Source organism: Ranitomeya variabilis, chromosome 3, assembly GCF_051348905.1.
Source record: "Ranitomeya variabilis isolate aRanVar5 chromosome 3, aRanVar5.hap1, whole genome shotgun sequence".
NCBI classification, from domain to species: domain Eukaryota; kingdom Metazoa; phylum Chordata; class Amphibia; order Anura; family Dendrobatidae; genus Ranitomeya; species Ranitomeya variabilis.
The window spans coordinates 268,988,599-269,106,690 of NC_135234.1; the positions used below are offsets into that span (position 1 = coordinate 268,988,599).

General features: G+C 46.1%; 1 protein-coding gene and 1 long non-coding RNA gene across 2 annotated transcripts; one reads left to right on the forward strand and one right to left on the reverse strand.

The window, feature by feature from the left end:
• The first annotated feature begins 9,620 nt into the window (after window positions 1-9,620).
• Window positions 9,621-113,177, forward strand: NUDT3 (nudix hydrolase 3). Its single transcript, XM_077299167.1, has 5 exons — window positions 9,621-9,779; window positions 13,267-13,377; window positions 20,754-20,798; window positions 66,922-67,006; window positions 113,011-113,177. Exons 1-5 carry the CDS (start codon window positions 9,621-9,623, stop codon window positions 113,175-113,177), a joined length of 567 nt encoding a protein of 188 aa, XP_077155282.1.
• LOC143818161 (uncharacterized) lies at window positions 39,757-43,349 on the reverse strand. The gene is made up of 6 exons (XR_013224349.1): window positions 42,524-43,349; window positions 42,004-42,395; window positions 41,761-41,924; window positions 41,090-41,216; window positions 40,847-40,956; window positions 39,757-40,128 (listed from the first exon to the last, which is right to left on the reverse strand). It is a non-coding gene; the product is annotated as an uncharacterized LOC143818161 (long non-coding RNA).
• Window positions 113,178-118,092: the final 4,915 nt, after the last annotated feature.

Here is a 118,092-nt window from a genome sequence, read left to right on the forward strand (position 1 = left end):
GTGGACGACGGCCGTTTCGCACAAAGTGTGCTTCGACGGGTCCAGGTGATCAATTACTATACGTCATTTCCTTATAAAGGGTTTCGAACGAAAGTGAAAAGACAAATTACAACCCAAACTATATACAAACTATATACTAAATTTTTTTTGAATAAAGTGCTTTTTGTTATAGTGATAACATACAATATAATAGTAATAGATACATTTTTCTCTTATGCAGACTGTTATTCCTATATCTTATTATAATATACTAGATGGCAGCCCGATTCTAAAGAATCGGGAGTCTAGAATTCATATATACTTTATTTATTCAAATGTAAGAATAATACAATTAATAAATAATAGTAAGAAAGAACAAAAAATGGCTGCACTCACCAGCTCTTGACAATTCTTGACAGTACGGCACATTTCTGATTGGTCGCTCGCGGCAGGCGGCAACCAATCAGAAAAGTGCCGCGCACCACGAAGGCATATATCTTTGTCCACCCTGAGCGGGTGTAGGACGCTGGTGACGTCACTTATCTCCGGACATTATCTCCGGACAAAGCCACGGAAGTTGGCACAAATTGCCGGAAGTAGTATTCTAGGCAATTATATATTAGATTTTAATGTTATCAGTGTTTACCTTTGAACGTTTATATTGTATTGTCCTGTCACCAGCCATGTGTACGATTATCGGCCGAAAGCCGAACCAATAATCACCCCATGTAAAGGTATCTTTATAAGTTAAAGATTCAGAATACTATGACTTTTATCATATCCTGAACAGTCAAGTTTTTTATGAACCGTTAAGGTTTTCTGGTTGAAGTAAAAAAAACTCTGAGTGTTTACAGTTTGAAACCATAAAATGTTGAAAAATTATGTCATTCTTGAGTATATCACTCAATGGTGCTCATAAACGTGTCAAATTTGATCTATAATATACTTTAATATACGTTACTTTAATCTTTAATATACTTAAGAACAGGGCCCCAGACATCACACAGGGGGTCTGAAACACCGCACAGTGGTCCAAAATATCGCTGTGCTCTGCCTGGGGCCCCATATGCTGCCTGGGGCCCCTGTGCTCTGCCTGGGGCCCCTGTGCTCTGCCTGGGGCCCCATGTTCTGCCTGGGGCCCCTGTGCTCTGCCTGGGGCCCCATGTTCTGCCTGGGGCCACTGTGCTCTGCCTGGGGCCCCATATGCTGCCTGGGGCCCCTGTGCTCTGCCTGGGGCCCCATATGCTGCCTGGGGCCCCATAGGCTGCCTGGGGCCCCTGTGCTCTGCCTGGGACCACTGTGCTCTGCCTGGGGCCCCATATGCTGCCTGGGGCCCCTGTGCTCTGCCTGGGGCCACTGTGCTCTGCCTGGGGCCCCATATGCTGCCTGGGGCCCCTGTGCTCTGCCTGGGGCCCCATATGCTGCCTGGGGCCCCTGTGCTCTGCCTGGGGCCCCTGTGCTCTGCCTGGGGCCCCATGTTCTGCCTGGGGCCCCTGTGCTCTGCCTGGGGCCACTGTGCTCTGCCTGGGGCCCCATGTTCTGCCTGGGGCCACTGTGCTCTGCCTGGGGCCCCATAAGCTGCCTGGGGCCCCTGTGCTCTGCCTGGGACCACTGTGCGCTGCCTGGGGCCCCTGTGCTCTGCCTGGGGCCACTGTGCTCTGCCTGGGGCCCCATATGCTGCCTGGGGCCACTGTGCTCTGCCTGGGGCCCCATATGCTGCCTGGGGCCCCTGTGCTCTGCCTGGGGCCCCATATGCTGTCTGGGGCCCCATATGCTGCCTGGGGCCCCATGTTCTGCCTGGGGCCCCTGTGCTCTGCCTGGGGCCCCATATGCTGCCTGGGGCCCCTGTGCTCTGCCTGGGGCCCCATATGCTGCCTGGGGCCCCTGTGCTCTGCCTGGGGCCCCATGTTCTGCCTGGGGCCCCTGTGCTCTGCCTGGGGCCCCTGTGCTCTGCCTGGGGCCCCATATGCTGCCTGGGGCCCCATATGCTGCCTGGGGCCCCTGTGCTCTGCCTGGGGCCACTGTGCTCTGCCTGGGGCCACTGTGCTCTGCCTGGGGCCCCATAGGCTGCCTGGGGCCCATGTGCTCTGCCTGGGACCACTGTGCTCTGCCTGGGGCCCCATATGCTGCCTGGGGCCCCTGTGCTCTGCCTGGGGCCACTGCTCTGCCTGGGGCCCCATATGCTGCCTGGGGCCCCTGTGCTCTGCCTGGGTGTAGTACACTGGTGACGTCACTTATCTCCGGACATTAGCTCCGGACATTAGCTCCGGACATTAGCTCCGGACATTAGCTCCGGACATTAGCTCCGGACATTAGCTCCGGACAAAGCCACGGAAGTTGGCACAAATTGCAGGAAGTAGTATTCTAGGCAATTATATATTAGATGGGCATTTCCTGAAGGAAATACATGGTGCTTGAACAGCGCTACCAGCTTTACAGCAGCACTTTTCACACACGGGACTGGGGGGCGCGCTTACTTTTGCACCCGGGGCCGGGGGCGCGCTTACTTTTGCACCCGGGGGCGCACTTACTTTTGCACCCGGGGGCGCACTTACTTTTGCACCCGGGGGCGCACTTACTTTTGCACCCGGGGGCGCACTTACTTTTGCACCCGGGGGCGCACTTACTTTTGCACCCGGGGGCGCACTTACTTTTGCACCCGGGGGCGCACTTTTGCACCCGGGGGCGCACTTACTTTTGCACCCGGGGGCGCACTTACTTTTGCTCCCGGGGGCGCACTTACTTTTGCACCCGGGGGCGCACTTACTTTTGCACCCGGGGGCGCACTTACTTTTGCTCCCGGGGGCGCACTTACTTTTGCACCCGGGGGCGCACTTACTTTTGCACCCGGGGGCGCACTTACTTTTGCACCCGGGGGCGCACTTACTTTTGCACCCGGGGGCGCACTTACTTTTGCACCCGGGGGCGCACTTACTTTTGCACCCGGGGGCGCACTTACTTTTGCACCCGGGGGCGCACTTACTTTTGGGGCCGCACTTACTTTTTGGTGGGGCCCCTCGTCCTCCGATTTGGTGGGTGGGGACCCTCGGCCTCCGATTTGGTGGGCGGGGACCGGCCTCCGCTTTCGTGGGCGGGGCCCCTCGACCTTCGATTTGGTGGGCAGGGCTCCTCGGCCTCCGATTTGATTGGTGGGGCCCCTCGGCCTCCAATTTGGTGGGCGGGGACCCTCGGCCTCCGATTTGGTGGGCGGGGACCCTCGGCCTCCGATTTGGTGGGCGGGGCCCCTCGGCCTCCGATTTGGTGGGCGGGGACCCTCGGCCTCCGATTTGGGCCTCCGATTTGGTGGGCGGGGACCCCCGGCCTCCGATTTGGTGGGCGGGGACCCTCGGCCTCCGATTTGGGCCTCCGATTTGGTGGGCGGGGACCCCCGGCCTCCGATTTGGTGGGCGGGGACCCTCGGCCTCCGATTTGGTGGGCGGGGACCCTCGGCCTCCGATTTGGTGGGCGGGGACCCTCGGCCTCCGATTTGGTGGGCGGGGACCCTCGGCCTCCGATTTGGTGGGCGGGGACCCTCGGCCTCCGATTTGGTGGGCGGGGACCCTCGGCCTCCGCTTTGGTGGGCGGGGCCGGGCCCCTCGGCCTCCGCTTTGGTGGGCGGGGCCGCTCGGCCTTCGATTTGGTGGGCGGGGCCGCTCGGCCTTCGATTTGGTTGGTGCTCTGCCTGGGGCCACTGTGCTCTGCCTGGGGCCCCATGTTCTGCCTGGGGCCCCTGTGCTCTGCCTGGGGCCACTGTGCTCTGCCTGGGTGTAGGACACTGGTGACGTCACTTATCTCCGGACATTAGCTCCGGACATTAGCTCCGGACATTAGCTCCGGACATTAGTCCGGACATTAGCTCCGGACATTATCTCCGGACAATAGCTCCAGACAAAGCCACGGAAGTTGGCACAAATTGCAGGAAGTAGTATTCTAGGCAATTATATATTAGATTTAGTACCAAATAGCTGGACCTTGTTTTCCTTTTTTAACTTTTAAATATTGCATAGAAGCTATAGAGACTATTTATAAATGATGTTTTACAAGAAGACTGACATATCTAGTCTGTCATTCAATCCAATAGGACCCTGTGCGTTGGTGCTTAAGATCAATCTAGCTTCTTTTTGTAAAAGCAGTTTATTCTGGCCCCGCCTTGTGGAGGCATTTTTACAATCTCTAAACCAGCGAATTTTAATAAATTCGGATTTGAATTGTGCATCTCTTTCATGTGATTAATTAACCTTAAGCAGCCTTTCTCAGTTATGACGGAGTTGTAGTGTTCTTTAAATCGTGTTACCATCGGTCTGATTGTTTTTCCTATATAAAAATATAAACATGGACAAAATAAAGCGTAAACTACAAATTTACTTTTACAATAAATAAAATCTCGGACTCTGAGTAACAGGACCAAGTTTGATCGGATTATCTGTAATATGGAGATGACAGAATCTGCAATTACCGCATCGGTAATTTCCCACTGAGGAATTACTTGTTAACCAATTTTTTCTAGATGACAGCATTCTATTATGTACTAACAGATCTGACAAGTTATGCGATCTCCTATAAGCAAATTTGGGCTTATTCTTATGTATATGAGCTAAATCTTTGTCTGATTGTAATATATGCCAGTTTTTACGTATTGCGGCATGCACTATATTGTCCAGATTACTGTGTTTGAAACAGAACGAGAAACTTTCCTCATTCATATTTTCAGATATAGATTTTCTTTTTTTTCTTAGATAGAAAGTCTGCTTGTGAGAGATTACCGATGCGGTTTTCAGCTTCTTTTAGGACTTGCGAGGGATAACCTCTCTGCGTGAAACGCGATTTTAATTCATCAATTTGTTCCTTAAAGATGTGATTATCATTATTAATTTTTCGTAGTCTGGCCATTTGACTAAAGGGGAGTCCTCTCTTTGTGTGCACTGGATGTGCACTATCAAAGTGTAGCAAACTATTAGTTGCTGATAATTTTTTAAAAACTTTCGTTTTTATTTCTCCCTCTATAATGTCTATTTTGACATCTAGGAACTCTAGACTATTGGCTCCGTAACAAGATGTAAATTGCATATTATCTATATTACTAGAATTTAGATATGAGACAAAGTTATTGAATTCCACCTCTCCCCCATCCCAAATTATGAAGATGTCATCCACAAATCTTAAAAATAAGCGGATATGTCTAAGAAATGGGTTATTGGTACTATTAATATATGTGTCTTCAAAGACTGCTAGAAAAAGGTTAGCGTACGTGCATGCGGTGGGCGTACCCATTGCAGTCCCGACTAATTGTTTGTACCATTGGTCCATGAACTTGAATGAATTGTGAGAAAGGATGAATTCTAAACCTTCTAAAATAAATGCACTTATTGATGGATCAATATCCCTGTTTTGAAGATTTTTTTCGATAGCTGAAATGCCTCTATTTTGGGGTATACGAGTGTATAAATTTACAATGTCTATTGATGTCAATGCGAAAGTACATTGCCAATCTATTTCTTTTAATGCGAGGATGAACTCCCCTGAGTCTTTAATATATGAAGGAATTGTTGGTAATAGCGGTTTTAAAACCCAATCTATATAATGGGATAGTGATTCTGTTATTGAATTAATCCCAGATATTATCGGGCGTCCCGGCGGTTCTTTCATGGACTTATGTACTTTCGGTATGCTGTACCAATGGGGATATTGCGGGAATTCAGGCAATAGGCTTTCTGCACGTTTATTAGATAACACCCCTTTTTCTACATGTTTTCTTAGCAAAGATCTTAATTTCATTAGGTATTTCTGAGTTGGATTATTGGGCAATAGACAATAAGTGACAGGATCATTTTATTGTGTCTGGGCTTCTTTAATGTAATAATCCTTATCTAACACAACAATATTGCCTCCTTTGTCTGCCCTTCTAATAACGATGTCTTCCCATTTTTGTAAATCTCTCAAAGCTTGTAATTCTTTTTTAGATAAATTACTTTGTGGTGCGCGATAAATAATGGCTTCTATATCTTTAATCACTAGATCGTGAAATAAATCAATGGCGTTGCCCAGAGAGATAGGTGGCATATATCGTGATGGAGTACCCCCTTTAAATGTTTTTTTCTGAGCGGTTAATGCCCTGCTGTCAGCAGGGGAGGGTTGTGTCTCTGAATCATTAATACTCAATAACAATGCCGCATCCGCAATATCTGAACTATTTTGGGGGGGGTAAGCCATAAAACCCAGTGAACCTATATTATCCTCTATAGAGGAAGAAAAGGCATTATTTACCGTTAGATCTACTGCGTTAAAAGACAAAGCTTTTTTATCTTTATGAAAATATTTCTGTAGATGTAATTTTCTCACACTCTTAAAAAGATCTATTTTAAAGTCCGTAAGGTCGAAAGTTTCTGGAATGCAATAATTCAGTCCTTTTGAGAGGAGTGAAATATGGTCCGCATTTAGGGTTCTTTTAGATAAGTTCAAAATTTGGAGTTCATCCTGATGACATTCTATTTTCTCCACGAGACCTGCTTGCGCTTTCCTCGACCTGTTGCGTTTTCTCCTCCCTCTTCTGATTTTCTTTCTAAAGGGAAGGACGCAGCTGTTTTTTCTCGAGTTTCATGACTGTTATCACTTGTATCCTCTGCAGCGCTAGACTCTGAATCGGTTACCCAACCATCCTGTCTTTTTTTCTTGTAGTTATCTTTATTCCTTTTTTGACTCCGAAATTTGTTAAAGTACAAGGATTGTTTTTTATTTTTGTTCCATGAAAATATTTGACAGTTATCAAAATCATTTTTATCTCTCAGAAATTTTTCTTTCTTTTGTTGTTTAATTTCTATTTGTAGTAGGGCAAGTTTTCTTTCCATTTTATTAATAAAGTTCTTATATTGACTTTCTGTCAATCGAGATGATAATTCTGTTATAGATTTATCCAGGTCTGCAAGTAAGAGAGAATATTCTTTCTCGTTCTGGTTAATTACTAATAATAATAGGCTGCGAGAGCATTGTAGATGTATTTTCTCCCATTCTCTTTGAAACGAAGTGTCATGTTGGAATTGGGAAATTTCTTTGAACACTCGTAAGCCTCTGGGGACTCTGTCGCAGTCTATGTAAGATTTAAGAGACTTGATGGTCCAGAATAGACGCATTTCTTTTTCAGCAATCGTTTGGATTTTCATTTCCAAGGTTTTTGTACTAATTATTTGAAGTTCGTCTTTTAGGTTACAGTCTGCAAAGAACTCCACCGCACCCTCTCGTCCTGCTAATATTCCCATATTATCCACACCTGCATTTTCAGTTGAGTCCATGATATCTTCCATAATTAAATGGTGTCTTTAGATATATATGTCTTTTGCACGATATTTTTCTGTGCTCAGTCTGTTTAAGAATGCAAATTCAATGTAAGAGGCTGGGATCAGACGGCACTAGAAACGAGTAGACTTTCTAAGACTTGAACTGATTAACCACCGATGTGCAGGGAACACGAGCTGACAGGGTATATGGTGCTCGGCATGAATAATGAGCTGAATAATCATACAAAGGAAAAGAAATATGGGGCACTCACCCTTTAGTTGCTGTGCTTGCGTGTTCTTTATTAGGATAAGAATATGATTAGTTACAAACGTCCATTTGGACTACAGATGAACGAGAGGGATTGAATGACAGACTAGATATGTCAGTCTTCTTGTAAAACATCATTTATAAATAGTCTCTATAGCTTCTATGCAATATTTAAAAGTTAAAAAAGGAAAACAAGGTCCAGCTATTTGGTACTAAATATATTATAATAAGATATAGGAATAACAGTCTGCATAAGAGAAAAATGTATCTATTACTATTATATTGTATGTTATCACTATAACAAAAAGCACTTTATTCAAAAATTTTTTAGTATATAGTTTGTATATAGTTTGGGTTGTAATTTGTCTTTTCACTTTCGTTCGAAACCCTTTATAAGGAAATTACGTATAGTAATTGATCACCTGGACCCGTCGAAGCACACTTTGTGCGAAACGGCCGTCGTCCACACTCCCGCACCCTCTCGTTCATCTGTAGTCCAAATGGACGTTTGTAACTAATCATATTCTTATCCTAATAAAGAACACGCAAGCACAGCAACTAAAGGGTGAGTGCCGCATATTTCTTTTCCTTTGTATGATTATTCAGCTCATTATTCATGCCGAGCACCATATACCCTGTCAGCTCGTGTTCCCTGCACATCGGTGGTTAATCAGTTCAAGTCTTAGAAAGTCTACTCGTTTCTAGTGCCGTCTGATCCCAGCCTCTTACATTGAAAATATATATATATATATATATATATATATATATATATATATATATATATATATATTTATTTATTTTTTTGTGCCTTCACTCTGCAGTCCAGCTCACCCCAAACCATCTCGATTGGGTTCGGGTCTGGTGACTGTGGAGGCCAGGTCATCTGGCGTAGCACCCCATCACTCTCCTTCTTGGTCAGATAGCCCTTACACAGCCTGGAGGTGTGTTTGGGGTCATTGTCCTGTTGAAAAATAAATGATGGTCCAACTAAACTCAAACCGGATGCAATAGCATGCCACTGCAAGATGCTGTGCTAGCCATACTGGTTCAGTATTCCTTCAATTTTGAATAAATCCCCAACAGTGTCACCAGCAAAGCACCCCCACACCATCACACCTCCTCCTCCTCCATGCTTCACGGTGGGAACCAGGCATGTAGAGTCCATCCGTTCACCTTTGCTGCGTCTCATAAAGACCCGGTGGTTGGAACCAATGATCTCAGATTTGGACTCATCTGACCAAAGCACAGATTTCCACTGGTCTAATGTCCATTCCTTGTGTTCTTAAGTCCAAACAAGTCTCTTCTGCTTGTTGCCTGTCCTTAGCAGTGGTTTCCTAGCAGCTATTTTACCATGAAGGCCTGCTGCACAAAGCCTCCTCTTAACAGTTGCTGTAGAGATGTGTCTGCTGCTAGAACTCTGTGTGGCATTGACCTGGTCTCTAATCTGAGCTGCTGTTATCCTGCGATTTCTGGGGCTGATGACTCGGATACATTTATCCTCAGAAGCAGAGGTGACTCTTGGTCTTCCTTTCCTGGCAGTCAATTATATAGTATATATATGTATCACTTAGTTTTTCTATGGGTCCTTAAAGTGGTTTTCCTATGAGCAAAAGTCCATTTTAATCAACAGATCTTGGAATAATAATAACTTCATGGTTTGTAAGCTTGCAAGCAGGGCCCTCACTCCTCTTGGTATCTGTTAATTTATGTGATTATTGTTATTCTGTAATGTCTTTTATTGTGTGTACAATTGTAAAGTGCTGCAGAATATGTTGGCGCTATAGAAATAAAAAACATGAATTATATTAATAATTAAGACTGTGTTTTTGTACGGTCAGACACAGCCGTTACACAGGGCACATTTATAAGATTATCTCAGCACAGGAACATTTTATTTAACACATCCAATTGTGGAACTTATTATTCCCAGATCTATTGATTAAAATCACCTTTTGTTCGTGAGACTTCAACTTCTATCACTCTGATCACTGGTATAATGCATTTCAATGCACCACCATTGCGATGCATTATACCTGTCAGTGCTGCACTGACAGAAGCCTCTTAGACAATGCTCTGAGCATGGTATAACAGGCTTGCTGTAGATGGACGACCCGGATGTCGTCATGAGGACCCTGGGTCACCACGAGAATAATCGGGCCCTCGTGGAGGCGCCGATCAGACAGGAGAGGGAGCCCCTTCCATTACCTTCTAAATGCTGTGATATAGATGGCGGCATTCAGGGGATTAAAATGCCTGGGACTGTGTGTGCACCACCCCTGGCAGTGACAGCTGGATCTCGGCTTTCACTTAAGGCAGGGCTCCTGTGCCCCGCAAGGTCACCATGACATAACCATACGTCAAAGGTCAGGACCTCCTTCCCATCTATGATGTGTGGGTGCGACAAAGGCCGTGATGGTGTTTAATCAGGATTTTACATCTGATTTATATACTGCCTGCAATTCATTGTCACAAAATGCTGTAGCTTACCCATTTTAGTTTTTTTGTCTCTTAGGCCACATGCACACATTAAGTATTTGAGTTTTTTAATCTCCATATATGTAGGTCAAAACTCACCCAATGTTCAACGTATGTGCTTGGCTTTATTGTTGTATGTAACATTGTTTTTGTTTTTTAACTATACTTAAACTATACGTAAACTGGTCTTTTTTATATTTGAGTCCTGTACATTTGCTTTATAGGTTTTTGAATGATTGTGCGTGTGGGATATTGTAGTCTGCTGAGGTTTCTATTGTATGATTTGTGTCCCATTATTTATTTTTATGGCTTCTTTGTATGGAATACTGTGCAGTTAGTGAAAGCATTCATACTCTGATGTTCTGAACACACCAATGGCCTAGCAGAGGACAGGCCATTTAATAACGACCACAGTTTATATGTAGTTACATAGAAGAGGCTACCGGTAGGTTACAATCGAAGGGCCTGCCAATGAAAGAACTTTTGATAACATTCTATTGAAAAAAAACACACACACACCCTGTTATGTAGTTTTGCATTATTGTTTATTTGTGTTATATAACCCAACAAAAAAAAAATGTTTAAAAGGTAAAAAGAAGGGCCTGCCATATCTATAGCTGTAGTAGCTAGAATACTGTGCAATGCCGGAGTATAGTAATATTATATTAACCCCCTGAAGAAGTTATCCACTGCTTGGACAACTTTTTCTCATATCCCATTATTGACCCCAATAAAATAATAGCGCCTATACTCCCCTCCCGTGCCTGCGCGGTTCCAGTGTTGGCACTAGTTCTCCCGGGACTCCCGTGCTGCTGTTCTGACACCGGCCCCCAAACAGTTCTGGTGTCACTGCCCCCATCTTGAGACAAATCCAACAGAGAAAGTCCGGGCTGCAATGAAAAACTTCATTTTTTGTGCTTTAGTGTTTTCCTCTCATTCTAATCGGTGTACCTTTTTTTTTTTAATCTTTCTGCCTATATGGCAGTATGAGGACTTGTTTTGTGTGGGAAGTTGTACTTTTGAATGACATCATCCATTTTACCATATGATGTACAGAAAACGGAAACAAAAAATTTAAAGTGCAGTTAAATTGTGAAAAATGCACAATTTCGCAATTGTTTTGTATGATTTGTCTTTATGGTCTTCATCGTGTGTTAAAAATTACCTGCAATCTGACTTTCCAGGTCAGTACAAATACAGCCATATTGTTGCCTTTTTGCTATTTAAGTGATGGAAAAAAAATCAGAAATACACACACACACACACACACACACACACACACACACACACACACACACACACACACACACACACACACACACACACACAGTACAGACCAAAAGTTTGGATACACCTTCTCATATAAAGATTTTTCTGTATTTTCATGACTATGAAAATTGTACATTCACACCGAAGGCATCAAAGCTATGAATTAGCACATGTGGAATTATATACTTAACAAAAAAGTGGGAAACAACTGAAATTATGTCTTATATTTTAGGTTCTTCAAAGTAGCCACCTTTTGCTTTGATGACTGCTTTGCACACTCTTGGCATTCTCTTGATGAGCTACAAGAGGTAGTCACTGGGAATGGTCTTCCAACAATCTTGAAGGATTTCCCAGAGATGCTTGGCACTTGTTGGCCCTTTTGCCTTCACTCTGTGGTCCAGCTCACCCCAAACCATCTCAATTGGGTTCAGGTCTGGTGACTGTGGAGGCCAGGTCATCTGGCGTAGCACCCCATCACTCTCCTTCTTGGTCAAATAGCTCTTACATAAACCTTTGGTCTGTACTGGAGAGAGAGAGAGAGAGAGAGAGATTTTTCTCGGTCTTGAAAAAACTGGATTCCAATGTGTGATGGTCAGCGACGGATCCTGCGTCTATAGGCTCCCATTGTAGCCAACGACGGGTAGCGGAGGATGCGTCGCTGACCGATTTTCCGACGTGCACAAAAAACGTTCCTATGAACGTTTTCTCTCCACGACAGACCGCTATTTTACGACGGATCCAGTGCATGACGGATGAAACGGATGGCCATCTGTCACAATCCGTCGTTAGAATGTAAGTCCGCAAGGACAGGGTCCTCTCCCCTCTGTATCAGTGTGTCACTGTAAACCTGTTTACTGTAAATGATATATATAACTCTGTATGTAACCCCTTTCTCATGTACAGCACCATGGAATTAATGGTGCTATATAAATAAATAATAATCATAATAATACAAGTCTATGGGAAAATGCAGGATGCTGCAAATTTTTAAGCAGGATTCTGCATTCACAAAAAAATGACGGATTGTGACGAATTAAAAAAAACCCAAGTGTGAAAGTAGCCTAAGGGGTTGATAATAAAAATATGTACTGCATATGGGTTTCTTTATATTACCACAAGATTCGTGTTATTCAAATGGAAAGGAGAAATTCTGTGCAGCTAACTGTATCATGACGTTGTACATTGGCTGAAAAACAAACAAACAGACAAACATAATGGTTAAATACACTGCAGTAAATAAATACACAGCATAGTGGATGAAAATAATATATGGTACTTTTAATATGATTTTTGGTGAAGAAAAAAAAGTATTCCCACCACTTCAGTGACCGTAACTGGAACATTTCTAACTAGGGATGATCGAATATCCAAATAGCTATAGCGCTTCCCAAATAGCTGCCTCGGTAACCTGGAGCGCTCCCGATGATCAGCTGTTCTGGTCCTCAGCTGCATGTGTCGCGGATGTGTGACAGTCCCAGCACATGCATGGAGAGCCTGTTTGTTGGTCCTCATGAAGCAATGCTGAATGAAAAATAGTTATGGCTTTCAGAATGTTTTGACACCAAAAATGAATACTTTACAAGTTACAACAAATACGCAATTAAAGCGATAAAAACAAACCGCTCTCTCTCTCAACGTCGTTCTGTACTTTATATTTACAGCAAAAATGCCTGCACTTTTGAGGAGTTAAAAGGGTATAAAAATCGATTGTAAAAAAAAAAAAAAAATCCCAAAGACCTTATTGAGAGCTGTTTTGAGATTATCAGATTGATAAGTCTTGTTTCATCATGTTCTATATTACGTTCTCAAGACACCGAATAGTGAAAAGCTAACCTTGACTTGTGTTCGTCTACTACGCTGGGAAGCAATTTGGCGGAAGAGAGTTTTTATTTTAAAATTTTAGTTTTAAGACTGAATCTTGAAAATTAAGCATAATTCTATATTACAAAGTAATTGAAATATGCCTGAGTGTACATATAGTGATGTAAATTCTGTTAATTTTAGGTGTTGTTAGTAAGCAGCAGCCGATATCCAGATCGTTGGATTGTCCCTGGTGGTGGATTGGAACCTGAGGAAGAGCCCAGTGCAGCTGCTGCTAGAGAAGTTTGCGAAGAGGTATTTGCTGCATTCTGTCTCTAGAAAATCCCAAACTCTTCAGTGCTTCTTGTGGGAATAGTTCTCAGAAAAATTACCGTAACTGGCTGTATACCCCTTAACTTCCAATGACATGCAGAGCCCGTCATTGGACGTCTTCCCCGTTTGGTGCTGGCTCCGGCGATGAGCCCACAGCTTTTCCGGCACATGACGGCTGATATGATCAGCTGATGTGCACTTAAGAGCCGCGGGTGGAATCGCGATTCATCCGCAGCTGTTAACATGTTAAGTGCCACTGTCGAAGTTCAGAATTTACCAGGAAGCACATCATTACTTCCTCCCATCGGCGCCTGTGTGACATGACAGCCAGTTGCCGATGTTTTGGCATGACAACCCAAGGTCATCAGCAGACCCCTGTGGTTGTCATAGCCAGATAGCTATGAGCGCTGCCCAGTAGTCGGCGCTCATAGCAGGTGAGGTATTCTGCTACATACAGGAGATCTGATCTTTGCCTGCATGTAGCAGAGCCGATCGGGTTACAGCAGCTTCTAGTCTCCCATGGAGAATATTGAAGCATGCAAAAAGTAAAAAAAAAAACAAAACAAAACAAAAAAAAAAAATACAAACATATAACACAACATATAACAGTACATACAGCATACAACATATAACAGTACATACAACATACAGTACATTCATACATTACATACAATACATACATATAGACATACAGTACATACAACATAGATTACATACTCACCATCACCTTGATCCCGAAGCCATTGTCACCTGTAAAAAATATTAAAATAAAAAACAAACAATATACTCCCTGATCCGCAGATATCCAATTAAAACAAGTGTCCCACGACGATCTCCTGTGGAGAGCAGCCACATCAGCTGATGCGACCACTCTTCAGGGGCTCCAGGAATACAATGACAGGAGGGAGGTATCCTTCCGCAATGTATTCCTCCGCCACTGTAAAAAATAGTCCCTAGTTTCACTTGTGGCACTGCTGTATCGGAAAATTCCCACGCAGCTTTGAAATAAAGTGAGACCCTGAACTCAGGTAACCTCTTCAGTGATGCATTGCAGGAGCCATTGTCTCCTGTCAGTGTGTCACTGAAGGTCTATAGAGCAGTCACATCACCAGATGTCATTGTTCTATAGGGGTGAACGTTGTGGGACATTTGTTATTAATTGGACTGCGTCGGACAGGGAGTATACGGTTTATTATTTTTAATTTTTTGCAGGCGATCGAGAATGGTAAGTATGGTTAAATTAAGAATATTTAAATACTTTTTTTCTGGCTGTCTTTTTTTTTTTTTTTTTTTTTTACTCTTTCACTACTATAGGATTAATAATAGGTTTCTTATTGACGCCTCTCCATTATTAACCGGGCTTAATGTCACCTTACATTAGCAAGGTGACATTAACCCCTTATTACCCCATATCCCACTGCTACAGGGGAGTGGGAAAAGAGGGGCTAAGTGCCTTAATTGGCGCATCTTACAGATGCGCCATTTCTGGGGCGGCTGCTGGCTGGTATTTGTAGCCGGGAGTGGGGGGGGGGGGTAAATATCTATGGCCCCTCTCTAGGCTATGAATATCAGCCCGCAGCTGTCTGTGTAGCCTTTCTGGCTATAAAATATAGGGAAACCCTACGTCATTTTTTTTTTTTTTTTTGGGTCGCCCTATTTTAATAGGCAGTAAAGGCTACGCAGACAGCTGCGGGCTGATATTCATAGCCTGGGAGGGGGCCATGGGTATTAACCCCTTCCCAGGCTACAAATATAATGCCCCCCAGCCGTCGGCTTTCCCTCTCTGGTGCAGAAAATTGCGTGGGAGCCCACACAATTTTTTTCCGTTTTTTTTTTGTTATTTTTTTTAATTAAACGTTCATTATTTAACATAGGCCTTGCTATTATATATCTATGGATAAATCTATAGATGGATATATCTATGGATATAACTATGGATATATCTATAGATATAACTATGGTTATATCTATCTACTAGATGGTGGCCCGATTCTAACGCATCGGGTATTCTAGAATATGTATGTATATAGCAGCCACATAGTATATAGCACAGGCCACGGAGTATATAGGAGCCATGTAATATATAGCATACAAATAGTACGTGGCCTGTGCTATATAGTATGTGGCTGCTATATACATACATAAATATTGTAGTATACCCGATGCGTTAATAGAGGCCACGCAATATATAACACAGCCCAAACAGTATATAACACAGCCCACGTACTATATAACACAGTCCACGCAGTATATAGCAGCCACGTAGTATATAACACAGGCGACGTAGTATATAACACCGGCTCACGCAATATATAGCACAGCCCACGCAGTACAAATAAACACAGGCCACATAGTATGTAACACTGGCCACATAGTATATAGCAGCCATGTAGTATATAGCACTGCCCACGTAGTATATAGCAGCCATGTAGTATATAACGCAGCCCACGCAGTATCTAACACAGGCCACGTAGTATACAGCAGCCATCTATATATATAATTGTCTAAGGGTTTTTCCGTCTGTCTGTCTGTCCTGGAAATTCCGCGTCTCTGATTGGTCGAGGCCGCCAGGCCTCGACCAATCAGCGACGGGCACAGCATGGCGACGATGATGTCATAATGGAAAACCCGCGTCTGATTGGTCGAGGCCGCCAGGCCTCGACCAATCAGCGACGGGCACAGTATCGACGTAGATGTCATAATGGTTGCCATGGCGACGATGATGTCATAAAGGTTGCCTCGACCAATCAGCGACGGGCACAATCTGCCGCAAATTCTGGAATCATCATTGTCCATATACTATGGGGACATGCATATTCTAGAATACCCGATGCGTTAGAATCGGGCCACAGTCTAGTGTAGTATATAGTACTGCCCACGTAGTATATAGCAGCCATGTAGTATATAATAATGTCCACGTAGTATATAGCAGCTATGTAGTATATAGTACTCCCCACGTAGTATATAGCAGCCATGTAGTATATAATACTGTCCACGTAGTATATAGCAGCCATGTAGTATATAGTACTGCCCACGTAGTATATAGCAGCCATGTAGTATATAATACTGTCCACGTAGTATATAGCAGCCATATAGTATATAGTACTGCCCACGTAGTATATAGCAGCCATGTAGTATATAGTGCTGCACACGTAGTATATAGCAGCCATGTAGTATATAGTACTGCCCACGTAGTATATAGCAGCCATGTAGTATATAGCAGCCATGTAGTATATAATACTGTCCACGTAGTATATAGCAGCCATGTATATATAGTACTGCCCACGTAGTATATAGCAGCCATGTAGTATATAGTACTGCCCACGTAGTATATGGCAGCCATGTAGTATATAGTACTGTCCACATAGTATATAGCAGCCATGTAGTATATAGTACTGCCCACGTAGTATATGGCAGCCATGTAGTATATAGTACTGTCCAAGTAGTATATGGCAGCCATGTAGTATATAGTACTGTCCACGTAGTATATAGCAGCCATGTAGTATATAGTACTGCCCACGTAGTATATGGCAGCCATGTAGTATATAGTACTGTCCAAGTAGTATATAGCAGCCATGTAGTATATAGTACTGTCCAAGTAGTATATGGCAGCCATGTAGTATATAGTACTGCCCACGTATATAGCAGCCATGTAGTATATAGTACTGCCCACGTAGTATATAGCAGCCATGTAGTATATAGTACTGCCCACGTAGTATATAGCAGCCATGTAGTATATAGTACTGCCCACGTAGTATATAGCAGCCATGTAATATATAGTACTGCCCACGTAGTATATAGCAGCCATGTAGTATATAACACAGCCCATGCAGTATTTAGCAGTGTGGGCACCATATCCCTGTTAAAAAAAAAAAAAATAAAATAAATAAAAATAAAAAATAGTTACATACTCACCCCCTGGGATCCAACGGCGCTCTGGTGATGGACGCGCGGATGCCGCCATCTTCCGTTCCCAGGATGCATTGCAAAATTACCCAGATGGCTTAGCGGTCTCACGAGACCGCTAAGTCTTCTGGGTAATTTCGCAATGCATCGCCGGGAACTTAAGATGGCGGCCGGTGCGAGCTACGGAGGGTGAGTATAGCAGGTTTTTTTTTTTATCGTTATTTTTAACATTACATTTTTTTACTATTGATGCCGCATAGGCAGCGTCAATAGTAAAAAGTTGGGGACACACAGGGTTAATAGCAGCGGTAACTGAGTGCGTTACCCACGGCATAACGCGGTCCGTTACCGTCGGCATTAACCCTGTGTTAGCGGTGACTGGAGGGGAGTATGCGGGCGCCGGGCACTGACTGCGGGGAGTAAGGAGCGGCCATTTTCTTCCGGACTGTGCCCGTTGCTGATTGGTCGTGGCTATTTTGCTGCGACCAATCAGCGACTTGGATTTCCATGACAGACAGAGGCCGCAACCAATGAATATCCGTGACAGACAGAAGGACAGACAGACGGAAGTGACCCTTAGACAATTATTTAGTAGATATATTTATAGATACACTAGATGGCAGCCCGATTCTAAAGAATCGGGAGTCTAGAATCCATATATACTTTATTTATTCAAATGTAAGAATAATACAATTAATAAATAATAGTAAGAAAGAACAAAAAATGGCTGCACTCACCAGCTCTTGACAATTCTTGACAGTACGGCACATTTCTGATTGGTCGCTCGCGGCAGGTGGCAACCAATCAGAAAAGTGCCTCGCACCACGAAGGCATATATCTTTGTCCACCCTGAGCGGGTGTAGGACGCTGGTGACGTCACTTATCTCCGGACATTATCTCCGGACAAAGCCACGGAAGTTGGCACAAATTGCCGGAAGTAGTATTCTAGGCAATTATATATTAGATTTTAATGTTATCAGTGTTTACCTTTGAACGTTTATATTGTATTGTCCTGTCACCAGCCATGTGTACGATTATCGGCCGAAAGCCTCTCTGGAACCAATAATCACCCCATGTAAAGGTATCTTTATAAGTTAAAGATTCAGAATACTATGACTTTTCTCATATCCTGAACAGTCAAGTTTTTTATGAACCGTTAAGGTTTTCTGGTTGAAGTAAAAAAAACTCTGAGTGTTTACAGTTTGAAACCATAAAATGTTGAAAAATTATGTCAATCTTGAGTATATCACTCAATGGTGCTCATAAACATGTCAAATTTGATCTATAATATACTTTAATATACGTTACTTTAATCTTTAATATACTTAAGAACAGGGCCCCAGACATCACACAGGGGGTCTGAAACACCGCACAGTGGTCCAAAATATCGCTGTATGCTGCCTGGGGCCCCTGTGCTCTGCCTGGGGCCCCATATGCTGCCTGGGGCCCCTGTGCTCTGCCTGGGGCCCCATGTTCTGCCTGGGGCCCCTGTGCTCTGCCTGGGGCCACTGTGCTCTGCCTGGGGCCCCATATGCTGCCTGGGGCCCCTGTGCTCTGCCTGGGGCCCCATATGCTGCCTGGGGCCCCTGTGCTCTGCCTGGGGCCCCATAGGCTGCCTGGGGCCCCTGTGCTCTACCTGGGACCACTGTGCTCTGCCTGGGGCCCCTGTGCTCTGCCTGGGGCCCCTGTGCTCTGCCTGGGGCCCCTGTGCTCTGCCTGGGGCCCCATGTTCTGCCTGGGGCCACTGTGCTCTGCCTGGGGCCCCATAGGCTGCCTGGGGCCCCTGTGCTCTGCCTGGGACCACTGTGCTCTGCCTGGGGCCCCATATGCTGCCTGGGGCCCCTGTGCTCTGCCTGGGGCCACTGTGCTCTGCCTGGGGCCCCATATGCTGCCTGGGGCCCCTGTGCTCTGCCTGGGGCCCCATATGCTGCCTGGGGCCCCTGTGCTCTGCCTGGGGCCCCTGTGCCCTGACTGGGGCCCCATGTTCTGCCTGGGGCCCCTGTGCTCTGCCTGGGGCCACTGTGCTCTGCCTGGGGCCCCATGTTCTGCCTGGGGCCCCTGTGCTCTGCCTGGGACCACTGTGCTCTGCCTGGGGCCCCATATGCTGCCTGGGGCCCCTGTGCTCTGCCTGGGGCCACTGTGCTCTGCCTGGGGCCACTGTGCTCTGCCTGGGGCCCCATATGCTGCCTGGGGCCCCTGTGCTCTGCCTGGGGCCCCATATGCTGCCTGGGGCCCCTGTGCTCTGCCTGGGGCCCCATGTTCTGCCTGGGGCCCCTGTGCTCTGCCTGGGGCCACTGTGCTCTGCCTGGGGCCCCATATGCTGCCTGGGGCCCCTGTGCTCTGCCTGGGGCCCCATATGCTGCCTGGGGCCCCTGTGCTCTGCCTGGGGCCCCTGTGCTCTGCCTGGGGCCCCTGTGCTCTGCCTGGGGCCCCATATGCTGCCTGGGGCCCCTGTGCTCTGCCTGGGGCCCCTGTGCTCTGCCTGAGGCCCCATGTTCTGCCTGGGGCCCCTGTGCTCTGCCTGGGGCCACTGTGCTCTGCCTGGGGCCCCATATGCTGCCTGGGGCCCCTGTGCTCTGCCTGGGTGTAGGACACTGGTGACGTCACTTAGCTCCGGACATTAGCTCCGGACATTAGCTCCGGACAAAGCCACGGAAGTTGGCACAAATTGCAGGAAGTAGTATTCTAGGCAATTATATATTAGATAGATCTAGCCATATATCTATCTGGCTACTTTCACACATCAGGTTTTTGCTGTCAGGCACAATCCGGCGAGTTTTGAAAACAACAGATCTGTGCTGATACCCCATATGTTGGGGTAAACCCCTGTTTGGGCGCACAGGAGAGGTGGGAAGGGAAGGAGCACTGTTTTACTTTTTCGACGCAGAATTGGCTGGAATTGAGATCGGATGCCGTGTCTTATTTGGAGAGCCCCTGATGTGCCTAAACAGTGGAGACCCCCCAATTCTAACTGAATCCCTAATCCCAACCATAACCCTAACCACACCCTTAACCCTAATCCCGACCGTAAATGTAATCCAAACCCTAATTCTAACCCTAATTCTCTAACCGTAATCCTAACTTTAGCCCCAACGTCTCCGATCCAGGTTGCTTCTCCTCAGTGTACTGGCTTTGTTTCCTCTTCACAGTATTTCTGATAGACTTTTTAATTTAAGGTCATACATGTTTGTATGATGATTTAGTAAAAGAACTTTCTTTTTTGGTGGTGTTTTTCGTCTACTCCCTTTTTTTGTCTATAGTTTTGTACTACACTTTGATTATTCTTGTTTTGGGAACGTTATAAACCATAATATTCTCTCGGCCCATGAAAATATAACGTGCTGTATGATTTTCATATCAGATTTGTACAATGGTAGCTTCTGCTTGTAACATTTTATTGCTTTAAAGAAATGTAGTGATGGCTTACCGTAAATCTTTTCCTGCTTCCATAGGCTGGTGTTAAAGGAACGTTAGGTCGTCTCCTTGGAGTATTTGAGGTAAGTTCCAAGAAAAACAATCAGTTTGTGTATTTCATTCATAAATCTCTCAGTACCTCCGCAGAAGATTCCCTACGTGCTGGTACATGGCCGTTGTGTGCACTGAGCAATGCAAAAAAAAAACGTACGCTGTAGTTTTCACCAGATATTCTTAAACATGACTTAGCCAAACCAGGTCTCCACTTTACGCTGACGAGGGGCAGTACCCCGAAACAGTGTCTGCAAATTGAGATTCTGGTTTGGCTTTTATCCTAAGTCATGTGACGAGGCTCGTTATAGGGTCGACATTGACTGTTAAGATAGCTGCTTCCAATAGGTGGCACTAGAGTTCTAGTCCTCTACCTCGCTGAAGAGACAATTTGCATAAACGTGACTCTGACACTTGATGCATGCTGCCTGATTCACCAGCAGCGAGTATCCGACACCGGCTGGATGGTCTTTTGCTGTGTGTGCTTGAAATGGTACAGCGCTTCAGAGAACAACATAGCCTTATAAGCCCTTAATCCCATATGACGTACTAGCCCGTCAAGGTGACCTGGGACTTAATTCCCAGTGACGGGATAGTACGTCATATGCGAGCGGCCGCGCTCACGGGGGAGCGCGGCCGGGTGTCAGCTGACTATCGCAGCTGACATCCGGCACTATGTGCCAGGAGCGGTCACGGACCGCCCCCGGCACATTAACTCCCGGCACATTTCGATCAAACATGATCGCAGTGTTCCGGCGGTATAGGGAAGCATCGCGCAGGGAGGGGGCTCCCTGCGGGCTTCCCTGAGACCCCCGGAGCAACGCGATGTGATCGCGTTGCTCCGAGGGTCTCTTACCTCCTCTTCCCTGCAGCAGGCCCGGATCCAAAATGGCCGCGGCATCCGGGTCCTGCAGGGAGGTGGCTTCACAGCGCCTGCTCAGAGCAGGCGCCGGGAAGCCTGGAGGAGCTGTGCACGTCAGATCGCCAATCTGACAGTGCTGTGCAAACTGTCAGATCAGCGATCTTACACTATAACATGATGCCCCCCCCTGGGTCAATGTTATAGTGTAAAAAAAAAAAATATTCACATGTGTAGATTAAAAAAAAAAAAAAAAAAAAATTCCCCCCAAAACCCCCCCCCAAAAAAATAATGTTCTTATAAATACATTTCTTTATCTAAATTAAAAACACAATAAAAGTACACATATTTAGTGTCGCCGCGTCCGTAACGACCCGACCTATAAAACTGTCCCACTAGTTAACCCCTTCAGTGAACACCATAAAAAAAAGAGGCAAAAAAAAACGCTTTATTATCATACCGCCAAACAAAAAGTGGAATAACACGCGATCAAAAAGACGGATCTAAATAGCCATGGTACCGCTGAAAACGTCATCTTGTCCCGCAAAAAACGAGCCACCATACAGCGTAATCAAAGAAAAAATAAAAGTTATAGTCCTCAGAATAAAGCGATACAAAAATAATTATTTTTTTATAAAATAGTTTTTATCATATAAAAGCGCCAAAACATAAAAAAATGATATAAATGAGGTATCGCTGTAATCGCACTGACCGAAAGAATAAAACTGCTTTATCCATTTTACCAAACGCAGAACGGTATAAACACCCCCCCCAAAAGAAATTAATGAATAGCTGGTTTTTGGTCATTCTTCCTCACAAAAATGAGAATAAAAAGCGCTCCAAAAATATGACACGTGCCCGAAAATGTTACCAATAAAAATGTCAACTCGTCCCGCAAAAAACAAGACCCCACATGACTCTGTGAACCAAAATATGGAAAAATTATAGCTCTCAAAATGTGGTAACGCAAAAAATATTTTTTGCAATAAAAAGCGTCTTTCAGTGTCTGACGGCTGCCAATCATAAAAATCCGCTAAAAAACCCGCTATAAAAGTAAATCAAACCCCCCTTCATCACCCCCTTTGTTAGCCAAAAATGTAAAAAAATGTATTTATTTCCATTTTCCCGTTAGGGTTAGGGCTAGGGTTAGGGTTAGGGCTATGGTTCGGGCTAGGGTTAAGGCTACAGTTAGGGTTGGGGCTAAAGTTAGGGTTAGGGTTTGGATTACATTTAAGGTTGGGAATGAGGTTGGTATTAGGGTTAGGGGTGTGTCAGGGTTAGGGGTGTGGTTTAGGGTTACCGTTGGGATTAGGGTTAGGGATGTGTTTGGATTAGAGTTTCAGTTATAATGGGGGGTTTCCACTGTTTAGGCACATCAGGGGCTCTCCAAACGCGACATGGCGTCCGATCTCAATTCCAGCCAATTCTGCTTTGAAAAAGTAAAACGGTGCTCCTTCCCTTCCGAACTCTCCCGTGCGCCCACACAGGGGTTTACCCCAACATATAGGGTATCAGCGTACTCCGGACACATTGGACAACAACTTTTGGGGTCCAATTTCTACTGTTACCCTTGGGAAAATATAAAACTGGGGGCTAAAAAATAATTTTTGTGGAAAAAAAAAAAAGAATTTTTATTTTCACGGCTCTGCGTTATAAACTGTAGTGAAATACTTGGGGATTCAAAGCTCTCACAACACATCTAGATGAGTTCCTTAGGGGGTCTACTTTCCAAAATGGTGTCACTTGTGGGGGGTTTCAATGTTTAGGCACATCAGGGGCTCTCCAAACGCAACATGGCATCCCATCTGAATTCCAGTCAATTTTGCATTGAAAAGTCAAATGGCGCTCCTTCGCTTCCGAGCTCTGCCATGCGCCCAAACAGTGGTTTACCCCCAAATAAGTCAAAATGACTTCAAATGAGATGTGGTCCCTAAAAAAAAAAAAATGGTGGTGTAAAAATGAGAAATTGCTGGTCAACTTTTAACCCTTATAACTCCCTAACAAAATTGTGCTGATGTAAAGTAGACATGTGGGAAATGTTACTTATAAAGTATTTTGTGTGACATATCACTGTGATTTAATTGCGTAAAAATTCAAAGTTGGAAAATTGCGAAATTTTCGCCAAACTTCGTTTTTTTTCACTAATAAACGCAGGTAATATGAAATAAATGTTACCACTATCATGAAGTACAATATGTCACGAGAAGACATTGTCAGAATCACCGGGATCCGTTGAAGCGTTCCAGAGTTATAACCTCATAAAGGGACAGTGGTCAGAATTGTAAAAATTGGCCCGGTCATTAACGTGCAAACCACCCTCGGGGCTTAAGGGGTTAAAGGATATTCACACACTGCGTTTTTGCTGTTTTTTTTCTGCAGGCAAAACCTGCTCTCCTAGCAGTAAAGAGCCTGCTTACAAAAAGGAGGTGTGATGCATGTTTTGCTGCATTTTTCATGTACATTTGTCTCTTGTGCATGCTGAAGTACAGTGCCCCCAAGAAAACCATTATGTAACTTCCTGAGTTTTCTGCACCAAAAACACAGCAAAACCTGATACTTGCGTTTTTTGCTGCATTTTTGTACCTGGTCATTGCTTTCTGTGGGTGAAAAAACGCTGAAAGAAGTGACATGCCGCAGTTTTCAAAAACGCAGTAGTTTTCGAAATCTGTCAGGAAAAAAAAAATGTGTGTGCATGAGATTTCTGAAATCTTGTAGCTTTTGCTGGTACTGTAAAACGCAGCTTAAAATTTGCAGAACAAAAACACAATGTGTGAACATGGCCTAAGAAGAGCTGCCGGGGACTGAGGCACCCTGCAGACTAGTTGGACAAGCGGTTCTCCAGCAGCTTCTCCCCACCCGCTGCATGTAGGGAGAGACCTGTCACTCCGGGGCAGTGAGCAGGCAGAAGCTGATGGGAACTCGCCTGTCCGACTGGTCTGCTCAGATCCCAGAGGCTTTTAAAGTATGTCCTGCAAACTTGCCTGATACGTGCAGCCTATGGATCGGTCAGCATATATCCGCTTTCAGGGTAGAAATGTCTACATGCAAACTGAATTGAATATACTTTGCTTTACTAGCATTGTATTGTTTTAAAGTAAGGGGGATTCCATTAAAAGAACATTAGGTTTAGGGTATTACATTGGTGACAGGAGTCAGACCCCCTAATCTGTTAATTAAACGGACCCCAGCACTACATCATTGTGTGCGTTTTTCCATTGTTTCTAGGACACAGCTCTGTAACGGTTTGTGGCAAGAATAGTTATGTGCAACTTTGTAACATTGCAGTGATTTAGAACTGAACTGAAAGGTATGCCAGTGGTAAGCAAAAGGGGTATGGCACTCTCCAAGAGTCAGACCCCCGCAATCTGATATCGGTGGCTTATCTGAAGTTTGGACCTTTAGGCCATGTGCACACGTTCAGTATTTTTCGCGTTTTTTTCGCTATAGAAACGCAAAAAAAGCTTACTAATGCCTCCCATTATTTTAAGTGTATTCCGCATTTCTTGTGCAAATGTTGCATTTTTTTCCGCGAAAAAATCACATTGCGGAAAAAAAAAGCAACATGTTCATTAAAAATGCGGAATTGCGGGGATTCCGCACACCTAGGAGTGCATTGATCTGCTTACTTCCCGCACGGGGCTGTGCCCACCATGCGGGAAGTAAGCAGATCATGTGCGGTTGGTACCCAGGGTGGAGGAGAGGAGACTCTCCTCCACGGACTGGGCACCATATAATTGGTAAAAAAAAAAGAATTAAAATAAAAAATAGTGATATACTCACCCTCTGATGGCCCCCGGAGTCTTCCCGCATCTCAGCGCTGCATGTTCTCTCTTCCGTTCCTATAGATGCTCTGTGTGAAGGACCTGCGATGACGTCGCGGTCTTGTGATTGGTCGCGTGACCGCTCATGTGACCGCTCACGTGACCGTGACGTCACCGAAGGTCCTGAACGCACCATCTATAGGAACGGACGCCGCTGAGGAGATCGGCTGTCTGCAGGTGAGTATAACCATTTTTTTTATTTTTTTTATTATTTTTAAACATTCTATCTTTTACTATTGATGCTGCATAGGCAGCATCGATAGTAAAAAGTTGGTCACACTTGTCAAACGCTATGTTTGACAAGTGTGACCAACCTGTCAGTTTTCCAAGCGATGCTACAGATCGCTTGGAAAACTTTAGCATTCTGCAAGCTAATTACGCTTGCAAAATGCTAAAAAAGCGCAAAAAAAACGCAAAAAAAAAATGCGGATTTCTTGCAGAAAATTTCCGTTTTTCTTCAGGAAATTTCTGCAAGAAATCCTGACGTGTGCACATACTCTTAATAGTAGCTTGTTTCACAGAGCCCCACTAAAGCGTGTAACCTTCACAATTCAGCTGAGTAGTGACAGATTCTCTCCTGTGTGCTTACACACACAAATTCTGTGCGTACATTTATGTAAAGCACCACTCCAGTGTTTTTTTTTAATTTTCAGTGCTGGAGTGTTGCTTTAAATGCAGGTCCCCTACCCCTGGTCATATACTCGCCCTCTGGTATCTTGACCGTTTTTCAGCACCACTCTGATTCCATGGCGCCATCTTGTGAGCGCATCCTCTGACTGGCCGGAAGTCAGAAGTTACGTCACCAGCTCTCAATGTAAGTCTATGAATGAGGCTGTCATGAAATGTATTGAAAAGTGACCTCCGCGCAGCTCCATGAAACACTAGAGATGCCGGCAGGTCACTTTTCGCTGGAAAACCTGTGAAGGCGGCGGCAGATTGGTATGAGACAGAGGGCAGGGGACTTACATTTAAAGCACGACTCTAGTGGTGAAATAAAAACAAACTCTGGAGTGGTGCTTTAAAGAAGACCTGTTACCAGGTGAAAAGTAGCCAGCTTTTGCTTTTAGTTCATCCTTGTTGCTGAGAAATGTTTTTGTTTAATTCCATCATATGATTGCAGAGATAAGAGTTTTTTATTTAGTACACCCAATATTTTTTATAGTTTTTACAAAGGGACTTCTGCTCACAAGTAATAATGCAGAGCGGCCCTAAAGTTGCTTCCCTTGAGAATCTTGGGAGCACAGCCCCTGTGGAAAGACTGCAAAAATTTGGATACTAGAGTTATTAAATAAAAAGGCCTGTATCGCTGGAACCGCATGGTGGATTTTTAAAAACAAAGAATAAATTATTCATTTAAACAAGATAGTTATACCACACAAAATGCATCATTTTTTTTTTGTTAGGAAGTTAGAAGGGTTATAAGTAGTGATGAGCGAGTATACTCATTACTCGAGATTTCTCGAGCACGCTCGGGTGATCTCCGAGTATTTGTTAGTGTTTGGAGATTTAGCTTTCATCACCACAGCTGAATGATTTACAGCTACTAGGCCAGCCTGAGAACATGTGGGGGTTGCCTGGTTGCTAGGGAATCCCCACATGTACTCAGGCTGGCTAGGTGCTGTAAATGAATCAGCTGTGGTGATGAAAACTAAATCTCCAAGAACTAACAAATACTCAGTCACCTGAGAGTGTTCAGGAAAATTCGAGCAACGACTATACTCGCTCATCACTAGTTATAAGTTTACCAGCGATTTCTCATTTTAGGAACAAAATTTACAAAACCAATTTTTCTTAGCGACCACATCACATTTGAAGTGACTTTAAGGGGCCTATAAGACAGATAATAATCAAAAGTGACACCATTTTAAAAACTGCACCTCTCAAAGTACTCAAAGCCACATTCAAGAAGTTTATTAATCCTTCAGGTGAACCACAGGAATTAAAGCAATGTGCAAGTTAAAATGTAAAAAAAAAAATTTTTCCCACAAAAATGTTCCTTTAGCCTCAAATTTTTCATTTTCACACGGGAAACAGAAGAAAATGGGCCATACAATTTGTTATGCAATGTACTTCAATACCCCATATGTGTTTGAAAATTACTGTTTGGGCACAGCAGGTCTCGGAAGAGAAGGAGCGCCTTTTGAATTTTGGAGCTCAAAATTAACTGGAATAGATAGAAGACACCATGTCACAATTGCAGAGCCTATGTTGTACCTAAACAGTTGAAAACCCCTACAAGTGACCCCCATTTTGATAAAACTACACGACTTGAGGAATTCATCTAGGGGTGTAGTGAGGATTTTTAGCCCTCAGGCAATTCACAGAATTGGATAAAACTTGGCTGAGTAATTTTTTATTTTTCAAAGGGGCTTAAAGAAAACAAGCATTACAATTTAAGCAAATTCACCTGCGTACGTCAATACCACATATGTGGTCAAAAACTACTTTAGAGGCACAGTACAAAAGCTTAGAAGGGAAGGAACGCCATAAGATAGTGCAGATTTTGCCGATATGGTATCCGAGAGCAATGTCACATTGGTAGAGCCCCTGAGGTGCCATAAGTGACCCCATTTTGCAAACTACAGCCCTCAATGAATTCATCTAGGGGTGCAGAGATCATATTGACACCATGGATGTCTCATAGAACTTTATATCATTGAGCGGTGAAGAAAAAAGAGGGGACTTGTTTTTGTTTTCTTGGGTTTTTTTTTTGGGGGGGGGGTTGTGGATTGAGCTAAATTTTTTATTGGGAACATTTTACATAAGATTTTGGACCACATTTATCCTGTGCTGTTTGCTTAGCACTTGCATCTGTGTTTCCATTCTAAGGCCACGATCACACATTCAGTATTTGGTAAGTAGTTTCCCTTAGTATTTGTAAGTCAAATCGAGGAGTGGAACAATCAGAGGAAAAGTATAATAGAAACATGTGCACCACTTCTGCTTTTATTACCCACTGCTGGTTTGGACTTACAAATATTGGCCAAATAATGAACATGTAAATGTGGCCTAAATCTCTGAATAAAGTGATTCAGATGAAACCCCCAAGGGATCTCTTCACTATAATGAGGCAACAGAGTTACTCTGTACTCCATCTTGCCTCTGTTTAGCCGTGTCCTTGTTTTCAGAGATACACAAAACTGTGAAGGACTGTGCTTATGTGCCCAATTAAAAAGACGGACACCACCGGATCATAGGCCAGACAGCCCAAAGTGACTCGTTCTGCCTCATTATAGGGAACCGCTGGGGGTACTGTCTGAATCACCTATTTCAGAGAATTACACAGAAACCTTGGTGTAAGTGCTCAGTGTAGAGCGTAGGATAAATGTGAGCCGAGCCATACTGTGATGTTTGTGAGGCAAAATGAACAACAGGGGAAGAATTGGTTAATTTATTTTTACACCGGTCCTTGTGTGATTAGAAAACTTTATTCTTTCGGTCTGTGCAATTACTGCGATGCCAGATGTTTGGCTACTATCACACAGTTAAAAAAAGGTTTTGCATCCACATATTTTGAGAGCTATAATTTTTCTGTATTTCGACCGACAATCATGTGAAGGCTTATTTTCCAGGACGTCCCTCCTGACAGCACCACCAGGAGGTTGTCCTTCGTATCCTTGTTAGGGACAGGAACACAAAAGAGGTTAAATAGCCCCTCCCCACCACCACCCTTCAGTGTTTTTCCTGTCCCTATCAGGGACAGACGCAGAGGAGTACAGGGGTGCAGAATTACCGTGCCGAAGATCTTAGTAGCCGGTCAAACAGGGCTCCCGGGGACAGCTTCATCCCTCTCTAGAGGGCTCTGGGCGGCGGAGGCTCAGTTCTCGGGCAGACACTGCAAGCAGCGCTGATACCGAGGGAGGTCCCTCAGCGCAGGTCGAGCTGTGTGCTCCCATCCCCTCCGCATCCCTCTCGAGGGGGCTCTAGGTGGATAGCTGCTGTTTCGGCCGCATGCTGGGCGGTGATCCTGGAACTTCCGGCACGTCGCATCACTAGGGGCCCGCCGGTGACGACTTCCGGGGGTGTAGCTTCCGACCGGTGTCCCGCCCGTCAGATCCAATGCGGTGACGCCGATGGCCTGGAGGCGTGTGGCCCGGGCTAGCAAACTCCTGCCACGCTGCTGTGCCGGGTGGACATGGGGAGCGGAGCTTCGGGCCTGGAGCCAGGGTGGATTGATTTAAATCACGCCGATTTAAATCATGATTTAAATCACGATTTAAATCAAAAGATTTTTTTCTATTTAAATCGGATCGATTTTAATCATGATTTAAATCACTGATTTAAATCAAAAGGTTTTTTTTAATATAAATCACGATTAAAATGAGAAGTGAGAGCAGTGCGCATGTGCGCCCATAGTTACACGGACGAAACTAGGGGCAACGATCTAACGCCAGGGTGAGGGGGGGACCCCAAAGTAAGTAAAAATCTTTTTTGTTTTACTATATGGCAATAGGTAGGTGTTTAAAAGCAGCATGTCTTAATTGTATAAACTATTAATAGCCTCCACATTTTGTTCATACTGCCCCTTTAATTCCACACTTCTAGCTTGGTTTCACTTTTGGTTTAGTTTCTTTTTCCATTCAGTTGACATGCCCAAACTTGTTGGATAGTCAGCATCCTACAGAAACCTCTGGAAGAGCATGGCATTGTGAATGTTACACATATACAGCCTTTATTCTACTGAGTTAAACAACTCCGCTTTATCTCATGATGGAAGAACCTTTGGATGGTAAAATATTTTCCTCAAAAAGCAGTTTATTGAAAAAAATCCGATTTAAATCAAAAAAATCCGATTTAAATAAAAAAAATCCGATTTTTTTGATTTTTTTAAAAAAACATTGATTTTTATCCACCCTGCCTGGAGCAGGATTCGGCGTGTGTTCCACCAGGAGCGTGCGCAGGACGGCCGGAAGTCATCAACACAGGATCAGCAGCAGCTAAGCTTGGAAGGAGGACGTATCAAATATTTTGAAGCCAGGTGAGACAGACTATTTAAAGATGGACAGTTGACAGCAAATTTAACTTAGTAAAGATGGAGAGTGCTAACCGTCCAGACCTCCAGTTCTCAGAGCTTGCCCCAGACCATGTGAGTAGAACATAGTGGGGTTTCCTAGGGTCAGCTGGATTCGGAGCTACAGGGCCTTCTTATATATCTATTTCAGGATAAAGAAGCGCCCAAGCGTTCAACGGCAGTAGCTAAACGCAAGGCTAATAGATGCCCCCTATGTTCGAACAGACTGTCCTAAGGACACCTTAAGAAACTATGCGATGGGTGTATGTCGGGCGCTACTAAGAGGAACAAACCTCTTTTTCTGGACAGCATAAGAAAGATCCATGATCAGAGAAGTACATACTACGGTATCAACTCTAGTACCGGTACAGTCCTAAAAGACCCAGATGGAAGCAAGATCTGAGCTTGGAAGAAGTAGTCTCAGCCTACTCTATATCGGATTACGGGAAGGCGAATGTTCCTCAGCCGTACTTCCAGAAGAAAGGAAGAGGTATCTGTTTTCTTCCGAAAACACAGACATTCTCCTGCAGGCAGTCAGAAGCACCATGAAGGTGGAAGAAGCCACAGGACCTCTAACAGTCCAAGATGAGATGTTTGGCAGACTTACGGCTCGCAGGAATAGTGTTTCCAGTAAATCCTCATATAACGGAGATGATCCTGGAAGAATGGGAAGATGTCGGGAAGAAGCTTGTAGTCCCAAAAGACTTTAAATACCTCCTTCCATTTGATCCAGAGGAAACTAAAGTATGGGAATCCATGCCAAATGTTGATATACCAGTGGCTAAAGTCTCAAAGAAAACCACCATACCTTTTGAGGATTCGTCCGGTCTCAAGGACCCTATGGACAAACGATCAGAGGATCTCCTCAAGAAGGCCTGGGAGGCATCATCGGCCATCATGAAGGCTAACATCGTGGATACCTCGGTGGCCAGATCAATGAGTCTATGGGTCGAAAAAATGAAAGACCAGAATAAAACTCCAAGAGAGGAAATTCTGAAGTCGTTACCCTTATTGAAGATGGATACCGATTTTTATGTGCACAGGCCTCAGCGGAATCGGTCCGTTTCGCGGCAAGAAACAGTGCCTTACCCAATGCAGCAAGACGAGCTCTGTGGCTTAGGTCATGGTCAGGAGATACCCAATCAAAGAACAAACTTTGTTCAGTACCCTTCTCTGGCCTACATGTATTTGGTCCAGTACTGGACGAACTACTTGAAAAAGCAGCAGGTAAAAAGAAAGGCTTTCCTGAAGAGAAGCCGAAGAACATGCCATCCTTTCATAGGACTCGCTCCCATCCCCGACAGGACTATAGAAGGAAAGGGAAAACTGGAAGGTGGAGTTACCGTAAAGGCGGTAGGGGTAGAGGTTCCTTCCAGGATCAGAGACCGAGATCCAATAGGCAATGATGCCAGAACAGTCGGTGGGAGACTCCAGAACTTCCTGGAAGACTGGCGAGAAATCACCCAGAATCCATGGATCCTAAGCACAGTAGAGCAGGGGTACAGAATAGAATTCTGCCAGTTTCCCCCCAAGAGATTTTGCCTGACTCAGACCCAGATCATCTAAGACTTCTAAAAGATATACAGGACCTTCTACAGTTAAGGGCCATTGTCCTGGTTCCCCACTCTCAAAGGTTCAGGGGACGTTATTCAAGCCTGTTTTCTATAAAGAAACCACGTGGAGAATATCGAACAATAATAAATCTCAAAACACTAAACCAGTGGGTGGCCTACAAGCAATTCAAAATGGAGTCTCTCAAATCTGTTATACCACTAATCCGGAAGGGCTCAGTAATGAGCACATTAGATTTAAAAAGTGCCTACTAACAGGTCCCTATCCACGCCTCCCATCAGCAATACCTCAGATTTGCTGTCAAAGACCGAGATCGCATACAACACTTCCAGTTCAGATGCCTACCATTCTGTCTCTCTTCTGCTCCCCAAATCTTCACCAAACTCATGGCAGAGGTTATGGCCTTCCTGAGAGAAAGGGAAATCATGATAGTTCCTTACTTGGACGACATCCTGCTCATAGCGGATTCCCCACAACAGATAGAAGAACATTTGACGACAACCGTGTCAGTCCTAGAGAAACTAGGGTGGCTAAAAATCTAAAAAAATCAAATTTCAAACCAGAAACAAAGAAGCAATTTCTCTGTGTTCTCCTCGACTCAACACATTCATACCTTCAGCAACACAAACGGCAATCAATCAGGAAGGAGATTCAGATGGTACAGAGGCAAAAGTACATCTCCATAAGGAAAGCCATGAGGGTCCTGGGTTTGATGACCACATGTATTCCCAGTGTTCAATGGAGCAAGTATCCTTCAAGACACTTACAGCAAGAAGTCCTTACAGTATGGGTTGGGAGAGAGACATCACTGGACAGCAGGATACAATTATCCGAAGAAGCAAAAAAGTCACTATCATGGTGGACCACTATAACAAATCTCGAGAAAGGAAGACCCTGGAGAACATCTCCATGTGTGAACATCACTACGCAAGCCTTAGAGGCTGGGGGGCTCACATGGAATAAAGTTACATCCAAGGAGCTTGGCCCGCTTCAATATACAACAGGTCATCAAACTACAGAGAGCTCAGAGCAGTCTGGGAAGCGCTAAAGAAATATCGGAAAGAGTTTAAGGATCGACACATCCGAAACTTCTCAGACAACTCGACAACAGTTGCTTTCCTACTACATCAGGGAGGTCCAAGACACCGTCACTTACAGGACTTGTCAGACGCAATATTCTCCTGGGCAGAACTCACAGTAAAATCAATCATGGCAGTACACCTGAAAGGCTCGGAAAATCAAGTGGCAGACTTTCTAAGCAGGGAAAAGGTGCAACCCACAGAGTGGTCCCTAAACCAGGAGGTCTTTGTTCAGTTAACCCATCGATGGGGCACACCGGAAATAGATTTCTTCGCCCCCAGGAAAAATACAAAGACAGAAAAGTTCTTCTCTTTAAATCCAGGAGACAGGCTGACAGGGATAGACGCCTTGGCACAGAGTTGGAACATGAGTCTCGCTTATGCATTTCCACCACTGGCTCTAATACCGGGAGTCTTGAGGACGATCCAGGAGAGCCAGGCATCAGTAATCCTAATAGTACCATACTGGCCCAAAAGGAGCTGGTTCTACTGAAGTGGATGTCCTTGGAAGAACCAGTCCATCTACCAGCAAGACCGGACCTCTTAATTCAGGGCCCTCTAGTCCATCAAAACCCTGAAATATTACAATTATCAGCTTGGATCCTGAGAAAGAGATCCTGAGGTCAAGAGGCCTGTCATAACGAGTCATTGCTACCTTCCAAAAGAGCAGGAAGCCAGTGACTTCAGCAATATATCGGAACGTCTGGAAAAAGTTCTGCTCACAAAGTACAGTTCCCGTATCAATTTCTCATGGCCCACATATTCCTAGGATCCTAGACTTCCTTCATTCTGGCTTTGATAAGGGGTTAAGGCCTAGTATGTTAAAGGTGCAAATTTCAGCCCTGAGTTCCTTCTTTGACTTTCCGTTAGCCAATCATCCCTGGGTAACAAGATTTATTAAGGTCACTCAACGTCTCAGGCCCACAATACGTAGCTCAGTACCCCCCTGGGATCTCAACCTGGTTTTGAATGAACTATGTAAAGAGCCATACGTGCCCCTAGATCAGGCACACCTAAGATCAGTAACCCTCAAAGCCCTTTTCTTAGTAGCAATAACATTGGCAAGACATATTGGCGAAATTCAGGCCCTCTCCATAAAGGACCCATATTTGAAGATTCAAGAGGACTGTATCGTCTTAAGACTGGATCCCGCCTTCCTTCCCAAAGTTGTTTCAGATTTCCATAGAAGTCAGGAAATCGTTCCACCAACTTTTTGGCAAAACTATAGCAACGAGAAGGAGCGCTCTCTTCACTCTTTGGATGTAAAGAGGACAGTTCTTCACTACTTAAAAATCACACACAACTGGAGGGTGGACTCTAATCTCTTCATTCAGATGGCCGGAAGAAAAAGAGGGAAGAAGGCGTCCAAAGCTACACTAGCTAGATGGATAAAGTCAGCTATTACCACAGCATACGTCGCAGTGGGGAAAATCCCACCGGAGAGCCTCAAGGCTCACTCGCTGAGAGCAATCTCGGCTTCATGGGCAGAAAGCGCTGGGGCTTCTATGGAACAGATCTGCAGGGCCGCAACTTGGTCTAAGTCAAATACTTTTTGCAGGCATTATAAGCTGGACGTTCTGTCAAACCAACAGACGGCCTTTGGGAGGAAAGTCCTCCAAGCTGTAATCCCTCCCTAAATAGGAGTTATTTGGTATTTCTCCTGGTGGTGCTGTCAGGAGGGACATCCTGGAAAGTAGGAATTAGTCCTACCGGTAATGTTGTTTCCAGGAGTCCATCATGACCGCACCCCTTATATACCCTCCCTTGGATTTCCTGTCTGATATGTGATATGAACATGTGTAGAGAGGAAGTTCAATAAAATAGCGTTGCATCCATCCTGGTGTGGTACTTGGGAAAATCACTGAAGGGTGGTGGTGGGAGGGGCTATTTAACCTCTTCTGTGTTCCTGTCCCTATCAAAGATACGAAGGACAACCTCCTGGTGGTGCTGTCATGATGGACTCCTGGAAACACCATTACCGGTAGGACTAATTCCTACTTTTTGCGGGATGAGTTGAAGTTTTTTTTGTACCATTTTCAGGCACATCATATGATTTTTATCCCTTTCTACACCATGTTCCAAACAATTATGCAAATTATATTTTTCTCGGATTTTCCTAAATAGTCGGTGCAAATGACAGTCAGTCTAATAAAAGTAATCACCCGTTAGAGTATACATCAAATTTTATTGAAGAAACCTCCCAATTATAACAGTATAATCTCCAAAATGAATAAAAACTCAAAATGCACTGCTCCAAATTATTAGGCACAGTAGAATTTCTAAACATTTGATATGTTTTAAAGAACTGAAAATGCTCATTTGTTGAATTTGCAGCATTAGGCAGTCACATTCACTGAACCAAAAAGCTATTTAACTCCAAAACATCCTAACAGGCCAAATTACATGTTAACATAGTCTTTGATCTCACCTTCACAATTCTTGCATCCATTGAACTTGTGAGTTTTTGGAGAGTTTCTGCTTGTTTTTCTTTGCATGAAGTCAGAATAGCCTCCCAGAGCTGCTGTTTTGGTGTGAACTGCCTCCCACCCTCATAGATCTTTTGCTTGATGATACTACATAGGTTCTCTATAGGGTTGAGGTCGGGGAAGATGGTGGCCATACCATGAGTTTATCTCCTTTTATGCCCATAGCAGCCAATGACTCAGAGGTATTCTTTGCAGCATGAGATGGTGCATTGTCATGCATGAAGTTGCTCCTGAAGGCACGTTTCTGCTTTTTATACCATGGAAGAAAGTTGTCAGTCAGAAACTCTATATACTTTGCAGAGGTCATTTTCACACCTTCAAGAATTTTAAAGGGCCCTACCAGCTATTTCCCCATGATTCCGGACCAAAACATGACTCCTCCACCTCCTTGCTGACGTCACAGCCTTGTAGGGGCATGGTGGCCATCCAATACCATCCACTACTCCATCCATCTGGACCATCCAGGGTTGCTCGACACCTATCAGTAAACAAGACTGTTTGAAAATTAGTCTTCGTGTATGTCTGGGCCCATTGCAACCGTTTCTGCTTGTGAAAACTGTTTAGGGGTGGCCGAATAGTAGGTTGATGCACCACAGCAAGCGTTTGAAGGATCCTACACCTTGATGTTCAAGGGACTCCAGAGGCACCAGCAGCTTCAAATATCTGTTTGCTGGTTTGTAATGGCTTTTTAGCAGCTGCTCTCTTAAGCCGATGAACTTGCCTGGCAGAAACCTTCCTCATTCTGCCTTTATCAGCACAAAAACGTCTGTGCTCAGAATCGGCCACAAATCTCTTAACAGTACGATGATCGTGCTTGTTTTCTGGAAATATCTAATATTTTCATCCCTTGACCAAGGCATTGCACTATTTGATGCTTTTCGACAGCAGAGAGATCCTTTGTCTTTCCCATGTTACTTGAAAACTGTGGCCTGCTTAATAATGTGGAACATCATTTTTAAGTAGTTTTCCTTTAATTAGAATCACCAGGAAAACTAATTATCATGTGTTTAAGATTGATTTCAGTTGTTTAAGATTGATTTCAGTGATCCATTGAGCCCTGAGACACAATACCATCCATGAGTTTATTTGAAAAACAAAATAATTAAATCTTTGTGACACTTAAATCCAATTTGCATAATAATTTTTGGAACACGGTGTATTCCGCTTTTTGAGAGGCAGAATGACCAAAAAGCAGTAATTTAGAAATGTTTTTTTTTTTTTTTTTTAAGGCAGTTCTCCGTGTGGTAAAAGTGATAAGAAAGCTTCATTCTTTGGGTCAGTACGATTACATTTATGTCGTATTTTTATGTTTTGCTGCTCTTACACAATAAAAACAATTTGATTAAGAAAAGGTTTTTGCATCGCTATATTCTGAGAACTATTGCTTTGTAATTTTTTTCCGCTAATGGAGCTGTATCAATAACCACTATTTGCTGGACAAGCTGATGTTTTTCAGCAATACAGTTTTTATTTACATTAGTCTTTTTGATTGTGTTTTATTCCCTTTTTTTTTTCCGGCGGCATGATGAAAAAGCAGTTTTTCTCGTTTGTCTCATTGGGGTCACAGAAACCATGGGATAGTCACCTGGAGGCTGACACTATTAATACATCTAATTGAAAATTGGCTCCTCTTCTGCAAACTTTACCTTCCCTACTAGTATCAGGTTCTTCAATTTAGTGTGGTGTCAATTGGAGGCAAGGTCTATCAGTCCCGTCTTAGGTTAGGCGTTAACCATTTTCTTTTTAGTTTCAGATGGATATCCTAGGGTACCAGAGTGCAGTTGTGCACTCTTTCATCCATGTTGCGACGGAGAGAACTGGCTGTTCAGCCTTATCCTCTTGCATCAATATGGCTGGACCAACGTTCCTTTGCACAGTCGATAGCAAGGTAGAATAGAGGTCCGTAAGCCAACTAATTCTTGCCCGCCGCCCCACATAGCGCGCGTGTGCATGGAGCAGAAGATATAGAGATCTGGATCTTCAGGACGGGTAAGTATAACCCAGTCGTGAGCCCTTTTTCCTCCTCCTCCCTCTATTCCTTCTTGTGGTAGTTTCCAGAGAGGGCACAGCTCTGCAGTTAAAAAGGAGAGTTATGGGGAACCATTCCCTGATATCCAGCCTTTTTGGAGAGGTCCTGTATAGTGGTGGTAGTGTGTTTGTCACGTTGGGCACTATTCATATATTGGATCACATTTTTGTTTTTTTTATCATCTCATTCACTGCTTTCACACCTCAAGCCAATCAGGGTCGTCTTCGGGGCCCTAGATGGCTCTGTACACTGTGGCCTCTGTTCACACAGGATGCATTATGGTGAGCCCGCTACATGGCGTCATTAATAGGCTTTGAGCCATATACTTTGCATTCCTGTGTGAACACGCCACATACAGACTATTTAAGCGAAGAAAAAGGATTGGACTAAAAAAGGCATGCACAACCATAAAGTATGAAAGAATATAGAAAACCTTTATTCAACACCACAATTACAATAAAAACATTTAAAACCAGTGCATATACAACACCCCTATATATATATGACTATAGAAAAATTGCTACATGCTCCATTGAGTCAGTGATGGAACCTTATATCACCTCACAGTCCTATATAAAAAACCTGGCTATATAAGGCTAATGTATTGAGCCTAATAGTAAACTAGAAACACCAAGATAAAGGTAGTATAATACTGCCTATACTGAAATCCTCGGTTGCCATTAGAATTGAGGGGAGAGAGCCTGCATGAAAAGATAACTGCAGTGCTAACTTATCTGGTGCTGCTATATATATTGCAGGCCAAAGTATCCATAATTACCTAAATCAGGACTGGAGTACGCCGTGGCCACGAGGTAGTTAGGATAAAGGAACTCGGGTGGATGCGCATGTAGATAGAAATCCTAAAAGTAAACCGGGGGTGTATGAGCAGAAAGCCCCACGCGTATCGCCACCGCAGCGGCTTCGTCAGGGGAAGTGAGCAGGGTGGATTGATTTAAATCACGCCGATTTAAATCATGATTTAAATCACGATTTAAATCAAAAGATTTTTTTCTATTTAAATCGGATCGATTTAAATCATGATTTTAATCATGATTTAAATCACTGATTTAAATCAAAAGGTTTTTTTTAATATAAATCAAGATTAAAATGAGAAGTGAGAGCAGTGCGCATGTGCGCCCATAGTTACACGGACGAAACTAGGGGCAACGATCTAACGCCAGGGTGAGGGGGGGACCCCAAAGTAAGTAAAAATCTTTTTTGTTTTACTATATGGCAATAGGTAGGTGTTTAAAAGCAGCATGTCTTAATTGTATAAACTATTAATAGCCTCCACATTTTGTTCATACTGCCCCTTTAATTCCACACTTCTAGCTTGGTTTCACTTTTGGTTTAGTTTCTTTTTCCATTCAGTTGACATGCCCAAACTTGTTGGATAGTCAGCATCCTACAGAAACCTCTGGAAGAGCATGGCATTGTGAATGTTACACATATACAGCCTTTATTCTACTGAGTTAAACAACTCAGCTTTATCTCATGATGGAAGAACCTTTGGATGGTAAAATATTTTCCTCAAAAAGCAGTTTATTGAAAAAAATCCGATTTAAATCAAAAAAATCCGATTTAAATAAAAAAAATCCGATTTTTTAGATTTTTTTAAAAAAACATTGATTTTTATCCACCCTGGAAGTGAGTGTGGTGTTGAACACCCTAGGTTATATATGAATCTATAAAAAGTCTTAGTGCTTACCGGTGTGCCGGCTGTGACAGGGCGGCGTAACCGGAAGCTAACGCGCCGGCCGAGGAAGGAGGAGTGAGTCAGACAAGGTATAAAGATCTCCATGGAGATAAATCACGCATGCGCAGATGCGCGAGAATTCCGCGGTGTATTGGATAAATGGACAAGACGGAGGGGGCGTGCGCCCTAAAGACGCTGCAACAAACAGCGTGGAAACATAAATAATGGGGCGTCAATAGCAGTAAGATGACCTGTAAAGTAATGAGAGGTTAATACATGAAAATATATATAACTCGGGAACAAGTTGATTAAGCACATTGCATTCAATGGTTCATAAGACCTTAGAAGAGAATGATATATATATATAAAAATGTATAATATTATCTCCAAACTAAAAAAACCATATTGCACAACTTTCTAATAGATGCATGTCACAGTGTGCAATGGAAACTATCCAAAAGTTGTCCATAATTAATGAATAGTGATAAGCCTGTGGACCTTGAAGCATCATTAAATGCAACCTCCATCATGAGGCGAACGAGTCACCAGTTCATGGTGAAGCATTAATACATAGTCTGTGTTCCATCATATACGTAGTTCTTCTGTATGAGTGAGCCCATACGCTGTATCAATCCATGTCAAAACTTATAGAATATTAATAATAAGTTCCTCTTGAATGATGAAAGAAATCTCAAGTTTCTATAGGTCATGTACAGGAAAAACCGTATTGTATCCAACGGATTTGCAGATTTGGAACCGTGGAGTTAAGGAGACGACTCCTGAGTGATGAATAGTCCCACCAAAGAAGGCTAAAATGAATATAAAAGAAGAAAATAACCAAAATGAATAGTAAAGTCATAATATCATGGTAATCAATCAATTGCCTAAAAAGCCGGTGAAGAGGAGCTCCTCATTCAGTCCGGCCTGGGTTACCGATTGTAAATCAAAGATCCATCTAGACTCGATTTGTAACAGGAGTTTACGTCTATCTCCCCCTCTCTCACTGGGAGTAAGTTTTTGCAAACCCACCAGTTTGAGGTTCGTTGAGGAGCCCCCATGCTTACTTAAAAAGTGTTCGGCTACCGAGGTGAGGGTCTTACCCTTTTTTAGATCCGAATTTGCAAGGTGGATTGTTGAGATATGCTTCTGCGCACGTTTCCTGAGTTCTTGTGAAGTCTGCCCTACGTATATCTTCTTGCAGGGACAGACAAGGGCATAGATCACATCTTTGGACTTACAATTAATGTATGCCTTTAAAGGATATTGTTTACAAGATGTAGGATGAACAAAGAGGTCACGAGTCGGGGCCATGTGGGGACAGATGTTACAGTCCCCACACGGAAAAGAGCCTTTAAGATGGATACCCCTATTTAGTCTCACCGTTGATCTTCTAAAGTGGCTCCTGGTGAGTATATCCCTCAAGTTTGGTGCCCGTCTTGCTGTCATTAGGGGTCTATCACTCGTTATTTCCACTGTTTGGAGATCCGCCCTCAGAATTTGCCAGTGTCTGGATAGAATGTTACTAACCTGTTTCCAACTATCGTTGAAGTCGGTAATGAACCTGGTGAAGGTCTCCTGGTTTCGTCTCCTAGAAGATAGAAGTGACCTCTGATCCTGTCTTCTTGCTCGCTGATATGCTGCGGAGATAATACGTTTAGGGTAACCCCTTTTCCTGAAGCGATCTGATAAATCGCGAGCCTGGACAGAAAAATCGCAATCCCGGGTACAGTTACGCCTTACGCGTAAAAACTGTCCTGTGGGCACACCTACCTTGGTGTGCCAGGGATGGAAGCTTGAAAATTCCAACAAAGCATTGGTTGCCGTAGGTTTGCGGAATAGGTCGGTTGCCAGGGAATTTGCTACTGGAAATACCTTCAAATCCAAGAACGTAATTTCACTTGCGGAAACAGAATAAGTGAGAAAGATGTTAAAGGGGTTGGAGTTTAAGATGCTAAAGAACTCAGTGCATTCCTCTTCTGTGCCTTTCCAAAGAATAAACACGTCATCTATAAAGCGAAACCAGGCGTGGACGTGGGCAGCGAATAATGGTAAGGGATAGACAAATTTCTCTTCCCACCAGCCAAGAAAAATGTTGGCATAGGCCGGTGCACACTTTGCGCCCATCGCCACGCCTGATCGCTGCAAATAATAAACTCTGTCAAACAGAAAAAAATTATGATGTAAGACAAAAGTTAATAAATCAAGCAAAAAAGAGTCATGTCCCCTGTCAGTAGAATGATTCTTGTTCAGAAAATAAGCTACTGCCTCAACTCCGTCCTTGTGGCCAATATTCGAATATAAAGATTCTACATCACACGTAATGAGCAGAAAATCAGTAGGAAGTTCCGTCTGATGGCATAGTTCAATAAAGTGTGAGGAATCTCTGACGAAAGATGGAAGAGATGAGGCTATGGGTTGGAGAAAAAAGTCTAAATACTCACCAGCTCTTTCACACAGACTACCGACACTCGAGACAATAGGTCTTCCGGGAGGTCTGGTGCTGTCTTTGTGTATCTTGGGCCGCATATAAAACGTAGCTGTCACTGGTTTTTCCACCCAAAGATACTGTTTCTCTTGTGGGGTGATGATGGCAAACTGGAGGGCCCTGGAAAGGAGTCGTTCGAATTTAGATTGAAATACAGCGGTGGGATCAGACGGAAGCATTTGATAGTATTGTACATTACCAAGCTGGCGTTTGGCCTCGGCTTCATAGAGTTGGATAGACCACAGCACCACATTGCCCCCTTTATCAGCCTCCTTGATAGTAAACTCATTGTTGTTTTGGAGAGTAGTGAGGGCTCGTCTTTCTTCTGCATTCAGATTGGGTAGGCCATTCGCCCGAATAGGCATGGCCAAAATGTCCCGTCTAACTACCTCAAAGAAAATTTTAATAGCCGGCACAAGAGAAAAAGAAGGTGTTTTGAGAGATTTATTTCGGTGAGGAAACTTCTTCCTTCCCAATACTGGCTCATTCTCCTCCAAAAGCTCCAAAAGATCCTGAAATGTTTGATGATCATCTGTGGAAATACTCTGCAAAATATCGGGTTTCCTGTACATGACTTGGAACGTTAACTTCCTGCAAAAAAGATAAAGGTCTTTTATAAGTGTGAACTTATCCGCCGAGTGTGTCGGTACAAACGATAGACCTTTCTGAAGAATGGATAATTCGCAGGATGTAAGATTGTATTTAGAAAGGTTAATTACCTGTAGTGTCAAGGAACTGGGCTCACATACTTGAAGGTCCGGGTAGGGGGAATGTGAATCTCCTATTTCCGTCTGGTGGGATACTTGTGGCGGTAAGGAGATTTGTGACCCCTGTACCGAGTCAATCTTTTTTGTATGTTTCCTCCGTTTTCCGCCACGTCTGGTCCGCGGTCTACTTCGCTGCCGCTTGAAGACAAAAAATCACTACTAGGGCATTCCTCCCTATATGAGGAGGAGGGAACACCTGATGGAGGCATATCCCTATTCCATCTTGGACGGCGGGTATTACCCGTGTGTCTCCATTTATAGGCCGTCTTGTGTTCAAAGTCCATCTTATCCCTCTGGAACTTTTTGCTTTTCCGTTGGGTCACTTCTGCTTCATATTTATCTAGTGTTTCCTTCAATTTATTTTTGAAGGTCAGGACTTGACTCTCTTCAAAACCTGCTAATTTGGTCTCTAGGTCTTTGACCAAAATTTTGGTGGATCCAAATAGGGTTCTATCATGTTCAAGTAGACGATTTATCAAAATAATCGAACAACGAGTCAGCCCCTGTTCCCAATGTTGTTGGAAGGTATCAGAAGGTTCCCAGGCCGGAAAAATTGATATACGTAGCCCCCTCGGGATATACCCAGATTTCATGTATTCCTCCAAGCTCCTCATGTTCCACCAGAGTCTGATACACATTTTATGGGCCCTAGTCAAGTCGGAACAGAGTGCAGTGAAGTCATTTGCCGCCTGAAAGGTGGTAGAAGTCCCTGCTGTCTCAAAGATACTGGAGGACTTAGCCCGCCAAGACGCCTCTCTGGCCTCCCAGTCCATAACGACACCCTAGGTATAAAAACACCCAAGACAAAAATTGTAAATATAGATAAGGAAATATACACAGTTATCTCACAGCACGCCACCCAAATCGGTGTGTGCAACCCTTGGAAAGTAGCCCTGGACAACAGGGCTGAATAATATGATAGAACTGAAGAAACGAGGTTGCACCAAGGCTGTAAGTAAAATATTAAATATGAAGATAGGGTGCACTGCCTAGTCCAATAGTAAATAGAATACCAAAGCGAAGAAAAAGGATTGGACTAAAAAAGGCATGCACAACCATAAAGTATGAAAGAATATAGAAAACCTTTATTCAACACCACAATTACAATAAAAACATTTAAAACCAGTGCATATACAACACCCCTATATATATATGACTATAGAAAAATTGCTACATGCTCCATTGAGTCAGTGATGGAACCTTATATCACCTCACAGTCCTATATAAAAAACCTGGCTATATAAGGCTAATGTATTGAGCCTAATAGTAAACTAGAAACACCAAGATAAAGGTAGTATAATACTGCCTATACTGAAATCCTCGGTTGCCATTAGAATTGAGGGGAGAGAGCCTGCATGAAAAGATAACTGCAGTGCTAACTTATCTGGTGCTGCTATATATATTGCAGGCCAAAGTATCCATAATTACCTAAATCAGGACTGGAGTACGCCGTGGCCACGAGGTAGTTAGGATAAAGGAACTCGGGTGGATGCGCATGTAGATAGAAATCCTAAAAGTAAACCGGGGGTGTATGAGCAGAAAGCCCCCATACAGACTATTTGTTTGCACAGGTGCACCAAGTGGCCAATTCCTGATTGTAGGGTGGCTGCCTTATCGGTATTATTGCACCTGTGTATCTGCCATCTTGACTTGGGTCCGCTGCACCTTGGTTAGTGCAATTGTTGGAGGCCCTGGACAGGTAAGCATCTCTGCCTGTGTACTGGTGTTTTTTTTTGTCTAGAATAGTGGAGGTCTTTCCTCTTATGGTGTTTTTGTTTTTCTGTCTTCGGGCCTCACCTGCTGATCAATCAACGGGTCGGGGGGTCATGCGCCATATAGCCTGTCAGTAGGTTCAGTGTGCACCCTCCCCAGCCTGTCAGTGTGACTGGTGAGCCCCGCCCACTGTCCAATTAGTGAGCCAGGATATGCCCACCCTCTCCCCAATTAGTAAGGGCACGCCCCTACTTGCCCCTGGGTCACCCCCCTTCCTGCCATGAGGCAATGCCCTGTCCTCCCTCTTCCTGTGGTTTGGGCTACAGATCCTTCGGGTATTCAATCAGGATAGGTCTTCTACCAGCGCTCCTCAGCTTGCTGCAGCATGGCTAAACGTGCCGGCCTAGGTGCCCTTGTTCACAATACAGTTGCGCATCACCACAATCTCTGACCTTAGCGACCCTCTGACCATGTATTCTGTTTGTTGTTGGGTTATCTTACTCTCGCAGTGTACCAGTGCCTCCCTCTCTCTTATATGACCATCTAGTTACATAGTATGCTTGCAAGTGCTGGAAGGTCAGGTTTTCCTCGTGCCAGGCAGTAGCATTTTGCACTGCTTGTACCTCCCTTGTTCTCTGCCGACTGCTGCCCAGGGAATCCCCATGAACTGAACTGGGTATGAGGATGTGCCCCTCCCCTGCATGGGCCTCAAGGTCTTCTGGTGGTTCTGGAACTACCCTAGAATCCAGGGCCTTTACCATCCTCAGTACTATGGCCACTGCCCAGTCTGCTCACTGCTTCACCTCATACCGCTGTCTGCAGTTATGTGAAGACATTCTTCAGGACATAGGAAGTGGTTGGTCAGTCAGGTGATAAACACTAGCTGTGTCCTGGCAATTCATTTGCGCCTATCGGGGCCGAACCTGGGAGGGATTATGTTTGCCAGACAGACCTGGATACCCCAACCTTCATGGGAGAACCCCTTTTGGTAGTCTGATAGTATATGTGCAGGACCATCTGAAGCGCGAGTGTATGCGTGATAAGTGTGTGCCCTGGCCAGGGTAAGTGTGGTGAGCGCTTGCGCAGGAAACCTGATTGTATGTCTCCAGGGCGAAAATCACACTGTCGCTGTGTGCGACCGCCCTCACTGAACCTAAGAGGATACCGTATCTGTGGGCGGAAGTAGTTATTTACCAGCTCTATGGGGATAATCCTAATGGCGCCCAATACATGCGCACTGTGTCTGAGTCGGGAGCAGGTGAAAATTCCTAACGCCTGCGTGGTGAGATCTTAGATACGCCGACAGGATGAACCGCTACCGCCATCGCTGTACACACCTGGTATGTGTTACAACATTTATTGTTTCTATTTAAACTTGGGAATGTACCACTTTTGACAAATACTGACCTTGAGGAAGACGCTTGCAGCGTCGATACGCGTGGGTCACTGTATGCACGCAGCCTTTCTGATCGGATAGACCGGACATCTTAGGGTTGCAGGGTATTTTCACCCTGGAAGGTTAGGTAAGAGCCCTCTCATTGATGAGGGGTTGGAGTGGGTGGAAGGCACTTTGCCTGTATATCTCCATTATTTAGGACAAACACATTTTTTTGTTTGCCTCCCCCCCCTTCCCTGCAAGTACTGATATGCAGGAGTTTAGGATATAGTGGCTCTAATATAACTATACCAATCATACTGGCACACAGGGCTATTGGAGATGCAACCTCTTTGGATGGACTGGTATATGTGATCTGTTTATGTGCATTTATATCTTATTAAGTATTTGGCTGTTCTGTGATTTATACTTATTTCGGGCATTTATCTGTTATTTTGATGTGGACCCAATAACTTTGTTATGGGCTTTTAAATGTTTTTAACAATATTCTTTGTGTGTACTGTTCCAAAATAAAGACTGTTTATACTTTTTCAATATTGTTGTGATCCCAATTCTTGTGCATACACGTTCTCTTGTCTGGGATACCCCAACCTAGGCGCAGGTTCTCAGTCGTTCAGTCTGTGACAATTTACACTTCTGGCACCATCTGCACCTTTAAAGTCACTAGCACAATCCATTCATAGATGCACTGTAGCTTTGTCACAGCGGGAGCCGAGTTTTCCAGGTTGATGTATTCCTGGTTTGCGATTGTGAGGAATTGAACAGTCTCCTCTCACTCCTTGGTATGCTGAACACGTTCTAGAGAGAGTCAGACCTACCAACTGAGGCTGTAGAGCCTGGCGAAGCTAGCAGAGAACTTTGCTACCTAGATGCTATTCTGTTTACCAGCTGGCGTAGGACAGACCCACCAGCTGAGGCCTTAGTCCGACACATAACACAGAGAACTCTTAAACCCTAAGTTTAGTCTGACATCTTCCAAAGTGAGTCCAGATCTAAGCCCCGTGGCAGGTTCTCTCTATAGAGCGCACTGCATGTCTGTTTAGCAATTTATAGGTGCTCCGACCACATTCCTCAGTGGCTCTGAACACCCTGCAACGACTTTTATGGAGGAGAAGGTCAGACGGGCGATCCAGATAGCGTGAGTGTTATTTTACTGTGCTCTGGCTACTTTTTTTTTTTAAATTCGTTTATTAAACAGCAGGAAAAAAAGATAAAACACATATGTTTACATACTGCCGAGCCAATACAGTTACATCATGTCATGTTTATAAAGAGGATATAAATGATTACAAAGGAAGAATATCCCAATGATGCAAATATAATTATCTAGGCCCGGTCCGATGAAACTGGAAATATATTATGTTTGAATATTTGCATTAAACCTAAATACAACCTAAACAAAAAAGTAATAAAAAAAGAATAAAAGGGGAGAAACCCCCCCCAGAAAAAAAAAGAAAGAAAAACTTTTAACTTGCCGTCAATAACCCTCCCCACCACAACAATTAGCAGTGAATCAAGACGTGAGACATGACATATTCCTATCCTATCATTTATCATGACGGAATCGGGCTACCTACCACGCACCGACACTGTGGAATATGATGAATTCCAAACATCCCAGATCTTATTAAATTTTCCCAGACAGCCCCTGTTCTGGTACAGAGTGCGTTCATAAGGTATTATTGAATTTACTAAGTCAATCCAGGCCCTAAGAGACGGGTGAGTACCCCCCATCCAACACAAAGCTATTACCTTCCGTGCCATAAACAGTGTCTCCTTTAAGAAAATTTGGGTGTGATGTCCCCATGTCTCCTCCTCTATCACCCCAAATAGGCAAACCAGTGGACTGAGGGGAACAGGAACCTGAACCAGGGAGGTCAATAACGAAGTTATTTCGTTCCAAAAGGATTGGATGATTGAACATCCCCAGATCATATGTGCAAAATTAGCCTCCGCAGCATGACATCTCAGACACTCTGGGGAGTTAGCCCACCCCATTTTAAATAATCGTGTCGGTGTTAAATATGATTGATGTAATATATACAATTGAATCATTTTATTATTGGCCGAGGGCGACACCCCCATTGGGGACTCCAAAACCATCTCCCAGTCCTCCTCGTGAAGATCAGGGATTAATGTCTTCCATTTCTCCTTAACTGCCAACAAAGTGGAGTCAGTACTTACAGATAGCATATGTGTGTACAATGCGGAAATAAGACCACGGGGTCCCTGGGATTTAAAGATACCTATTAATGGGAAAGATGATATCATTTGCCTAGTATTTACCCCACGTAGGTGTGACTGTATTGCCGACCTTAGTTGTAGAAAACGAAAAAACTGGGACCTCAGAATATTATATTTAGTCTGAAGTTGGTCAAATGACATTAAAGTATCTTGTTCATAAAGATTATTAACTGAAACAACCCCACACGAGATCCAGAACTGTGCGGAAGGGTGATCCACCAATCCTGAGAAATACATGTTATTCCATAACGGCATCTCAGCCACAACAGCCTTAAAGCGAGTCACCCTTTTTACTTGTTTCCAAATCAACCTTGCCAGGCGGAGCAATGGTAGCAATCCGGATATATTAGGCCTATCCATTTCCAAAAAGCCCAACGGACAATCAAACTTTGCAGCTTGGATTACCGTAAATGGCTCTCTGGATTTGGCAGGCAACTTCCGGGCATCCATGTACTCAGGGCTCTAACCTGTCCAGCCAAATAATACAGAAAGAAATCAGGTAGCGCCGCTCCCCCCATTTGTTTAGATCTATGTAAAGTGGTCAGTTTAAGTTTAGGTCTAGTTCCCCCCCAAATGAAGGATGACGTTAGAGAGTTTAGTTTCGAGAAAAAAGCTTTGGGGACAGGAACAGCACTGTGTTGAAGGGAGTAGTTAAGCTTCGGTAGCAATATCATCTTAATTAAATTTATACGCCCCGAGACAGATAGTGGTAGTTTACTCCACATTGCAAATTTATGTTTAATCAAGTCTATAAGTGGGAGAATGTTAAGTTGTAGATCAGATTTACTATTTTTTGGTATAATTATCCCTAAGTATTTAAAACTGGACACCACTGGCAATGGGGACAACCCGTCTAGATGGTCTGTTAAACCGTGGGAAAGAGGCATCAATGCAGATTTATCCCAATTGATGTATAACCCCGAATGTTCACCAAATCCATTTATAGTATTGATCACCTGTGGCAACGTCTCCTCCACCTTATCCATGAATATTACCATGTCATCTGCATACAGGCCAATAGTATCTGTGCGGTCTGCTATCATGATGCCCTTAATAGATGGAGTGGATCTTACACGTATTGCCAATGCTTCAATTGCAAGAGCAAATAGGGCCGGGGACAGGGGGCAACCCTGACGGGTTCCCCTTTTCAAAGAGAAAATCTCCGACATGGAATTATTTATAATTATCCGGGCTCTGGGTTTCAGATAGCTTGCACCGATCCATTTTTTGAATTTAGGACCGAATTGGTATTTCTCCAAACATGCAAGTAGGAAGGGCCATTCAAGAGAGTCAAATGCCTTGGCCGCGTCCAGCGAGGCCATAGCCCACCTGTTCTCCTGCATTAACGTACTAAATTGAGCTACTGACTGAACTCTCCTAATATTAATAGAAGTACTTTTACCTGGCATAAAACCGGTCTGGTCTGAGTGTATTATTTCCAGGATTATCGCGTTCAGCCTAGTAGCCAATATCTTAGTAAAAATCTTGTAGTCAACATTGACCAGCGAGATGGGACGGTACGATCCACAATCTAGAGGGTCTTTTCCTCCTTTCATAAGGACTATGATATTTGCATCATAATAAGAGTCTGGCAAAGAGCCTCCCTCCCATACCCCTTGGAATACTTTCAAAAGGCAGGGTGCCAAAACATCTCTGTACTTTCTATACAACTCAATGGGAAACCCATCTGGGCCTGGTGCTTTTCCGGAGGCCACATCCGTTATAGCCGCATTAATCTCATCCAAAGTAAAGTCTGCGTCCATAAAGGCCTGCTGCTCAGGGCTTAGGGTGGGAAATTCAATATCTGAGAGATAATCCAAACAACCCGAAATGTCAGTGCAGCGCCCCAGAGTCCTGGTCGTTGCAGTACTGTGGCTCCGCCACTATGGGGAGCTACGGTGCGTCCGATAGCACTGAAGGAGTTCATCTGATCAGGTATCACAGACACCAATACATTTCACAGCTGGGCCTCCGGGGGGAGCTAAGGGTGCTATTCATTAGACCACTCCCCACCATAGTGGGTAAACTGGGGGTCAGGCAGGAAGTTAGATCAGAAAGCTGACTGGGTTGGAACCAGGCAACACCTTGTGGCAGAGGGTGTTGTAGGGGAAGATACAGTAGGGTCTCTGTCAGGGGTGGGATCCTGACAGAGGCTTGGCATTTGAAAGAACATAACGGGTCCGCGCCAGCTCCGGGAAGCGGCGGGGCCCAAGAAAGGACTAGAAGCGAGATAGATTGTGCTGAGTGAGAAACGAGATCAAGCAATAGGAGAATACCAGTAGGGGTCGTGCTGTAAGACCGGAGCAACACCCTACTGAGGCGCACTACCGGTGGCCGGAACGCCGAGAGAGTATTATAACATTCAGCTTCAAGCAATACTCTAAACAGCGGCAGGACAGTCAGTCTAAGGCGGGCTGTCTCACACAAATCACCTATGAAGTCTTGGGGGGCACCTTGTGGAGAGGGGCGACTCTAGGGTCCCAGAAGAGCTCCGAGCCTACCCGTCAAACGGGTGCCGTCCCAACCAGAACATCAGGGAGGGACGGAGGATTAGAAGAACATCATTTAATCGAGTTGTGAGGGAACTTAAGAAACAGACACAACGGTTGTGGGGACTTTCCGTAAGCACAGCAGGGAAGGACCGCAACACATAGTGCTAGAAGGAAGGCACCGATTTCCACCTGTGAAGAGAACTCTGGAGGTGCCATTGGACCGGCCGGACTTGCGCAGCCTGGTGAACCGTATTCTGGACTGTGGACTCAGAGATCTTCAGTAAAGAGGTAAAGAGACTGCAACATGGTGTCCTCGTTATTTACTGCACCGCACCACCACTACCGTCATCCACATCTATCATTCACTGTGCGCCCCACGGCAGGGTCACGGACCGGGGCCTAGCCGCCGTGACAACCCCAGAGCAGAGACTCAGAGGCCCGGTACCGGGTACCCCTCGGCCCTGCGGCGGTGGGGGCGCTACAACTTGGCGTCACGAACAGGATCTACTTAAGCCTGAAGAATCAGGTCATGTGTGCCTAGGAACTGTGATTTACTGTGCTTGGACTGTACTTTGTTGCAAAGACTGTGCTGTGCCATTTACCGCCAAAATCCGCCGCCATTACAGCGCTGAAGAGAGCGCAGGAGAAGAAGAGGGGCGTGAAGTGGGCGTAGACAAGCTGGAGAGCGCGAACAGCAATGGCCGCCCAGTCTAAATATTTCTGTGTCCTGAGGACGTGTCCGTCAGCGGCTGAGGTCCGCCTCCTGATCTTGTTTGGAGGGTGGAGACCATGGAGACGGGGCCGCCCACGAAAGAGACCGCGGGAAGAGAACATTGGAGAAATGGCAGAGTCAGATGCATGCATTGCCGCCGAATGCCGGACAGCGACTATGAACAGCAGGTGCCCGAACAACGGCGAGGTGATCCCGGTTTGTCCTCACCCATCAGAAGAGGACTCGCGTCCACCGCCGGTGAGGGACCTGGACTCCTTGGAGACACCAGTGGAGGAGCCGAGCCTGCCTATCCTAGTCACGGAATCATGGAGGGCGGAGTTACGTCAAGAGATGACTCCGGAGGAGCCGCGGTCCGGGCTGCAGCCGATTCCAGTGTCTTTGTCAACGGACCGGAGCGACATCGGTGGAATCACATCAGGCGCAGGTATGGACGGCATCCCTACTCTCCTGGCCGATTCTGCTCTCCCGACCGATCCGGCTCCCCTGATCGATCCCACTCCCGTGACCGCTCCCCACCCCGGCAATGATCGTTCCTTCTTGGTGGAGCGGGTTATCCTCACCTCCAACGCGATGGGGAAGCTAGTGCCTCCGCTACCAACCAAGATGGGAGAACCCATAGGTGTGGGCCTAGACGGGGTGATCCTTCGGTGGGACACCCCCTGGACAGGGCCGGATGGGGCCCGGGAGGATGGCCTCACCCTTGCGGTACTTACCTGGGAGCAGTATAAGCAATGTTTAATACAACACTGGAAAGATCGAGACGAGACCGAACAACCTGACCCACCACGTAAGAAGTCTGCCCCCGGCAGGAAGGACGTGGTAAAGCGAGGAACCGTGCTGGCCTACCACCCGAGGAGGGGATGGGGCTCCATACAGGAACCGGGGCTACCAACTGATGTCTTTGTTACTAGCTATAACGTGAAGACCCCCTGCTGCAGTCGAAATGGTGATCCGTTACAAAGAGGGGATCAGGTGACCTACACCCGCCATCGGAGTGCGCAAGGATGGTGTGCCCGGAACGTTCGACGGTGTGAGCCTGAGAGAGCGCCCCCTGTTGCCCCGATCATGAATGATCCTGATTTGCCGGACCTTGTTCCTATCACCACTGTACGCCTTGTAGCGGCTACCGAACTCGCAAGCAGGATTAGCCTTCAAATCCAGGCACCGGCTGATCTGATGGCATTTGAGAGACCCGGTGCTGCGTCGGCCGGGGGACAAAGATCACCCCCAGGCTTAGAAGAATAAACCTCGATACCATGAATATGTAAATAGTTACTGTTTCTTGTTGTTCTGTTAAAACCCGCTCAGGGTAAACTCTTAAAGGGATCCCTTTGTTGACCCGGGATCCCTATTGTTTTTGGTTATTTTCTATTTTTCTACGTTATTTAAAAAAAAAAAAAAAACTGCTGAAATCATGAACAGTGCATGATCCGAACTTCTTGTATATAGTTTGCACCTTATTAAAGGCGCTCCCTACTGGTTTTACTTAAAGAAGGACTCTTTGTGAAGATACCGCACTGGAACCTTTGCTGAGTATGGACTGGTAGCTTGAGAAGATACGCTACCTCATAGAGACTTGGTCCCCTCTTAAAGGGGATGTTCATTTGTTGCGCTTAAACTGTGAAATTGCTTTAAGACAGGAAGCAATAATGTCTTGACCAAAAGAAAGTGATGATAATGTTTATATGAGAAAGTTATATGTGTTTAATTAGTTAAATGTGAAGAAAAACTGATGATGTGCTCTGAGAAGTAAAAGGTGAAAGATAGAAGAAGGATGCAGTGGACCCGTAGGGATAGATGTGGTGCCCAGCATGCATGAAAGGAAGAAAGATAATGAGAAGGCTTAATGTTCGATAGAAAATGTTTTTGATAATGCTGATAGAAAGTTAGGATAGAAGGTAAACCCTGAGTCCTCATAGGAGTCATGTAGAGATGACTTAGTGCTCTTAAACTGAAAGTAATGTTATGTTCTATACTGTGTATAGTAGTTGAAAAGGCAGTAGGCCCTGGCTGAACGGGGCGGTCCTGTAACAGAAAGGAGAGGCAGTAGGTCTGGTGCCGATAGGACAGGCGGTCCTGCAGATTTAAAGAAGGAGAATGAAAAAGTTAAAATACCTTATAATGTGATTATAGGAAGGTCTTTAGTGGATTAAGAGTGTATGTCCTTAAAGGCAAAGTTAAATTATTGTTCAACAATTTTTGCACTTAGTAGAATACCCGGTTGGGTAAGAAAAGTTAATTATAGCATGTTGCTATGATATTTTACCATGTTTGTAACGTTCAAGTGTCCTCACCTCCCATAAAGGGAAGCTCTGTTCAAATATGCTTATTGTTATTGCACTCAACAAAACTGTATGTCTTTTTGCTAACTTGTATTGTTGTTTTCTTCCCAGTCCCGGAGTACTGTGTTTGACCAGGGGGGAGTGCAGCGCCCCAGAGTCCTGGTCTTTGCAGTACTGTGGCTCCGCCACTATGGGGAGCTACGGTGCGTCCGATGGCACTGAAGGAGTTCATCTGATCAGGTATCACAGACACCAATACATTTCACAGCTGGGCCTCCGGGGGGAGCTAAGGGTGCTATTCATTAGACCACTCCCCACCATAGTGGGTAAACTGGGGGTCAGGCAGGAAGTTAGATCAGAAAGCTGACTGGGTTGGAACCAGGCAACACCTTGTGGCAGAGGGTGTTGTAGGGGAAGATACAGTAGGGTCTCTGTCAGGGGTGGGATCCTGATAGAGGCTTGGCATTTGAAAGAACGTAACGGGTCCGCGCCAGCTCCGGGAAGCGGCGGGGCCCAAGAAAGGACTAGAAGCGAGATAGATTGTGCTGAGTGAGAAACGAGATCAAGCAATAGGAGAATACCAGTAGGGGTCGTGCTGTAAGACCGGAGCAACACCCTACTGAGGCGCACTACCGGTGGCCGGAACGCCGAGAGAGTATTATAACATTCAGCTTCAAGCAATACTCTAAACAGCGGCAGGACAGTCAGTCTAAGGCGGGCTGTCTCACACAAATCACCTATGAAGTCTTGGGGGGCACCTTGTGGAGAGGGGCGACTCTAGGGTCCCGGAAGAGCTCCGAGCCTACCCGTCAAACGGGTGCCGTCCCAACCAGAACATCAGGGAGGGACGGAGGATTAGAAGAACATCATTTAATCGAGTTGTGAGGGAACTTAAGAAACAGACACAACGGTTGTGGGGACTTTCCGTAAGCACAGCAGGGAAGGACCGCAACACATAGCGCTAGAAGGAAGGCACCGATTTCCACCTGTGAAGAGAACTCTGGAGGTGCCATTGGACCGGCCGGACTTGCGCAGCCTGGTGAACCGTATTCTGGACTGTGGACTCAGAGATCTTCAGTAAAGAGGTAAAGAGACTGCAACCTGGTGTCCTCGTTATTTACTGCACCGCACCACCACTACCGTCATCCACATCTATCATTCACTGTGCGCCCCACGGCAGGGTCACGGACCGGGGCCTAGCCGCCGTGACAACCCCAGAGCAGAGACTCAGAGGCCCGGTACCGGGTACCCCTCGGCCCTGCGGCGGTGGGGGCGCTACATCAGAGTCCCCCTTAGATCTATATAAGTCCTTATAATAATCATAAAAGCGTTGAAGTATATCATCTGTTGAAGTCACTATTGTACCATCTAATTTCCGAATTTTGAGTATGGTATTGGACGTATTATGCTGTCGTACCATAAATGCTAAGAGTTTACTAGATTGGTTACCCAGCTCAAAATATGCTTGCCTATTGAAGAACAGTTTACGCTTAGACTTAGTATCTATATATTAAGTATATAGCCTATGGGAATGTAGCCACTCAGCCCTATTTTCATTAGTTTGGTTAGTTATGTAAGCTGCTTCCGAATCTTTCATACGTCTCTCTATATCCTCATCTTCCTGCGTAGTCACACGCTTAATATAGGAAATTGTAGCGGACAAACAGCCTCGCAGATACGCTTTGAGGGCATCCCAAAACATATTAATATTTTGTGGTTCTGGATCGGACGCTATGAAACAATCTAACTGGTTTATAGTTCTATCGCTAGAATCTATTAACTTTAACCAAAAAGGATTTAATTTCCACATTACATTCTGTCTAATCCGTCCGAACCTAAGCTTGAGGACTACCGGGCTATGATCTGAAATACCCCTATTGCCATGTTCTATTTCCCCGACCCATATTGCTAGGTTACTGGAACCAAATATATAGTCCAAGCGGGACAGGGTACGTTTAACGGATGAGTGACAGGTATATTCTCTTGTATCAGAGTGACAGGTATATTCTCTTGTATCAGGATGACGCAGCCTCCACAGATCCAACCATCCACATCCCTCCATAAATGCTGATAAACGAGATGAAGAGGAAATGACCCCAGGACCATCACCACCGAGTCTAAGTCTATCAATAGTATCATCCATCACTAGGTTAAAATCTCCCATGCACATAATATGTGCATCTGGGTAATTCAAAGTAAAACTCACCGCCTTTTTCATAATTGACATGTTAGCAGGGGTGGGATTATATAAACACATTACAACATATTCTCTTGAATTTACCCATGCATGTACAAAAATAAATTGACCCTCAGGATCTCTTCGCACCTCTCCTACCTCCCATCTAACGTCTCTATGTATCAAAATAGAGACCCCCCTAGAATAGCTGGTGTGGAACGCATGCACAGACCATTGTACCCATGGTTTCTGCAGGTATCGAACCGAATCCCTAGTCAAGTGTGTTTCCACCAGAGCCATGATATGAGGGTGGTATCGTCGTAATTGAGAAAACACCTTGATTCTCTTTCGGGGTGACCCAAGACCTCTCACATTCTAGGTCACACACGTAAGATCAGATGCCATAACACCTCAACCGCATGTGGTGTACCTCGTCACGCCAACTGCCTTTCTGGTTTGTGATGGAGAGTATTGCGGAAACAAAATTTAAATAACCAACAACTGTTAACACTAAAACAACATAAAACAAAAAATATTCCAACAAGGAGCAGAATGCCATGCTCCTATTCCAGTCCAAAAAAGAGGGTACCATCTCTGAACACAGAGTTCGGTAAAGATGTTTTCCTGGACTTTGGCAAAAAGAGCTCCTATCGTCAATAAAGAGGAAAAAGAAAATAAAAGACCTCCCCGACGAGAGAGTTCCTACTTTTGTATATCCATTATATAAAAAGGAGAACCAAGAGTATACTAAATATACCATTTATTGCATCAAAATATTCATACATAGTAAAAATGGATATTATATCTTGAGTACATGTTAAGTTAACTACCCAGGTGAGTAAAATAGACCAAAGGTCCACAGAGGATTACAGGGTATAACCAAATTCAATTGAAACAGGCTATTGCAGTACATAAACAAATGGTGGTGACTCAATACACAGTTTTATCATAGACAACTATCATGTTACCGCTTAGTGCTGGTTCAATGGGCCACCCCCCATCCTACTCTGTTTATGTTAGGTAAACAAGCCTGTATTCATATCAGAAATTAATGATAATTACCCATTGATGCTAATCAACTTCTGTGGGAACCTCGATCACCCCAACGCGTGTTTCGCGTGCTTGTGACAGCCTCGCTTCCTCAGGGGGCGTCACGTTGATTCTAAAGAGTTGGATATTCTAAATAGTTGGATATTTTCATTTTTTTACTGGTACTTTTCTAATGATTTTTGTATATCCATGTATACGTAGACAGCATACAATTTAGGATTTTTCTCCTCCTCCGTCCACTCCCACACACGACCGCAGCCACTCCTCCGCATCCGCCGGGGTGGTAAAAAAGGAGGAAGAGCCTTTATACACGACCCTGAGTCTGGCAGGATAAAGCATTGAATACAGGATGTTTTTCTCTCTAAGTCGCCTTTTTATCTCCATGAACTGAGCCCGTTGTTTTTGTAGCTCCATAGAAAAATCGGGGAATATCGAAACAGTGGCGTTGTTATATTTGATAGGACTTTTTTGCCTCGCCAAACGGAGGGCCGTGTCCCTGTCTCTACAATTGAGAAGGCGTGCCAAGAAGGGTCTCGGCGGAGCGCCCGGAGGAAGAGGCTTTGTTGGGACTCTATGAGCCCTTTCCACAGCAAATGTGGGAGAGAATTCATCTCCCAGAATGTCTTTGAGCCAGCCCTCCAAGAATTTTTCAGGCTGTTGACCTTCCGAGCGCTCCGGCAGACCTATAATACGGATGTTATTCCGGCGTAGTCTGTTCTCAAGATCATCCGCCTTCTTCTTCCAAGCATTTATGGAACCAGCCACTTTTGTCAATTTAGCTTCCATAGGTGTGGAGTTGTCCTCCAGGCGAGATATCCGTGATTCAACCTCCGTAATACGCCCTTTCATGGACTGCATATCCTGGCGGAGGCGCCCCACCTCAGAGTGCACCTCCTCTATTTTCCCAGATAAAGAGGTTCTGGTCAATGATATGGCTTGCATCAGTTGTTCGGATGCCTGTTTCAAAGTTAAGTCCTCCTGATCTCCATCACCCTCATCTTCGGAGGCACGATTTTGTGCCTGGGTATCAGATTTGCCTCCAGGGGAGGTATTATTCTTTTTGGAGCGCAGATTATCAGGGGGATCGGACCGTACATATTTTTTGAGCTTGTCAGCTGTGCTCTGGGTTTTGGTGCGGTGCGTAGTCGACATGGTGGGGTCTGGTTAGTACTACAATAGGATATAATCACTGCCCGGTCGATGCATCAGTGTACCACAGTGCACAAAAAGCCTATAAGGTCCCCACAGCCATGCACCACAAGGCCAGTGATGTATTATAATCCTCCCCAAAGTATTTTCAGAGGGAAGAGGGATCCAGGAAATAAGTCCAGCAACAAACAAATAGGGAGTGGTGGCTATATTAGATATAGGCTTATACCCAGGCAGCTGCAGGATATGCTTTCTATAATCGGTCGTTAACCGACCATGGCAGATTCTGCACCTCCCGTGCAGGCAGCGGAGCAGAGGAGAAGGTCCAATGTTGCAGGCGCCCGGACCAGTCAGCACTATATGGCGTTATGCGGAATTTATGAGGGGGAGCCCGGGGCCCGTTTCTCAGGGCTCACACCGTGCGACTCCCCTCTCGTACCTTGAGAAGCTGCACAGGAGTCCAGCCAGCTCTCTCCTGCGCCGCAGGGCTTGCTTCGCGCCTCCTGCCGTCAGCGCGCGCGGCTAGTAAAAATGGCCGCTGCCTCTCGTCGGCTCCGTCCTCCGTCCAGGCTCTCCCGAAGCCTACCCGACCGAAGCCACACTTCACGACCTCTCGGAAGCCGGGCACCTCCAGGCACCCAGGGGAGCACAGCGGTATTTCAGAAGACCCTCGTGGGTAAGTATTAGCAGGGATATAGGTCAGGATTATGGGAGCTCCAGCCAGACGCGTCTTCACAGCTCCATTACATCGCCACGCCCCGGTGCTCTGGCTACTTTACACAGTTGGTCAGACCAACAAACAGATTGTGCTGAGAGGGATGTACTGTGTCTTGCGAAAGTATTCACACCTCCTTGGCCTTTTACCTATTTTGTTACATTAGAACATGTGTGATGCATCAGCACGAAATAGTCTGTTAGTGAAGTGAGAAAAAAATATAGCATAATTTAAATTTATGGGATCAAATAACTCAAAATTGGCATGTGCATATGTTCACCTCTTTCCCCTAAGGAGACCTTGACGACTTCCCAGGACAGATGCCTGTTTAAAGAGGAGTTAGTCAGGGTAACTGAAACCGTCCGTTTTTCAGATTACACAAGCACTATTCTGACCATTAACTTTTTCTCTGCAGGCCATCATCACAAGCAAGGCCTTTTTGTACAGCTGATCAGAAAGGCAATTCAGTTGACACCAGGACCACTATCTCGGATGAGTCAGCATCATAGCAGTTACCACTTGGTAGGTCAGTGGATATCTTGATATCAGTCCAGCAAATTCACACTCCTCGGTATTTCAAGTGAACAACAGGTTTCAGGTTTTACCCACCTAGGACAAGATCGGTTTTGTGAAGTTGCAGGACTTCTGTGGACTTCAACTTCCAGCCAGTGTTTTTATCTCACGAAGAGACCTCTCAATCCAGGTAGCCCAGATCAGGCTTTTCTGCTGAAGAACAAGGGCTTCTTCCTTATTCCAGCCTTTACTAGGAATATATTCCTCTAAATCTAGAGACAGGGGTTACTGACTTGTCTAGCAGATCTTTTTTGCTTGGCAGTATGGGATGCAGGTGGCTTACACTTATTTAGGCTTCTTCAGACGTTGGGAGACCGCTGATCAGATACACCAGGATTGATGCTTGCTGAGTAGGGCAGTACTTTTTTTTTAGTTGCATTGGGCATTTATCCCTTTTGAGGCGATAAGTTCAGTACTTGATTTTATCCTTTATGCTGTCTTTGACTCCACCTTATCTTAGTCCTGTTCACCTACAGTGCTTGATTAGATAGCTGGCAGTGCTTCCATCCTTTAACCTCCTATGGCAGCCCTGGCTAAATTTGTCTCATTTTGGTATTAATGATGGTTGTTCAGACTATCGGCTTCTGATAAGTTACCTGGATCCCCAGGGCGGATATTTTACGTCTCTGAGGATCTCTCAAGTAGCCTACCGCCTACACTAGAGCTTCCCCTTCAAAACACAAAAAAGCACAGTAAAACCAAAAACACTGTTGCAAAAAAATCACAGACAGCAAGTGCTGGTAAAAAGATGGAAAAAACAGGGTATTTGGTTGATACGTTTTTTGCAAAAAATGTATATTAAGCCGCTCTACCAAACGCCAAGGTATACCCATATCAGAGCAGTCCTAGCTAATGTATGTAATCCCTATCTGATGTATTTAAAACCTGGTCATATGTTTGTATGTAACGGCTTGTTCACCGTGCGCGCAGCTCATGTGTTCTGGTTTTCACACTAGAGTTTCCCCTTCAGTAGGTGTTGATTCGGGACAAATGTATGGGCTCTTGCACATTCCAGAGGAATCTTGGTCTTTCTTAGGGCATGATTCTCTTTTTCCAGCTTGATCTGAATTTTTTTTTTTTTTTTAAACTGTTTATTTTTGAAAGATTTTCCTTTTTCTTGTACAAATAACATCATAAACATAAGTATAGTTGTAGAAAAATTATGCAAAACAATGCAAAACATTTTAGATGTTTCTTCCAGTGGCACAGTGCGCACCACTGCTGCTCCTACTAAAATTAGGGCAAACATCTAATGCATAACCTAAGAGTAGGTGGGGTACAGGGAAGGGATAGGGAAAAAGCCAGGGAGGGGAAAAGACAAAGAAAAAATAAAAAAGGCACGTAACATCAGTTGGTTAGCTTAGCTACATAGTCATCCCACGGAGCCCAGATGCGATTGAACAAATCAAGTTGATTATTAATACAGGCCGTAAGATTCTCCATACGTCTCATTTCTTTAGTCTTCATCTGGAGTTTTTTCATAGTGATCTGAATTTTTAAAGGTTGGTTCTGCTTAAGATTCTGCAGTCTGAGTCAAGAAAACCCTGTTCATTGTGGCAGATGCCCTGAAGCACCAGCTGTCCTCTTCTTCCCAATTTTTTTAGTTCATTTAGTTTACCTACAAGATTTTCTGGTCCGCAGTTTGGTCGGCTCCCGGGCCTTTTGGATTTAGTTTGTCTGCCTAAGGTTAGGGAACAAGGGTCTTAAGGATAACTTTTCTGGTATTTAATATGAAATATTATCTGTTTCAAAGGTGAAAAGCTATGGGCAGTGTTCGTATGGCAATATCATCCTTTTTAAATTTTTGCATGCCTATATTGAGCTAGAACAGACTCGCAAGAGCCGGGTTCTTACTTTCTTATCTGGTCCAGCAGAATTTAACTTGTAGTCCATGGGTCATGACTGCCTTTCCAGGTAGGGTGAACTCGTGGCCACTGTGTTTTTACCAGGATCTGGGAGATCTCTAGTGGGACCTGTCGCTCTTAGGTCTTCCCCATCTTGCAGATCAGAGAGAACACTCTACTTCAGCTTTCTAGTGATTTTTCTCCTTTCTAGTGATCTCATTGTCTGGAATAGTAGTCTGGCATTTGGCTCTTTCATTTAGCCTTGGCCGGGTTCTCTGCCTTTTCAATTTAATAAGGAGATTGCTCTCCTTCCTGTAGGTGCTTCACCTCTCATCTTCCTGAGAGGCTCTCACATAATCTGACATAGAGCTGTGCATCTCTGTCTCTCAGAGCTTTGAATGTCTTGTTGTCATCCTGGTATGCTCTGGCAGAGGTTCGACTGCCTCTATGGTGACATTGCTCACTGAATCAGATCAGGCATTAGCAAGGCTTATAAGGCAGTTGCCAGTTCTCCCCATTCAGGATTAAGGAGCACTCTGCGTGGACTGTAAGAGTTTCCTGGTCTGTTCTTCTTCAGGCTACAGTGCTGCAATGATGTAAAGCAGTGTATCGGTGCATATCTTTTCTAGGTTTTACAGAGTCCACTTTTGCTTCTGCAGATGCAAATTTTGGCAGTAAGATCTTACAGTCAGCAGTTGCCCAGGCGGCAGCTTGACCAGGAGTGTAAAATTTCTGTGGTAACAGTATAATATTTGCTTTTTTCATTCCCACGCTAGGGACCGCTTTAGGATGTCCCATGTTTTGTGTACCCCAATGAGACGAACGAGAAAAGTAGATTTTTGTTACTCACTGTAAAATCTGTTTCTCATAGTCTTCATTGGGGGACATAGCACCCACCCTTGGTGCCCCAGTAAGGGGGCATTTACTTTATTTTTCTCTCAAGATGTAATTGGATTATTTTGCTTTCATAATTCTATTTTGTGATTCTCATACTGCTTTCTTGCTAAACTGGAGAGCCTGATGCTGGCAAGCAAGGTATATTCTGCATGGAAGGAGACAATTTTCAATTACCGTAGTTGTTTTAATAGTGTCAGCCTCCAGGTGACAGGAGATTATCTCATGGTTTCTGTGTCCCCCAATAAAGACTACGAGAAATAGATACATGTTGAATACCAAAAATCTACTTTTTCCAGTGTTTACTGAAGGGTTTAACTAATGTGACAGTTCTATAGATAGAGATGTTCTGAGTGTGGTGATACCAAATAAATGTACTATGTTTATTTTTGTTTTTATATTAATATATGTATGTATTGGTATAATAATCTTTTTGTTCTCTATTTTTTATTTTTTTTGCTTTTTTTATTTTGCGCTTGTTTTTTTTCTCTCCATATTTGTGTTTTAAAACTTTTTTTTTTTTTTTTTAAATGAATCCCTCCATGGGACATCACCTCTCCTTGCCCTGATCACTGATCTAATACCCTGCAATGCTTCTGTAAAGCATCTGCCGCAGAATGTAACTGTATCGGCGTGCTGTGCTGTGATAGTTACAGTAGCGTAGCTCCGGGTGGGCCCCCTCTGAGCTCCGGGCCCGGGGCGCTCACACCCTCTGCCCCCCCGGTAGCTAGGCTAGTGGTGGGTGTTACTGCAGGGTGTCAGCTATGCTGTATCACTGATACCCACTGACAGTCGTGTCGGCTCTTAGTGATTCGACACAATAGTCTTGCCGTACATACCGGTATGTGGCGCTTTGGGGAATGCACCTCCCGCTGCACCATACATGTATGGCAGGTGTTGTGAAGGGTTAAATAGCACTATTTAATATGCTTGTTGTGCTGAAAAAAAAAATTCAAATGGGGGAAAAAAACAATGTAGAAGTAGTTTTTTGAGCTTTGGTTATACACTGTTCTTTGTAGTAGATATGTTAACTTTAATTTGCTGATTTGAAGAATGTGTTTTTGTAGTATCATATTGAGGGTGCATGCTTTTTTTTTTTATGAGAAAATGAGGATACACTAGTGCCCTGAAGATAGTTTGAGATAAGTTAAGCAGCTGCAGACATAAACAGGTCCTATGTGAGCGCCTGTGAAGAGGGATTGACAAGTACACATGCAATGCTGTTGTGCTACTGACCAAATACTAAAGGGTTAAGGAAATTGAAAGAAAGTGACCGGAAGATGATCAGCAAAAACTGTTGAACTCAAATTAATTGCAGAGTCCTAAATGGAAAGATGCCATATGATAGGAATGACAGTTATCAGACAGACATATATACATACGGTATATCAATTGTGTTAGGTGGCTGAAGGTAGGAACAGAGAAGCAAAAAATATTGCTTTAAAAGGCACATATAGTAAATAGAAAAAATATGTAAGAAAAATGTATCTAAATTTTTTTTAGTTATTAATATAAACGTTACGTGGGGTGTGTTTGATATTTTTTTTCTTACATATTTTTCTCCATATTTTCTTATTTTTCTATTTTACTGTCTGTACCTTTTTTAAATCAATATTTTTGGTTTCCCTGTACCTACCTTCTGCCACCAACACGATTGATATATGTATCAAAATATTCTGATCTAAGTTCACTGGCAAGGATATGCACTGTTTATGGCTATGCCTGCGTGGTGTCTAGGGATGCTACTGGCCGGATTGCCCCTGGCTCTGCAAACACATCGCTTTCTACAAGCTTGCTTCTTTAGGCCGAGGACTGAGGTTCCACAGTAGATGACAGCAAGCAGAGAACTCGCGGAGAAACAGCACGCCGCTCAGCATAGCATTTATCTGAAGAAGATTCATTGCCATTCGCACGTAGGTGATATACAACAGATTGGCCGCAGAAGGTTGTGGGATCTCACTCTGAAGGCCGGGATCCTGATAGCCCGAACATCGGGCCCGACTTTGGTAGACAGTTATGTTCTAATGTCCTCTGAAAGGGCCTAAGGAGCACTTAAGAGTAATTATGACACTAACTGATATATAAATAAATATATATATATATATATATATATATATATATACACACACTAGCTGTTTCCAGCCAGCTAACGCTCGCACGCTCATTGCTATCTAATTAACGCTGCTGGTGATTATGCAATTAAATGTACATTTACCTTGGCTGAAGTGGTTGAATTACATAGAAAGGTAGTGCTGCGTGTGGTAATGTGGGAGGGAGGAGCCTCGTGTGGTAATGTGTGGGGATGGAGCCTCGTGTGGTAATGTGTGGGGATGGAGCCTCGTGTGGTAATGTGTGGGGACGCAGCCTTGTGTGGTAATGTGTGGAGACGGAGCCTTGTGTGGTAATGTGTGGGGACGCAGCCTCGTGTGGTAATGTGGGTGGACGGAGCCTCGTGTGGTATTGTGGGTGGACGGAGCCTCGTGTGGTAATGTGTGGGGACGGAGCCTCGTGTGGTAATGTGGGGGGGGATTATGTGTGGTAATGTGGCAGGGGGCGGGATTATGTGTGGTAATGTGGGGGGCGGTATTATCTGTGGTAATATGGTGGGGGGTGGGATTATGTGTGGTGATGTGGTGGGGGGCGGGATTATGTGTGGTAATGTGGTGTGGGGGCAGGATTATATGGTAATGTGGTGGGGGGCAGGATTGTGTGGTAATGTGGTGGGGCAAGATTATGTGTGGTGATTAGGTGGGGGTGCGGGATTGTGTGGTGATTAGGTGGGGGCGGTATTATGTGTGGTGATGTGGGGGGCGGGATTATGTGTGGTGATGTGGAGGGGGCGGGGTTATCTGTAGTAATGTGGCGGGGGCAGGATTATGTGTGGTGATGTGGTGGAGGGGCGGGATTATGTGTGGTAATGTGTGGGGTGGGATTATGTGTGTTGATGTGGGGGTGCGGGATTATGTGTGGTGATGTGGTGGGGGAGCGGGATTATGTGTGGTGATGGGCGGGATTATCTGTGGTGATGTCGTGGGGGGCGGGATTATGTGTGTTAATGTGGGGGTGCGGGATTATGTGTGGTGATGTGGGGGGGGGATTATGTGTGGTGATGTGGTGGGGGGCGGGATTATCTGTGGTGATGTGTTGGGGGGGTGGGATTATGTGTGGTGATGTGGTGGGCCGGCGGGATTATGTGTGGTGATGTGGGGGGCGGGATTATGTGTGGTGATGTGGGGGGCGGGATTGTGTGTGGTAATGTGGTTGGGGCGGGATTGTGTGTGGTAATGTGGGGGTGGGGTTATGTGTGGTAATGTGGTGGGGGCGGGATTATGTGTGGTGATGTGGAGGGGGCGGGGTTATCTGTAGTAATGTGGCGGGGGCAGGATTATGTGTGGTGATGTGGTGGAGGGGCGGGATTATGTGTGGTAATGTGTGGGGTGGGATTATGTGTGTTGATGTGGGGGTGCGGGATTATGTGTGGTGATGTGGTGGGGGAGCGGGATTATGTGTGGTGATGGGCGGGATTATCTGTGGTGATGTCGTGGGGGGCGGGATTATGTGTGTTAATGTGGGGGTGCGGGATTATGTGTGGTGATGTGGGGGGGGGATTATGTGTGGTGATGTGGTGGGGGGCGGGATTATCTGTGGTGATGTGTTGGGGGGGTGGGATTATGTATGGTGATGTGGTGGGCCGGCGGGATTATGTGTGGTGATGTGGGGGGCGGGATTATGTGTGGTGATGTGGGGGGCGGGATTGTGTGTGGTAATGTGGTTGGGGCGGGATTGTGTGTGGTAATGTGGGGGTGGGGTTATGTGTGGTAATGTGGTGGGGGCGGGATTATGTGTGGTGATGTGGTGGGGGGCGGAGCTACTGTGCAGGGGGCGGGATTAGCGAGTAATCACGATGCCTCTTATATATATAGATATATAAACAGTCTAAGGCCATGTTCACACTTTGCGGTTTTTACCGTGGATCCGCGGCGATTTTTACCGTGGATCCGCGGCGATTTTGATGCTGCGGGTCCGCAGCAGTTTCCATAGCGTTTACATTAACATGTAAACCCTATGGAAACCGCAAACCGCAGTGCACATGCTGCGGGAAAAACCGCGCAGAAACGCAGCGGTTTACAACCCGCAGCATGTCACTTCTTTGTGCAGAATCGCAGCGATTCTGCACACATAGGAAAGCATTGATCCGCTTACTTCCCGCATGGGGCTGTGCCCACGATGCGGGAAGTAAGTGGATAATGTGCGGTTGCTACCCGGGGTGGAGGAGAGGAGACTCTCCTCCAGCCCCTGGGAAGCATAAATAGTGTAAAAAAAAAAAAAAAGAATTAAAATAAAAAATGATGCTATACTCACCTCTGAGCGCTGCACGCGGGCGTCCGATCTGGGTTGCTGTGCGAGCAGGACCTGCGGTGACGTCGCGGTCACATGACCGTGACGTCACGAAGGTCCTTCTCGGCACAGCATCTTTGTAACCGGAGCGCCGGGTGCAGCGCCGAGGAGATCCAGACATCAGAGGGTGAGTATAACCAATTTTTATTATTTTTAACATTACTATTGATGCTGCATATTGCTGCATATGCAGCATCAATAGTATAGGAGTAATCCCCCAGCGGAAATCGCAAAACAAACCGTGATAAATCTGCAGGGATAACCGCAGTGGTTTTGCCCTGCAGATTTATCAAATCCGCTGCGGGAGAACCCGCAGAGCACGCCGCAAAGTGTGAACATGGCCTAAGACTTCTCAGTTCTTAATTTGACAAAAGGGGCAACCCCAGAATGGTGGTAGGTAAGGTTGTGCCTTCACCCCACTTGTTCTGAAATAAACAAAATAATGCATATATCATTTTTTAGCTGTAACCATTTTCCTCCTGAGCAGTTTCTGTGCATCATTTGGGCCTGAAATTGCTTGTGCATCTGTTTGTTGTATGCTTACAACTTGGCCACCCAAACATTGCTATTGCTGAAATACTTAATTTGAAGAAAACAAGAAATCTCTTACTTAAAGCAACAACTAATTTTTCTCAAATTAAAAATGGTGTGTGACTTTTCATCCACCCGCCCCGTGTTTTCTTCTCTGCAGAACTTTGAGCGGAAGCATAGAACATTTGTTTATGTTTTGACTGTAACGGAGATCCTTGAAGACTGGGAAGATTCAGTCAGTATTGGTAAGTTCAGTTCCTTCATTGTGTCACTGTCATGTATGTGTGTTTAAGGGTTAGATCCTTATTGAGGTTTTAGGGTATGTTTCCACGTTCAGGAAACGCTGCGTTTTTGACGCAGCGCTGAGCCGCAGCGTCAAAATAGCAGCGTCCAGATGTTACAGCATAGTGGAGGGGATTTCATGAAATCCCGTCTCCACTGTGCATTAAAAAACGCATGCGTTTTTCCCGCAAAAACGCACATGCGTTGCGTTTTTTCAGAACGCAGCATGTTGCTACAATGAGGAAAACACGCAGGAACACCGCAGGTGACCTGCCAGTGACCTCAGGTGCAGTTTTGGTCAGGATTTTACCTGCATAAAATCCTGACCAAAGCCTGAAGCAAACCTGAACGTGGACACATACCCTTAGGGTATGTTTCCACGTTCAGGAAACGCTGAGTTTTTGACGCAGCATTGAGCAGCATGCATAAAAAACGCAGCGTCCAGATGTTACAGCATAGTGGAGGGGATTTCATGAAATCCTGTCTCCACTATGCAGTAAAAGACGCATGCGGCACACCCGAGAAAACTCACATGCGGCGCGTCTTTTCAGAACGCAGCATGTCCTTACATTGCAGAAAAAACTCAAGGACAACGCAGATGACCTGCCAGTGACCTCAGGTGCAGATTTGGTCACGATTTTACCTGCATAAAATCCTGACCAAATCCTGAAGCAATCCTGAACGTGGACACATACCCTTAGGGTATGTCTCCACGGTACGGATGGGCGGCGGTATCGCCGCAGCGGCGAAGCCGCTCGGCGCTAAGCCCCGCCCCCTTAATGGGACGCGATCATGCCGGATGTGTTAACTCTTCACATCCGGGATGATCGCTCTCTCCCATAGGGCCCTGTGATATGCCTTGCGGGGACGCTGCGTCCCCGCAAGGTGTACGGGCATGCTGCGATCTGAAAAGACGAGCAGCATGTCCGTAGTCGCAGGGCCGCCGCGTGCAGGTTTCCACGCATAGTGGAGACGGGATTTCATCAAATCCCCTCCACTATGCAGGAACATCTGGACGCTGCTTGTTTGACGCTGCAGCTCTGTGCAGCGTCAAACAAGCAGCGTTTCCTGACCGTGGAAACATACCCTTACAGTTTGACAGAAATGACAAACCATAGACCGATATCATTACGTTTACAAAGCTTTATATGAGCTAGATGCAAAACATGTGTCAGAGTAGGACAAAGGGCAATCGCTGCACTTAATACTAGGAACATAATACTTGTGGCTCATGTAGAATGCTTGGATCTCCAGATTTGAGGTCAGATCTTGGAGGCCAATTCCTCTCCACCCTATGCTTCTCATGACCTTTACTGTCCCACATGCTCAGAAAAGAAGGAAACTTGGTGTATCCATGTTGCTGACCAAGAATTAAGCATACCATTTTAAGATCAACACAGATGATACAATTCTATAATGTTGTAACATCTCAATGAATCTCATTATGCCTCCATATTCACCACAAAGATAAACTGAATAGCCAGTTGGGACTGCACCAAATAGCCATTGTGTAGGAGGATACCTTTTTAGCTCCACTTTGAGCTATCTATGAACAGTCACCATTGATTTGTTATAGATTGGAATTCCTCACTTAAACCATGCATGTTATGGCAATACACAAAGCCACTGATAATTCTAAAGTATTGCAGAAATGCACTTTCTCTGGGTGGAAGGTAGGATACCTTTACTCCTTTTTAAAGCAAAGTTTTCCTCATGCAGCCTTGAGACTAGGAGTTCTGAAGCCTTTTTGGATAGTCGCTTGGCTGTCGCTTTGTTCTTCACCATAATGCTGTTCTTTGAAAGAGAGTGCTTCAAAGAAAACTAGCACTGGCATTTCAGCTGACTGAAGCATTGGACATATACCTGATGGTAGACTAGGATACACTATTTTATATTTACTTTTCTTGTTATATTCTGAATTTATGACTTTACAAAAGTAACAGTTGCTGGAATTATCTCTTGGTATACCAAATGGCATCTTATCACATGTTCCCTTTGTCCACATATCCATAAACTCTGGACATACCGCTTGAACACTTTGTGAGGGTATGTGCACACGTCAGGATTTCTTGCAGAAATTTTCCTGACAAAAACCGGACATTTCTGCCTGAAAACCGCATGCGTTTTTTCATGCGTTTTTGACGCGTTTTTTGTGCATTTTTTCCAAATGCATAGAATTGCGGGAAAAACACGGAAAATCCGCAAAATTAATGAACATGCTGCTTTTTTTACCGCAATGCGTTTTTTTAGCGGAAAAAAACGCACCATGTGCACAAAACATGCAGAATGCATTCTAAATGATAGGATGCATAATGTATGCGTTTTTAATGAGTTGTTATTGCGAAAACCCCCCCAAAAAACCTGAACGTGTGCACATAGCCTCAGGGGCCCAAGACTTATCTTGATCACCAAGTTTTACTTCAAAATATGCAAAATAGGCTTGCTTGACAAATGTGCTGATGCTTGTCCTTAGACTGGGAATGGTGAAACTGCCACAGATATAGCAAAAGGAATCGGAGCTTTGTATTCTGCTAACCCCTTGTATACAGACTTTCGGAATATATTTTAATATAGAGCAGCACACAACCTCTCGCTACACTGTAACTGCCTAGACAAATAACCTGTTAGGGTAAGTTCACACAGGGCGTTTTTGCTGTGTTTTTTATGCTAAGTTTCAGCTGCTTTTTACAGTACCAGAAAAGCCTATGAGATTTCAGAAATCTCATGCACACACATTGGTTTTTTGTGTGATCAGTATTTTGTGCTTTGTTGCGTTTTTTTTTACAGCTTTTTCCAGCGTTTTCCACCCATTGACTTGAATGGATGGTGAAAAAACACTGCAAATACGCAGGATGACTTTTCTTGCAGTGTATTTGCTGCAAAAAGTCAAGGAGAGCTGGATGTGACTTCACACCTGGCTCTGGTACATCTAGATGGCAGGCTGCATGATACGTCCATGCAGCCTGTCATCCAGCAGAGCGAACCCGATCCCCATTCACTTGAATGGGGGTCCGACATTACAGTGTTTGACATGCTGTCATATGCATGACAGCGCGGCAAACACCACTTCTGATCGGCGGGGAAATCCTCCCTGCCGGTCAGAGAGCCGCGGTTCCCACGCTGTCAGAAAATAGCAGGAGCGATCAGCTGTGATCTGAGGTGTAAACTTCACCTCCGACCACTGGTGTCAGATGATTGGGACTACGGCTCCCGTCAACTGACACCTACAGCCGCTAATTACAGTGAGAGCAGGAGTGGCGGATGGGAGTTTTCATCTGCCGCCCCTGTGCTATAAATAAATAATAATAAAAAAACTGGCATGGGTTCCCCCCTAATTGTGATAACCAGCCAGACAAAACTCACAGCTGGGGGCTGCAACCCCCCTCTGTCAGCTTCAGCAAGGCTAGTTATCAAGAATAGAGGGGTCCTCATGCTTTTTGAAAAAAAAAAATTTGAATAATTTAATAAAACGGTGTGGGTTCCCCCCATTTTTGACAGCCAGCCTTGCTAAATCTCACAGCTGGGGGCTCATATTCTCAGGCTGGTAAGGGGCCATTGATATAGGCACCCCCAGCCTAAAAATAGCAGCCCGCAGCTGCCCAGAAAAGGCGCATCTATTAAATGAGCCAATTCTGGCACTTTGCCTGGCTCTTGCCCTGTAGTGGTGGTAAGCTGGGTAATTAGGGGTTAATGTCACCTTACTATTGTAAGGTCCGGGCCAATTTTTACAATTCTGACCACTGTCCCTTTATGAGGTTATAACTCTGGAACGCTTCAACGGATCCCGGTGATTCTGACAATGTTTTCTCGTGACATATTGTACTTCATGATAGTGGTAAAATTTCTTTGATATTACCTGCGTTTATTTGTGAAAAAAACGGAAATTTGGCGAAAATTTCGCAATTTTCCAACTTTTAATTTTTATACAATTAAATCACAGAGATATGTCACACAAAATACTTAATAAGTAACATTTCCCACATGTCTACTTTACATCAGCACAATTTTGGAACCAACATTTTTTTTTGTTAGGGCGTTATAAGGGTTAAAAGTTGACCAGCGATTTCTCATTTTTACAACACCATTTTTTTTTTAGGGACCACATCTCATTTGAAGTCATTTTGAGGGGTCTATATGATGGAAAATACCCAAGTGTGACACCATTCTAAAAACTGCACCCCTCAAGGTGCTCAAAACCACATTCAAGAAGTTTATTAACCCTTCAGGTGTTTCACAGGAATTTTTGGAATGTTTAAATAAAAATGAACATTTAACTTTTTTACACAAAAAATTTACTTCAGCTCCAATTTGTTTTATTTTATCAAGGGTAACAGGAGAAAATGGACCACAAAAGTTGTTGTACAATTTGTCCTGAGTATGCTGATACCCCATATTTGGGGGTAAACCACTGTTTGGGCGCATGGCAGAGCTCGGAAGCGAAGGAGCGCCATTTGACTTTTCAATGCAAAATTGACTGGAATTGAGATGGGGCGCCATGTTGCGTTTGGAGAGCCACTGATGTGCCTAAACATTGAAACCCCCCACAAGTGACACCATTTTGGAAAGTAGACCCCCTAAGGAACTTATCTACATGTGTGGTGGGCACTTTCACCCACCAAGAGCTTCACAGAAGTTTATAATGCAGAGCCGTAAAAATAAAAAATCATATTTTTTCACAAAAATGATTTTTTCGCCCCCAATTTTTTATTTTCCCAAGGGTAAGAGAAGAAATTTGACCCCGAAAGTTGTTGTCCAATTTGTCCTGAGTCCGCTGATACTTCATATGTGGGGGTAAACCACTGTTTGGGTGCCCGGCAGAGTTCGGAAGGGAAGGAGCGCCATTTGACTTTTCAATGCAAAATTGACTGGAATTGAGATGGGATGCTGTTGTGATCCTAGTGGTAGAGGATCTCAGAAGTACCAGCTAAGTCCGCAAACACAAAAACCAGCTCATAGGGAGGTGGTAACTTGGCTGACCGTATATCTAATCCTAGCACAACAACTAGAAGTAGCCGGGGAACGTACCTACGTTGATTCTAGACGTCTCGCACCAGCCGGAGAACTAACTAACCCTTTCAGAGAAAATAAGACCTCACTTGCCTCAAGAGAAAGGACCCCAAAGTTAAAATACAAGCCCCCAACAAATAATAACGGTGAGGTAAGAAGAAAAGAGAAACGTAAGAATGAACTAGATTTAGCAAAGAGAGGCCCACTAATTAATAGCAGAAAATAGGAAGGAGACTTATACGGTCAGCAAAAACCCTACAAAAATATCCACGCTGAATATCCAAGAACCCCTGCACCGACTAACGGTGTGGGGGGAGAATATCAGCCCCCTAGAGCTTCCAGCAAAAATCAGGAATCACATTATAAACAAGCTGGAACAAAATAGAAGCAAAGCGAATAAACAAAAATAAGAAAGCAGGACTTAGCTTATCTTGCAAAGAACAGGAGACCAGGAGTCAGGAGCAAACAGACATAGACTGACTACATCGATTCCAGGCACTAGACTGAGTTTCCAGGAAGTCTAAATAGGAACACCCAAGGCCTAACGAACCAGGTGGGTACCAACCTGGAGAAAGATGATCCAAGTGTAATACCGCTAGTGACCACAAGAGGGAGCCAAGAAATATAGTTCACAACAGTACCCCCCCTTTAAGGAGGGGTCACCGAACCCTCACCAAGACCACCAGGGCGATCAGGATGAGCAGCTTGAAAGGCACGCACCAAATCGGCCGCATGAACATCAGAGGCGACCACCCAGGAATTATCCTCCTGACCATAGCCCTTCCATTTGACCAGATACTGAAGCCTCCGTCTAGAGAGACGAGAATCCAAGATCTTCTCCACCACGTACTCCAACTCGCCCTCAACCAAGACCGGAGCCGGAGGGTCAACAGCAGGAACCACAGGCACAACGTACTGCCGTAACAAAGACCTATGGAACACATTGTGAATGGCAAATGACACCGGAAGATCCAAACGAAAAGACACCGGATTAAGGACTTCCAAAATTTTATAAGGACCAATAAAGCGAGGCTTAAACTTAGGAGAGGAAACCTTCAGAGGGACATAACAAGAAGATAACCAAACCAAATCCCCAACACGAAGTCGGGGACCCACACCGCGGCGGCGGTTAGCAAAACGCTGAGCCTTCTCCTGTGACAACTTCAAGTTGTCCACCACATGATTCCAAATCTGCTGCAACCTATCCACCACGGAATCCACCCCAGGACAGTCAGAAGGTTCAACATGACCCGAGGAAAAACGAGGATGAAAACCAGAGTTGCAGAAAAATGGCGAAACCAAAGTAGCGGAACTAGCCCGATTATTGAGGGCAAACTCAGCCAATGGCAAGAAGGTCACCCAATCATCCTGATCCGCAGAAACAAAACATCTCAAATAAGCCTCCAGCGTCTGATTGGTTCGCTCAGTTTGGCCATTAGTCTGAGGATGAAAGGCAGATGAAAACGACAAATCAATGCCCATCTTAGCACAAAAAGATCGCCAGAATCTGGACACAAACTGGGATCCTCTGTCAGACACAATATTCTCAGGAATGCCATGCAAGCGAACCACATTCTGAAAGAACAAAGGAACCAGATCAGAAGAGGAAGGCAACTTAGGCAAGGGCACCAAATGGACCATCTTGGAAAAGCGATCACACACCACCCAGATGACAGACATACCTTGAGACACCGGAAGATCTGAAATGAAATCCATGGAAATGTGTGTCCAGGGCCTCTTCGGGACGGGCAAGGGCAAAAGCAACCCGCTGGTATGAGAACAGCAAGGCTTAGCCCGAGCACAAATCCCACAGGACTGCACAAAAGAACGCACATCCCGCGACAAGGAAGGCCACCAAAAGGACCTAGCCACCAAATCTCTGGTACCAAAAATCCCAGGATGCCCTGCCAACACTGAGGAATGAACCTCGGAGATAACTCTGCTGGTCCATTTATCAGGAACAAACAGTCTATCAGGTGGGCAAAGGTCAGGTCTACCAGCCTGAAATCTCTGCAACACACGATGGAAATCAGGAGAAATGGCCGACAAGATTACTCCCTCTTTAAGAATACCAGCTGGCTCTGAGACTCCCAGAGAGTCAGGCACAAAACTCCTAGAAAGAGCATCAGCCTTCACATTCTTCGAACCAGGCAGGTACGAGACCACAAAGTCAAAACGGGAGAAAAACAACGACCAACGAGCCTGTCTAGGATTCAGGCGCTTAGCAGACACGAGATACATCAAATTTTTGTGATCCGTCAAGACCACCACACGATGCTTAGCTCCCTCGAGCCAATGACGCCACTCCTCAAATGCCCACTTCATGGCCAACAACTCCCGATTACCAACATCATAGTTCCGCTCCGCAGGCGAAAATTTCCTAGAAAAAAAAGCACAAGGTCTCATCACAGAGCAACCAGAGCCTTTCTGCGACAAAACAGCCCCTGCACCGATCTCAGAAGCGTCCACTTCAACCTGAAAGGGAAGTGAGACATCAGGCTGGCACATAACAGGCGCCGAAGTAAACCGGCGCTTCAGCTCCCGGAAAGCCTCCACGGCTGCCGGAGCCCAATTAGCCACATCAGAACCTTTCTTGGTCATATCCGTCAAAGGTTTAACAACGCTAGAGAAATTAGCAATAAAACGACGGTAAAAATTAGCAAAACCCAAGAACTTCTGAAGACTCTTAACAGACGTGGGTTGAGTCCAATCATGAATAGCTCGGACCTGGGTCCATCTCTACTGTAGAAGGGGAGAAAATGAAACCCAGAAAGGAAACCTTCTGCACTCCAAAGAGACACTTTGAGCCCTTCACAAACAAAGCATTATCACGCAAAACCTGAAACACCATCCTGACCTGCTTTATATGAGAATCCCAATCATCAGAAAAAAACAGAATATCATCCAGATAAACAATCATAAATTCATCTAGATACTTCCGGAAGATGTCATGCATAAAAGACTGAAACACTGAAGGAGCATTAGAAAGCCCAAAAGGCATCACCAAGTACTCAAAATGACCTTCGGGCGTATTAAACGCAGTTTTCCATTCATCTCCCTGCTTAATGCGCACAAGGTTGTACGCACCACGAAGATCTATCTTGGTGAACCACTTGGCACCCTTAATCCGAGCAAACAAGTCCGACAATAGTGGCAAAGGATACTGAAATTTGACCGTGATTTTATTCAGAAGCCGATAGTCTATACAAGGTCTCAAAGACCCGTCTTTCTTGGCTACAAAAAAGAATCCCGCACCAAGAGGGGAAGAGGATGGACGAATATGTCCCTTCTCCAAAGACTCCTTTATATAAGAACGCATTGCGGCATGCTCAGGTACAGATAAATTAAATAATCGTCCCTTAGGAAATTTACTACCAGGAATCAAATCTATAGCGCAGCCACAGTCCCTATGAGGAGGAAGGGCACTGGACCTAGACTCACTGAATACATCCTGATAGTCCAACAAATACTCCGGAACTTCAGAAGGAGTAGAAGAAGCAATAGACACCGACGGGGAATCGCAATGAATTCCCTGACAACCCCAACTTGACACAGACATTGCCTTCCAATCCAAAACTGGATTATGGGTCTGTAACCATGGCAGACCTAAAACGACCAAATCATGCATTTTATGCAGAACAAGAAAACGAATCACCTCCCGATGTTCAGGAGTCATACATATGGTCACTTGTGTCCAATACTGCGGTTTATTCTCCGCCAATGGCGTAGCATCAATTCCTCTAAGAGGAATAGGATTTTTCAAAGGCTCCAGGACAAAACCACAGCGCTTGGCGAACGACAAGTCCATAAGACTCAGGGCAGCACCTGAATCCACAAATGCCATTACAGGGTAGGAAGACAATGAGCAAATTAGAGTTACAGACAAAATAAACTTAGGATGCAAATTACCAATGGCGACAGGACTAACCATCTTTGTTAGGCGTTTAGAGCATGCTGAGATAACATGTGTAGAATCACCACAGTAAAAACAACCCATTCTGATGTCTATGATTTTGTCGTTCAGTTCTAGTCTGAATTCTATCACATAGCATTGAGTCAGGTGTCCGTTCAGACAACACTGCCAGAGGATTAGCAGATTTACGCTCCCGCAAACGCCGATCTATCTGAATGGCCACAGCCATGGAATCACTCAGACTTGTAGGAATGGGAAAACCCACCATCACATTCTTAATGGCTTCAGAAAGGCCATTTCTGAAATTTGCGGCCAGAGCACACTCATTCCATTGAGTAAGCACGGACCATTTCCAAAATTTTTGGCAATACACTTCAGCCTCATCTTGGCCCTGAGAGATAGCCAGCAAGGCTTTTTCTGCCTGAATTTCAAGATTGGGCTCCTCATAAAGCAATCCGAGCGCCAGAAAAAACGCATCAATATTTGCCAATGTCGGATCTCCTGGCGCCAATGAAAAAGCCCAATCCTGGGGGTCGCCACGCAAGAAAGAGATAACAATTTTAACTTGCTGAGCTGAGTCTCCAGACGAACGCGGTCTCAAAGATAGAAACAATTTACATTTATTCCTAAAATTCCCAAATTTAAATCGATCACCAGAGAAAAGCTCAGGAATAGGTATCTTAGGCTCTGACATAGGACTACTAATAAAATCCTGAATGCCCTGCACTCGTGCAGCAAGCTGATCCACACTAGTAATCAGAGTCTGAACATTCATGTCTGCAGCAGAGCTTCAAGCCACTCAGAGGAAAAAGGGGAAGAAAAAAAAACAAAAAAAAACTCAGAACTTCTTTTCTTTTAATCCCGCTTCTGCAATGCAATAAATATTCACTTGTCGGCCTGGAATACTGTTGTGATCCTAGTGGTAGAGGATCTCAGAAGTACCAGCTAAGTCCGCAAACACAAAAACCAGCTCATAGGGAGGTGGTAACTTGGCTGACCGTATATCTAATCCTAGCACAACAACTAGAAGTAGCCGGGGAACGTACCTACGTTGATTCTAGACGTCTCGCACCAGCCGGAGAACTAACTAACCCTTTCAGAGAAAATAAGACCTCACTTGCCTTAAGAGAAAGGACCCCAAAGTTAAAATACAAGCCCCCAACAAATAATAACGGTGAGGTAAGAAGAAAAGAGAAACGTAAGAATGAACTAGATTTAGCAAAGAGAGGCCCACTAATTAATAGCAGAAAATAGGAAGGAGACTTATACGGTCAGCAAAAACCCTACAAAAATATCCACGCTGAATATCCAAGAACCCCTGCACCGACTAACGGTGTGGGGGGAGAATACCAGCCCCCTAGAGCTTCCAGCAAAAATCAGGAATCACATTATAAACAAGCTGGAACAAAATAGAAGCAAAGCGAATAAACAAAAATAAGAAAGCAGGACTTAGCTTATCTTGCAAAGAACAGGAGACCAGGAGTCAGGAGCAAACAGACATAGACTGACTACATCGATTCCAGGCACTAGACTGAGTTTCCAGGAAGTCTAAATAGGAACACCCAAGGCCTAACGAACCAGGTGGGTACCAACCTGGAGAAAGATGATCCAAGTGTAATACCGCTAGTGACCACAAGAGGGAGCCAAGAAATATAGTTCACAACAGGATGCCATGTTGCGTTTGGAGAGCCACTGATGTGCCTAAACATTGAAACCCCCCACAAGTGACACCATTTTGGAAAGTAGACCCCCTAAGGAACTCATCTAGATGTGTTGTGAGAGCTTTGAACCCCCAAGTATTTCACTACAGTTTATAACGCAGAGCCGTGAAAATAATTTTTTTTTTTTTTTCCACAAAAATTATTTTTTAGCCCCCAGTTTTGTATTTTCCCAAGGGTAACAGTAGAAATTGGACCACAAAAGTTGTTGTCCAATTTGTCCTGAGTACGCTGATACCCCATATGTGGGGGGGAACCACCGTTTGTGCGCATGGGAGAGCTCGGAAGGGAAGGAGCGCCATTTGGAATTCAGACTTAGATGGAATGGTCTGCAGGCGTCACGTTGCATTTGCAGAGCCCCTAATGTACCTAAACCGTATAAAACCCCCACAAGTGACCCTGTATTGGAAACTAGACCCCCCAAGGAACTTATCTAGATGTGTTGTGAGAACTTTGAACCCCCAAGTGTTTCACTGCAGTTTAAAACGCAGAGTCGTGAAAATAAAAAAATCTTTTTTTTTCCACAAAAATTATTTTTTAGCCCCCAGTTTTGTATTTTTCCAAGGGAAACAGGAGAAATTGGACCACAAAAGTTGTTGTCCAATGTGTCCTGAATACGCTGATACCCCATATGTTCGGGTAAACCCCTGTTTGTGCGCACGGGAGAGCTCGGAAGGGAAGGAGCACTGTTTTACTTTTTCAACGCAGAATTGGCTGGAATTGAGATCGGACGCAATATCGCATTTCGAGAGCCCCTGATGTGCCTAAACAGTGGAAACCCCCCAATTATAACTGAAACCCTAATCCAAACACACCCCTAACCCTAATCTCAACTGTAACCCTAACCACACCCCTAACCCTGACTCACCCCTAACCCTAATCCCAACCCTATTCCCAACCGTAAATGTAATCCAGACCCTAACTTTAGCCCCAATCCTAACTGTAACCCTAACACTAACCCTAACCCCAATGAGAGAATGGAAATAAATACATTTTTTTAAATTTTTTAATTTTTCGTAACTAAGGGGGTGATGAAGGGGGGTTTGATTTACTATTTATAGCGCGTTTTCTAGTGGATTTTTGATTGGCAGCCGTCACACACTAAAAGACGCTTTTTATTGCAAAAAATGTTTTTTTGCGTTACCACATTTTGAGTGCTATAATTTTTCCATATTTTGGTCCACAGAGTCATGTGAGGTCTTGTTTTTTGCAGGACGTTTTTATTGGTAACATTTTCGGGCACGTGACATTTTTTTATCGCTTTTTATTCTGATTTTTGTGAGGCAGAATGACCAAAAACCAGCTATTCATGAATGTCTTTTGGGGGGGGCATTTATACCATTCCGCGTTTGGTAAAATGGATAAAGCAGTTTTATTCTTCGGGTCAGTACGATTACAGCGATACCTCATTTATATCATTTTTTTTATGTTTTGGCGCTTTTATACGATAAAAACTATTTTATAGAAAAAATAATTATTTTTCCATCGCTTTATTCTGAGGACTATAACTTTTTATTTTTTCGCTGATGATGCTGTATGGCGGCTCGTTTTTTGCGGGACAAGATGACGTTTTCAGCGGTACCATGGTTATTTATATCCGTCTGTTTGATCGCGTGTTATTCCACTTTTTGTTCGGCGGTATGATAATAAAGCGTTGTTTTTTGCCTCGTTTTTTTTTTTTTACGGTGTTCACTAAAGGGGTTAACTAGTGGGACAGTTTTATAGGTCGGGTTGTTACGGACGCGGCGATACTAAATATGTGTACTTTTATTCTTTTGTTTTTTTTATTTAGCTAAAGGAAAATATTTATTGGAACAATATATATATTTTTTTATTATTTATTTAGGAATTTTTTTTTTTTATTTTTTTTTACATTTTTACTTTGCCCCAGGGGGGAGGGCATCACAGTAAAGTGACAGATCGCCGATCTGACACTTTGCTGTGCACTGTGTCAGATCGGCGATCTGACGTGCACAGAAGGGAGGCTTCCCGGCGCCTGCTCTGAGCAGGCGCAGTGAAGCCACCTCCCTGCAGGACCCGGATGCAGCCCCACGGCCATTTTGGATCCGGGGCTTGCAGGGAGGAGACGCTCGGTACAAGGTGAGCACATCGCCTTGTACCGATCGTCTCAGGGAAGCACGCAGGGAGCCCCCTCCCTGCGCGATGCTTCCCTTTACCGCCGGAACACTGCGATCATGTTTGATTGCAGTGTGCCTGGGGTTAATGTGCCGGGGGCGGTCCGTGACCGCTCCTGGCGCATAGTGCCTGTTGTCAGCTGCGATAGTCAGCTGACACCCAACCGCGATCGGCCGCGCTCCCCCCATGATCGCGGCCGATTGCGCTGGACGTACTATTCCGTCCTTGGGAAGTAGGGCCCACCCCACATGGACGGAATAGTACGTCCAATGACAGAAAGGGGTTAAGCCATCTTCTTAATGGAGAGGTGTCAATAATACACCTATCCATTACTAATCCTATAGTAGTTAAAGGGTTAATTAAGCACACACATGCAGAAAAAAGTATTTTAATGAAATAAAACACCACACAGTTTTGCAATCTTTTTATTGTTCTGCCATTCCAAAGCGAAGCCATCGATCTTCTGTAATAAAAATAAAATAAAAAAGCAAAAGTATACTCCCTGATCCGTCGCAGTCCGATATACCGAGTGTCCCACGACGTATCTGGGGGAGATAAAGCTTACAACCAGAAGCGATGCTAATGCGACCGCTCCCAGCTGTAAGCAACTGGGGGAATGAATGATACGCAGCGGGCGCAGGCTCAGTAACGAGCAGTGACCTCACCGAGCCTGCGTTCCCTCACAGCCTGACCTGAAGTTACCTCTGGACCGTGGGAAAATGCTGGGGAAGAGGATACCGCAGGTAATGTATCTATCTATTTATCTATTCTATCTATTGTATCAATATATCTACTCATTCTATCTACAGGAAGTTGGTTTTTTTTTTCCTCTGTGTGCACGCAACTTTATTGGCATGCACAAAGAGAAAAAAAAACGCACCTAAAACGCTGCAAAAAATGCACCTAAACCTGCGTTTTTTGGCGCAGCTTCTTTCCTGCCAAGATGATCAGGTTTTGCTGCAGAAAAAAAACGTAGCAAAAGCGCCCTGTGTGAAGTTACCCTTTACGCCACGGTTGTCTTTCACTCCTCTTCGCTGGAGGGCAGTTCACTCTTGGCCAATAGGAGAGCAATAGTGCGACCCTTGATCCAGTCTAAAGTAATCAAATTAAGCTGTAGAGAAAAGCATGATGTAGTAGAAGAAAGCTAAATGCAGTTTTGAACTCAGCATGCCTATTTCTAAATAAGCAGAAATATTGAACTAAAAAATGATGTTCAAAATTGATCTCCAGTGTTATATGTGGCTAGTTTGGAGGACACAGCGTTCTTACATACACATCATTGCTTTTTAAATAACCGATGCATAATCATTGCTTTTACAGTTTGATTATTACACATCATTTATGTCAGCTCTAATTATATTGGTAACCATCTTCTGCTTATTATGGTGCTTGAACCTCCTAGGTTCAAGCAACATATTGTAATCCGATTTCTTATATTTTATTATGGTGCTTGAACCTCCTAGGTTCAAGCAACATATTGTAATCCGATTTCTTATATTTTATTATTATGGTGCTTGAACCTCCTAGGTTCAAGCAACATATTGTAATCCGATTTCTTATATTTTATTATGGTGCTTGAACCTCCTAGGTTCAAGCAACATATTGTAATCCGATTTCTTATATTTTATTATTATGGTGCTTGAACCTCCTAGGTTCAAGCAACATATTGTAATCCGATTTCTTATATTTTATTATTATTATTATTATTATTATTATGGTGCTTGAACCTCCTAGGTTCAAGCAACATATTGTAATCCGATTTCTTATATTTATGGTGCTTGAACCTCCTAGGTTCAAGCAACATATTGTAATCCGATTTCTTATATTTTATTATGGTGCTTGAACCTCCTAGGTTCAAGCAACATATTGTAATCCGATTTCTTATATTTATGGTGCTTGAACCTCCTAGGTTCAAGCAACATATTGTAATCCGATTTCTTATATTTTATTATGGTGCTTGAACCTCCTAGGTTCAAGCAACATATTGTAATCCGATTTCTTATATTTTATTATTATGGTGCTTGAACCTCCTAGGTTCAAGCAACATATTGTAATCCGATTTCTTATATTTTATTATTCTTCTCCGCGTTTTCCGCAATTAATGCGGCCCGAACCGCTCGGCGCAGAGACCCCGTTCAGGCGGCGTTTCGAAGGCCTCGGTGGGGACAGGTGTGCTATGACTTTTATAGTCGATCCGATATGTAGATTTTATTTAAATCGCATTTTAAAAAAAAAATTTCCCATAGGAAATAATGGCGAACTTTCCATTACCCCCCAACTTGACCTTCCAAAGATGGCAGCTATGCAAATGTACGGTGTCCATTTTAGGACATGATCATTTATCAAAGTCAAACATCAGAATAAAGTGACTGTGACACCCTCTCTTCCCGTGTGTGAGAAGTAAGTGCCCCCCGGCCCCGTGTGTGAAAAGTAAGTGCCCCCCGGCCCCGTGTGTGAAAAGTAAGTGCCCCCCCGGCCCCGTGTGTGAAAAGTAAGTGCCCCCCCGGCCCCGTGTGTGAAAAGTAAGTGCCCCCCCGGCCCCGTGTGTGAAAAGTAAGTGCCCCCCCGGCCCCGTGTGTGAAAAGTAAGTGCCCCCCCCGGCCTCGTGTGTCAAAAGTAAGTGCCCCCCCGGCCCCGTGTGTGAAAAGTAAGTGCCCCCCCGGCCCCGTGTGTGAAAAGTAAGTGCGCCCCCGGCCCCGTGTGCAAAAGTAAGTGCGCCCCCGGCCCCGTGTGCAAAAGTAAGTGCCCCCCCGGCCCCGTGTGCAAAAGTAAGTGCGCCCCCGGCCCCGTGTGCAAAAGTAAGTGCGCCCCCGGCCCCGTGTGTGAAAAGTAAGTGCCCCCCCGGCCCGTGTGTGAAAAGTAAGTGCAACCCCGGCCCCGTGTGTGAAAAGTAAGTGCACCCCCGGCCCCGTGTGCAAAAGTAAGTGCGCCCCCGGCCCCGTGTGTGAAAAGTAAGTGCCCCCCCGGCCCCGTGTGTGAAAAGTAAGTGCGCCCCCGGCCCCGTGTGCAAAAGTAAGTGCGCCCCCGGCCCCGTGTGCAAAAGTAAGTGCGCCCCCGGCCCCGTGTGTGAAAAGTAAGTGCCCCCCGGCCCCGTGTGTGAAAAGTAAGTGCGCTCCCGGCCCCGTGTGCAAAAGTAAGTGCGCCCCCGGCCCCGTGTGCAAAAGTAAGTGCGGCCCCATGTGCAAAAGTAAGTGCGCCCCCGGCCCCGTGTGCAAAAGTAAGTGCGGCCCCGTGTGCAAAAGTAAGTGCGGCCCCGGCCCCGTGTGCAAAAGTAAGTGCGCCCCCGGCCCCGTGTGCAAAAGTAAGTGCGCCCCCGGCCCCGTGTGCAAAAGTAAGTGCGCCCCCGGCCCCGTGTGCAAAAGTAAGTGCGCCCCCGGCCCCGTGTGCAAAAGTAAGTGCGCCCCCGGCCCCGTGTGCAAAAGTAAGTGCGCCCCCGGCCCCGTGTGCAAAAGTAAGTGTGCCCCCGGCCCCGTGTGCAAAAGTAAGTGCGCCCCCGGCCCCGTGTGCAAAAGTAAGTGCGCCCCCGGCCCCGTGTGCAAAAGTAAGTGCGCCCCCGGCCCCGTGTGCAAAAGTAAGTGCGCCCCCGGCCCCGTGTGCAAAAGTAAGTGCGCCCCCGGCCCCGTGTGCAAAAGCAAGTGCGCCCCCGGCCCCGTGTGCAAAAGCAAGTGCGCCCCCGGCCCCGTGTGCAAAAGTAAGTGCGCCCCCGGCCCCGTGTGCAAAAGTAAGTGCGCCCCTGGCCTCGTGTGCAAAAGTAAGTGCGCCCCCGGCCCCGTGTGCAAAAGTAAGTGCGCCCCCGGCCCCGTGTGCAAAAGTAAGTGCGCCTCCGGCCCCGTGTGCAAAAGTAAGTGCGCCCTCGGCCCCGTGTGCAAAAGTAAGTGCGCCCCCGGCCCCGTGTGCAAAAGTAAGTGCGCCCCCGGCCCCGTGTGCAAAAATATGTGTGCCCCCGGCCCCGTGTGCAAAAGTAAGTGCGGCCCCGTGTGCAAAAGTAAGTGCGCCCCCGGCCCCGTGTGCAAAAGTAAGTGCGCCCCCGGCCCCGTGTGCAAAATTAAGTGCGCCCCCGGCCCCGTGTCGCCCCCGGCCCCGTGTGCAAAAGTAAGTGCGCCCCCGGCCCCGTGTGCAAAAGTATGTGCGCCCCCGGCCCCGTGTGCAAAAGTATGTGCGCCCCCGGCCCCGTGTGCAAAAGTAAGTGCCCCCCTGGTCCCGGGTGTGGAAAATTAAGTGGCCCCCCGGTCCCGTGTGTGAAAAGTGCTGCTGTAAAGCTGGCAGCGCTGTTCAAGCACCATGTATTTCCTTCAGGAAATGCCCATCTAGTTATGGTGCTTGAACCTCCTAGGTTCAAGCAACATATTGTAATCCGATTTCTTATATTTTATTATTATTATTCTTCTCCGCGTTTTCCGCAATTAATGCGGCCCGAACCGCTCGGCGCAGAGACCCCGTTCAGGCGGCATTTCGAAGGCCTCGGTGGGGACAGGTGTGCTATGACTTTTATAGTCGATCCGATATGTAGATTTTATTTAAATCGCATTTAAAAAAAAAAATTTCCCATAGGAAATAATGGCGAACTTTCCATTACCCCCAACTTGACCTTCCAAAGATGGCAGCTATGCAAATGTACGGTGTCCATTTTAGGACATGATCATTTATCAAAGTCAAACATCAGAATAAAGTGACTATGACACCCTCTCGTCCCGTGTGTGAAAAGTAAGTGCCCCCCCGGCCCCGTGTGTGAAAAGTAAGTGCCCCCCGACCCCGTGTGTGAAAAGTAAGTGCCCCCCCCCCGGCCCCGTGTGTGAAAAGTAAGTGCCCCCCGGCCCTGTGTGTGAAAAGTAAGTGCCCCCCGGCCCCGTGTGCAAAAGTAATGACGCCCCCGGCCCCGTGTGCAAAAGTAATGGCGCCCCCGGTCCCGTGTGCAAAAGTAATGGCGCCCCCGGCCCCGTGTGCAAAAGTAATGGCGCCCCCGGCCCCGTGTGCAAAAGTAAGCGCGCCCTTGGCCCCGTGTGCAAAAGTAAGCGCGCCCCCGGCCCCGTGTGCAAAAGTAAGCGCGCCCTCGGCCCCGTGTGCAAAAGTAAGCGCGCCCCCGGCCCCGTGTGCAAAAGTAATGGCGCCCCCGGCCCCTTGTGGAAAAGTAATGGCGCCTCCGGCCCCGTGTGCAAAAGTAATGGCGCCCCCGGCCCCGTGTGCAAAAGTAATGGCGCCCCCGGCCCCGTGTGCAAAAGTAATGGTGCCCCCGGCCCCGTGTGCAAAAGTAATGGCGCCCCCGGCCCCGTGTGCAAAAGTAATGGCGCCCCCGGCCCCGTGTGCAAAAGTAAGGGCGCCCCCGGCCCCGTGTGCAAAAGTAAGGGCGCCCCCGGCCCCGTGTGCAAAAGTAAGCGCGCCCCCGGCCCCGTGTGCAAAAGTAATGGCGCCCCCGGCCCCTTGTGGAAAAGTAATGGCGCCTCCGGCCCCGTGTGCAAAAGTAATGGCGCCCCCGGCCCCGTGTGCAAAAGTAATGGCGCCCCCGGCCCCGTGTGCAAAAGTAATGGTGCCCCCGGCCCCGTGTGCAAAAGTAATGGCGCCCCCGGCCCCGTGTGCAAAAGTAATGGCGCCCCCGGCCCCGTGTGCAAAAGTAAGGGCGCCCCCGGCCCCGTGTGCAAAAGTAAGGGCGCCCCCGGCCCCGTGTGCAAAAGTAAGCGCGCCCCCGTCCCCGTGTGCAAAAGTAAGGGCGCCCCCGGTCCCGTGTGCAAAAGTAAGCGCGCCCCCGGCCCCGTGTGCAAAAGTAATGGCGCCCCCGGCCCCGTGTGCAAAAGTAATGGCGCCCCCGGCCCCGTGTGCAAAAGTAATGGCGCCCCCGGCCCCGTGTGCAAAAGTAATGGCGCCCCCGGCCCCGTGTGCAAAAGTAAGGGCGCCCCCGGCCCCGTGTGCAAAAGTAATGGCGCCCCCGGCCCCGTGTGCAAAAGTAAGGGCGCCCCCGGCCCCGTGTGCAAAAGTAAGCGCGCCCCCGGCCCCGTGTGCAAAAGTAAGCGCGCCCCCGGCCCCGTGTGCAAAAGTAAGCGCACCCCCGGCCCCGTGTGCAAAAGTAAGCACACCCCCGGCCCCGTGTGCAAAAGTAATGGCACCCCCGGCCCCGTGTGCAAAAGTAATGGCGCCCCCGGTCCCGAGTGCAAAAGTAATGGCGCCCCCGGCCCCGTGTGCAAAAGTAATGGCACCCCCGGCCCCGTGTGCAAAAGTAATGGCACCCCCGGCCCCGTGTGCAAAAGTAATGGCGCCCCCGGCCCCGAGTGCAAAAGTAATGGCGCCCCCGGCCCCGAGTGCAAAAGTAATGGCGCCCCCGTGTGCAAAAGTAATGGCGCCCCCGGCCCCGTGTGCAAAAGTAATGGCGCCCCCGTGTGCAAAAGTAATGGCGCCCCCGTGTGCAAAAGTAATGGCGCCCCCGGCCCCGTGTGCAAAAGTAATGGCGCCCCCGGCCCCGTGTGCAAAAGTAATGGCGCCCCCGGCCCCGTGTGCAAAAGTAATGGCGCCCCCGGCCCCGTGTGCAAAAGTAATGGCGCCCCCGGCCCCGTGTGCAAAAGTAATGGCGCCCCCGACCCCGTGTGCAAAAGTAATGGCGCCCCCGGCCCCGTGTGCAAAAGTAATGGCGCCCCCGGCCCCGTGTGCAAAAGTAATGGCGCCCCCGGCCCCGTGTGCAAAAGTAATGGCGCCCCCGGCCCCGTGTGCAAAAGTAATGGCGCCCCCGGCCCCGTGTGCAAAAGTAATGGCGCCCCCGGTCCAGTGTGCAAAAGTAATGGCGCCCGCGGCCCCGTGTGCAAAAGTAATGGCGCCCCCGGCCCCGTGTGCAAAAGTAATGGCGCCCCCGGCCCCGTGTGCAAAAGTAATGGCGCCCCCGGCCCCGTGTGCAAAAGTAATGGCGCCCCCGGCCCCGTGTGCAAAAGTAATGGCGCCCCCGGCCCCGTGTGCAAAAGTAATGGCGGCCCCGTGTGCAAAAGTAATGGCGGCCCCGTGTCCAAAATAATGGCGCCCCCGGCCCCGTGTGCAAAAGTAATGGCGCCCCCGGCCCCGTGTGCAAAAGTAATGGCGCCCCCGGCCCCGTGTGCAAAAGTAATGGCGCCCCCGGCCCCGTGTGCAAAAGTAATGACGCCCCCGGCCCCGTGTGCAAAAGTAATGGCGCCCCCGGCCCCGTGTGCAAAAGTAATGGCGGCCCCGTGTGCAAAAGTAATGGCGCCCCCGGCCCCGTGTGCAAAAGTAATGGCGCCCCCGGCCCCGTGTGCAAAAGTAATGGCGCCCCCGGCCCCGTGTGCAAAAGTAATGGCGCCCCCGGCCCCGTGTGCAAAAGTAATGGCGCCCCCGTCCCCGTGTGCAAAAGTAATGGCGCCCCCGTCCCCGTGTGCAAAAGTAATGGCGCCCCCGTCCCCGTGTGCAAAAGTAATGGCGCCCCCGTCCCCGTGTGCAAAAGTAATGGCGCCCCCGTCCCCGTGTGCAAAAGTAATGGCGCCCCCGTCCCCGTGTGCAAAAGTAATGGCGCCCCCGTCCCCGTGTGCAAAAGTAATGGCGCCCCCGGCCCCGTGTGCAAAAGTAATGGCGCCCCCGGCCCCGTGTGCAAAAGTAATGGCGCCCCCGGCCCCGTGTGCAAAAGTAATGGCGCCCCCGGCCCCGTGTGCAAAAGCAATGGCGCCCCCGGCCCCGTGTGCAAAAGTAATGGCGCCCCCGGCCCCGTGTGCAAAAGTAATGGCGCCCCCCGGCCCCGTGTGCAAAAGTAATGGCGCCCCCCGGCCCCGTGTGCAAAAGTAATGGCGCCCCCCGGCCCCGTGTGCAAAAGTAATGGCGCCCCCCGGCCCCGTGTGCAAAAGTAATGGCGCCCCCCGGCCCCGTGTGCAAAAGTAAGCGCGCCCTTGGCCCCGTGTGCAAAAGTGCGCTCCCCCGGCCCCGTGTGCAAAAGTAAGCACGCCCCCGGCCCCGTGTGCAAAAGTAATGGCGCCCTTGGCCCCGTGTGCAAAAGTAAGCGCGCCCCCGGCCCCGTGTGCAAAAGTAAGCGCGCCCCCGGCCCCGTGTGCAAAAGTAAGTGCGCCCCGGTCCCGGGTGTGCAAAAGTAAGTGCTCCCCTGGTGTGTGAAGTGCTGCTGTAAAGCTGGCAGCGCTGTTCAAGCACCATGTATTTCCTTCAGGAAATGCCCATCTAGTTATTATTATTCTTCTTCTCCGCGTTTTCCGCAATTAATGCGGCCCGAACCGCACGGCGCAGAGACCCCGTTCAGGCGGCGTTTCGAAGGCCTCGGTGGGGACAGGTGTGCTATGACTTTTATAATCGATTCGATATGTAGATTTTTTTTAAATCGCATTTAAAAAAAAAAAAATTTCCCATAGAAAATAATGGCGAACTTTCCATTACCCCCCAACTTGACCTTCCAAAGATGGCAGCTATGCAAATGTACGGTGTCCATTTTAGGACATGATCATTTATCAAAGTCAAACATCAGAATAAAGTGACTATGACACCCTCTCGTCCCGTGTGCAAAAGTAAGTGCTCCCCCGGCCCCGTGTGCAAAAGTAAGTGCGCCCCCGGCCCCGTGTGCAAAAGTAAGTGCGCCCCCGGCCCCGTGTGCAAAAGTAAGTGCGCCCCCGGCCCCGTGTGCAAAAGTAAGTGCGCCCCCGGCCCCGTGTGCAAGTGCGCCCCCGGCCCCGTGTGCAAAAGTAAGTGCGCCCCCGGCCCCGTGTGCAAAAGTAAGTGCGCCCCCGGCCCCGTGTGCAAAAGTAAGTGCGCCCCCGGCCCCGTGTGCAAAAGTAATGGCGCCCCCGGCCCCGAGTGCAAAAGTAATGGCGCCCCCGGCCCCGAGTGCAAAAGTAATGGCGCCCCCGTGTGCAAAAGTAATGGCGCCCCCGGCCCCGTGTGCAAAAGTAATGGCGCCCCCGTGTGCAAAAGTAATGGCGCCCCCGTGTGCAAAAGTAATGGCGCCCCCGGCCCCGTGTGCAAAAGTAATGGCGCCCCCGGCCCCGTGTGCAAAAGTAATGGCGCCCCCGGCCCCGTGTGCAAAAGTAATGGCGCCCCCGGCCCCGTGTGCAAAAGTAATGGCGCCCCCGGCCCCGTGTGCAAAAGTAATGGCGCCCCCGACCCCGTGTGCAAAAGTAATGGCGCCCCCGGCCCCGTGTGCAAAAGTAATGGCGCCCCCGGCCCCGTGTGCAAAAGTAATGGCGCCCCCGGCCCCGTGTGCAAAAGTAATGGCGCCCCCGGCCCCGTGTGCAAAAGTAATGGCGCCCCCGGCCCCGTGTGCAAAAGTAATGGCGCCCCCGGTCCAGTGTGCAAAAGTAATGGCGCCCGCGGCCCCGTGTGCAAAAGTAATGGCGCCCCCGGCCCCGTGTGCAAAAGTAATGGCGCCCCCGGCCCCGTGTGCAAAAGTAATGGCGCCCCCGGCCCCGTGTGCAAAAGTAATGGCGCCCCCGGCCCCGTGTGCAAAAGTAATGGCGCCCCCGGCCCCGTGTGCAAAAGTAATGGCGGCCCCGTGTGCAAAAGTAATGGCGGCCCCGTGTCCAAAATAATGGCGCCCCCGGCCCCGTGTGCAAAAGTAATGGCGCCCCCGGCCCCGTGTGCAAAAGTAATGGCGCCCCCGGCCCCGTGTGCAAAAGTAATGGCGCCCCCGGCCCCGTGTGCAAAAGTAATGACGCCCCCGGCCCCGTGTGCAAAAGTAATGGCGCCCCCGGCCCCGTGTGCAAAAGTAATGGCGGCCCCGTGTGCAAAAGTAATGGCGCCCCCGGCCCCGTGTGCAAAAGTAATGGCGCCCCCGGCCCCGTGTGCAAAAGTAATGGCGCCCCCGGCCCCGTGTGCAAAAGTAATGGCGCCCCCGGCCCCGTGTGCAAAAGTAATGGCGCCCCCGTCCCCGTGTGCAAAAGTAATGGCGCCCCCGTCCCCGTGTGCAAAAGTAATGGCGCCCCCGTCCCCGTGTGCAAAAGTAATGGCGCCCCCGTCCCCGTGTGCAAAAGTAATGGCGCCCCCGTCCCCGTGTGCAAAAGTAATGGCGCCCCCGTCCCCGTGTGCAAAAGTAATGGCGCCCCCGTCCCCGTGTGCAAAAGTAATGGCGCCCCCGGCCCCGTGTGCAAAAGTAATGGCGCCCCCGGCCCCGTGTGCAAAAGTAATGGCGCCCCCGGCCCCGTGTGCAAAAGTAATGGCGCCCCCGGCCCCGTGTGCAAAAGCAATGGCGCCCCCGGCCCCGTGTGCAAAAGTAATGGCGCCCCCGGCCCCGTGTGCAAAAGTAATGGCGCCCCCCGGCCCCGTGTGCAAAAGTAATGGCGCCCCCCGGCCCCGTGTGCAAAAGTAATGGCGCCCCCCGGCCCCGTGTGCAAAAGTAATGGCGCCCCCCGGCCCCGTGTGCAAAAGTAATGGCGCCCCCCGGCCCCGTGTGCAAAAGTAAGCGCGCCCTTGGCCCCGTGTGCAAAAGTGCGCTCCCCCGGCCCCGTGTGCAAAAGTAAGCACGCCCCCGGCCCCGTGTGCAAAAGTAATGGCGCCCTTGGCCCCGTGTGCAAAAGTAAGCGCGCCCCCGGCCCCGTGTGCAAAAGTAAGCGCGCCCCCGGCCCCGTGTGCAAAAGTAAGTGCGCCCCGGTCCCGGGTGTGCAAAAGTAAGTGCTCCCCTGGTGTGTGAAGTGCTGCTGTAAAGCTGGCAGCGCTGTTCAAGCACCATGTATTTCCTTCAGGAAATGCCCATCTAGTTATTATTATTCTTCTTCTCCGCGTTTTCCGCAATTAATGCGGCCCGAACCGCACGGCGCAGAGACCCCGTTCAGGCGGCGTTTCGAAGGCCTCGGTGGGGACAGGTGTGCTATGACTTTTATAATCGATTCGATATGTAGATTTTTTTTAAATCGCATTTAAAAAAAAAAAAATTTCCCATAGAAAATAATGGCGAACTTTCCATTACCCCCCAACTTGACCTTCCAAAGATGGCAGCTATGCAAATGTACGGTGTCCATTTTAGGACATGATCATTTATCAAAGTCAAACATCAGAATAAAGTGACTATGACACCCTCTCGTCCCGTGTGCAAAAGTAAGTGCTCCCCCGGCCCCGTGTGCAAAAGTAAGTGCGCCCCCGGCCCCGTGTGCAAAAGTAAGTGCGCCCCCGGCCCCGTGTGCAAAAGTAAGTGCGCCCCCGGCCCCGTGTGCAAAAGTAAGTGCGCCCCCGGCCCCGTGTGCAAGTGCGCCCCCGGCCCCGTGTGCAAAAGTAAGTGCGCCCCCGGCCCCGTGTGCAAAAGTAAGTGCGCCCCCGGCCCCGTGTGCAAAAGTAAGTGCGCCCCCGGCCCCGTGTGCAAAAGTAAGTGCGCCCCCGGCCCCGTGTGCAAAAGTAAGTGCGCCCCCGGCCCCGTGTGCAAAAGTAAGTGCGCCCCCGGCCCCGTGTGCAAAAGTAAGTGCGCCCCCGGCCCCGTGTGCAAAAGTAAGTGCGCCCCCGGCCCCGTGTGCAAAAGTAAGTGCGCCCCCGGCCCCGTGTGCAAAAGTAAGTGCGCCCCCGGCCCCGTGTGCAAAAGTAAGTGCGCCCCCGGCCCCGTGTGCAAAAGTAAGTGCGCCCCCGGCCCCGTGTGCAAAAGTAAGTGCGCCCCCGGCCCCGTGTGCAAAAGTAAGTGCGCCCCCGGCCCCGTGTGCAAAAGTAAGTGCGCCCCCGGCCCCGTGTGCAAAAGTAAGTGCGCCCCCGGCCCCGTGTGCAAAAGTAAGTGCGCCCTCGGCCCCGTGTGCAAAAGTAAGTGCGCCCCGACCCCGTGTGCAAAAGTAAATGCGCCCCCGGCCCTTTGTGCAAAAGTAAGTGCGCCCCCGGCCCCGTGTGCAAAAGTAAGTGCGGCCCCGTGTGCAAAAGTAAGTGCGGCCCCGTGTGCAAAAGTAAGTGCGGCCCCGTGTGCAAAAGTAAGTGCGCCCCCGGCCCCGTGTGCAAAAGTAAGTGCGCCCCCGGCCCCGTGTGCAAAAGTAAGTGCGCCCCCGGCCCCGTGTGCAAAAGTAAGTGCGCCCCCGGCCCCGTGTGCAAAAGTAAGTGCGCCCCCGGCCCCGTGTGCAAAAGTAAGTGCGCCCCCGGCCCCGTGTGCAAAAGTAAGTGCTCCCCCGGCCCCGTGTGCAAAAGTAAGTGCGCCCCCGGCCCCGTGTGCAAAAGTAAGTGCGCCCCCGGCCCCGTGTGCAAAAGTAAGTGCGCCCCCGGCCCCGTGTACAAAAGTAAGTGCGCCCCCGGCCCCGTGTGCAAAAGTAAGTGCGCCCCCGGCCCCGTGTGCAAAAGTGCGCCCCCGGCCCCGTGTGCAAAAGTAAGTGCGCCCCCGGCCCCGTGTGCAAAAGTAAGTGCGCCCCCGGCCCCGTGTGCAAAAGTAAGTGCGCCCCCGGCCCCGTGTGCAAAAGTAAGTGCGCCCCCGGCCCCGTGTGCAAAAGTAAGTGCGCCCCCGGCCCCGTGTGCAAAAGTATGTGCGCCCCCGGCCCCGTGTGCAAAAGTAAGTGCGCCCCCGGCCCCGTGTGCAAAAGTAAGTGCGCCCCCGGCCCCGTGTGCAAAAGTAAGTGCGCCCCGGTCCCGGGTGTGGAAAAGTTAGTGGCCCCCCTGGTCCCGTGTGTGAAAAGTTCTGCTGTAAAGCTGGCAGCGCTGTTCAAGCACCATGTATTTCCTTTAGGAAATGCCCATCTAGTTATTATTATGGTGCTTGAACCTCCTAGGTTCAAGCAACATATTGTAATCCGATTTCTTATATTTTATTATTATTCTTCTCCGCGTTTTCCGCAATTAATGTGGCCCGAACCGCTCGGCGCAGAGACCCCGTTCAGGCGGCGTTTTGAAGGCCTCGGTGGGGACAGGTGTGCTATGACTTTTATAATCGATTCGATATGTAGATTTTATTTAAATCGCATTTAAAAAAAAAAATTTCCCATAGAAAATAATGGCGAACTTTCCATTACCCCCCAACTTGACCTTCCAAAGATGGCAGCTATGCAAATGTACGGTGTCCATTTTAGGACATGATCATTTATCAAAGTCAAACATCAGAATAAAGTGACTATGACACCCTCTCGTCCCATGTGCAAAAGTAAGTGCGCCCCCGGCCCCGTGTGCAAAAGTAAGTGCGCCCCCGGCCCCGTGTGCAAAAGTAAGTGCGCCCCCGGCCCCGTGTGCAAAAGTAAGTGCTCCCCCGGCCCCGTGTGCAAAAGTAAGTGCGCCCCCGGCCCCGTGTGCAAAAGTAAGTGCGCCCCCGGCCCCGTGTGCAAAAGTAAGTGCGCCCCCGGCCCCGTGTGCAAAAGTAAGTGCGCCCTCGGCCCCGTGTGCAAAAGTAAGTGCGCCCCCGGCCCCGTGTGCAAAAGTAAGTGCGCCCCCGGCCCCGTGTGCAAAAGTAAGTGCGCCCCCGGCCCCGTGTGCAAAAGTAAGTGCGCCCCCGGCCCCGTGTGCAAAAGTAAGTGCGCCCCCGGCCCCGTGTGCAAAAGTAAGTGCGCCCCCGGCCCCGTGTGCAAAAGTAAGTGCGCCCCCGGCCCCGTGTGCAAAAGTAAGTGCGCCCCCGGCCCCGTGTGCAAAAGTAAGTGCGCCCCGGTCCCGGGTGTGGAAAAGTTAGTGGCCCCCCTGGTCCCGTGTGTGAAAAGTTCTGCTGTAAAGCTGGCAGCGCTGTTCAAGCACCATGTATTTCCTTTAGGAAATGCCCATCTAGTTATTATTATGGTGCTTGAACCTCCTAGGTTCAAGCAACATATTGTAATCCGATTTCTTATATTTTATTATTATTCTTCTCCGCGTTTTCCGCAATTAATGCGGCCCGAACCGCTCGGCGCAGAGACCCCGTTCAGGCGGCGTTTCGAAGGCCTCGGTGGGGACAGGTGTGCTATGACTTTTATAGTCGATCCAATATGTAGATTTTATTTAAATCACATTTAAAAAAAAAAAATTCCCATAGGAAATAATGGCGAACTTTCCATTACCCCCAACTTGACCTTCCAAAGATGGCAGCTATGCAAATGTACGGTGTCCATTTTAGGACATGATCATTTATCAAAGTCAAACATCAGAATAAAGTGACTGACACCCTCTCGTCCCGTGTGTGAAAAGTAAGTGCCCCCCCGGCCCCGTGTGTGAAAAGTCCGTGTGTGAAAAGTAAGTGCCCCCCCGGCCCCGTGTGTGAAAAGTAAGTGCCCCCCGGCCCCGTGTGTGCAAAGTAAGTGCCCCCCCCCGGCCCCATGAGTGAAAAGTAAGTGCCCCCCTGGCCCCGTGTGTGAAAAGTAAGTGCGCCCCCGGCCCCGTGTGCAAAAGTAAGTGCGCCCCCGGCCCCGTGTGTGAAAAGTAAGTGCGCCCCCGGCCCCGTGTGCAAAAGTAAGTGCGCCCCCGGCCCCGTGTGCAAAAGTAAGTGCGCCCCCCGGCCCCGTGTGCAAAAGTAAGTGCGCCCCCGGCCCGTGTGCAAAAGTAAGTGCGCCCCCGGCCCGTGTGCAAAAGTAAGTGCGCCCCCGGCCCCGTGTGCAAAAGTAAGTGCGCCCCGGCCCCGTGTTCAAAAGTAAGTGCGCCCCCGGCCCCGTGTGCAAAAGTAAGTGCGCCCCCGGCCCCGTGTGCAAAAGTAAGTGCGCCCCCGGCCCCGTGTGCAAAAGTAAGTGCGCCCCCGGCCCCGTGTGCAAAAGTAAGTGCGCCCCCGGCCCCGTGTGCAAAAGTAAGTGCGCCCCCGGGCCCCGTGTGCAAAAGTAAGTGCGCCCCCGGCCCCGTGTGCAAAAGTAAGTGCGCCCCCGGCCCCGTGTGCAAAAGTTAGTGCGCCCCCGGCCCCGTGTGCAAAAGTAAGTGTGCCCCGGTCCCGGGTGTGGAAAAGTAAGTGCTCCCCTGGTACCGGTTGTGGAAAAGTAAGTGGCCCCCCTGGTCCCGTGTGTGAAAAGTGCTGCTGTAAAGCTGGCAGCGCTGTTCAAGCACCATGTATTTCCTTCAGGAAATGCCCATCTAGTTATTATGGTGCTTGAACCTCCTAGGTTCAAGCAACATATTGTAATCCGATTTCTTATATTTTCTTATTATGGTGCTTGAACCTCCTAGGTTCAAGCAACATATTGTAATCCGATTTCTTATATTTATGGTGCTTGAACCCTCCTAGGTTCAAGCAACATATTGTAATCCGATTTCTTATATTTTATTATTCTTCTTCTTCTCCGCGTTTTCCGCAATTAATGCGGCCCGAACCGCTCGGCGCAGAGACCCCGTTCAGGCGGCGTTTCGAAGGCCTCGGTGGGGACAGGTGTGCTATGACTTTTATAGTCGATCCGATATGTAGAATTTATTTAAATCGCATTTAAAAAAAAAAAATTCCCATAGGAAATAATGGCGAACTTTCCATTACCCCGAACTTGACCTTCCAAAGATGGCAGCTATGAAAATGTACGGTGTCCATTTTAGGACATGATCATTTATCACAGTCAAACATCAGAATAAAGTGACTGACACCCGCTCGCCCCGTGTGTGAAAAGTAAGTGCCCCCCCGGCCCCGTGTGTGAAAATTAAGTGCGCCCCCGGCCCCGTGTGCAAAAGTAAGTGCGCCCCCGGCCCCGTGTGCAAAAGTAAGTGCGCCCCCGGCCCCGTGTGCAAAAGTAAGTGCGCCCCCGGCCCCGTGTGCAAAAGTAAGTGCGCCCCCGGCCCCGTGTGCAAAAGTAAGTGCGCCCCCGGCCCCGTGTGCAAAAGTAAGTGCGCCCCCGGCCCCGTGTGCAAAAGTAAGTGCGCCCCCGGCCCCATGTGCAAAAGTAAGTGCGCCCCCTGGCACGGTGTGCAAAAGTAAATGCGCCCCCTGGCCCCGTGTGCAAAAGTAAGTGCGCCCCCGACCCCGTGTGCAAAAGTAAGTGCGCCCACGGCTCCGTGTGCAAAAGTAAGTACGCCCCCGGCCCCGTGTGCAAAAGTAAGTGCGCCCCCGGCCCCGTGTGCAAAAGTAAGTGCGCCCCCGGCCCCGTGTGCAAAAGTAAGTGCGCCCCCGGCCCCGTGTGCAAAAGTAAGTGCGCCCCCGGCCCCGTGTGCAAAAGTAAGTGCGCCCCCGGCCCCGTGTGTGAAAAGTAAGTGCCCCCCCGGCCCCGTGTGTGAAAAGTAAGTGCCCCCCCGGCCCCGTGTGTGAAAAGTAAGTTCCGCCCCGTGTGTGAAAAGTAAGTGCCCCCCCGGCCCCGTGTGTGAAAAGTAAGTGACCCACAACTCTGACCTGTATATAGGAGTCTGTATATAGGGGGATGTCTGTATATAGGAGTGGTGTCTGTATTTAGAGGGATGTCTGTATATAGGAGTGGTGTCTGTATATAGGGGAATGTCTGTATATAGGAGTGGTGTCTGTATATAGGGGATTGTCTGTATATAGGAGTGGTGTCTGTATATAGAGGGATGTCTGTATATAGGAGTGGTGTCTGTATATAGAGGGATGTCTGTATATAGGAGTGATGTCTGTATATAGGGAGATGTCTGTTTATAGGAGTGGTGTCTGTATACAGAGGGATGTCTGTATATAGGAGTGGTGTCTGTATATAGGGGGATGTCTGTATATAGGAGTGGTGTCTGTATACAGAGGGATGTCTGTATATAGGAGTGGTGTCTGTATATAGGGGGATGTCTGTATATAGGAGTGGTGTCTGTATATAGGGGGATGTCTGTATATAGGAGAGGTGTCTGTATATAGGGGGATGTCTGTATATAGGAGTGGTGTCTGTATATAGAGGGATGTCTCTATATAGGAGAGATGTCTGTATATACAGGGATGTCTGTATATAGGAGTGGTGTCTGTATATAGAGGGATGTCTATATAGGAGTGGTGTCTGTATATAGAGGGATGTTTGTATATAGGAGAGATGTCTGTATATAGAGAGATGTCTGTTTATAGGAGTGGTGTCTGTACATAGAGGGATGTCGGTATATAGGAGTGGTGTCTGTATATAGAGGGATGTCTGTATATAGTAGTGGTGTCTGTATACAGGGGGATGTCTGTATATAGGAGTGGTGTCTGTATATAGAGGGATGTCTGTATATAAGAGTGGTGTCTGTATATAGGGGGATGTCTGTATATAGGAGTGGTGTCTGTATATAGAGGGATGTCTGTACATAGGAGTGGTGTCTGTATATAGAGGGATGTCTGTATATAGGAGTGGTGTCTGTATACAGATGGATGTCTGTATACAGGAGTGGTGTCTGTATATAGGGGGATGTCTGTATATAGGAGTGGTGTCTGTATATAGGGGGATGTCTGTATATAGGAGTGGTGTCTGTATATAGGGGGATATCTGTATATAGGAGTGGTGTCTGTATGTAGAGGGATGTCTCTATATAGGAGAGATGTCTGTATATACAGGGATGTCTGTATATAGGAGTGGTGTCTGTATATAGAGGGATGTCTGTATATAGGAGTGGTGTCTGTATATAGAGGGATGTCTGTATATAGGAGTGGTGTCTGTATACAGAGGGATGTCTGTATATAGGAGTGGTGTCTGTATATAGAGGGATGTCTGTATATAGGAGTGGTGTCTGTATATAGGGGGATGTCTGTATATAGGAGTGGTGTCTGTATATAGGGGGATATCTGTATATAGGAGTGGTGTCTGTATGTAGAGGGGTGTCTGTATATAGGAGTGGTGTCTGTATACAGAGGGATGTCTGTATATAGGAGTGGTGTCTGTATATAGGGGGATGTCTGTATATAGTAGTGGTGTCTGTATATAGGGGGATGTCTGCATATAGGAGTGGTGTCTGGATATAGAGGGATGTCTCTATGTAGGAGAGATGTCTGTATATACAGGGATGTCTGTATATAGGAGTGGTGTCTGTATATAGAGGGATGTCTGTATATAGGAGTGGTGTCTGTATATAGAGGGATGTCTGTATATAGGAGTGGTGTCTTTATATAGAGGGATGTCTGTATATAGGAGTGGTGTCTGTATACAGAGGGATGTCTGTATATAGGAGTGGTGTCTGTATATAGGGGGATGTCTGTATATAGGAGTGGTGTCTGTATATTGGAGTGGTGTCTGTATATAGAGGGATGTCTGTATGTAGGAGTGGTGTCTGTATACAGAGGGATGTCTGTATATAGGAGTGGTGTCTGTATATAGGGGGATGTCTGTATATAGGAGTGGTGTCTGTATATAGGGGGATATCTGTATATAGGAGTGGTGTCTGTATATAGAGGGATGTCTGTATATAGGAGTGGTGTCTGTATATAGAGGGATGTCTGTATATAGGAGTGATGTCTGTATATAGAGGGATGTCTGTATATAGGAGTGGTGTCTGTATATAGAGGGATGTCTGTATATTGGAGTGGTGTCTGTATATAGAGGGATGTCTGTATATAGGAGTGGTGTCTGTATATAGGGGGATGTCTGTATATAGGAGTGTTGTTTGTATATAGAGGGATGTCTGTATATAGGAGAGATGTCTGTATATAGAGGGATGTCTCTATATAGGAGTGGTGTCTGTATATAGAGGGATGTCTGTATATAGGAGTTGTGTCTGTATACAGAGGGATGTCTGTATATAGGAGTGGTGTCTCTATATAGGGGGATGTCTGAATATAGGAGATATGTCTGTATATAGAGGGATGTCTGTATATAGGAGTGGTGTCTGTATATAGAGGGATGTCTGTATATAGGAGTGGTGTCTGTATATAGAGGGATGTCTGTATATAGGAGTGGTGTCTGTATACAGAGGGATGTCTGTATATAGGAGTGGTGTCTGTATATAGGGGGATGTCTGTATATAGGAGTGGTGTCTGTATATAGGGGGATGTCTGTATATAGGAGTGGTGTCTGTATATAGAGGGATGTCTGTATATAGGAGTGTTGTCTGTATATAGAGGGATGTCTGTATATAAGAGTGTTGTCTGTATATAGAGGGATGTCTGTATATAGGAGTGGTGTCTGTATATAGAGGGATGTCTGTTTATAGGAGTGGTGTCTGTATATAGAGGGATGTCTGTATATAGGAGTGGTGTCTGTATATAGGGGGATGTCTGTATATAGGAGAGATGTCTGTATATAGAGGGATGTCTGTATATAGGAGTGGTGTCTGTATGTAGAGGGATGTCTGTATATAGGAGTGGTGTCTGTATATAGGGGGATGTCTGTATATTTGAGTGGTGTCTGTATATAGAGGGATGTCTGTATATAGGAGTGGTGTCTGTATATAGGGGGATGTCTGTATATAGGAGTGGTGTTTGTATATAGAGGGATGTCTGTATATAGGAGAGATGTCTGTATATAGGAGTGGTGTCTGTATATAGAGGGATGTCTGTATATAGGAGAGATGTCTGTATATAGAGGGATGTCTGTATATAGGAGTGGTGTCTGTATATAGAGGGATGTCTGTATATAGGAGTGGTGTCTGTATATAGGGGGATGTCTGTATATAGGAGTGGTGTCTGTATATAGGGGGATGTCTGTATATAGGAGTGGTGTCTGTATATAGGGGATGTCTGTATATAGGAGTGGTGTCTGTATATAGAGGGATGTCTGTATATAGGAGAGGTGCCTGCATATAGGAGTGGTGTCTGTATATAGGAGTGGTGTCTGTACATAGGGGATGTCTGTATATAGGAGTGGTGTCTTTATATAGAGGGATGTCTGTATATAGGAGAGATGTCTGTATATAGAGGGATGTCTGTATATAGGAGTGGTGTCTGTATATAGAGGGATGTCTGTTGTGAAATTGGATTTTGGGCTCCCCCGGTGGCCACTGGTGGAATTGAACTGGTGTGCATCATCCCCTCTGTTCACCTGTTCCCATCAGGATGTGGGAGTCGCTATTTAGCCTTGCTCCTCTGTCACTTCCATGCCGGTCAACATTGTAATCAGAAGCCTTTCTGTGCATGTTCCTGCTGCTAGACAACTTCCAGCTAAGTTGGACTTTAGTCCTCGTTTGTTTTTGCATTTTGTTCCAGTTCACAGCTGTAGTTTCGTTTCTGTGTCTGGAAAGCTCTTGTGATCTGAAATTGCCACTCTGATGTTATGAGTTAATACTAGAGTCTTAAAGTAATTTCAGGATGGTATTTTGATAGGGTTTTCAGCTGACCATGAAAGTGCCCTTTCTGTCTTCCTGCTATCTAGTAAGCGGACCTCAATTTTGCTAAACCTATTTTCATACTACGTTTGTCATTTCATCTAAAATCACCGCCAATATATGTGGGGGCCTCTGTCTGCCTTTCGGGGAAATTTCTCTAGAGGTGAGCCAGGACTGTATTTTCCTCTGCCAGGATTAGTTAGTCCTCCGGCCGGCGCTGGGCGTCTAGGGATAAAACGCAGGCAACGCTACCCGGCTACTGTTAGTTGTGCGGCAGGTGTAGTTCATGGTCAGTTTAGTTTCCATCCTTCCAAGAGCTAGTTCTTATGTTTGCTGGGCTATGTTCTCTTGCCATTGAGAACCATAACAGTTTGACCGGCCGGGAAAAAAGGGTTAAATTAATTGACAGAGAAAGGAGAGAAAAGAGAAGTCTGCTGAAGATTTTTTTTTTTTTTTTTTCCCTTCAGTTCTGAGTGTGCTTGTAATTGAATCTCTTGCAAGTCTGCCTATATTGCAGCCTTCCTCTCTCTCTCTCCTTCTAATCCTGGAATGGCTCTGTGTTCACCTGTTTAAAATGGATATTCAGAGTTTAGCTGCAGGTTTGAATAATCTCACCACGAAAGTTCAAAATTTACAAGATTTTGTTATTCATGTTCCTATATCTGAACCTAGAATTCCTTTGCCTGAATTTTTCTCAGGGAATAGATCTTGCTTTCAAAATTTCAAAAATAATTGCAAGTTGTTTTTGTCCCTGAAATCTCGCTCTGCTGGAGATCCTGCTCAGCAGGTCAGGATTGTGATTTCCTTGCTCCGGGGCGACCCTCAGGATTGGGCTTTTGCATTGGCTCCAGGGGATCCTGCGTTGCTCAATGTGGATGCGTTTTTTCTGGCCTTGGGGTTGCTTTATAAGGAACCCCAGTCAGAACTTCAGGCGGAAAAGGCCTTGATGTCCCTATCTCAGGGGCAAGACGAAGCTGAAATATACTGCCAGAAATTTCGTAAATGGGCTGTGCTTACTCAGTGGAATGAGTGCGCCCTGGCGGCGAATTTCAGAGAGGGTCTCTCTGATGCCATTAAGGATGTTATGGTGGGGTTCCCTGTGCCTGCGGGTCTGAATGAGTCCATGACAATGGCTATCCAGATCGATAGGCGTCTGCGGGAGCGCAAACCTGTGCACCATTTGGCGGTGTCTACTGAGAAGACGCCAGAGAATATGCAATGTGATAGAATTCTGTCCAGAAGTGAACGGCAGAATTTTAGACGAAAAAATGGGTTGTGCTTCTATTGCGGTGATTCAACTCACGTTATATCAGCATGCTCTAAGCGAACTAAGAAGCTTGATAAGTCTGTTTCAATTGGCACTTTACAGTCTAAGTTTATTCTATCTGTGACCCTGATTTGTTCTTTATCATCTATTACCGCGGATGCCTATGTCGACTCTGGCACCGCTTTGAGTCTTATGGATTGGTCCTTTGCCAAACGCTGTGGGTATGATTTGGAGCCTCTTGAAACTCCTATACCCCTGAAGGGGATTGACTCCACCCCATTGGCTAGCAATAAACCACAATACTGGACACAAGTAACTATGCGGATTAATCCGGATCACCAGGAGATTATTCGCTTTCTTGTGCTGTATAACCTACATGATGTGTTGGTGCTTGGATTGCCATGGCTGCAATCTCATAACCCAGTCCTTGACTGGAAAGCTATGTCTGTGTTAAGCTGGGGATGTAAGGGGACGCATGGGGACGTACCTGTGGTTTCCATTTCATCATCTATTCCCTCTGAGATTCCTGAATTCTTGACTGAATATCGTGACGTTTTTGAAGAACCTAAGCTTGGTTCATTACCTCCGCACCGGGAGTGCGATTGTGCCATAGATTTGATTCCGGGTAGTAAATACCCTAAGGGTCGTTTATTTAATCTGTCTGTGCCTGAACATGCTGCTATGCGAGAATATATAAAGGAGTCCTTGGAAAAGGGACATATTCGTCCTTCATCATCTCCCTTAGGAGCCGGTTTTTTCTTTGTGGCTAAGAAAGATGGCTCTTTGAGGCCGTGTATTGATTATCGGCTTTTGAATAAAATCACGGTTAAATATCAATATCCGTTGCCACTGCTGACTGATTTGTTTGCTCGCATAAAGGGGGCCAAGTGGTTCTCTAAGATAGATCTTCGTGGGGCGTATAATTTGGTGCGAATTAAGCAGGGGGATGAGTGGAAAACCGCATTTAATACGCCCGAGGGCCACTTTGAGTATTTGGTGATGCCTTTTGGTCTTTCAAATGCCCCTTCAGTCTTTCAGTCCTTTATGCATGACATTTTCCGTGATTATTTGGATAAATTTATGATTGTGTATCTGGATGATATTTTGATTTTTTTCGGATGACTGGGACTCTCATGTCCAGCAGGTCAGGAGGGTTTTTCAGGTTTTGCGGTCCAATTCCTTGTGTGTGAAGGGTTCTAAGTGCGTTTTTGGGGTTCAAAAGATTTCCTTTTTGGGATATATTTTTCCCCCTCTTCCATCGAGATGGATCCTGTCAAGGTTCAGGCTATTTGTGATTGGACGCAACCCTCTTCTCTTAAGAGTCTTCAGAAATTTTTGGGCTTTGCTAACTTTTATCGTCGATTTATTGCTGGTTTTTCTGATGTTGTTAAACCATTGACTGATTTGACTAAGAAGGGTGCTGATGTTGCTGATTGGTCCCCTGCTGCTGTGGAGGCCTTTCGGGAGCTTAAGCGCCGCTTTTCTTCCGCCCCTGTGTTGCGTCAGCCTGATGTTGCTCTTCCTTTTCAGGTTGAGGTCGACGCTTCTGAAATCGGAGCTGGGGCGGTTTTGTCGCAGAGAAGTTCCGATTGCTCCGTGATGAGACCTTGTGCTTTTTTCTCGCGTAAATTTTCGCCCGCCGAGCGGAATTATGATGTTGGGAATCGGGAGCTTTTGGCCATGAAGTGGGCTTTTGAGGAGTGGCGTCATTGGCTTGAGGGGGCTAGACATCAGGTGGTGGTATTGACTGACCACAAAAATTTAATTTATCTTGAGTCCGCCAGACGCCTGAATCCTAGACAGGCGCGCTGGTCGTTGTTTTTCTCTCGGTTTAATTTTGTGGTGTCCTACCTGCCGGGTTCTAAGAATGTTAAGGCGGATGCCCTTTCTAGGAGTTTTGAGCCTGACTCCCCTGGTAATTCTGAACCTACAGGTATCCTTAAGGATGGAGTGATATTGTCTGCCGTTTCTCCAGACCTGCGGCGGGCCTTGCAGGAGTTTCAGGCGGATAGACCTGATCGTTGCCCACCTGGTAGACTGTTTGTTCCTGATGATTGGACCAGTAAAGTCATTTCTGAGGTTCATTCTTCTGCGTTGGCAGGTCATCCTGGAATCTTTGGTACCAGGGATTTGGTGGCAAGGTCCTTCTGGTGGCCTTCCCTGTCTCGAGATGTGCGAGGCTTCGTGCAGTCTTGTGACGTTTGTGCTCGGGCCAAGCCTTGTTGTTCTCGGGCTAGTGGATTGTTGTTGCCCTTGCCTATTCCGAAGAGGCCCTGGACGCACATCTCGATGGATTTTATTTCGGATCTTCCTGTTTCTCAGAAGATGTCTGTCATTTGGGTGGTGTGTGATCGTTTTTCTAAGATGGTCCATTTGGTTCCCCTGCCTAAGTTGCCTTCTTCTTCCGAGTTGGTTCCTCTGTTTTTTCAAAATGTGGTCCGTTTGCATGGTATTCCGGAGAATATCGTTTCTGACAGAGGTACCCAATTCGTGTCTAGATTTTGGCGAGCATTCTGTGCTAGGATGGGCATAGATTTGTCTTTCTCGTCTGCTTTCCATCCTCAGACTAATGGCCAGACCGAGCGGACGAATCAGACCTTGGAGACATATTTGAGGTGTTTTGTGTCTGCAGATCAGGATGATTGGGTTGCTTTTTTGCCTTTGGCGGAGTTTGCCCTCTATAATCGGGCCAGCTCTGCCAACTTGGTGTCTCCCTTTTTCTGTAATTCGGGGTTTCATCCTCGATTTTCTTCTGGTCAGGTGGAATCTTCGGATTGTCCTGGAGTAGATGCTGTGGTGGAGAGGTTGCATCAGATTTGGGGGCAGGTAGTGGACAATTTGAAGTTGTCCCAGGAGAAGACTCAGCTTTTTGCCAACCGCCGGCGTCGGGTTGGTCCTCGGCTTTGTGTTGGGGACTTGGTGTGGTTGTCTTCTCGTTTTGTCCCTATGAGGGTTTCTTCTCCCAAGTTTAAGCCTCGGTTCATCGGCCCGTACAGGATATTGGAGATTCTTAACCCTGTGTCCTTCCGTTTGGACCTCCCTGCATCTTTTTCTATTCATAATGTTTTTCATCGGTCATTATTGCGCAGGTATGAGGTACCGGTTGTGCCTTCCGTTGAGCCTCCTGCTCCGGTGTTGGTTGAGGGCGAGTTGGAGTACGTTGTGGAAAAAATCTTGGACTCACGTGTTTCCAGACGGAAACTCCAGTATCTGGTCAAATGGAAGGGATACGGTCAGGAGGATAATTCTTGGGTGACTGCCTCTGATGTTCATGCCTCCGATCTGGTCCGTGCCTTTCATAGGGCTCATCCTGATCGGTGGTTCTGGTGAGGGTTCGGTGCCCCCTCCTTGAGGGGGGGGGTACTGTTGTGAAATTGGATTTTGGGCTCCCCCGGTGGCCACTGGTGGAATTGAACTGGTGTGCATCATCCCCTCTGTTCACCTGTTCCCATCAGGATGTGGGAGTCGCTATTTAGCCTTGCTCCTCTGTCACTTCCATGCCGGTCAACATTGTAATCAGAAGCCTTTCTGTGCATGTTCCTGCTGCTAGACAACTTCCAGCTAAGTTGGACTTTAGTCCTCGTTTGTTTTTGCATTTTGTTCCAGTTCACAGCTGTAGTTTCGTTTCTGTGTCTGGAAAGCTCTTGTGATCTGAAATTGCCACTCTGATGTTATGAGTTAATACTAGAGTCTTAAAGTAATTTCAGGATGGTATTTTGATAGGGTTTTCAGCTGACCATGAAAGTGCCCTTTCTGTCTTCCTGCTATCTAGTAAGCGGACCTCAATTTTGCTAAACCTATTTTCATACTACGTTTGTCATTTCATCTAAAATCACCGCCAATATATGTGGGGGCCTCTGTCTGCCTTTCGGGGAAATTTCTCTAGAGGTGAGCCAGGACTGTATTTTCCTCTGCCAGGATTAGTTAGTCCTCCGGCCGGCGCTGGGCGTCTAGGGATAAAACGCAGGCAACGCTACCCGGCTACTGTTAGTTGTGCGGCAGGTGTAGTTCATGGTCAGTTTAGTTTCCATCCTTCCAAGAGCTAGTTCTTATGTTTGCTGGGCTATGTTCTCTTGCCATTGAGAACCATAACAGATGTCTGTATATAGGAGAGATGTCTGTATATAGAGGGATGTCTGTATATAGGAGTGGTGTCTGTATATAGGGGGATGTCTGTATATAGGAGTGGTGTCTGTATATAGAGGGATGTCTGTATATAGGAGAGATGTCTGTATATAGAGGGATGTCTGTTTATAGGAGTGGTGTCTGTATATAGAGGGATGTCTGTATATAGGAGAGATGTCTGTATATAGAGGGATGTCTGTATATAGGAGTGGTGTCTGTATATAGGGGGATGTCTGTATATAGAAGTGGTGTCTGTATATAGGGGGATGTCTGTATAAAAGAGTGGTGTCTGTATATAGAGGGATGTCTGTATATAGGAGTGGTGTCTCTATATGGGGGGATGTCTGTATATAGTAGAGATGTCTGTATATAGGGGGATGTCTGTAAATAGGAGTGGTGTCTGTATATAGAGGGATGTCTGTATATAGGAGTGGTGTCTGTATATAGGGGGATGTCTGTATATAGGAGAGATGTCTGTATATAGAGGGATGTCTGTATATAGGAGTGGTGTCTGTATATAGAGAGATGTCTGTATATTGGAGTGGTGTCTGTATATAGGGGGATGTCTGTATATAGGAGAGATGTCTGTATATAGAGGGATGTCTGTATATAGGAGTGGTGTCTGTATGTAGAGGGATGTCTGTATATAGGAGTGGTGTCTGTATATAGGGGGATGTCTGTATATTTGAGTGGTGTCTGTATATAGAGGGATGTCTGTATATAGGAGTGGTGTCTGTATATAGGGGGATGTCTGTATATAGGAGTGGTGTCTGTATGTAGAGGGATGTCTGTATATAGGAGTGGTGTCTGTATATAGGGGGATGTCTGTATATTTGAGTGGTGTCTGTATATAGAGGGATGTCTGTATATAGGAGTGGTGTCTGTATATAGGGGGATGTCTGTATATAGGAGTGGTGTCTGTATATAGAGGGATGTCTGTATATAGGAGAGATGTCTGTATATAGAGGGATGTCTGTATATAGGAGTGGTGTCTGTATATAGAGGGATGTCTGTATATAGGAGAGATGTCTGTATATAGAGGGATGTCTGTATATAGGAGTTGTGTCTGTATATAGAGGGATGTCTGTATATAGGAGAGATGTCTGTATATAGAGGGATGTCTGTATATAGGAGTGGTGTCTGTATATAGAGGGATGTCTGTATATAGGAGAGGAGCCTGCATATAGGAGTGGTGTCTGTATATAGGAGTGGTGTCTGTACATAGGGGATGTCTGTATATAGGAGTGGTGTCTTTATATAGAGGGATGTCTGTATATAGGAGAGATGTCTGTATATAGAGGGATGTCTGTATATAGGAGTGGTGTCTGTATATAGAGGGATGTCTGTATATAGGAGAGATGTCTGTATATAGAGGGATGTCTGTATATAGGAGTGGTGTCTGTATATAGGGGGATGTCTGTATATAGGAGTGGTGTCTGTATATAGAGGGATGTCTGTATATAGGAGAGATGTCTGTATATAGAGGGATGTCTGTTTATAGGAGTGGTGTCTGTATATAGAGGGATGTCTGTATATAGGAGAGATGTCTGTATATAGAGGGATGTCTGTATATAGGAGTGGTGTCTGTATATAGGGGGATGTCTGTATATAGAAGTGGTGTCTGTATATAGGGGGATGTCTGTATAAAAGAGTGGTGTCTGTATATAGAGGGATGTCTGTATATAGGAGTGGTGTCTCTATATGGGGGGATGTCTGTATATAGTAGAGATGTCTGTATATAGGGGGATGTCTGTAAATAGGAGTGGTGTCTCTATATAGGGGGATGTCTGAATATAGGAGTGGTGTCTGTATATAGGGGGATGTCTGTATATATGAGTGGTGTCTGTATATAGAGGGATGTCTGTATATAGGAGAGATGTCTGTATATAGAGGGATGTCTGTATATAGGAGTGGTGTCTGTATATAGAGGGATGTCTGTATATAGGAGAGATGTCTGTATATAGAGGGATGTCTGTATATAGGAGTGGTGTCTGTATATAGAGGGATGTCTGTATATAGGAGTGGTGTCTGTATATAGGGGGATGTCTGTATATAGGAGTGGTGTCTGTATATAGGGGGATGTCTGTATATAGGAGTGGTGTCTGTATATAGGGGGATGTCTGTATATAGGAGTGGTGTCTGTATATAGGGGATGTCTGTATATAGGAGTGGTGTCTGTATATAGAGGGATGTCTGTATATAGGAGTGGTGTCTGTATATAGGGGGGTGTCTGTATATAGGAGTGGTGTCTGTATATAGGGGGATATCTGTATATAGGAGTGGTGTCTGTATACAGATGGATGTCTGTATACAGGAGTGGTGTCTGTATATAGGGGGATGTCTGTATATAGGAGTGGTGTCTGTATATAGGGGGATGTCTGTATATAGGTGTGGTGTCTGTATATAGGGGGATATCTGTATATAGGAGTGGTGTCTGTATGTAGAGGGATGTCTCTATATAGGAGAGATGTCTGTATATACAGGGATGTCCGTATATAGGAGTGGTGTCTGTATATAGAGGGATGTCTGTATATAGGAGTGGTGTCTGTATATAGAGGGATGTCTGTATATAGGAGTGGTGTCTGTATACAGAGGGATGTCTGTATATAGGAGTGGTGTCTGTATATAGGGGGATGTCTGTATATAGGAGTGGTGTCTGTATATAGGGGGATGTCTGTATATAGGAGTTGTGTCTGTATGTAGAGGGGTGTCTGTATATAGGAGTGGTGTCTGTATACAGAGGGATGTCTGTATATAGGAGTGGTTTCTGTATATAGGGGGATGTCTGTATATAGTAGTGGTGTCTGTATATAGGGGGATGTCTGCATATAGGAGTGGTGTCTGGATATAGAGGGATGTCTCTATGTAGGAGAGATGTCTGTATATACAGGGATGTCTGTATATAGGAGTGGTGTCTGTATATAGAGGGATGTCTGTATATAGGAGTGGTGTCTGTATATAGAGGGATGTCTGTATATAGGAGTGGTGTCTGTATATAGAGGGATGTCTGTATATAGGAGTGGTGTCTGTATACAGAGGGATGTCTGTATATAGGAGTGGTGTCTGTATATAGGGGGATGTCTGTATATAGGAGTGGTGTCTGTATATAGAGGGATGTCTGTATATTGGAGTGGTGTCTGTATATAGAGGGATGTCTGTATGTAGGAGTGGTGTCTGTATACAGAGGGATGTCTGTATATAGGAGTGGTGTCTGTATATAGGGGGATGTCTGTATATAGGAGTGGTGTCTGTATATAGGGGGATATCTGTATATAGGAGTGGTGTCTGTATATAGAGGGATGTCTGTATATAGGAGTGGTGTCTGTATATAGAGGGATGTCTGTATATAGGAGTGATGTCTGTATATAGAGGGATGTCTGTATATAGGAGTGGTGTCTGTATATAGAGGGATGTCTGTATATTGGAGTGGTGTCTGTATATAGAGGGATGTCTGTATATAGGAGTGGTGTCTGTATATAGGGGGATGTCTGTATATAGGAGTGTTGTTTGTATATAGAGGGATGTCTGTATATAGGAGAGATGTCTGTATATAGAGGGATGTCTCTATATAGGAGTGGTGTCTGTATATAGAGGGATGTCTGTATATAGGAGTGGTGTCTGTATATAGAGGGATGTCTGTATATAGGAGTTGTGTCTGTATACAGAGGGATGTCTGTATATAGGAGTGGTGTCTCTATATAGGGGGATGTCTGAATATAGGAGATATGTCTGTATATAGAGGGATGTCTGTATATAGGAGTGGTGTCTGTATATAGAGGGATGTCTGTATATAGGAGTGGTGTCTGTATATAGGGGGATGTCTGTATATAGGAGTGTTGTTTGTATATAGAGGGATGTCTGTATATAGGAGAGATGTCTGTATATAGAGGGATGTCTCTATATAGGAGTGGTGTCTGTATATAGAGGGATGTCTGTATATAGGAGTGGTGTCTGTATATAGAGGGATGTCTGTATATAGGAGTTGTGTCTGTATACAGAGGGATGTCTGTATATAGGAGTGGTGTCTCTATATAGGGGGATGTCTGAATATAGGAGATATGTCTGTATATAGAGGGATGTCTGTATATAGGAGTGGTGTCTGTATATAGAGGGATGTCTGTATATAGGAGTGGTGTCTGTATATAGAGGGATGTCTGTATATAGGAGTGGTGTCTGTATATAGGGGGATGTCTGTATATAGTAGTGGTGTCTGTATATAGGGGGATGTCTGTATATAGGAGTGGTGTCTGTATATAGAGGGATGTCTGTATATAGGAGTGTTGTCTGTATATAGAGGGATGTCTGTATATAAGTGTTGTCTGTATATAGAGGGATGTCTGTATATAGGAGTGGTGTGTGTCTGTATATAGAGGGATGTCTGTATATAGGAGTGGTGTCTGTGTATAGGGGGATGTCTGTATATAGGAGTGGTGTTTGTATATAGAGGGATGTCTGTATATAGGAGAGATGTCTGTATATAGAGGGATGTCTGTATATAGGAGTGGTGTCTGTATATAGAGGGATGTCTGTATATAGGAGAGATGTCTGTATATAGAGGGATGTCTGTATATAGGAGTGGTGTCTGTATATAGAGGGATGTCTGTATATAGGAGTGGTGTCTGTATATAGGGGGATGTCTGTATATAGGAGTGGTGTCTGTATATAGGGGGATGTCTGTATATAGGAGTGGTGTCTGTATATAGGGGATGTCTGTATATAGGAGTGGTGTCTGTATATAGAGGGATGTCTGTATATAGGAGAGGTGCCTGCATATAGGAGTGGTGTCTGTATATAGGAGTGGTGTCTGTACATAGGGGATGTCTGTATATAGGAGTGGTGTCTTTATATAGAGGGATGTCTGTATATAGGAGAGATGTCTGTATATAGAGGGATGTCTGTATATAGGAGTGGTGTCTGTATATAGAGGGATGTCTGTATATAGGAGAGATGTCTGTATGTAGAGGGATGTCTGTATATAGGAGTGGTGTCTGTATATAGGGGGATGTCTGTATATAGGAGTGGTGTCTGTATATAGAGGGATGTCTGTATATAGGAGAGATGTCTGTATATAGAGGGATGTCTGTTTATAGGAGTGGTGTCTGTATATAGAGGGATGTCTGTATATAGGAGAGATGTCTGTATATAGAGGGATGTCTGTATATAGGAGTGGTGTCTGTATATAGGGGGATGTCTGTGTATAGAAGTGGTGTCTGTATATAGGGGGATGTCTGTATAAAAGAGTGGTGTCTGTATATAGAGGGATGTCTGTATATAGGAGTGGTGTCTCTATATGGGGGGATGTCTGTATATAGTAGAGATGTCTGTATATAGGGGGATGTCTGTAAATAGGAGTGGTGTCTCTATATAGGGGGATGTCTGAATATAGGAGTGGTGTCTGTATATAGGGGGATGTCTGTATATACGAGTGGTGTCTGTATATAGAGGGATGTCTGTATATAGGAGAGATGTCTGTATATAGAGGGATGTCTGTATATAGGAGTGGTGTCTGTATATAGAGGGATGTCTGTATATAGGAGAGATGTCTGTATATAGAGGGATGTCTGTATATAGGAGTGGTGTCTGTATATAGAGGGATGTCTGTATATAGGAGTGGTGTCTGTATATAGGGGATGTCTGTATATAGGAGTGGTGTCTGTATATAGGGGGATGTCTGTATATAGGAGTGGTGTCTGTATATAGGGGATGTCTGTATATAGGAGTGGTGTCTGTATATAGAGGGATGTCTGTATATAGGAGAGGTGCCTGCATATAGGAGTGGTGTCTGTTTATAGGAGTGGTGTCTGTACATAGGGGATGTCTGTATATAGGAGTGGTGTCTTTATATAGAGGGATGTCTGTATATAGGAGAGATGTCTGTATATAGAGGGATGTCTGTATATAGGAGTGGTGTCTGTATATAGAGGGATGTCTGTATATAGGAGAGATGTCTGTATATAGAGGGATGTCTGTATATAGGAGTGGTGTCTGTATATAGGGGGATGTCTGTATATAGGAGTGGTGTCTGTATATAGGGGGATGTCTGTATATAGGAGTGTTGTCTGTATATAGGGGGATGTCTGTATATAGGAGTGGTGTCTGTATATAGGAGTGGTGTCTGTATATAGGGGGATGTCTGTATATAGGAGTGGTGTCTGTATATAGAGGGATGTCTGTATATAGGAGAGGTGCCTGCATATAGGAGTAGTGTCTGTATATAGGAGTGGTGTCTATATAGAGGGATGTCTGTATATAGAAGTGATGTCTGTATATAGGGGGATGTCTGTATATAGGAGTGGTGTCTGTATATAGGGGGATGTCTGTATATAGGAGAGATGTCTGTATAAGGGAGAGATGTCTGTATATAGAGGGATGTCTGTATATAGGAGAGATGTCTGTATATAGGAGTGGTGTCTGTATATAGGGGATGTCTGTATATAGTGGGATGTCTGTATATAGGAGTGGTGTCTGTATATAGGGGATGTCTGTATATAGTGGGATGTCTGTATATAGGAGTGGTGTCTGTATATAGGGGGATGTCTGTATATAGGAGTGGTGTCTGTATATAGGGGGATGTCTGTATATAGGAGTGTTGTCTGTATATAGGGGGATGTCTGTATATAGGAGTGGTGTCTGTATATAGGGGGATGTCTGTATATAGGAGTGGTGTCTGTATATAGAGGGATGTCTGTATATAGGAGAGGTGCCTGCATATAGGAGTAGTGTCTGTATATAGGAGAGGTGCCTGCATATAGGAGTAGTGTCTGTATATAGGAGTGGTGTCTATATAGAGGGATGTCTGTATATAGAAGTGATGTCTGTATATAGGGGGATGTCTGTATATAGGAGTGGTGTCTGTATATAGGGGGATGTCTGTATATAGGAGAGATGTCTGTATAAGGGAGAGATGTCTGTATATAGAGGGATGTCTGTATATAGGAGAGATGTCTGTATATAGGAGTGGTGTCTGTATATAGGGGATGTCTGTATATAGTGGGATGTCTGTATATAGGAGTGGTGTCTGTATATAGAAGGATGTCCGTATATTGTAGTGGTGTCTGTATATAGGGGTATGTCTGTATATAGGAGTGGTATCTGTATATAGAGGGATCTCTGTATATGGTAGTGGTGTCTGTATATAGAGGGATGTCTGTATGTAGGAGTTGTGTCTGTATATAGGAGTGGTGTCTGTATATAGGAGTGATGTCTGTATATAAGAGGATGTGGCCAAAGTGGCTACCGAGAAGCTGTGTGCTCCAAAGTGGCTACCAAGGATTCCTGCATGCCAAAATGGCTACCAAGGGGCCAAAGTTGCTAACAAGGGGCCCCGCACATCAAAGTGGCTACCAAGGGGCCAAATTGGGTACCCAGGGGCAGGGCCCTGCATGCCAGACTTGCTCCTGAGGTTCATTGGCAGCTGGCAGCGCTGTTCAAGCACCATGTATTTCCTTCAGGAAATGCCCATCTAGTTTGTTTTATGATATTGCTGTGGACTGAGCTTGTTGCTATATGTATTTTACATTTACAGTAATTTACAATGTGTGATTATTAATTCATTTAACTGTAATCAAGTTTTTGCTGTAAAAGAATAGTACACGATTGAGACAAGGATAGGAACGAGAGTGAGCTTACTAATGTTTGAATAAAAGGGATCAAGCCAGCGTAGTGCAGAGTACCAGATGGTTGAGAGTTCAGGATCGCTGCTTACTCTCCAGGGTATGGGATTACAAAGAAGTTGTTGCTTGATCAAGACGTTCTCATTCATGCAGCAAAGAATGCTGGAAACCTGACTAGTGAATGAATGTTTGTCAGTTCTGAAAACTGTGATCTTAAATGACAATTCCAGTTACTCTTTCATAGGAAGAAAACGGTGCTGGTTCAGCATTGAGGAGGCGGTCCATGCTTTGCAGGGTCACAAACCCGTGCAGGCATCCTACTTCCAAAGCCTGAGACAAAGTTGCCATCCTAACAATGGAGCCATCTCCATGCCCAGCCAAAGTGCACTACCTGATATCCAGGGTGGATAAAAATCAATGTTTTTTTAAAAAAATCAAAAAAATCGGATTTTTTTTATTTAAATCGGATTTTTTTGATTTAAATCGGATTTTTTTCAATAAACTGCTTTTTGAGGAAAATATTTTACCATCCAAAGGTTCTTCCATCATGAGATAAAGCGGAGTTGTTTAACTCAGTAGAATAAAGGCTGTATATGTGTAACATTCACAATGCCATGCTCTTCCAGAGGTTTCTGTAGGATGCTGACTATCCAACAAGTTTGGGCATGTCAACTGAATGGAAAAAGAAACTAAACCAAAAGTGAAACCAAGCTAGAAGTGTGGAATTAAAGGGGCAGTATGAACAAAATGTGGAGGCTATTAATAGTTTATACAATTAAGACATGCTGCTTTTAAACACCTACCTATTGCCATATAGTAAAACAAAAAAGATTTTTACTTACTTTGGGGTCCCCCCCTCACCCTGGCGTTAGATCGTTGCCCCTAGTTTCGTCCGTGTAACTATGGGCGCACATGCGCACTGCTCTCACTTCTCATTTTAATCGTGATTTATATTAAAAAAAACCTTTTGATTTAAATCAGTGATTTAAATCATGATTAAAATCGATCCGATTTAAATAGAAAAAAATCTTTTGATTTAAATCGTGATTTAAATCATGATTTAAATCGGCGTGATTTAAATCAATCCACCCTGCTGATATCAGATGACCTGTTCATTCCATGGACTCCCTCCTTCTCCCGTGGCTCCTTCTCCAAATTGGGAAGCAGGTTGCAGCAGAAAGAGCTGCGCTGAAAGTGCTGTGCTCCATTGGGCTTCTACCATGCTGTTGGCAGCGATGGATTGTGCATGCTGTGATTCCTTTTTCCTATTTCACATGGACCTGTTCAGTTATTGGCGCCCTTCCCCCCACCTCCCTTTTTATGTAATTTGTGCCATAACTTTATGTAATTTATTTTGCCTTTCAACTCCACCTATAATATTTCCTCCCAACTAATACATCTTACACTTTATCTTTCTATTTTAAGTTCTGTTTTGTACATATGCTTCAACTTTGTCAAGTTTTTTTATCTGGTACGTTAAACTGCTTTAGTTAAGTTATGAGCGTTTTACAAAATGGTAGGGTTTTCAAAGTGGTAGTATGGATTACCATACCCATATCTATTATTTACAGAATGTAAATTGAAAAACAGTAGTTTGTAATAAAATAATTTGGCACTGTCGCACTAGGTGATAACAGCAACAGAATAGCCAAATGGTTAAACACATGAATATATGGAGAATATACCAGGGATTCTACCCGCTGGAGCACCATAGTTTTCATTGCCCGTGCTACTATCAGGATATCAGGAGTTTAACCTTTTCGCGACATGCGCCATACATGTAGAGCGCATGTCGTATCTCCCCCTCTTATGTGGGCTCCGGTGCTGAGCACACATCTTTCCTGGCACATGTCAACTGTTTTGATCACATCATCTCGGGTCACCGATGGGTTGGCATCACAACCAGAGGTCTCCAGCAGACCTCTATGGTTGTCATTGCTGGATTGCTAGGGGCGCCGCCCGGTGGACAATCTATCAAGCCATAAAAAGAATTAATCCGATCGGTAAACGGCGTAGCAAAAAAAAAAAGTCAAAACCCCAGAATTACGGTTTTTTGGTCGCAGCAAACGGGCGATCAAAAGATAATATGCACACCAAAATGTCACCTTGGCATGCAAAAAATAAGCCCTCACCCAGCACCAGATCCTGAAAAATGGAGACACTATACAGGTCTCGGAAAATGACGCAATTTTTTTTTTTTTTTTTTAAACAAACCTTGGAATTTTTTTTCACCACTTAAATAAAAAATAACCTATACATGTTGGTAGACACCAAACTCGTAATGACCTGTAGAATCATAATGGCAGGTCAGTTTTATCATTTCGTGAACATGGTAAAAAGAAAAAACAGTTGTGGAATTACACTTTTTTTTTTTTTTTCTACTGCATATTGATGGAAAAATAAAGTCATGGGTCTGGGAAAAAGGGGACCGAAAAACAAAAACAGGCTTCATTATGAAGGAGTTAACTCCACGCACGTTCTGTAGATCTTCACTTACGGCACCATGGATAACAGTAGCTCAGTGCATCTCTGCCTAAAGGACTACTACTAGGTGGATGCTATTGCACATATTTCCTTGCCGTAAGACAGCGTTATTACTGCTTGGCTTATCCTGCTTGACACTTATTTAGTATTTATTGGTTTTACCTTGTGGATCCATTATCCCAATATAAATTGGTTTTCACATTGCAGCTATATGTTTGGCACCAGTGTTCTTTCTGCCAGTGCTACTCATGCAGCCTTCACCAGTTGTGCATATCTATTGTGCATAGATTTATTTCTGTAACCATTTTGGCTATTCTCTTGTTGCTGTATCACTTTTAGCGTAGCAGTGCCTAATTATTTTATCATGTTATTACTTTTTACGGGCCAACACCCAAGGCTCATTTTGGTTTGCCTGCAGCTTTTAACCCATATCAGCTTTTTTATTAGTGTTTTATATTTGATTTCCAGTGTAATTTTAATTTGCAAAGCAAGCATAGCTTTAGAAACGGCTATAAGTAAATGAGTTTAGCTTTGCAAAAGATATAAAAATCTGCAAAAATGACTCTCATGGTTAAAGGTAAGGTACCGCGTTTGTAGAGCATTAATTAATCAATGTAATGTAGCATAACATGCTGTTATAACCAAGATTTGAATGCATGTAAAACAGATTTCATGAGTTATACGAGTAGAAAGAAGGAACAGGGGGCTGACATCTTGGTTTCACAGCAGTAGCACGACACTAGCAGTGTCATATTACGGCACCCCATGGACATAGGAGATAATAGACCGCCGCGGACCCTATCTATAACATTGAAGAGGCATTAGCAGTGAGCTGGGCACGCCTCTGTGGGCTGCACAACTCACTGCTGTAGGTGTGACTGGCCGCCATTTTACTATAGCCCAGTGCTATCTGCCCAGCTCCACTTGCTCTCTATCGCTGCAGGACAGAAGCGCTAACTGGAGCCGGAAAGTGGGGAGTGCGGGTGATTTACCTCCCTGCTCCTCTGTACTCCAGGCATTGTGCGTTCTGAGCAGTCATCCTCTGCTCTCACACGCTGCCCTCCCTGGGTGCTTTTCCTGCTATGTCTCCGCCTCCCCACTTGCACACAGTCCCGGAGATCAAGCTGTATTCTCTCCCCCCCGTATCGCTCTTCCTCTTCTCCTCCCTGCATTCTCTCCCCGTGTCCTTCTTCCTCCTCTCCCCGTGTCGCTCTCCCTCCTCTCCCCCCTGCATTCTCTGCCCCCCCCCGTGTCGCTCTCCCCCCTGCAATCTCTCCCCCCCGTGTCGCTCTCCTTCCTCTCCCCCCTGCATTCTCTCCCCGTGTGGGGGGGTCTCTATGCGTGTGTGCAAGCATCGTCCGATGGGACTACAAGTGCTAGACTGACAGTGATTGACACATTAGCCAATGATGGGACAGTAATAGTCATCCAGCTAATGTGTTGAATGAAAAAAAAAATACTCCATACATGCTACATACATGCTACATACATCCATACATGCTACATACATGCTACATACATGCTGCACACATACATCCATACATGCTACATACATGCTACATGCATGCTACATACATACTACATACATACATACTGCATACATGCTACATACATGCTACATACATACATACTGCATACATACATGCTATACATACATATAGACATACAGTACATTAAACATAGATTACATACTCACCATTACTTGTCATTTTGTTCCCCGAAGCCAGTGTCCTCTGTAAAAAATATGAAAAAAACAAACAACCAATATACTCCCTGTCCGCAGAAATCCACGAGTGTCCCACGACGATCTCCCATGGAGAGCAGCAGCATCAGATAATGCGACTGCTCTCCAGGGACTCCAGGAACACAATGAGGGCAGGAAGGTATCCTTCCACCACTGTATTCCTCCGCCGCTGTAAAAAAAAAAGTCTCTAGTCTCACTTTATGGCATTGCTGGGTAAGACATTTTCCCACGCAGCTTTTTGCCATAAAGTAAGACTTTGAACCTTAGTAACCTCAGTGATGCGCTGCAGGAGCCATTGTCTCCTGTCAGTGTGTCACTGAGGGTCCTATAGAGCAGTGACATCACCCGATGTCACTGTTCTATAGGGGAGATCGTCGTGGACACTCGTTATTAATTGGACTACGGCGGACAGGTAGTATACGGTTTATTATTTTACGTTTTTTGCAAGCGCTGAATTATGGTGAAATGAAGAATATTAAAATACTTTTTCCTAATGTGTGCGTGTTTTATTAACCCTTTCTTACTATTGGATTAATAACGGATAGGCGTCTTATTGACGCCTCTCCATTATTAACCTGGCTTAATGTCACCTTACAATAGCAAGGTGACATTAACCCCTTATTACCCCATATCCCACCGCTACACGGGAGTGGGAAGAGAGGGGCTAAGTGCCAGAATTGGCGCATCTTACAGATGCGCCATTTCTGGGGCGGCTGCGGACTGGTATTTGTAGCCGGGGGGGGGGGGCAATATCCATGGCCCCTCTCTAGGCTATGAATATCAGCCCGCAGCTGTCTGCGTAGCCTTTCTGGCTATAAAATATAGGGGGACCCCACGTAATTTTTTTGGGGGGGATCCCCCTATTTTAATAGCGAGTAAAGGCTACGCAGACAGCTGCGGGCTGATATTCATAGAAGGCTACAAATATTGGCCCCCGGCCGTCGGCTTTCCCCCTCTGGCGCAGAAAATTGCACGGGAGCCCACTCCGTTTTTTTTTGTTGTTTTTTTTTTATTCAACGCTCATAAAGGCCTCTTTCACACTTGCGTCGGTACGGGTCCGTCGCTATGCGTCGGCTCGTCGTACCGACGCATGTTGTG

What these genes read in the sequence shown, in the direction of transcription:
- NUDT3 (XM_077299167.1), top strand. Translation starts at nt 9,621, where the DNA reads ATGGACGACCCGGATGTCGTCATGAGGACCCTGGGTCACCACGAGAAT. An exon ending in GGATTAAAATGCCTGGGACT is followed by an intron (nt 9,780 to 13,266) that starts GTGTGTGCACCA and finishes TGTTAATTTTAG; the next exon opens with GTGTTGTTAGTAAGCAGCAG. An exon ending in CTAGAGAAGTTTGCGAAGAG is followed by an intron (nt 13,378 to 20,753) that starts GTATTTGCTGCA and finishes CTGCTTCCATAG; the next exon opens with GCTGGTGTTAAAGGAACGTT.